Below are 144,179 nucleotides of genomic sequence, written 5' to 3' on the forward strand. Positions count from 1 at the left end.
TTGCTGTACTCCCAGCCTGTTTTTGCTTTGTTATTTTACCTAGAGTCTTGAGCTTTTGTGCAGTTTGGCCTTGGACCACAGTCATCATACCTCCATCTCCTGCACAATTGGACCTACAGGCATATACCATGATATCTGGTTTCCTTTTCTTTTTTGCTTGGGCTGGCCTTGAACTTCAATATTTCTAGTTCTACTTCCCACGTAGCTGCATCTACAGGTGGTATTTTCTCTTAGTCTTTCCTTTTGCATTTCAGACTTGGTTAGTGGAACTTTATTTAACACCAGACTCTAGCCACAGCCAATTTTCATCCATGTATTCCTTTGAATTCAAAACACAAAACTCCAATAATCGAAATGTTCTAATATCTCCCAGGATCATTCCTCTTACTTCATTCCTATTGTCACTTCCTTCAAGTTCAAATGTTAGTTCATGGCATTTTGATGGATCTATATTCTGTGTTTATATTGTTCTGTAACTTCTTTCTTTATGAGCACTGAGTACATTGTATTATAGCTGTTTCTTTAGAGGTCATTCTCCCCTGCTGGACTGTGAAATTTCAAAGACACAGTTATAAATTATGGGCTTCACTCCTCCTGATCCTAAGGAGGTATGACTTGTTAGCTAATAAGTTTTTAAATAGCTATTGAATGATGAGTTTCTTGGGTTATCTGCTGCCTCTAGTCTCCCCTACCCCTGGGGCCCTGGCATGTTCTGCCAAACTGTAATGTTAAACAGATTTCTGTTGATTAAATTCTAATAGTCACATTCATTGGCACTAGATTACTTGCCATATAAGGTGCAGACATGTTATACCTGATATTGAAGTCTTTTCCAGCTATATGACTCTCTAGCTCTCCCAAATCACTGCTCCAAGAAACCTACCATGAAGATCAACACTACTGATTGCTTTCCTATTTTTTATCAATGTCTTACCATATCTTGCTCATGTCACTTCATCTATCATAGTGGTTTCTCATTTTATCATAATCAAGCCACATCTTTATATACTCCCCAATAAACTTGTAGGACTCTCAACCCTCATCATTCCTGACATGTTCCAAACATTGTGGTAGTACAGGAAAAAGTAGATGTATTTGCTAAATTTTTAGATGAAAAAAATAGAAGATAGAGTTGTTCCTAATGAAATTCAATTCTGATAGAGAGACAATTAAGGGTGAACATATAAAACCTTCAAAAATTGCAACTTCACCTCTCATGGACATTTTTTGTTGCCCTGTATTATAACAATTAAAATACTTATATTTCTTATTAGCAAAGAAAATCATGACTATGCTTTATTCATTTTTTTATCCCTAAGAAGACCTAAAATTCTTCCATGTACATATGATTTTGTGAATTTTTTGAATGAGTCATTTACATTGAGTATCCTTTAAATTTCACGTCACATATACTAACCCAGAGCATTGAACTCATAGCATTAAACTACTTTATTGAGGTCTTCCCAGTCCAGCGTGCTTCATATTTTAGTATATGTGCTAGAGGAGAGAAAGCAAGGAAGCCATTTCAATCTAAAATGAGTTCCTCAAGGCCCCGATAGCCATAATGACATATTCCTCTGGCATTATCAGATCATATTCAATATGTTATTTGCATATGCTACCAAAGCAAACATAAGCTCCCAATCTGGTAATGCTTTTTTCAGGACACACATAACATTTGTGGAATTTGTAATAAGAGAATGAATAAAGGCCAACCTTCTGTAAATCTATGTATTTAAAGGTTATGAATAATGCTAAGAAAATGTTAAGTAAAATACATTCTGTGTCACTACTTTGACAAGGTACCTTTCTAATTCCTAATCACCTTGAAGAGCAAGTTCAAATCATGATGTCTTAGACTCTTTGCAGTTCTAGGTAAGAAAACCTCTGCACAGAATACATATACAGGTAGGCAGGTGCTTATGGCCCTCTCTTCTCCCTTCTTTTCATCCTTCCTCACAATGAGACCCTGAACACATACTCCTACATGCAGGGTAAATTATACCCACTAATTCTTACTAATATTGGACCCTTTGGGTCTATCTGATCTTTCCTTAGTGGACTGGTCTAGAAGGAAAGTCCCACAACATTAGAAGTGGATTAAGGGCCATTTGAAGAAAAAATCACCGAGACATAAATGCTTAGGGTATAGGCTAGTGGCACGGTATATCCATCTTATTTGAGGCACTTTTAAGAAAGATTAAGCCAGAAGCCCATATTTGCTATATTTATTTTTCTAAGCATTCAATTTTCAACAAACTCCCTGACATCATTCACAATATAATTACCATTATTTATAAATACATATTTACATAAAAATGTACATGAAATTTCTATATGTATATATGTACATATTTAGAGAAATTAATGTTTTTTTCTGAGAAAACTTTATAAAGGTAGAGTGAATGAGGACACAACAAAGCAAAGGACACGATAAGAATTGTTTAAAATCTGTAGGTTGTCTGTGGCAGATTATAACAAAAGGGTAGCAGAAAATTTACCAGAATTACTGAGGACTAGGATCAGTTTAGAAGAACATCTGTAGTTTCCTAACTCATCATAGAATATCATCTCTACTTGATAAGGTAAAATCCATTGATAGAAAGACATACTCAAACTTTTTTTATTGTGAAAATACCATACAGAGGGGTTACAATTACATGGGCAAGATAATGAGTATGTTTCTTATCAAGCATTGTTGCCTCCTCTTTGTTTACCCTTCCCATCCCTTCCCATCTCTCCCCCCATCCCCAACCCCCTTCCCCCTCACCCACAAAGTTGTAAAGTTCGTTTTTTGACGTAACGATTTCTACATCTCATTGTTGCAATGGGTCCACCTGTATCCCTATTTAAATGATTTGTTTTAAATTTGGTTTAAAATATGAAAACGTATAGTTTTAGCCAACTTGTTACCCCCTCCCCAAACATTGCCTTACTTATATATAACCCCTCTGTACATCACCTGGACAAAAAATTAAAATAAAAACAAATAGTTTAAACAGGAATACAGGTTGACCCATTGCAACAATGAGATGTACAAGATGCTATGTTGAAATTTACAATTTAGGCAGGGGTGGGGGAGAGTGTAGTTGTGGAGATGGGAGGGAAGGGATGGTAGGGGAAAAACAAAGGAGGAAACAACAATGCTTGATAAGAAATGTACTCATTATCTTACTCATGTAACTGTAACCCCTCTGTACAGTATTCTCACAATAAAAACTTCTTAAAATATATATTTCACTGAAATTATAACCCATTATTAATATGTGGTGACAGAAATTTGATCACCCTTCCTAGTGAAAACTGTGAAACTATCACTTAGACTTCAAAATAAAATTATTCTAATGCATTCATTTTAGAAGTAATATAATTTTAAAACTTATAACTTAATATCTGGCTAGCAAGAGAGAAACAGAAGGAAAACTACTGGATGGAGACTTAGTTTGAGTTGGTACTCTAGCATTCATGAGATATATGACTTTGGGTAAGTCCTTTAAATGAATTATTTCTGAAATAATTTCTTTTGTATATATTTTTTATTGTAAAGATACTGTACAGAGGGGTTACAGTTACATGAGTAAGGTAATGAGTACATTTCCTATGAAGCATTGTTACTCCCTCCCTTTGTTTTTCCCCTACCATCCCTTCCCTCTCCACAACTCCTCCCTCTCTCCCACAAAGTTGTAGAGTTCATTTTCAACATAGTGTCTTCTACATCTCATTGTTACAATGGGTCAACCTGTATCCCTATTTCACTACTTTATTATTTCCCTTCCTCTACCCAAATTAGAAAAAAATGTATATAGAAGATGCAGGGCAACAAAATCAAATACAGTGAAAACAGAGGTTTTACCATGGGGAAAGAACATACAAAAGAAACAAAAAAATACACAGTACATTATAAGTACATTAAAAACAACAGCAATAAAGATAAAACTTCTTGTGTCCCTATTTTGGGGTTCATTTCACTTAGCATCATCTTATATGGTCATATGTACATAGCTTTTATCCTTTCCTGCTTGTCCTAGAGATGTACTAGTTATTGCAAATAAGGGAAACCATGGGACCTATGTTTCTTTGAGTCTGGTTACTTCACTTAATATAAAATTTCCAAGTCTTTCCACTTCCTAACAAATGGGGTGGTGTCATTCTTATTGATGGAGGCATAAAATTCCAGTGTGTTTGTGTGTGTGTGTGTGTGTGTGTGTGTGTGTGTGTGTGTGTGTGTGTGTGTGTGTGTGTGTGTGTGTGTGTGACATTTCTTGATCCATTCATCTACTGAGGGGCATCTGGGTTGGTTCCACATCTTAGCTATGGTGAATAATGCTTCAATAATCATAGTTGTGCTGGTAGCTTTAGTATGGCCTTGTTTGTGATCCTTTGGGTAAATGCCCAAATGTGGGATTGCTGGGTCATAGGGGAGCTCTATGTGGAGTCTTTTGAGGAACCTCCATACTGCTTTCCAAAGTAGCTGCACAAGTTTACACTCCCACCAACAATGCAGTAGGGTTCCCTTCTGGCCACATCCCCTCCAGCATTTGTTGTTACTAGATTTCTTGATGATAGCCATTCTAACTGGGGTGAGGTAGAATCTCAATGTTGTTTTGATTTGCATTTCTTTTATGGCCAGAGAAGCTGAGCATTTCATCATGTGTCTGTTAGCCACTCTTATTTCCTCTTCAGAGAAGTCTCTCTTTAAGTCTTTAGCCCACTTATTAATCGGGCGGTTGTTTCTTCGAGGATTTGTTGTTGGGGGATTTAATGTTTTGAGTTGTAAGTATATTTTGGATATGAGGTCCTTGTCCATTGTATGGTTAGTGAAGATCTTCTCCCAATCTGTGGGCTCTCTATTGATCTTGCTAGCGAAGTCTTTTGCCATGCAGAAGCTCTGCAGTTACATACAATCCCATTTGTGAAACCTTTCTTTGATTTGTTGTGTTACTGGGTCTCTATTAAATTTCGGCCTGTGCCAAGGAGCCCTAGAGTTTCCTATATTAGTTGCTATAATGTGTTTAGGGTGTTTGCTTTGACTTTGAGGTCTTTGATGCATTTGGAGTTGATTATGGTACAGGGAGATATATAAGGATCTAGTTTTAGTCTTCTACAGGTATTTAACCAATTTTGCCAGCACCGTTTACTGAAGAGGCTTTATTCCATTCTATTTTTTTAAGCTCCCTTATCGAAGATTAGATGGCTATATGCCTGTGGGTTCATTTTTGTGTCTTCAATTCTATTCCATTGGTCCTGAAGTCTGTTCTTGTGCCAGTACCAAGATGTTTTGATTACTATGGCTTTGTAGTAAAGTTTGAAATTTGGTATTGGTATTCCTCCAGCACTGTTCTTTCTGCTAAGGATTGTTTTTGCTATTTGGGGTCTTTTATTTTTCCATATAAATTTTTGAGTTACTTCTTCTATTTCATTGAAGCATGAGGTTGGGATATTGATGGGTATCACATTGAATTTGTAGATAGCCTTTGGCAGTATTGCCATTTTCATAATGTTAATCCTCCCAATCCAAGAGCATGGGAGGTTTTTTTCCACTTCCTTAGTTCTGTTTTAATTTCATTTTTCAGGTTTTTTAAGTTTTCATCATAGAGGTCCTTCACTTATTCATTTAAATTAACTCCTAGGTATTTTATTTTTTGTGGGGCTATTACAAAAGGAATTGCTTTCCTGATTTCATCTGTGCTCTTCTCAATGTTGGCATACAGAAAAGCCAGTGATTTTTGTGGGTTAATTTTTTTTTTCAGGTAAGGGGTAGGTTTATTCAGTAGACCTGCTGGGACCAGGCAAGGTTGGCACTCCACGCGGCTGGCAAAATAAAGAGGAAAGAGAGAGAGGAAAGAGAGAGAAAAGAGCTAGAAAAGAACAGAGAGAGCAAGAAAAAGGCAGATAGAGCTGTGGGTTAATTTTATACCCTGCTACTTTGCCAAAGTTTCAGATAAGCTTGAGTAGCTTGTGAGTGGAGTCCATGGGGTTCTTTAAATACAAGATCATATCATCTGCAAAGAGGAGAGTTTTACTTACTCTTTCCCTATTTGGATCCCCTTTATGTTTACATCTTGTCTTATTGCTGTAGCTAGGCATTATAATACTAAATCGAAGAGAAGTGGAGAGACTGAACATCCTTGTTTCATTCCTAAATTTATAGGAAATGGCTTTGGCTTTTCAACATTAAGTATAATGCTGGCTGTAGGTTTGTCATTTACAGCCATTATAATATTGAGGAATGTTCCACGGATTCCAAGTTTTTCCAGAGCTTTCATCATAAAGGGATGTTGGATCTTGTCAAATGCTTTTTCTGCATCTGTTGAGATAATTGTGTAGTTCTTATTCTTGCTCTTGTTGATGTGGTGAATTATATTAATTGATTTGTCTATATTGAACCAGATTTGCATCCTTGAAATGAATCCTGTTTGATCATAGTGCATGATTTTTTTGATGAGTTGTTGATGTTGACTGGCCAAAATTTTATTGAGAAGTTTTGCATTGATGTTCATTAAAGAAATTGGTCTATACTTCTTGGAGTTTTGGTTTGTTTGTGGTGTTTGGTTTTTCCTGTGGCTTGATTGGTTTCGTAAATCAGTTTGTTTGAGCAGGCACAATGAAGCTCTGCCTTACCAGGGACTTTATGACCCTCTTCCAAGGCTAGTTCAGGGAGAGGTGATCTGCTTTGAGTATCACAAAATAAGGAGATGGCTGTTTCCTCTAGTTTAGAGTTGCAGTGAAGGGGCTAGATTGTGGGTAGGGTTGAGGCCTGTTAGCAATCAGTGGCTTTTCTCTGAGGGGCTAGCTCATGAGACACTCATACACCAGCCTGGATCTATTCTCAAGATTTATGTGTACTGAGTTGCCAATTGTTTTTCTTTTACTCTCAACAGCTGGAGTTGTGGCCTGTGCTACAGAGAGGTTGGGTAGCTTCTTGCTCTGTTCCCCAGTGAAGAATGTCACCCTGCCCTGGACCTAGTTTAGTCTGCCTGGGAAGGGCAACTTTTCCTGGGGATGGAGCTGAGCCCTGCAGGTCATGTTCCTTTGACCTGCAGGTTCCTTCTTCCAAGGCCTGAGTTACCTGCTAGTTGTTGTGGCCTGGTGTTTTTTTTTTTTTTTTTGTCGGTCTTGGGGCTTGAACTCTGGGCCTTAGCGCTGTCCCTCAGCTCTTCAGCTCAAGGCAAGCACTCTACCACTTAAGCTACAGTACCACTTCCGGTTTTCTGAATGTTTATTGGAGATAAGAGTTTCACGGACTTTCCTGCGTGGGCTGGCTTTGAACCACGGTCCTCGGTTCTCAGCCTCCTGGTAGCTGGAATTACAGGTGTGAGCCACCTACCACCCGCATGGCCTGGTCTTTGTCAATATCCTGAGAAGGAGTGAGATTGTCTTGTGGAGTACTCACGCCTTTGCCTTGGTTTTCAGGCCGTCCATGGTTTGCAACTGTCTGTGGTCAGCAGGATGAAGATTTCCACTCCTTGTCAGTTCTTGCTGGCAGTGAGTAGAATCCACTCACACACCGTCTCTGGCACCTTTGTCCCGGGCTCTGTCGTTGATATGGCAACACCTGGGAGAGCTGGATTCTGTCTCTTTAACCAAGGTGCCTGAATTTTTCCTCTCTGGCCAAACTCTCTGTTCTATAATGGCACAGTTAGTGTGACTCTTTAGCTTTGGACTTTTCACTGGAACACTAAAACTGGTTTCTACCCAAGAGCTTGTTTATTCCCCCAGCTTCTCTTCTGCCATCTTCCTCCAGACCTTGAAATAATTTTTTATGGTAGAATAAGTATAATATTTTTTGAAGATTTAATTGGGTCACAAGAAAAGCGTTTTGTAAACATCAGTGTGTTATACAACTATAATATGGCAACAGTAATTCTATTATCTTGATTGTCTTCCACAGATTACTGATATATGTCATACACAAGGAGTATGTTGCTTAATAGCTGAATTATTTCTTTTCAGATTAGTAGTAGTTAATCAAATTTGAATCCTGCAGAAGTTTCCCTCTGTCATTAAAATGACTAATCTGAATCAAGGTGTCATCTTGCTAGTTGTGCTTTCATTTTAACAAGCAATTAGGTTCAATTATATTATCATCTATTTGAATGTTTGACAACTGAGACTCATTTGTGTTTTTAGAAAACCAATGCATGCTGTATAAATTTCATCATCATTTTACTGTGTTTTTAAATTCAGAAGAGAATTTAACTGTATGTTAAAAGGTAAGTAAAAGAATTATACTGTATTCTAAAGTGTTTCTATTTCAAGTGGTAAAACTCAAGATTTTACACACATATTTGACATGCATAAATAACTTATTAAATGGAGTACAGGTTGCTCAAACCAAGGGAAAACATGCTGTTGAGAAGTCAAAAATTAAAATCAAGTAAATCCACAAGCTTTTGAGTCCATTCCAAATATGAACTAGAACAAGAAATTGATTTGGAGGAGTTAGTTATGTTCAGAATTCAAAATGAGATCTACGAAACTGACATTAAACACAACTAATTTTTTTCATGTGTGACATTCATGATCAGTGCTATGTAAATGGTTCTGTGCCGTGAATAAAAAAAAAAAAGGTCTTCTTTGGCCTCCATTACTTTTTCTGCATCCCATCATTTTTCCTAACTTGTGTTTTTGTTTTCATTTTGTCTCCAAATACTTAAAAAAATTCCTTCCTGATTTCCTGTTTCACTTGGTTGTTCATGAGGCTATTGTCTAAGCTGGGAACCAGTGGCTCAGATCTGCATTTCTAGCTACACCCAGGTTAAAATCTGAGGATCATGATTTGAAGCCAGTCTGGGCAGGAAAGTTTATGAGCCTCTTATCTCCAGTTAACCCCCCAAAAGCCAGAAATGGAGCTGTGGCTCACATGCTAACAGCACCAACCTTGAGCAATAAAGCTAAGGTAGAGTGCTCAGGCCCTCTCACAGACATATAGGTGGGAATTATTATTATAATAATGTCTTTGGGTTTCTCTTTCAGCAGGAAATGCATTGGACTGGTACTTGTGAAATATTGAGGCTAAATGATCCAGTAGCTATCTGTGTTTCCTTTAGTACAGCCAAGTTGACATTAAGCCATCACAATCAACCCTTACATGCACTTAATCTATCCTGGTGTGTCTTCTATATGCAGCTGAGAAGAATATGTACTCTGCTACTAAGTTAGAAGTTCTGTACATCTGTTAGGTCCAATTTATCTATTCTGATGTTTAATTTCTGGTTTTCTGTATTGAATATTTAATATTTACCTATTCTCAAAGTATTCTATTATATTGCTATTGATATGTTTGTTTGTTTGTTTTTTGGTTGGTTGTGGAGCCTGAACTCTGGGCCTGGGTGCTGTCCCTGAGCTTCTCAGCTCAAGGCTAGCACTCTACCACTTGAGCCATAGTGCCACTTTCGGCTTTTTCTGCTTATGTGGTGCTGAGGAATAGAACCCAGGGCTTCATGGAGGCTAGGCAAGCACTTTACCATTGAGCCACCTTTCTAGCCCTGCTATTGATGTTTAATTTCTGGTTTACTGTCTTCAATATCTACCTATTCTCAAAGTGTCCTATTATATTGCTATCTACATTTCTCTTTAGATATTCCAATGTTTGTTTTATATGTTTAGATGTTTTTATATTTGGAACACACATATTCATAAGCAGTATATCCTCCCAGTAAATTGATCCTTTTTTTACTATATAGGACTTTGTCTCTTGTTACATTTTTTTTAATATTATTTTATTTTATTTGAGAACATACTGTACAGAGGGGCTACAATTACATGGGCAGGATAATGCATACATTTCTTACCAAGCATTGCAGCCTCCTCCTTTGTTTACCCTTCACCTCCCTTCCCAGCCTCCCCCCTCCCCCCACCCTATTATACCCCCCTCCCCCCCCCCCACCGACATTGTAAAGCTGGTTTTGACATGACATTTTGTACTTCTCATTGTTGCAACAGGTTCTTGTTACATTTTTTACTTAAAGTCTATTTTTATGATACAAATGTAATCATCTTTACTCTATTGGTTACTATTCAGCCTTTTGTATTCTAAAATCTAAGCCTTTCTATCACATTATTTGACTTTAAAACAGTACAAAGCTAGTAACTGAAAGAGTTATGCTACCATCATTAAAATAGACATATATAGACTCATAGAATAAAACAGCTATCCCAGAAATAAATCTGTACACTTAATCCTTTTCCTTGTTTTTGTTTTTACTTTTTGGGTATACTGATGTTTGAACTCAGCCTTGAAATTTCTTGGCAAGTGATCAACTACTTGATCCATTCCCTTAAAACTTTTTGCTTTAGTTGTCTTTCACATATGGTTTCACACTCGTGCCTGAGACACCTTTGCCACAATATTTATATTTATGTTTCTTGTATACCTGGGAAAGATTCATGCTACTACGTCCAGCATTTGTTGATTGAGTTGTCAGCCTCAGAAATTCTTTTGCCCAGGCAGGCCTCAAAACATGATCATTCCAATCTCTGACTTCTGAATAGGCTTGAGCCACAGAGGTCAACTAGCTAATATTTTTTTACTATTAGAAATGCCAGGTATATACATATGGGCAAAAATACACACTTTAGTAAATGATGCTGATACCTAGAAGAAAGAGGCTAGATCCCTTTCCCTCAAACATTTTGAAATAAACACAAAAATACAATCTTTCTGTTATACTATGTTTAATCAATTTTTGGGGGCCAAGAAACATGCTCTCTATGGTTTATATCATGTTAGACTATTGTCGCATGGTTTCATGTTGTTGGTGTATGTTCTAAAGGCATTTTAAAATAATATATATTCTTGTTATTGTTGAGTAGAGTCTTCTACAAATATTAATTTGATCTTGATGATTGATTATTTGGGTTATTATATAGCCTTCATGATTTACCTTCTTGTCTTTTCATCAAGTGCTGATGAAAAAAATCTAACTACAATTGCCATTTGTTTACTTTGTAAACTTTTATTCATTTTGAGTCATGCATTTTAGTATCTTTTGTTTTGGTGAACATATTTAGGATTTCTATTGTCTTCTTGATGCAGTCACACCTTTATCATTATACCAATATACCATATACCAATATCTTTGATATTGGTAATCATCTAGCCAGGTCTTGATGGCTCATGCTTCTAGTACTAGTTACTCCATAGGTTGAGATCTGAGGATCATAATTCAAAACGAGACCAGAAAGTCTGTGAGACTGTGTCTTCAATTAATGACCAGAAAGCCAGAAGTGGAGCTGTAGCTCAAGTGATAGGGCACCAGCCTTGATCAAAATAGCTAAGGGAGAGTACTCAAACTGTGAGTTCATGCCCAGGTCCAGTACACACATGCACACACACACACATGCATGCACACACGCACACACATGCGTACACATGTATACTGGTACTGGGGCTTGAACTCTGGATTTTGTCCTTTGATTTAGCTTTTTTTTCCCTTTTGGTTGGTGCTCTACTACTTGAACCACATCTTCATTTCCAGCATTTTGCAGGATACTTGAAAAGCAATAGCTCGATAAGCCAAGCTCAGAGAGCCAAACAGTGCATGTTTTCTCTCATATGCTGAAGATAGACCTAAAATATATGGAGACTTCATAAATTATCCAGGACTCCAGGTGTCCACACATAGTGAGACTAAAGGAAGATACACTCAGGAGAAGAACACAAAGGCACAATGTATATGTGCATCTGGTCATATAAAATAATATTTATCGAAATGAACTCTAGGAAATGAAAATGACATTTTTGTTGCTATTTTTGTTTTCTTTTTTGTCTTGCTTGTTTGTGTCCTTGGAAGAGTAAGGGGTCACAGAAATGGAGGGACAAAAGATGAGCAAATGTAGCAGTGGTACTCATTAGACACTATATTGAAAATTGTTTCTACAACTTGTGTGTGGGGATGAAAGGGAAAAACTGAGAGAGATGGAGAAGGGTGACATTGTCCAAAAAGAAATGTATTCTTTAGCTGACATATGTAACTATAACCTTTTTGTACATCACCTTTATAATAACAACAAAAATTTGAAAAAAGGAAGTTCCTTGAATCTGTTCACTTGGGCTGGCTTCAAACTGAGATTCTCAAATCTCAGCTTCCTGAGTAGCAAGGATTATAGATTTGAGCCATCAGAGTGTAATTCTGCAGTATTTTAAATTGTATTTTTAAATAGTACTTTAGGAGTTGCTCTATTAAAGAATTTATGCATTTTATCAATTTGAGTAAAATGCAACATTTTTCCACCTTTATGATTTATTCCTTGGTCTCATTTAAAGTATAATTGTATTTCCTGGCATGAGTGTACACAACACTAATCTCAGAAATTTGAAGAATGAGATGGGAAAATTGTGTGTTTGAGGATAGTCTGAGGTATATAGTGAGTTGAAGTCCAGCCTGGTGTATATAGCAAGACCCTTTCTCAAAAACAAAATGAGTAAAGAGTAAGTAAACAATACTATAATTGTCTTAAATATCTCTACATACATTGAGGACCACATAAGCTAGTATAATTTTTGTTTTAAATATCAAACACATGACAAAACTGAAGAGGAGAATGAAATTACCATTTATTTATCCACAGTTTCGGTCTTTCCTTTGTTCTTTTTTTCTTTCAGTATTTCAAGATTCTTATATTTTATTTCTCTTTAATATGCTTCCTTTAGCCATTTTTTTACATCCATCATCTTCATTAACTCATGATAGGTGGTACACACAAGTATTAATGATTATAAAGATCTTTAAAAAGCATAGGAGACAATCTTTGGGATTTTAAGTGGGCAAATAGATGTTTTCTTAGATATATTGTAAAAAGTCACTTTGATTTAAAATGCTACTTTTATTATTCTTTATTATTTTTAAGGGTAAACATTCTGGAGATCAACCTTTTTGAGTTTTGTCATCTAAGATTGTCTTGTTTCGCTCTTCATTACTGAATACATTTTTTTTACTCAATATAGACTTCTAATAATTTTTTCACACCATGTAGCATGTTGTATACTTTTCCCATAAATTCTTTTTTTATTAATAAATTTTTTATTGTGAAAATACTATATAGAGGGGTTACAATTACATGAGCAAGGTAATGAGTACATTTCTTATCAAGCATTGTTGCCTCCTCTGTTTCCTCTTACATCTCTTCCAATCTCCCCCCCCCCATCTCCTCTTCACGCCAAAGTTGTAAAGTTCCTTTTTCGACATAATGTCTTGTACATCTCATTGTTGCAATGGGTGCACCTGTATCCCTATTTAAACGGTTTGTTTTTTTCCTTTCTTCTCCACAAAGTATACCAACATCAAATACATTGAAAACGGGTTATATGGTGGGGAAGGGACATACAAAGCAACAAAGAAATATCTTATAAATATGTTAGAAACAATAACAAGAAAGAAAAACCATTTGAGTCCTTATCTTGAGGTTAATTTTGCCTAACATCAACTTATCTGACAGTTTCTGCTTGTCTCAGACATATACTAGTTATTGCAAATCAGGGAAACCATGGGACCATAAATTCTTATAAGATATCTATCATTTGAATCAATGTTTCTTTAGGAGTTAGAATGTTGGTGATTTTTTCTGGCTGCTTTCTACTTTACTCTGTGTGTGTGTGTGTGTGTGTGTGTGTGTGTGTGTGTGTGTGTGCGCGCGTGTGTGTGTGTGTGTGTGTGTGTGTGTGTGTAGAGACAGAGAGACAGAGATATGTTGGTTACAGAAAGAGCAACCTTGCACATGCTAAGTAACAGATCTATCATTGAGATACATGACACTCCTTGTGACCACTTTCTTCATTGAACGTTATGATGTGTCTTTGTGTGAGTATTTTTGTGGGCCTGTTTGAGTTTAGCTCCTTTCTTTGAATGTGTAAGTTATGTTTTTCCATAAATTTTAAGAGTGAATTTTTTGAAACATCACTGATGTTTTTCTTCTCCTTGGACATGTATGTTTGATATTATTATTTTTTTATGTTTTAAGTTATTTTATTTTTCTATAAAATGTCTATGTATTACACTGGAAAATATAATATATGCTAAAAGGAACAGTATAATGCAAAACATTAATAAATATGAAATATAAACTAAATATATAATATAAAATGTGCTAAATCATGCATGACATACCAAGAAATAATTTTTGTTACCATATGTGTCTGTTCCTTTTTTTTTTTAATTTGTGAGAATACCGTAAGAGGAGTTACAATTACATGGGCAAGATAACGAATACATTTCTTATCAAGCATTGTCGCCTCCTCTTTGTTTCCCCTTCCCATACTCTCTCCTTTCCCCCACCCGATTCTCCCCCCACCCCCCACCAAAGTTGTAAAGTTCGTTTTTTGACATAATGACTTGTACATCTCATTGTTGCAATGGGTCCACTGCTATCCCTAGTTAAACGATATGTTTTTTCCCTTCTCCTCCATAAATTATACCAACACCAAATACAGTGAAAGCATTTTTTATAGGTTCATTTTGCCTTGAAGTACACATTTTCCTCCTACAGTACTTTCTGTTGTTTTGACTGGGGAATTTCTCTGTCTTAAAGTTCATTGAATCTCCCCATGTATTCCTTCCCTGCTATAAACTCTGAGTTTTAATATTTTGGGGTTATGTTTTTGTCATTCTAAAATTCTCATTTAGCTACTGAATATGATAGCATTAATCTATAATCTTAGCACTCAAGAGACTGAGAAAGGAGGATCATCAGTTCAAGCTTAGCCTAAGTTTCATAGTGAGACCTTGTCTCAAATTCCCCCATCCTCAAATTTATATCCTGTGAAGAAGAGCCTTTTTTTGTTTAAACTATCTTTACATTTTTAAAATTTGTTTATAATTTCATTTTAAAGTATTATTATGATGGTGATCTTTGTAAGATAATGCTAACATCTTTGTCATTTGAATATTAGTGTCTATTGATATTTTCTCATTTAATTTAAGGTTGTCCTGACTTTTGGTACAAAGAGCGATTTTTCTTTGAAACATAGACACTTTAAGTGTACTCTGTATGCTATTTAAATTTTGTGTCTTATCATGTCTGTTTTTTTACACAGTTCCAGTAGACTTAAGAAGGTATTTCCTGTTATTCCTGTCACATAGAGTGAAATTCCATGTCTTCTACTTGCAATTCAGTGACACTTAGAAGGTTAGAGTCTTCTTACTAGTTCTGAGTGGTTGTGGGATTTCAGATTCCTTATGGGGCCTTTTCTGATATTACCCTGACTGGGTATATAGGGACTACCTCTCTTCTGTTGCATTCATATCTTCTGATAAGTCTGGGAAATAGTCCTGTTGCAGGTGAGTGAGTGTTGGAAACAGACCTAACTTTGTACTAGGAAAAAGCAACATCTCATTGAAGGAAAGGAGTACCTCATGAACATCGGCCCAGTGTAGAAATACAAGGGCTTCAGATAATTTCAATGTTACTGCTAGTCTGTCTTCTCATCACTTTTCAGTGTATTCATATATATATATATATATATATATATATATATATATATATATAAACATATATATATATGAAACACAGACACATATTTATATATATGTATGTATATATCATACAGGATTTTCAGTAGTGAGAAATAGGAGGAATGAGGAATTGTAAGCTTACTTCATTTCACCAGAAGTGGAAATCTCCTTTACTGAATATTTAGATGAATTTATCTCCCAAATATGGGAGCTATTTTTTTCTGTTTCCAATTGACAGTGTTTTGCTCAATTGGGTTTTAAAGGGGGTTTTGGAATCATAAATGTGTACACATTATGAATGACAACCAAATTCCACTGTACAAAGTTATAATAAACAGGATAATGGCCGATGAGTAAAGAACTATTTAAAATTAGAAAAATAGAAGTGGTGCTGTGGCTCAAGTGGTAGAGTGCTTGCCTTGAGCTGAAGAGTGCAAGGACAGCGCCCAAGCCCAGAGTTCAAGCCCCACTACCGACAAAAAAAATTAAAATTAGAAAAATATATGAGTAGAGGATTTTGTGCTAATCTGGAAAACATTGCCTGGTTGTCTGCCTGTGTATTGCCATCAGTATATTTTTTTCTTCCATTTAAAAATAGAGAAATAGAATCAGAATGTACTGGGACTGGGAAGGTGGCTCAGTGGTAGAGCACTTGCGTTGCATGCCTGAGGCCCTGGGTTCGATTCCTCAGCACCACATAAGCAAAAAAAAGCTGGAAGTGGCTCTGTGGCTCAAGTGGTAGAGCACCAGCCTTGAGCTGAAGAGCTGAGGGACAGCGCCTAGGCCCAAAGTTCAGGCTCCACGACCAGACCCCCCCCCAAAAAAAATAAAAATAAGTTAATTAATTAAAAAAAGAATCAGAATGTACTAAAGTCAGTGGCAAGTATGTCTTTTTTATTTATTTTTTATTGTGAAAATACTGTACAGAAGGGTTACAATTACATGGGCAAGATAATGAGTACATTTCTTATCAAGCATTGTAGCCTCCTCCTTTGTTTCCCCTTCCCATCCCTTCCCAGCCTCCCCCCGCCCCCCTACCCAATCCTCCCCCACCCCCCCCACCAAAGTTGTAAAGTTTGTTTTCGACATGACAACTTGTACTTCTCATTGTTGCAACGGGTCCACCTGTATCCATATTTAAACGACTTGTTTTTCCCCTTCCCCTCCACAAATTATACTGACATCAAATACAGTGAAAGCAGGGGTTATACTGTGGGGGAGGGACATACAAAGAAACAAAGAAATAATCTTATAAATGCATTAGAAACAAATGCATGAAAGAAAAAAAATTGAATACATATCTTAGGGTTCATTTTCCTAACAGCACCTTATCTGACCTTTTCTGCTCGACTCATACATATGCTAGATATTGCAAATGAGGGAAACAATGGGACCTATGTTTCTTTGGGCTTGGCTTACTTCACTTAATATAATTTTTTCCAAGTCTTTCCATTTTCTAACAAATGGGACAATGTCATTCTTTCTGATGGAGGCATAGAATTCCATTGTGTATATATACCACATTTTCTTGATCCATTCATCTACTGAGGGGCATCTGGGTTGGTTCCAGATCTTAGCTATAGTAAATAATGCTGCAATAAACATAGTTGTGCTGGTAGCTTTAGTGTGGTCTTGTTTGTAAACATTTGGGTAAATGCCCAAAAGTGGGATTGCTGGGTCATAGGGGAGCTCTATGTGGAATCTTTTGAGCAACCTCCATACTACTTTCCAAAGTGGTTGAACAAGTTTACACTCCTACCAACAATGAAGTAAGGCTCCCTTCTGTCCACATCCCCTCCAGCATCTGTTGTTATTAGAGTTCTTGATTTTTGCCATTCTAACTGAGGTGAGGTGGTATCTCAATGTTGTTTTGATTTGCATTTCTTTTATGGCTAGGAAGGTTGAGCATTTCTTCATGTGTCTATTGGCCATCATTCTTTCTTCTTCAGAGAAGTTTCTCTTTAAGTCTTTAGCCCACTTATTTATTGGGCAGTTGTTTCTTTGAGGATTTGTTGTTGGTCAACTCAGGCATAAAATGGGACCCTACCTTGAATATAACCAATGTAAAAAGTGGCTGGAAGTATGTCTCAAGTGGTAGAACACCTGCCTAGCAAGTTGGAGGCCTTGAATTGAATCTCTAGTGTCACTAAAATATTACTAGAAAAGGGGAATGCTTGACTAAAGAACCCAGGGGAGATTAATAATATGCATCCAATATTGTAATGGATATATTACTTTAGAGAAAAATCTTAACTGAATTAAATTATATTTGAATTAATGATTTTGTTAAAGACATCTAGGAATTTTTTTGATTGTTAATTGAGGCATAATTTCTACTCAGCTCCTTGAACTAGACATTGTATCTGGAAGCAAATAATCCATTTCTAAATTAGAACCTCATATATTCAGACCTACGAAAACAAATGCTATAGTTTTATTAATATACTAAAATCCAGGTAAAATGTTCACATAAGATGAAGAGGCACATACGCATACTTCACTCTTTTTAAATTATATTTTATCTTTAAGTAGTTGTACAAAAAAGTTACCATTCAACAAATCAGTTCATAAATACAACACATCTTAGTCAATGTCACCATTTTCCATCATTCTCCCTCACCTCTCCCAATCCAATTCATCCCCTCAATTTTCTTCCCTTTATGGATCTACTTTACTTCTTTCTCTTGTCTTATTTCTGTGGCTGGGAATTCCAGTAACTATATTGAAAAGGAATGGAAAGAGTGGAAATCCTTGTCTTTTTCCTAATTTAAGAGGAAATGGTTTTACTCTTCCACAATTAATTATGACATTAGCTATAGGTTTGTTGTAAAGAGCCTCTATTGTGTTGAGGAATGTTCCAGCTATTGTTTTTCCAGAGCTTTTATCATAAAAGGATGTTGGATCTTGTTCTGCATCTATTGAGATGATCATGTGATTAATGTCTTTGGTTTTGTTGGTGTATTACATTTACTGATTTATGTATATTGAAGCAGGCATGCATCCCTGGAATAAATCCCATTTGATTGTAGTAGTGTATGATTTTTTTTATTAGTTGCTGAATTTGGTTGGCAACTATTTTATTAAGGAGTTTTATAACTATGTTCATCAGGGAGATTAGACTACAGTTCTCTTTTTCTGTTGCGTTTCTGTACTGCTTGCATAGAATATATATGGTAGCCTGCCTTTCTATCTAATGGAGGACTTTGAGGGGTATTGGTGTTAGTTCTGCCTTGAAGTCTATAAGACTTCATCTGTGAAACCATAAGGGGCTGGATTTTGCTTTGTTGGGAGGTCTTGTATTTCCATTTTAATATCATTACTTGTTATGGATCTGTTTAGGTGTGTTACATATGTATTGCTCAGTTGTTTCTATCTAAGAATGGATCCATTTCTGCCAGATTTTTCATTTTGCTAGTGTAAAGGTTTGTGAAGTATCCCCTTACAATATTCTGAATTTTACTTGTATCTGTTGGAATACCTCTGGTTTTATTTATTTCAGTGATTTCTTCCTTTGGTTAGGTTTGCTAAGAGCTTATCAATTTTGTTATTCTTCTTAAGAACCAACTTGTTGATTTTTGTATGTCTTTTTGTCTCTAGTTCACTTATTTCTGATTTAATCTTTATTATTTTTTTTCATCTTTTTATTTTGTTTTTTCTTTTTCTTATTTTTCTAGGAGGTTGAGGTGCAACATTAGAATGTTAATTTGAGATTTCTCTTAATTTATTGATGCAGGCACACATAGCTGCTTTGCTATTAGTACTGCCTTAGCTGTGTCCCAAAGGTCTTATGTTACTTTTTTTGAATTCACATTGGATTCCAGGAACTTTCCTTTTTTTATGGTGGGGAGGGTTGGTGGTGCTTGAAGCATAGGCTTAAAAAACCCACACCATTCCTTCTCTTCTATTCTAATTGCCAAGCAGTTTTAAAAGGTTACATCCATTCATGTTACAAAGGACGAGGATTCAGGACAAGGGGGAGAATTAGGAATATTTCTATAGTTACTAATCTAATAGCAATATTATAAAATCAAAATTAACCAACAATGCAAATAAAGCATTATATTCAATTTATTATTGCCACAGAATGTATTATTAATGCTTTCCTTGCCTTGTGGAAATATCTCATAGATTAGATACTTTCAAAATATAAGAACTCATGAGAATACATTATCGTTGTACATCATAATGTAGCAGCCATAAGAACATGTCTTACAGACTTTCAAATACCAGGACTGTAACTGACCAAATCCCCAAACTGTTGTGATCTGATAGCCATTTTTGTGTGTTCACTTAGACCAGGCTTATACTGACTCATCCCAGCCAATGACTGAGAAAGTCATAGTAGAGCTGACCTGTTTTGGAGAGAGGAGGCATTCTTCTGATTGTTCTATTTCTTTCAAGAGCTCTCCAGCAGGCAAGAAGAAAACCTAGGAGTCATCAGACTATGATACAACACTGAAGAATTTACAGAGTAACACCTGGGTAGAGATCTCCTAGACTACCATTTAATCTCAAGAACTTTTGGCAAGGCTCGAGGAACTTTTCTATTTCCCTTCTTATCTCCTCAAGGACCTACTGATCATTCAGCAATGTGTTGTTCAGTTTCTATAAGTTCAAGTATTTTCTGTGGTATCTTTTGCTATTAGGTTCTAATTTATTCTGTTGTTATCTGACAAGATACAAAGGGCAATTTCTTTCTCCTAAATTTTCTGAGACATGCTTTATGACCTTGGATTTGGTCTTTTTTTTTTTTCTGGTCAGTCATGGGGCCTGAACTCTAGGCCTGGGTGCTATCCCTCAGCTCTTCAGCTCAATGCTAGCACTCTACCACGTGAGCCATTGTGCCACTTCTGGCTTTTTCTGCTTATGTGGTGCTGAGGAATCAAACTCAGGGCCTCGTGCATGCCAGGCAAGCACTCTACCACTGAGCCACCTTCCCAGCCAGGATTTGGTCTGTTTTGGAGAATGTGTATTGTACAGCTACTGGGTTAAATAATCTGTAGATGTCTGTTAGGTCTAGTTTGTCTACATAGCCAATGAATTCTGAGGCTTCTTTGCTGAGTTTTTGACTGATTGATCTTTCCACTGGTGACAATAGTGTGTTGTAGTCATCAGTGATCATTATGCTTGGATCTATATGTGTTTTAAAGTGTTCTAATATTTCTTTGACAAAATCAGGTGCTCCAGATGTTAAAAATTATAATGCTTTCCTGATGGAGAGTTCCCTTTATGAATATTAAATGTCTTTCCTTGTCTCTTCTAACTAACATTAATGAAAAATCTGCTTTATCAGATGTTAGTATCAATACTCTAGCCTGTTTATGAGGAACATTTGTTTGGAAAACTTTTTTCAGTCTTTCATTTTGTGAAAATACTTGTTTTTGTTAGATATGTTTCATGTAGACAACAGATGTTTGGGTCTTGTCTTTTTGCCTTTTGATCCAACTAGCCAATCTCTGTCCTTTTCTGGTCTTTCTTTTTGTGTGTGTGTGCTGGGGAAGGGTGTGTCCTAGGGCTTGAACTCAGGGCCTGGGCACTGTCCCTGAGCTTTTTTTGCTCAAGGCTAGTGTTCTACCATTTGAGCCACAGCTTTACTTCCTTTTTGGGTGAATAGTTGGAGATGAGTCTAACTCACTTTCCTTCCTGAGCTGGCTTGGACATACAATCCTCAGATTTCAACTTACTGAATAGCTAGGTTTACAGGCCTAAGTCACTGGCACCTAGCCATCTATGTCTTTTGATTGGATAATTGAGTCCATTAATATTGAATTTTGGAATTGAGAAGTATGTGGTAAATCCTATCATTTTACCCCTAATTTTGGTGTTGTGTCTCTTCTGTTTCCATGTTAATCTGCTCATCTGGTAGGGCCCATTTTCTCTGCCTCTTTCATGTTCATGTTGATCTTCTGTATACAGGGTATCTTTGAGTATCTTTTGTAGTGCTAGCTTGGTGGGGACAAATTGTTTTCGCTTTTGTTTGTCATGGAATGTTTTATTTGCCTTTCAGTTATGAATGAAAGCTTAGCTATATATAATATTCTCCCTTGGCAGTTGGCTTACAGAGAACTTATAAAAGGATTTTTTAAAGAGAAATCTTTAGTTTATTTTCCCCTGGATCTTAGATTAAGGTAGCAAACAAAGTAAAAAAGAAAATTACAGCTTAAGGAGCTACCAAACTAAATTGCTCTCTCTGAAAAACTGGTGGTTTCTTTTGGATACTGTTAAATGCCAAAGCTGTAATTTTCCCATTTACTTTTCTTTGTCATTGCGTTTGTAGGGTACTTACCCCAATTTGATAGCATTTGCTCTTTGTCAGAGGAAGTCTTTCTGAAATTTCATATTAACCATTTCTTCTAATATGTGTTATAAAAACTGTCTCTGTCTTTCTTCTTTTGACATTGGCAATTTCTTTATATAGAATCCAGTCTTCAGGTGATTGAAAACCTATGTAATTCAGCTCTAATGGATTGTACAAGGCATGCGTGTTTTAAACTGCTCTAGTTTAAAATACCTCTTTCCAACCAGCCCACATATCTGAAAGTGCATATACTTCAAATAGAAAAGATCAAGTTCCACTGTCATTGCTACTGGAATAGCTGTTGTGACAGGTTTTGATTTATAGGTTTTCTTTTCTTGTTAGAGGATGTTTAATTTGAGCAGACACATAAATCAAAGGTGCACTAGAAGTCCCGAATCAAGGTATTATATGTTGGGCGGTTTGAATGGCAGTTTAGACTGTATGTGTATTTTCTTTTCTTTCTTTCTTTTTTTTTGGGGGGGGGGTCTGGTCGTGGGGCCTGAACTCTGGGCCTTGGTGCTGTCCCTCAGCTCTTCAGCTCAAGGCTAGCACTCTACCACTTGAGCCACAGTGCCACTTCCGGCTTTTTTCTTTTTGCTTATGTGGTGCTGAGGAATCGAACCCAGGGCCTCAGGCATGCAAGGCAAGCACTCTACCACTGAGCCACCTTCCTAGCCCTTGTATGTGTATTTTCTTGAAGCACCTCAGTTTTGATCTACTAAATATAAATTTCCTTTGGTACAATTTTAAAAATAAGTTTTTCTTAAAAATGGATCCATTCTCCCAATAGATACAACTGGACCTAGAATGTATTACTATTGTGGAAGTGGTTTTTTGTTGTTGTTGTTGGTGGTGGTGGTGGTTGTGAGGCTTGAACTCTGGGCCTGAGCGCTGTCCCTCAGCTCTTCAGCTCAAGGCAAGCGCTCTACCACTTGAGCTACAGCGCCACTTCCGGTTTTCTGGTGGTTTGTTGAAGATAAGAGTTTCATGGACTTTTCCTGCCCAGGCTGGCTTTGAACCAGGGTCCTCAGATCTCAACCTCCTGTGTAGCTAGGATTACAAGAGTGAGCCACAAGCCCCGCTTGGGTTTTTTTTTTTTCAAATGTATACTTTGTGGCTTTTTCTTCACAATGTGCCTGCATAGCTCCATTACAAATATTAATGTTTACCTCCCTAACAGAAAGACCTGTTTCACAATATAGTCATTCATTCATTCATTTAGTCAGTTTTTTGGCAATCCTGGGACTTGAACTCTGGGCCTGGGTGGTATCCTAGAGCTTTTGTACTTAAGGATAATGCTCTACCACTTGAGTCACAGTTACACTTCCAGCTGTTCTTGTAGTTTAGTGGACATAAGAATTTCACAAACTTTCCTACTTAGACTGGCTTTGAACCACAATCCTGAGATCTCAGCCTACTGAGTACTAGAAGTACAGATGTGAGCCACCAGTACCCAGCTGTCATCCATTTCTGAAAAAAAGTGCATTTTAATTGTTATAAAAGTTTCCACTGTCACCATGGAATTTCACATATGCTTATTTTTGTACTTGCATAAGATGTACCTTCTTGTAAAAGTTTGCCTTTTCTAAACATTTAATCAGTATTTTTTTAAGTTAAAAATTCAATATGTACCCTACAAAATTAAAAAGTGAGAGAAATGGTGAGTTGGGAGGGATGGGTGAGAATGTTGAAAGGGGTAAGGGTGTTCAAGACACATTGTACTCATTCATAAACTACTTTGTTGAATAGCAACCCTTTGTGCAACTACTTAAAGATAATAAAATTAAAAATAAGAAAGTTAAAAAAGTAAAACACTCCACTGCCACATTACTTTTTAATCCAATATGTTAATCATTAGGACATAGTATAGCCTGCAGTGCTTTCCTATTGTCATGTGAGACAATTAAACCAATGGTCCTTGTTTAATAGAGAAAAGAATTGCCAATTCAGAGAGACTATTAGAACCCCAAGACTGTTGCCAAAGGGACTTATATCTGTACATTAATCACATCAGTTGGGCTAAATTAACTTTTTGATAGTCAATAGTAGTACCTCCTGTCTTTAGCATTAATCAGTGCTTAGGGCTCACCAATCACAAGAAGGAAAAGTCTGAGAAGAGAGAATAGGAAGTTGGCATCCTGGACAGGATAGGGCAAACATGGTCAATATGATGTAAAGTCTACTTCATTTTCTGGGATATTTAGCATATGGCGGTGTTCATTTTTTTCCTTCTCTTAGTTCTAAGGAAATCTTGAGGAAATTTCAGATTCATTAGTATTTATTATTTATAATATCTTATAGTCAGCTTAAAAATTTTTTCTTGAAGTTTAAGAAACTTATGAATGCATAAAAGGCAAAAGGATTACATGAATTCAGAGGAAAAGTAAAATTGTTTCTGTAACTAGCGTCTTTGTGTAAATAGAGTAGCATTTATCACATTTATTCATTGTGGAAATGTTTTTTTTCAGTTTGCTTAGTTAACATGGAATAAGTCAGAGTAGTATATTATCCTTTAAAAATGTCACTTGAATTTAAGGTCCATAGAGGCAAGCTTCAGGGTAGGATTTATGTTTATTCTGGGCATATAAAACTATTCAATAAGTGTTTATTGAAAACAATGCAAGACTATTTAAAGTGTCTAGCTAATAGAAGAGGAAAAGGCACAGATAGGCATTTTAAACAGAGCAAACAAAATGAGCTTTTCAATGAAAGTATAAGCAGAACAATTTCAGATAGTGGCAAGAAGTCAAAATATAGTTATCTTGGGAGATTTTAATGTATGATTTATTTTTATTTATTTATTTTGTCATAGTCAGATATGACTTAGCAATGTTAGCAAATAGTAATCACATCAACAAAAGTACCCCATCTATTATATTTGTATGTTAATCCCTGATCTTGTGAATGTCCTCAATGGAATTAAGATCATAGTCAGAATTAAGTTTGATAATTAGATGATTTTTGAGATAGAGATAATGGATATTCTTGATAGATTGAGTGAAATCACTGGGGCCTTTATAACTGAAAGAAGCAGAAAAGAAAGAACCAGAAATATTTCATCTGACAAGTTATTATTGAAGATACTGGCTTTGAATATACAGGTAGTTGATCATGAGCCAAGAAATACAGGTGGCCTTTAGAAATTTTAAAAAGGCAAGGAAACAGAATCTTCTTTAGGGCTTCTGGAAGGAATACAACCCTACTATGACCTTGATTTTAGCCTAGTGAGATCAATTTTGTACATCTGATTTCCAGCACTGAAATAAAATAAATTTTCGTTACTTTAAAGCAACTAAATGTGTTGCATTTTGATACAGGAGGAATAAAAAACTAATAGTTAACTGATGTTTTGTAGTCATATTAACTCTAAAGTTATTTGAATAATGATTATTTCTCAAAATAGTGAATATATACATTGGCACTATGAACAATCATTTACCATTTTTTAAAACATGCCTTGAAAGGGACTCTCCATCAGCTTATGCTTATTTACTGAGAATTCTTGGAGGAGAGGATTTTTATTATAGAAAAATTATTTGAAGCACACACATCATCCAGATTTTTGTTTATCTCTTAGTTGCCTATTTAACCTTCCACTTCTAAAATCAGTATACAGAATATTTCTGAATATTAGATACAGGATGATGTCAAGTGGCTCTGTATAAACTGCACATTTTTAATTTAGATAATACTACCCAAAGGTGTAATTACTTAAAAAAATAGATACTATGAACAATCCTTTTATTTCAGCAACTATTTATTCATGGGTAGCACTTTCTCTGTAATTATTATATTTTTGCTGGTCCTGGTGCTGGAACTTAGGATCTAGACACTGTCCCTGAGCTTTCTTGCTCAAGGCTAGCACTCTAGCACTTTGAGCCACAGCTCCACTTCTAGTTTTCTGGTGGTTATTTAGAGGTAAGAGTCTCATGGACTTTTCCTGCCCAAGCTGGCTTTGAATTGCAATCCTTATCTCAGCCTCCTGTGTAACTAGCACTACAGGTGTGAGCCACCAACACCCAGCTTTCTGTAATTTTTTACTCTACTATACCAAATGGTAAATAGTTTGCATTATTACTAGAGATTTCTCCTAAAATTAAATAGGGAGAGCTCTCTTTTGTGAATTCAATACTCAGCTTTACAATGAAGAGAAGTATAAACTTAAAAAAATAATTTTTCCATAATTTCTTATTTGATAATATTTATTTATTTATTTATTTATTTTCAGTTGTGGGGCCTGAACTCTGGGCCTGGGTGCTGTCGCTCAGCTCTTCAGCTCAAGGCTAGCGCTCGACCGATTGAGCCACAGTGCCACTTCTGGCTTTTTCTGCTTATGTGGTACTGAGGAATCGAACCCAGGGCCTCATGCATGCAAGGCAAACACACTACCACTGAGCCACTTTCCCAGCCCCTTGATAATTTTTACTAGACTCAGAATTTGGTAAGATGATAGCACAAAGGAAGGTAGTATGTATTATGATTTAAGAACTTTTCCTACAAAGCAGTGACTTCCTAAGGACAGTTACCTGGAATTACCTACACTAAACTTAAAATCAGAAGACTTTATTTCAAAGCCCTTCACAACATTTTATTGCTTTTACGGTCTTTGGCAAATCATGCAACCTCCGTGTGCCCCGGTATTCTCATCTGTGAAATAGAAAGAATAAAACATGCTTTAAGAAGACCTGCCAGAATGGAGCCTGTGAGGTTCAGACATTTCCTCAGAGAAACAAGAGTACAGGGGATTTCCAAGTTGGTTAGGACTATAATCTTTTTTTTTTCAGGTAAGGGGTAGGTTTATTCATCGTTTCGGCTGGCACCAGGCCATCTTGGTCCTCTACGAGGTGGGGAAAGGCCTGGGAAAGAGAGCTGGGAGATCTGGGAAAGAGAAAGAGCTGGGAAAGAGAGAGCTGGGAAATAGAGAAAATAGCTAGAAAAGAGAGAAAAGAGCTAGAAAAGAGAGCATCTGGGAAAGGTGAGAAAGAGAGCTAGGAAAGAGAAGAGAGCTGGGGAAGAGAAGAGAAGGAAAGAGCTGAGAAAGAGCTAGAAAAGAGCAGAGAGAGAGGACTATAATCTTGAAGTTAGGATAAAGTCTCAGTCCTGCCTCTCCTGGTCATTGTAACATGTTTATCAAATCTCTCCGCTATTTGTTTTTATTTTTAAATCTGTATCAGGCTGGTAACACTTATTTCATAGGTTTTCTAGAAAGTTTATATAAGATGGATGTTTACAATACATCTCATACAGTACCCAACTTACACTAAGGATTTGATCAGGTAAAATCATCGTCCCCTATCTAAATCGTAAGTTGATTTAGATCAAGTTGATCATGATATTCCCCAAACTCACAAAATTATTCAGGAAGCACTGAATAATTATTTGATTAATAAACTTAATGAAAGTCATGTACATATCCAGCTTCCCTCTTTTCACACCTGGCTCCTTAGAACAGGAAGAAGAAAAAAGAAGCACGTTCTGCTGGACACATTGTTATCTAATAATAGACCTGCAACGTTCAGCCATAATTTAAATAAAGCTAGTTCTCAGAGACATACAATCGTGTTAGAACAGGAAAAGGAGCAATCCCATTGCAACAATGAGATGTACAAGTCGTTATGTCGAAAATGAACTTTACAACTTTGTGGGGGGAAGAGGATTGGGTGGGGGGGTGGGGGGGGCGGGAACGGGAAGGGATGGGAAGGAGAAACAAAGGAGGAGGCTACAATGCTTGATAAGAAATGTATCTTGCCCATGTAATTGTAACCCCTCTGTACAATATTTTCACAATAAAAAAAAAGAAAAGGAAAAAAAAAAAAAAAAGAAGACCTGCCAGAGTTGAAAGAAAGTTTGTAAATATCTTCTAATGCTTACTTTCAATCCTTTCACGTTGAGGAAGTTCATGGTATATAGTTCAATGCAAAACTGAAACCATTTTATTTCAATGTTATTATTAGTTAAGCAGATTTGTTTTATTAGGAAATATATTGTCCAGTGTTTGGTGCCTGTTTTGTCACAGGTTTTTTTGTTTCACAGAGTGAATGTAATAAAATACAGTCACATGTTAAGATTATCATCTGTTTTATGAACTACATCAAGTTAACTTTTTTATTTAAAAAAGGCTTTAATCAAGAAAATGAGGTGTGCAGTAGGTAGCAGGTACATCATTGTGTTTTATGTCATGGTAGAGATCTGTGAAATATTTCTAACTCACTGGATTTTTGTGGATGGTGGAATTCTTACTTGTGGATTCATAAGAGGACCACACCCTTAGCAAATACTTTTCGAGTATCTGCTTATTGTCTTTATTATTTAAAAAAAATAGGAGATTCCCAAATGCCTTCCATCCCTGCTCATCTCGATGAGTTTTTATATATATAAGGAATATTTATTTTTTAGCTATTCTATAAAATTATTGAGTGCTTGCTAAGGTCTTTAAACATTCCTGGTATTCCTTTCCATCCTTCTTGTATGACATGAAGTAATCGTGCAATGATTCTGATGCTCTAGCCAGAAAGCTGCATGCAAATGCAAGTGGATGGGCAAGCAAAACCTAACCAAAAAATGCCATTCGGATCCGACCCTCTTCCCTTGACTTGTGTGAAAGAAAGCAAGCATTGTTCTTCCAGCAAATGATTGTTCACCGAGATTCACTGGATGAAATGCTGACCCAGTGTTCCTACTGTATTTTACATGTGCGTATAAACCATTTGCAAAAAACAAAATAAAATAAAAGGTGTTATCTTAACCTGGCAACCACCAGGCTACCTTAAAAACAAATGTTGGTGACAGCCAGTTAAATTACCCAAAACCCTCTGTGGTCTTACCTGTTCCTGTTTGAAAAACCATTTCATGTACACACTACTGAGGTGAGTCTATAACTTGAAATGTGAACTCTTTTTTTTTTAGGGTTAAGAACAAACTATATAAATGTTTTTTAAAAAAAGTCATAGAGTTTTATTTTCAAACATGCTCATAGTTTAGTTATCTGTAGCTGCTTTGTATTGGAAAAGCTTTTTAGATCTTGCTCCATTTACAATACATTCTAAGGATGTATGTAGTAAATAAAGCTTTCGTTAAAGCAAAAAAAAAAAAAAAAAAAAGAATGTCAATGGGGCTGGGAAGGTAGCTCAGTGGTAGAGCACTTGCCTTGCATGCATGAGGCCCTGGGTTCAATTCCTCAGCACCACATAAGCAGAAAAAGCCAAAGTGGTTCTGTGGCTCAAGTGGTAGAGCGCTAGCCTTGAGCTGAAGAGCTGAGGGACAGTGCCCAGGCCAAAAGTTCAGGCCCTACAACTGGAACAAAAAAAAAAAAGAAGGTCAAATTATTGGTTGGAGAAGAAAATACAAATAAGACAAACCTACTTCATCAGTTGTGAGGGAATATATAAATGCATAGTCTTCTTATACTAAATTTTGGTTCTTTATATGTCCTCAAGAGAATAGACGGACTAATCAGGGCAGTTTTCAACTGTTTTCTGTAATGCAAATTTGGAGCCTTGTGTTCATACTTAGGGAGACAGAAGTATCTATTTGGAGGTACTGTATTGTAGCCAGTTGTTCATGATCAATACTTCCTCCAAAACACAGTACATACGGGCAGTAAGCATATAGTATTCCCTGTTAATGTTCTGTTGTCACAATGTGCTTTTCATGAACCACAACAGTAAATAGTCTCACTAATTATACAAAAGATGGATATGGGATGTGGAAGAAAAGGATGGGGTGCTCTTTTTTTTTCAGATCTTGCTGTGTCCTCTGGGACCCAGGGCCTGAATTAAAGCAATATGACTCAAGCTTCTGTTCTTTATACCTCAACTTTTAATTTTTTTAATTTTATGGTAAAGATGATGTACTTACAGTTACATAAGTAAGGTAATGTGTATATTTCTTTTCAAACAGTGTTTTCTCCTCCCTCATTTTCTCTTGTTCTTCCTCTCCCCTGACTCCCCTCTCCTTCCAATTTGTAAAGTTCATTTCCAACATAGTGTCTAGTGAGTATCACTGTTGCATTGGTTCACCCTTGGTCTCACTATTTCTGTGATTCCCCTTTGCTTCCCCAAATCAGATAAACTTATATACAAGACAAAGGGTATGGAAATCAGAAACAGTGACCACAGGGAATAAACCAGAGGAGAAAAAAAATGAAAGGAAAAAGAACTGCAAACTGTACACACACACAAAAAGAAAAACCAAACAGCAACAACAAAACAAAACCTCTTGTTTTTGTATCGTGAAGCTCATTTCAATTAACATCATTTTATATGGTCATATATACATAGCTACAGGGCTATTGTGAGCCTCTGCCAGGACTGTCCTAGGCATATGTTAATTATTAAAAATGAGGGAAAGTGGATGTAAGGGCGATCTGGCTGTGACATCTGCCACCCCATTGATCACAAGGGTTGATTTGGCTGATCTGGCTGGCTAGGTGGGTGTCACTTCCTCCCTCACCACTCCATGTGCGTCCCTCCCGAAGCGCTGTGTCGAGAAGAGGACCACCATCCCCGATAGAGGAGGACCGGTCTTCCGTCAATGGTATACAAGTGGCTGCGCTCCCCTGCTAGAACCTCCAAACAAGCTCTCAAAAATGAGGGAAAGTATGGACCCTATGTTTCTTTGGGTCTGGCTTACTTCACTTTATATGATTTTTTTCCAAGTCTATTTCCTTACAAATGGGGCCATGTCATTCATTCTGATGGAAGAATAGAATTCCATAGTATATATACCACATTTTCTTCATCCATTCATCTACTGATGGGCATCTGAGTTGATTCTACATCTTAGCTATGGTAAATAATGCTGCAATGTGCATAGATAGTTGTGTTGGTAGCTTTAGTGTGGCTTTGTGATCATTTGGGTAGATGCCCAGGATTGCTAGGTCATAGGGGAGCTCTATGTTTAGTTTTTTGAGGAACCTCCACACTGCTTTCCAGAGTAGTTGAACAAGTTTACATTCCCATCGACAGTGTAGTACTGTTCCCTTTTGGCCACATTCCCGACAATATCTGTTATTATTTGTTTTCTTGATAATGGCCATTCTAACTGGTGGAATTTAAATGATGTTTTGATTTGCATTTCCTTTATGGTCAGAGATGTTGAACATTTCTTCATGTGTCTATTCTTATTTCCTCTCCAAAGAAGTCTCTAATTCTTTAGCCCCCTTATTAATGGAGTGTTTGTTTCTTGGAGGGTTTGTTTGGGTGGGAGGTTATATTTTGATCTCTATATTTTTGATATGAGGCCCTTGTCTGTCGTATGGCTAGTGAAGATCTTCTCCCAATCTATGGTCTTTCTATTTATCTTGCTACCTATGTCCTTTGCCTGGCAGAAGCTCTGCAGTTTAGTGAAATCCAATTTATCCAGACGTTCTTTGATTTATTCTGCTTCTGGATCTTTATTTAGTAAGTTTCCACCTGTGCCAAGAAGACCTAGTGTTTCTCTTATCACTTCCTGTAAGATTTTTAGGGTATCTGCTCTTACCTTAAGGTCTTTGATCCATTTGGAATAGATTCTGGTGTAGGGTGATATATAAGGATCTAAATTCTGCCAACACGATTCTTCCATCTGATGATTTTAGCTCCTTTATGGAGCCTTACGTCTGTGGGATCATTTCTGGGTCTTCAGTTCTATTTCATTGGTCCTCAGGCTTGTTCATGTGCCAGTACCAAACTGTATTTTTTAATAACTATGGCTTTATAATAGTTTAAAGTTTGGTATTGATATTTGTCCAGCACTGTTCTTCCTGCTAAGGATTGTTTTTGCTATTCTGTGCTTTCTATTATTCCATATGCATTTTTGGATTGCTTCTTCTAGTTCAGTAAAGAATGTTGTTGGGATATTGATGGGTATTGCATTGAATTTTAATAGCTTTTGGCAATATTGCCATTTTCACAATGTCAATCCCCCCAATCAAGGAGCATAGTACTTAATTTAATCAAAGATGTGAAGAACCACTATGATTTTGATTTTACTGTTTGTTGCATCTATTGATAAAATATTGGAAAAGATACTGTTGTAAACACACACCGATCACAGATCAGATTTTTCCCAATAGTTTCCCTCTGTACGGTATTTTCACAATAAAAAAAGAGTATGGGAGGTGGGGGAGGGAAAGGATAGTGGGACAACAACAAGGGAGGGAAGGGGTAACAATGATCGACAAGTAATATATTTATTACCTTACTCATGTAACTATAACTCCTCTCTACAACATGTTAACAATAAAAAATGGTTAAAAAGGAGAAAGAAAGAGCTTTGGAGAGAAATCTTAATTGTCCTGGTTCATTCACCTGTCCAATTTTAATCCATTCAGTTATGTGTGTGTTTGTGTGTGTGTGTGTGTGTGTGTGTGTGTGTGTGTGTGTGTGTCTGTATTCCAGTGACATACTGAGGAGATAGGAACTACCATAAAAAATGTACAGGTGTTTAGAACTAAGCTTCTAGGGTTATTTGACTAGTTTCAAATCTGGAATTCTGTTTATAAGCTCAGTTGTCTTGAACAAATTATTTTGTTATTTTTTTTCTTTTTTTATGCCAGTTTGGGCCTGGGCACTCCTTGAGCTTTTGTGCTCCACGCTAGTGCTTTACTACTTGAGCCATAGCTATACTTCCAGCTTTTTGGTGGTTAATAAGAGTTAAGAGTGTTATGGACATTCCAGCTTGGGCTGGCTTTGAACCACAGTCCTCAGACCTCAGTCTCCTTAGTAAATAGGATTATAGATGTGAAGCCCTACAGCCTGGCTATTTTGTTATTTTTTTGTTATGACTTCATTTTTTGTTTTCTTTAAATTTTTAAATTTTATTTTATTGTAAAGGTGCTGTACAGAGGGGTTACAGTTACATGAATAAGGCAATGAGTACATTTGTTGTCGAGCATTATCACCTCTTCCCTTGTTTTTCTCCTAGTTTGTTATTCTTAGGCCCAGTTTCCTAATCATTGATATATGTATAACAGAGTTACTGCTTCAAGAGATTTTTTGAGGATTAAATAAATTAATTAGAGTAATGCATGCACTATAGAAAGTAACAGTTATTGCCATAATTTAAATAACTACTCTTTTAATTATTAGAAATCAAATACAATCACAAAAATATATGATAATCCTGCTGGGCACTGGTGGCTCATGCTGTAATCCTAGCTACTCAGGAGGCTGAGATCTGAGGATCAAGATTCAAAGCCAGCCCTGGTAGGAAAGCCCATGAGAGCCTTATCTCCAATAAACCACCAAAAAAACAGAAGTTGCACTGTGCAAGTGGTAGAGAACTAGCCTTGAGCTGAAGAGCTGAGGGATAGTGCCCAGGTTCAGAGTTCAAGCCCCACCACTGACAAAAAATAAAAATAACATAAAAAATATAAAAATATATGATAATCTTAAATTCCTGATCCTCACCTGCACAATTGCTTAATCCTCTGAGTCTGTTCACCCTAAATAATTATTGCATCTAATAATTATTATGGTAATCAGTCTGTAATAGGTAGAAATGGCACAGGAAAGGTAGAACAGGGTGAGAGCAAGAGAGAAAGGATACCAGTGAGAGAAGCTTTAGTCTTAAGTTCTGAAGCTATATATATAAAACTCCTTGGAAGAGAAGAGCTAGAAAATGTGGTCAGGGACCTGCACCAATCACAGTTTGTAGCTCTGACTCTTGCCCTAATATTCTGACTCTGCATATTTACATTCCTTGAGCTTCATGCTCTGATTTCCTTCATGAAGCAAAACAACTGTGTCTCATCAATTAAAACCAGCTCTCAAATATGCAGCTGTGAGTTTTTGATGACTCCTGGCTTCAATGTAATGCATTTTAATTTTATAGCAAATGTCAGTTTTCATCAGCTCAAATGTCCTCCTGACACAATATGACTTGAAGATATGCAAATAAGGGCTTATGAGATATTTCTAATTAGATGCAGGTCTTGGGTGGGCAAGTACCTCCTAATTAGCTCTGAAGTAATCAGGAGGAATCACTCTTGATTATATGCTGTAATTTCACTTCTGAATGCTCAAGGCCATCAGGAAAGAAGACACCCAGCTTTTTTATCTTTGAAAGACACTTCTCTCTACTCCTACCATATTGGAATCAACTTCCAACCATTTTACATTCATCATTTGTAGAAAATGATGGACTTTGAATTATAAGTGGACCACCAACCAAGTTGAAAGCAAATGCCACATGATTCTAAAGATACAAAATAGTTAAAAGGCAAAGCACAAATAAGCTTGTCAGATAGCTTTAATCAGGAAGCATTGGAAAATGTCAGAGGCATTATTATGATGACATACTTATTCTTGTTAAAGGAACTTACCATGCACTGGTGAAGAGACAGTGATGCTATCTGGCTTCCCCCACCCCTGCCAAGACCTATTTTAGGCATGAATCTATTTTCAAGTCCTTTTATCTGTCAATCTTGAGCATTATTTTATGTTATTGACTCTTAGTTTGATTCACAACTATTGAAACTCCCTTTGAGAATGTGAGTGAAGCCACATTTTTGGATTGATAGTAATTGATGATAAAACTATGGAATCCAGAGAATATGGTGTATAAAGATCATCCTGTCTTGATTTTTCTCTCTGTGAGTGCTTTTCCTGAGTCATTTTTACTGTAATGACACAGTTACAGATTCAAGAAGGAAGAGAGTCCCTTCAGTGACTGACATTTTCTACTCCCGTTTTCAGTGTCCGTGAATTTCCTGCTTAAATCAGCAAACGATAACCAAATTTTCTATTGCATTTGTAGAGGAGGAATGTTTGGGCGAGCAGAGTGTCAAATACCTCTTTGGTGTTTTCATCTATTTTTTTAATTTTTAATTTTTTAAATTTAAAGGTGACATATAGAGGGGTTGAAGTTACGCAAGTGAGGTAATGAGTACATTTCTTTTTGAACAATGTCACTTCTCTTATTTTCTCCCAGCTTTTTACCTCCCAACCCCCTCCCACACAAGTTGTTTAGTTCATTTTCAATATAATGTCCATTGAGTGTCACTGCTGAATTAGTTCACTTTTGTCCCACCATTTCTGTGCTTCCCCTTACTCTCCCCAAATCAAATAACTTACATACACACAGAAGGTACAGAAATCAAAAACAACAACAAAAGGGGAAAAAAACAGAAAAAAGAAAAAAAGAAAATATAAAAACCTTTTGCTGGGGCTGAGAAGGTGGCTCAGTGGTAGAGCGCTTGCCTTGCATGCATGAGGCCCTGGGTTCGATTCCTCAGCACCACATAAGCAGAAAAAAAAAGCCGGAAGTGGTGCTATGGCTCAAGTGGTAGCGCGCTAGCCTTGAGCTGAAGAGCTGAGGGACAGTGCCCAGACCCAGAGTTCAGGCCCCAAGACCGGACCTCCCCGCAGAAAAAAAACCTTTTGCTTTCATTTCTTGGAGTTGATTTCAATAAGCATCATTTGAATAGAAATGGATCCACAGTGTTGCTGGGTACAATTGGCTCATGCCTGTAATCCTAGATACTCAGGAAGCTGAAATCGAGTATTACAGCTCAAAGCCAGACCAAAAGGAAAGTCCAAAAGACTCCAATTTAACACCAAAAAAAAAAGTGGAGCTGTGGCTACTGTGGTAGAGGCTAACCTTGAGCAAAAAAAACTCAGGGACAGCATCTAGGCCTTGTGTTCCCAGGACCTGCATACAAAAAATAAGAAAGGGAAGAAAGGAAAAAAGGAAGAAAGGAAGGAAGGAAGGAAGGAAGAAAGGAAGGAAGGAGCGAGGGAGGGAGGGAGGGAAGGAAGGAAGGAAGGAAGGAAGGAAGGAAGGAAGGAAGGAAGGAAGGAAGGAAGGAAGGAAAGAAGGAAGGAAAGAAGATCAATCCACATTGTGGTATTTAATGCTTCAGTCTGTATTGTCAGATTGTGCATTAGAACTAGAAATCATCTAATTAGCAGATCAATGAGACCACAAAGCCAGTTTTCACATCAAATAGTTTAGACTTTGTAACTCTGCTCACATTTACAAAGGCTTGCACAAAGATTGTTTTCTCTTTACAGAACTTGTCAATTGTTATGTTCAGACACAAGTTACTTGTTTGTTATTGCCTAACCCTTCATAGGATAGAGGGGAGATCAATTCAAAGTCCAATTTAAAATTCTAATCATACAAAAATACTTACTTTTTAAATATAACACTGGGTCACTTAGCTCCAAAGGGATGAGACATGGGTCCTGTATAATCTAGGATTGGACAGGAGATAAAAATAAGGAAATATAATGGCTGATTCAATCAGTATAAGTAGCCAGAAAATATTTTGAAGACTAAGTCATAGTTCTGTATTATCCTTCAAGAAAGTTGACTGGGCAGACTATTCAGCTTAATTATGTAAAAGTAATTTAACCACCTATATTTAACAGTTATTCTTTAAGCAGATCAATGAAATGAACATTAAGGTGATACCTTTCCACCAATTCTCATGGCAATTTTTCACTACAAATCCTCAGAAACCAAAATACCTCCTGTATTTCTACTTTATATTCTCACATTCATGAAGGATAACTTGCTCATGCTTTGGTGACAATATCAATGTCTCCTTTCAGAGGTCACTTTATCAGTATTATGTATTTCAGGGTTGGGAATATGGCTCCAGTGGTATAATGCCTGCCTAGAAACTACAGGGTCCTGAAATCAAACCCCAATATTGCTATATGATCCAGTGTTACAACTCTTATGCATATATCCTAAAGAATGTAAGTCAGAATTAGGGTCCCTGAACACCCATGTTCATTGCAGCACTGTTCAGAATAGCCAACCTGTGGGAAAAGACCAGAAGGCCTATAACTGATGAATCAATCAAGAAAATGTGATATATATGTTGAGGAGGTATAAAATTCAGCCATAACGAATAATAAAATTATGTTATATGTAGGGAAATGGATGCATATCTGGAGACCATCATAATCAGTGAAGTTAGCCTAAAGGACAAAAGTCACATGTTCTCATATGTAGATGTTAGATCTAAAGGGTAAATATATACATAAACACATGACCGTATATAAATATATGCCCTTGGGAAATACCATAGTAAGTGGTTTTCATGAAAATTAACATAAATGAATATTAAGAAGGTCAAATATGCCCTGTTTGGGGTGTTGGTAATAGGGAGAAGGGAAGTAGGATGAAGAGGGTAAATATGGTCAAACTATTTTGTGTACATTTGTGGAAATGAAACAATGAAGCATGTTGAAGATGATTTGGCATGGGGAAAGGGTAAAAAAGGAGGGTAACAGAGGAGAGGATTCTGATCTAGGTATGTTATATGCATATTTGTATATGTCAAAATCCAATAACAAACAAAAAAACCTCTTCTATAGCTAATTGAGGCTAATACGTTAAAAGAGCAAATAAAATGCAGATTTTTTTCTGGATTTTTTTTTATTGTCAAGGTGATATACAGAGGGGTTACAGTTACATAAATAATAAGGTAATAAGTACATTTCTTGTCAAACTTATTACCCCTGCCCTCATTTTTCTCCTACTTTCCCTCCCCCCAACCAACACCCCAAAGTTGTACAATTCATTTCCAACATATTGTTTTGTGTATATCACTGTTGCATTGGCTCTTCCTTTGTCTTTTGTCTCACCATTCTGTTGTTCCCCTTCCCTTCCCTAATTCAAATAAATGTATATGCAATACCAGGGTACCAAAAATCTTATCCTTACTTGGGGCTGATTGGGCAGCAGGGAGAAGAAGCAAGAGGACTCATATTTGTGGGTAGAGTAGAGTTTTATAGGTGATAAATTACTCTCCATATGGTCAAGTAATATGTGAACACCATAATGTGAATGAACTTCAGGCATTTATACTCATTTTTGTTGCACTGAAGCTGGTGAAGTACACAATATAATTGTCAGTGATTGGTAATAAAAATTTCAATAATTAAAAATATTTGCACTGTAATTAAATGAAGAGTGTAGCAAATCTGTTATGACATGAAGAGAGGATTGAAACAGAGTATTCACTAGTTTATAAGCACTGGGCGTGGTGGTACATACCTATAAATCCAGATACACAGGAGGCAGAGATAGGAAGAAAATGGTCTGGGTGTGTCCTGGATAAAAAATATGAAACACTGTCTGAAAATTAAATTGAAGTTAAAAAAGGCTGGAAGTGTGCTCAAGTAACATAGTAGCACTTACCTAGTAATTGTAAGGTTCTGAGTTCAAACTGTAGTACCACGCCTCGCCCAAAACTTACAATTTAAATATCACCACCCTATACTTTAGGCATCAGGTTTCTACAACTACTGAAGATTGAAAGGGTTTTTACTGTCTTCTCTTTAATTTAATTTTATTGTAAAGATGCTGTACAGAGGGGTTATAGTTATATGAATAAGGTACATATCTTATTGAACATTGTTACCCACTCCATTGTTGTTCTTCCACTATCCCTTCCCTCACCAACCCCCAAAGTTGTAAAGTTCATTTCTGACATAGTGTCTTGTGAGTATCATTGTTGAAATAGGCCATTCTTTGTACTGTTTTCATCATTTTGTTATTTCCCTTCCCTTCCCCAAATCAGATAAATGTATATACAAGATGGAGTGTACCAGAATCAAAGACAGAGATTGCCAGGGATAAACCAATGGGAAAAGAAAAATGAAATAAAATAAGAAGAAAGAAGTAGATACAGTACATTGGCGACATCAAGGTTGACATCTAAAAAAAAAGACCTGTTGTTTCCATGTCTTGGAGTTCATTTCAATTAACATCATTATGTGTGGTCATATGTACATAGCTCTTGACCTTTTATGATTCTCTGTCAGGAGTATCCTAGGCATATAGTAATTATTACAAGTGAGGGAAACAATAGAGTCTATGTTTCTTTGGTCTGACTTACTTCACTTAATATGATTTTTTCCAAGTCTTTCCATTTCCTTATGAAAGGGGAAATGTCATTTTTTTCTGATAGAAGCATAAAATTCCATTGTGTATATATAACACATTTTCTTGATCCAGTCTTCTATTGAGGGGAATAAAATATTACAGGAAGGGATAAGGGATATGCTAGGGCTCCTTGTCACAGGTAGAAACTTCTAAATAAAGATGCAGAACACAACAAATCAAAGAAAGTCTGGATAAATGGGATTGTATTAAACTGCAGAGATTCTGCATGGCAAAGGATATAGTTAGCAAGATAAATAGAAAGCCCATAGATTGGGAGAAGATCCTCACTAAATATACAACAGACAAGGGTCTCATATCAAAAATATACCTACAGCTCAAAAAATTAACTCCCCCCATAACATATCCCCAAAGAAACAAACACCCCATTAATAAGTGGGCTAAAGAATTAAAAAGAGACTTCTTTGGAGAGGAAATAAGAATGAAGAAATGCTCAACTTCTCTGGCCATAAAAGAAATGCAAATCAAAATCACATTGAGATTCCACCTCACTCCAGTTAGAATTGCCATTATCAAGAAACCAAATAAAAACAGATGCAGGCAGGGATATGGCCAAAAGGGAACACTACTACACTGTTGGTGTGAATGTAAGCTGGTTCAACCACTTTGGAAAGCAGCGTGATGGTTCCTCAGAAGACTAAACATAGCTCTCCCCTGTGATCCAGCAATCCCACTCCTGGGCATTTATCCAAATTATCTCAAGCTAGGTCACACTAAAGCTACCAGCGTTATTTACCATAGCTAAGATATGGAACCAACTCAGATACCCCTCAATAGATTAATGAAGAAAATATGGTATATATACACAATGGAATTTTTATTTTTTTTGATAGGAACAGCACAATAAGGCCAATCCTGTTAGAATCATTATATAATGCTAAATCAAATGATCATTGGCTCAAAATGGCCCACAAATATTATGGTTTAATTTTGTGTTTAATTTTTGTTTCTGGAATTGGCATTTAAAATGTCCAAATAAAGAGTATAATATTTTGTTAATACTACCTACTCAGGAGGGTGAGATCCAAAGGATCACAGTTTAGAGGCCAGCCCAGGCAGAAAAGTATGTGAGAACCCATCTCCAAAATACCCAACAAAAAGCAGAGCTGGAGTTGTGGCTCATGTGGTAAAATGCCAGGAGAGCTAGCAAGCAGGGCAATATAGCAAGTCTGAGTTCAATACCGAATAATGACAAAGAAAAAAATACAGTATTTATAAAACAATATTTTTTCTTTTCTTTTAACTCTTCCTTCTCCTCCTCCTCCATTTTCTCCTCCTTCCTCTTTTTTCTTTCTTTCTTTCTTTCTCTCTCTCTTTCTTTCTTGTTCTTTCTTCTTTCTTAATTTTTTTGCATTTCCTATCCTCCTCCCTTCCTCTTCCCTTCCTCTTCCCTTCCCTCCCTCCTTCCCTCCCTCCTTCCCTCCCTCCTTCCCTCCTTCCTTCCTTCCTTCCTTCCTTCCTTCCTTCCTTCCTTCCTTCCCTTCTTCCTTCCCTCCCTCTTCCCTCCTTTCCTCCCTCCCTGCCTGCCTACCTACCTACCTACCTACCTACCTACCTACATACATACATACATACATAAATACATGCCTACTGGAGTCTGAGCTCAGAACCTCTACTTCATTGGCAAACATCCTATGTATCCAGTCCCAAATCCTGTGTTCTGTTTTGTTAGAATTTTACCAGATTATGCTTGAACTTTGCAGTAGCTACCCACATAATTGCTTCAGTTGTCACAGAATACAATTACTGTAAGTGAAGCACATTCTGATTGGTTAGTGAATACATGGAACAAACACCAATGTTCCGATAAACATGTTTCTCTGTTAAATAAAATGACTAAGAAATAAAAGTAGAATTTGAAGAACTTCTAATTTTATGCAAAATTGCCATAGTTTTATTTTCTTCATAATACTCTTACTATTTTATGGCTGCAAAAATTACATATATTACCACTGTGGTAATATCAACTTGCTTTGCCCCACTAAATAAGGAATTACGGGATGTGCAAAATAAAAACTATCTTAGACTATGGGACAATGGAAACATAACTAAGTGTGTTAGTGAGGGTTTTGTAGAAAAACAGGAAATAAGTTTTACATAGTTTTACAGAAATTTTTGGTATCTCAGTAAGCCCCAGTATACTCTCTCCTCTCTCTCTCTCTCTCTCTCTCTCTCTCTCTCTCTCTCTCTCTCTCTCTCTCTCTCTCTCTCTCTCTCTCTCTCTCTCTCTCTCTCTCTCTCTCTCTCTCTCTCTCTTCTCCCCTCCCCCCCTCTTTCTCACACACACACATGGCTGAATCTATTGCTTGAGTCATAGCTTCATTTCTGGCTTTTTGCTGGTTAGTTGGAAGAAAGAGTTTCATGGACTTTTCTGACTGGGCTAACTGTGAACTCCAATCCTATATCTCAGTCTTCTGAATAACTAGGGTTACAAGCATGAGCCACCATTTCTGGGCTATATGTTTTAACTCTTAATTTCTGTTACAGGCAACTTCAAATTCTGTAATGAAAGTAATTTGATTGGCACTCTTAAATTTCTACAGAATAAGAAGATTTAAAAATTTCCCTTCACTCCGATTTCTCAATTACTAGTGGGATTTTGTTCAGAGGAAGAAAATACAGTGGAATATCATATTAACTATTGGTGGGTGCTTTAGTTTTTACCAGAATTAACCTACTTTATGAGACAGCCATTTATCTAACCAAAATCACTGAAGAAATTGTGGAGGAAGAATGAAGGTGAGGAATTTCACTTCATTTAGTAGTGGTGTACCATAGCTCTCTCTTTTTGTTTTTGGTTCCTGTACTGGGGCTTGAACTCAGGGCCTGGGCACTGTCCCTTAGCTGTTTTTGCCCAGGGCTGGCACTCTACCACTTGAACCAGGGCTGCTGGCTTTTTGCTGGTTAGGAGATAAGAGTCTCATGGACTCTTACCTTTGAAGCCAAAAGGTTGGCTGAGATCCTCAGATCTCAGCCTTCTTAGTAGCTAGGATTACAGGCATGAGCGACTGCAGTGGCTCACAGCTATCTTTTTTTATTTATTTTTTGCCAGTTCTGGGACTTGAACTCAGGGCCTGGGCACTATCCCTGAGCTTCTTTTGCTCAAGGCTAACACTTTACCACTTGAGCCACAGCACCACTTCCAGCCTTTCCTGTATAAGTGGTATTGAGGAATCAAACCCAGGGTTTCATGCAGGCTAGGCAAACATTCTACCACTAAGCCACATTCTCAGCCCCCACAGCTATCTTTATAGCATGCATGTGACTATAAAGTCAAAACATAAAGATCTCTATAATAAAATTGGTGCAGTTGCAACCTAAGAAGAACAAATAGATAGAAAAGGCAATGAATGAAGACCTTGTGAGTGGATTATTGGCATGAACAAATGAATCCTCCAAAATAAATTGAAAGAAATAATATTTAGAGAAGAGAATGATACTATCTCAAGTTGAAGAAAAACATTAATTTTCACATGAAATGCAAAATTAGCAAAAATTGTCCAATACTTAGATGTGAATGTACAACATTTTGAATTTCAAAGATAAAGACACAAAAATGCTTTTCCTGAGTGACACAGACAGAAAGGGATGACATATATTATATATTGAGGAAAGAAAGCTCTGTGTGACTTGGTAACTATATATTATGTCATGTGGAGACCACAGATAGGATTTTGATAACAGATTCTACTCTCCCTGAAAAAAAAATTACCAGAATTAAAAAAAAACATATTAACAAACCATTTGGGGTTGGAGTGAATAATAAAACTCCAAAAGGTAAGAGTTGATACCAGTTAAATATAGGTAATATGTCTGAATAATTATTGATTTAAAAGCACTGCTGTGTTTTAAAATAATTCTGGTCTTGTACAAAAAGTTTTGTTAAACAGTTCCCCTCTCACAAGTATGTTAATTGCCTATATATTTTTTATTAATTGGTATTGTAGAGTTGATATACAGAGGGGTTACAGTTACATGAAGAAGGTAATTAGTAATGAGTACAATTCTTTTGAACATTGTCTCCCTTCTGTCGCTCTCTCTCCTGGTTTTCCCTCCCATCCCCACCCACAAGATGTACAGTTCATTTTCCACATAGTGAGTGTCTAGTTATGGAGTTTGTCTAGTAAGACATAAAACACCTTTCATTTCAATTATTACTCTAGTATCTGAAATGCACTATAATAGAAACCTTCAGATCTTTGTTAATGCCCAATTTCTTAATTAAAATACAAACTTTTCAAAAGGATTTAAATCTGTGATAGACTGCCTGTTCCTTATACCATTTCAGCACATAGCTAATACTTAAGAAATATTTGTAGAACAAATACTAACTGAGTCATCCTTGGAAAATTCTAGATTTCCTAATATAACATTTGATAGCTCCCTGTTATTTATTATAAAGCTAAAATCATTCTATTTAGTTTAATATCAATTGTTAGCACCTAACATCTTCAAATGTTTCTGTAGTATTAATTGGTTATACATGTAATTGGATATAATAGAACTGAATAGTATCCTAAGAGTGTTAGAGGAGAAGCACAACAAGTCACTTAAAGGACAAAAAGGAAAGGGGGAGGTTTTAGGCAATGTAGATAAGTACAAAGATAAACTTCTTTTTGATTAAGTAGTGTTCCATGGTCTTTCTGAAAGGCCATGACTTTAAGAAAATCTTAAAATTTATCAATCCTGAAGAATGCTACCAGAAAATAGGTGTGAAACAAAAGTCTCTGGTCATGAGCAATTTACACACAGTTATCAGTGGGCTGGGAAACATAGTCTTGGGCCAGTGTGACTGATATTCTGGCCCGATAGGGTGGATCATTGAGTGTTGTCCCTTTCTTCACAAAGCTGAGGATTTCAAGATGGTTGCCCATAAAGACCATGGGATGTACTTTCTCCAATTAGTCACTTTTGAATGAAAATGACACCGAAGTATAATTACTGTGGTCACTCATTGATGACCCTAGAAAATATAAGTACTGTCTGCTCTAGACATCCGAGGGTCAAATTTTTCATGGAAAGCATCATCTTATTAGTGTATTCTATGTAAGAAATACTTGGACATGTGAGATTTCAGTTTTACTCTAGTAAGTTTCATCAAGATCAAAAATATAAGATACTCATGCTGGGGTACTGGGGCCAGTCATCTGAAAATAGATGAAGATGTTGAAACAGTGTCTTATGTTGGATTTCTGAGGAGCACACTTGAGGTAAATTGAAATGTAAGTAGTAATATTTGGGTGGAAATAACCCTGGGAAATAGGACTGAAATAGAGACAAGAAAGGGGAAATACCAACAAATGTTATCTATGAAGCAAGTTACTACTGGGGATTGCTGAGTAGAATTCAATCTCACTGGAAAACTCTGGGAGTTAGTTTGGTGCATGAACCTATTAGAGAAAACTAGAGCTGAATAAAAATCAATGCAGTGTAGGTAAAATTTGCTCTTGAAACTATTGCAAACATAGAAGAGAGTTTGGTGTAAAACTGGGCTGAACAGTCAGGTGCTGGTGGCTTACCACTCTATTCCTAGCTACTCAGGAGGCTAAGATCTAAGAATTGAGGTTAGAAGCCACCACAGCAGAACACTCTCTGAGAGTCTTATCTCCAATTAACCAGCAAAAAGCCAGAAGTGGAAGTGTGGCTCAAGTGGTAGAGTACCAGTCTTAAGTGAAAAAGCCAAGAAAGAGTTCAAGAATCTGAATTTAAGCTTTAGTACTGGCAAACAGCAGAGAGAGGGAGGAAGGATGAGGGAAGGAGGGAAGATAGGGGAAGAGGGAGGGAAGAAAAGGGAAAGAAGGGGTGAGAGAAGGGGAGAGGGTTGGAGGGGGAGAGAAGGGGAGAGGGTTGGAGGGGGAGAGAAGGGGAGAGGTTGAGGCAGAGAATTTTTTTAACTTTAGATTTCATACTCTTGAAATGGATTTGGCTCATTTTTCCATTTATTGCTACCTATACATATTTAACATAGCACAGTGATGTAGTGGAAAAGACATCTGGCTAAGTAGATGGCTCTGTGGTGAACAGGTATGTCTTTTCAATGTCAGGTCTACAACCTTAAACCCAGGGCCTTGCCATTCCCAGAGCAGGAGAAACTTCCAAGTCTGGTGTTCACCCTTGAAGTCACTTCCATTAATGTCCTGCAGGCCGGCCTGCAGGAATTCCTTCCAGAGTTAGGATGATTCAGTGTTCACAGCCCATTGATTTCCTGGCTATGCTAGCAGAAACTGTCAATACAGTGCCAGTTGTGGCAAGAATTGTTCTGTGTCCCATTAGTTTTCCTGCTGAATCTCAGTTTGTCAAAGCTCCAGAAAGCCTGTAATGACTTTTACTCATGATGAGCTGGGCTAGATTTGGGTCAGTGAATTGACTTATACTATGGTCACTGAATATTCTACTGTAACCACTGTGCATATTTATAGCAGATTATGTATTTTAAGCAACCTCAATGCCTGAGGATTTTGAACTTCTGCTTTTGAGAGTTTTTGGTGATATATGTTATGGGACAAATATATGACAGGCTCTGAGTAGGAGGAGAGGAAAATTGGTTTTTCATTTAACTACCTCAGCAGTGTCTGGCAGGTCACCTCACACCCCGAAGAACAGATCAGTCTGAAATGTTTTATGATGCTGTGACTGTAAATCATACTATCTTGAAAGAAGACTTGTAATTCTCCTGGAGCCTTGTAGAGCAGCGTTGTAATTCTTATGAACTTTGGAAGGATTTGCCTAGCCCACATCAAAATCACACTGGGATTTTCCCAAGTAGTATAGAGGCAGGAATGCTGAGCCAGACAGAATAGTGCATAGGTAGGTGTCTTCCTTAATCACTCCATATCCTTGAACTGGGTATAGGACCTCCTACAAATTGCCCAGATAACATCTCCTGTCCAGTTATGCCAGTACACTGAAGCAGCAAGCCTCTTTTGATTTGTCCCACTCATGTACACTGCTAAGCAATAGCAATACATTGGTGGTGTTAGACTATTCTTGATTGTCATCCTCATCCATTGTCTAGGTACCCCATGACAATGATGAGGTAGGTCTTACCCTCTTTGCTATTACAATTATTCTTTTCTATCTCAATTGCTGTCACTACTACACTGAATGCTCTTCAGTCCTGTCATTTCTTGTAGTCACACTATCCCATCAAGTACTCCAGTGAAGGAGAAGAAATCCTATTTTCCCTTGTTTTCATATATAGACCAATCAGAGCACTACAGTGATGGGTGTGGGCATATTCTCTTTGCAATAATGAATCTCCTGTCCAGTTAAACCATTGAGATGCAGGCACAGTGGTGTTTCTTTTTGTTCCATTTGCCCTTTTTCATTGTTATTGTAAAGATGTTATACAGAAGGGTTACAGTTACATAGCTCAGGTTATGAGTACAATGCTTTTTGAATCATGTCTCCACTGCCCTCACTCTTTCCCAGTTTTTCCCTCTGGTCCCCACCCACAAGATGTAATGTTCATTTTCCACATAGTGTCTAGTGAGTATCACTGTTGTATTTGTTCACCCGTTGTTCCACTTTTCTGTGTAACCCCTTACCATCCCAAATACAAAGAAGACAAAAGGAAAAGAAAACAAAAACAGCAACAACAGCAATCCAAAAAAGTCTCTTTTTTCATTTCCTTAGAGCTTGAACTCAGGTTTGGGTGCTATCTCTGAGCTCCTTTTGCTCAAGCCTAGTGTAGTGCTCTGCCGCTTGAGCCACAGCACCACTTCCATCCATTTGCGTTATTTGTCCATTTACACAACTCTGTCCCTTCTTTGCCCCTTTTCATCCATTTTATATTTGCACCATTACATTTTATTCCCAACTATACAGTGAAATAATGATGGACTTTTCTTCTCTGCCATTTTCACATTCCCTGTCCACTTACACAAGCACACAGACGCTGGGCTGCTCCTTTATTTCATTCCCCTTACAACTCTGCACTATGGTATGAGGATGCTCTTAATTGTCCTCTTTACATGTTGTGCCCAGCTGTATTTATGCAATAATATTTTAAGGTTCCTATTAGTTATGCAGTTTATGTCAGTTGTTTAATAACCTGCATGGATGTTATGGGATCTGGGTTCACATGAATTACACAATTACACCCATATGCTGATGGTACAAGAACGACTCCTTTTTGCCTAGATTATCACCATTGAACCATCTACCACTGCTGGTTATGGAAGGTTCCTCCTCTATACTTCATTTGTATGTGTCCAGTAACTCCTCCTCATTGACCTTTCTATTTTCTTGGTTCATATTCCATACCAGCTACAAACCTACAGATTTTTATTTAGTGTCTTATCTCCTTTCCCAAGAAGGGGATTATACAAGGCTGTAATTTTGGCCTTGTTATATCCCCTGTGTAGTTATACCACTATACTAATGATGGGGACTTCTCCTTTTTGCTCTATTCACATAGGTCAGGTAGAGCTACACAGGTCAGGTAGAGCTCCTTTAGTTTGCTGCTTTGACATAGGATTTCTACTTACACAACATTATGTGGGACTGCTCTTTCATTAAGTTCATACCATTTTCCTGGTAATACCATAATGCTGGCACAGGATTCCTCCTCTTTGCCATGTTCACATCCTTATTGAGATAATCACTATTTGACAGCACAGGCCTCTTTTTGCTGGCAGCTTGCACTTAAGTTTCACCCTTATTTTATTGCATTCATGATACAAAGCTGCTTCTTTGCACAGTTCATGTCCCTTTTTTAGTTTACCACTACAATGGTGGTTTGCCCTGTTTACCTCTCTTGCCCACTTCCATTATTAATCTAATGATGTTGGGATTCTCTTGTTTACACTATTCTCACCCTCTTTACAATAACAAAAACCTATAACATCCTTACTTTCTTCCAGAAAACCATGGCAAGATTAGTTAAAACTTGGGACTTTGCTGGATGTTGGTGGCTCACACCTGTAATCTTAGCTACTCTACTTGGAAGGCTGAGATCTAAGGATCATGGGTCAAAGCCAGCCTGGGCAGAAAAGGTCCTGTGAGACTCTAATCTTCAATAAACTACTCAAAAAAGCCAGAAGTGGTGCTGTGGCTCAAGGGACAGAACACTAGCCATGAGCACAAAGAGGCTCAGGTACAGCACCCAGACTCTGAGTTCAAGCCCCAGGATGGGCAAAAAAGGGGAACTTTTATCAATTTGTTTAATGTAGATTGGCAAAATTTTAAGTTTGCAAACCCATGTCCTCTACCACACATACATATACAAAGTTATGCATTTTATTGGTGTATATTAAATCATACATTGCAAGAGGTTTTTTTTTGGGGGGGTGGGTCTGGTCATGGGGGCTGAACTCTGGGCCTGGGTGCTGTCCCTCAGCTCTTCAGCTCACGGCTAGCGCTCTACCACTTGAGCCACAGCACCACTTCTGGCTTTTTTTCCTGCTTATGTGGTGCTGAGGAATGGAACCCAGGGCCTCAAGCATGCAAGGCAAGCACTCTACCACTGAGCCACCTTCCCAACCCCTGCAAGAGGTTTTATCTAGGCATATAATGCAGTATAGATCATATTAGACTGCTATTCTTTTCCATCCTCTCATCCTTACTTCTCATTTTCCCCCTTTACTGCCCATACAGTGCCCCTTCTATTTTCTGTTTATTCTGTGTGTGTGTGTGTGTGTGTGTGTGTGTGTGTGTGTGTGTGTGTGTGTGCATGTGTGCTGTGTCAGGCCTTGAACTCAAGGCCTTGTGCTTTTGCTGAATTTTCTTGTTCACTGCTGGCATATTACCACCTTAATCAAATTAATCATATCTCCAGTTTGAGTCCCTTTTATTTCATAACCTTGTTTTACCATATTTTCCTCTACTTATATACCTACTCTTGAGGTCTCTGTGTCTGATATGTACAAATTTTAGTACAAATTTCCAGCTAACTTTCATTTTTGTATCGCCAAAATTGTATCCTCAATGAAAAGAATGGAATAAAAATCAAACTTTCACAGTTTTGGTTGCATATAAAATTCTCTTTGAGATTTCCCATGGGATTCCTGGGAAGTGACAGATTAATTCCTACACTTTGTGGCCAGAGTGTGCTAAAAGAATTAGATTTATTTGTTGTTGCTATTGATGAGCTCTCAAATCAAAACCTCTATCATCTCCAGTTCATTTTTTAGTTTACACTATTTCCTATAAAGTTCTGCAGTGAACTAAAATCTAGAGTTTTAATCTCCAACCAGAAAGGTAGCCTCACAGTTTTCATGAGAAAAGGCAGTATATTCAGCACTAATACTGGAAAGAAGAGGCTCTTGGGTATAAGCTTTTGTTAATAGAAGCTTTTGTTGTTGCCATCACCTTTAAAACTACATTAGTGGACAGAGACATATTTCAAACCCACCTTAGTCAAGAAGCAGACAGTTTCATGGAGTCAGTCTTCTGAATTCTTACCTGTCTGTTCTTTACCAAATAAAATAGAAGTGATAGTCAATAAGAATCATTTACTGAGAGTGCTTTACTAAAATACAAGAGACCCTACCACTTGGGTAGTAAAAACCTGAGATTTGTTTCACCAAGGGAGAACACTAAGTATGTTTCTATCTCAAGATACTTTTATTTCTATGATGCCTGCCTGTTTTGTAACCTTTGGAGAGCTTATTACTATCTCTGGTCTTTGTTGGCCTCAGCTGTAATATGCAGCCCATCAAAAACTTCTGTTCCTTAATATCACACACATACACACTCACACACATACACATACACACACGTTTCCTTTATCCAATTTCTACTTTCAGTAGAAATTTTTTAATGTTTGTTTATTGTAAAGATACTGTACAGAGGGGTTACAGTTACATGAGTAAGATAATGAGTACATTCCCTACCAAGCATTGTTACCCCCTTGTTTTTCCCCTAGTACCCATGCTCTCCCTCAGTAATATTTTTTTCTTAGGAAAATATAGTAGTCTAGTGATTGTACACCTTGAGAAAGCTTCTAATAATTTTTTTTAACTTCGACCACATAAGCACTGATAGACCCAGAATAAGCAACCCTAGAGGAAAAAAGAGCCTACTTCCTGAATGCCTTTTACTGTATTGACTCTTTTGTATGTCAGAATCTCCTTTATCCTATGTGAATGACCTTCATTCTACATTTTAGAACTCAAATATATAACATGTACTTTATCAAATTTGCCTCTAAGTTGTTGTTCCACTTTAGTATATTTTACCTTAACAGAATTTTAGAGATAGTTTCCTTCAATGTTATAATAAAATCCATAACATACAAAGAGTCCTTACAGTTTTGTAAAGGACATTAGAAGAAAAAGACTACAATAATACCAAATACAGGTCATCACAATGCCTTGCTTTAGATTTAGAACATACTTCTAGAGGAATAAAACTAATTGTAGTTCTATTAAGATTTTTTTTGTGGCTTAGTATTGACATATTAATTTTTACTGGTTGAATATAAGCATGGTATAATAAATGATTCAACAGATAGGACACATGAAACTCAGTAGAAATGAATGAAGATTATAGTAAATCAAATGTTTGCTGTAATGGGATATCACCTTGTCCTTTCTAGTGGACTGTAACCATGTACATACCCAGATTCTGACTTCTTAAGAGGAAAAAAATCTGTATACTCAGACAAAATGTCCTTAATTTTTAAATATTGGCAGCTAATTTTCTCTTAAAATTCCTGTGTAGAACTAGCAAACTTAATCTACCTTCCAGATTAGGTATGTGAGCTTTTACTCTAATTTTTTTTTGCACTAGGAATGAAGTGTTTGAGTTGAATAGAGGAACCTGTAAAGTGCCAGGCTGTCTTCTCTCTTTGCTTATATACTACAGGATCTATAACATTCTGGGATTAGAGGCACTGCATCGTTATAAAACCTCTGCTATCATAGCATGTTTTTGGTAAGATCCTAGCCTAGTTCCTAGTTCTTGAGTTGATGAAAAAACCAAACCAGTATAATCCTTTGAGTTCCAATCAAGCTTGACTCTTGGTTCACCTATTCCCATAGATATATAGACATTTTCTACTATATTGATCCATGTCAGACTCTTAATGATCATCTACTTCGTTAGCAGAATTTCCTTCCTCACCAGGACACAGGTCACTAATGGTTTCCTCTCTCTGGGACATAAACTAGAATTAATCCTCTTTCACCATTCACCATTTCTACTTTTCAGAAAAGGACAAAAGGCAAAAACTTGGTTAGGCCTATGCTTTCCTAAAGGAAGTGAGTCTTACACTTTTCTCATTTTTCTCGAGGGGAAAATTCCTTCCACATGTGAGAGGGGCATTTGGATTTGGAGACTTCATGTTTCCTGTGAAAACCAGAAGGAAAACTGTAAAATTATGACACTCAGTCCTGTCTGAATATGTTGTAAAATATTTATCACTTAAAAGTTTGGCAAATGTTAAATTGGCATACACTATAATCACTTCAAAGGGGAATAATAACACAAATAATATTGATAACAGAAATAGTAAGAACATTGAGATGAATAAGGAAATGGGGCTAACACTGGTTTGAGTCTTGTGTGAAACAAGGACAATTGAGCCTCTAGTGGAGGTCTGCCATGTCTGTCACTGACTTAGAACTTACAGAAGAATGGAAAAGCTCAGAAGTAATAGAAAAGAACAATCCCATAACCTGGAGCTGCATCCTAGAAAGAAGTTTTTCCACTAAAGCAAAGAATCTTCGAGAATATGAAAATCAAGTGGAAAGAGTTCCCTCAGAATCAGAGTCCAGAACTGAGTGAGCAAAGTCCTCTGGGGAAAACACTTCTAGACCTAAGCCTGACCATACTTCAGTGGTCCCCAATGACATCACAAAGTGCAGGTGGTCACAAAGGAAGTACTTGGACATAAAGCCTGATCATTCCAGAGGCCCAGATTAGAAAGAACATCACCTGAGCTAACAAGAACACATAGCAAACAGCATAGCTAGAAATAAAGAAGGTGAGAACATGCCAAAATCTAAGAGAAGAGCTATGACCCGCTCTGCACGGGCTGAGCTTCAGTTTCCTGTTAGCCGTGTGGACCGGTTCCTGCGTGAGGATAAGTACGCCCAGCGATTGTGCTCTTTAACACCCGTATTCTTGACTGGCATCCTCGAGTATCTGGTGTCCAACATCCTAGACCTGGCTGGCAAGGAGGCCCGTAGAAACGGCACGACATGCATCACCCCGGAACACGTGAAGATGGTCGTGGAAAACCAGAAGGAATTCCAGTTCATCCATCATAACATCAAAGCTCTAAGTGGTGAGATGACCGAACCCAAAGAGTGATGCTGCATCAAACACGGTGCGAGTTCAACAACCTCATCTGTCCTCTGAAATGTCCACACATCATTGCTGCTTATTAAATAAAGCATTTGGACCAATGTCAGTGGCTCTGATTCCTCAGTTCGTCGTTGTGAGTGGGAGGGGCCCATAGACATCGAGGTGCTACCCCCTGGAGGGTTGAGGGGTGGAAGCTGTGGTCAGCAAGGGGTGCATGACTAGATGATTTCAAGGGAGCACTTTTCATGGGGGGCTGTGTGGGCAGTGGTCCTGGTGGGAGGAGGTGGCTGAGGAAGAGGACAGAAAAGGTGTCCTCCTGGGCTCTGAGGAAGAAAGGCCTTAGGAGGCCACAGAAGTGGCTGGAGACCCCCAAGGCATGTTGGTAACTGGGGAGGTGCCAAAAACCCTGATAGGGGTGGAGACTTTCATCTCCACTGAATGGAAGGGTTCAGATTAGACAGAGATGGGAGTGGGTTTGGGGGAGAGGTTGGTACCCAGTGGGCATGGACTTTAAGGGGGCATTCACATGAAGACTCAGGAGTGATGGTGAAGCTACAAGAAAATGTACAAAATACAACTACACGTGAGTCTTGTAAGTACTCTGTGCACTGCTTTAACTTAGACGTAAGATTCACACCAAGTATCACAGCAATCTGTTTCCTTGACTGGGAGGGTTCACGTTTGAAGTCCTTGAGGGATGCTGTCTGCTGGCCTTTCACAGAGGCAAGCTCAGAGGCTGCCCACTTAGCTTCCTCCACAGACTCAGAGGATCCGTGTTTCTCTTCCCACACACTGCTTTCCAGTCCCATTATCTTGGACGTTTCATCTGCTCCCTCTCAATGGTACTTTCCTTATATAAGACAAAGGAGAGGAGTCCCTTCATCTTTAGTGCTCTCAAATGGAAGTCTACTTGTGCTTGCAAACTGCTGCTTCACACAGCAACTCATATGGAATCACCCTTAACCAGCTGCATCACCTTCCTTCCATATCTGCACAGGATCAAGTGTGCTTTGTCATAATACCAGGCCTGGTACTTAGATGACTGCTGCCATCACATAGGCTGAAAATCCTTTTGTCCTTTGGAGGAAGAAGGGACCAAAATGAAAGACATTAACCAGGCAAGGTAGCCTCTGCTCCTTCTGCCTGGTAATTTTCACCTACTCTCTGCTTTTCTAGAAGCTGAAGAACCTGGCCTGGCCTTTGGCTAATCATAGGATTGTCTTAAGAATAGAAGGAGTAGAAGATATGCATGTACAAATTCAAACGTTTTCTTGTCACATAATGCTCACTGACCCTTGTATTTATAGAAACCTCATTGTCAACACTTTCCATCCCATAAATTTGTGATTGCTTGTAGAGTCATCAAACACACCTTAACCAAGATCACTTCTTACTTCTCAGTTCATTTGAATAGCAAAGCAAAAAGTACCGCTGAGAGGGAGCAGATGAAATGTCCAAGATAATGGGACTGGAAAGCAGTGTGTGGGAAGAGAAACACGGATCCTCTGAGTCTGTGGAGGAAGCTAAGTGGGCAGCCTCTGAGCTTGCCTCTGTGAAAGGCCAGCAGACAGCATCCCTCAAGGACTTCAAACGTGAACCCTCCCAGTCAAGGAAACAGATTGCTGTGATACTTGGTGTGAATCTTACGTCTAAGTTAAAGCAGTGCACAGAGTACTTACAAGACTCACGTGTAGTTGTATTTTGTACATTTTCTTGTAGCTTCACCATCACTCCTGAGTCTTCATGTGAATGCCCCCTTAAAGTCCATGCCCACTGGGTACCAACCTCTCCCCCAAACCCACTCCCATCTCTGTCTAATCTGAACCCTTCCATTCAGTGGAGATGAAAGTCTCCACCCCTATCAGGGTTTTTGGCACCTCCCCAGTTACCAACATGCCTTGGGGGTCTCCAGCCACTTCTGTGGCCTCCTAAGGCCTTTCTTCCTCAGAGCCCAGGAGGACACCTTTTCTGTCCTCTTCCTCAGCCACCTCCTCCCACCAGGACCACTGCCCACACAGCCCCCCATGAAAAGTGCTCCCTTGAAATCATCTAGTCATGCACCCCTTGCTGACCACAGCTTCCACCCCTCAACCCTCCAGGGGGTAGCACCTCGATGTCTATGGGCCCCTCCCACTCACAACGACGAACTGAGGAATCAGAGCCACTGACATTGGTCCAAATGCTTTATTTAATAAGCAGCAATGATGTGTGGACATTTCAGAGGACAGATGAGGTTGTTGAACTCGCACCGTGTTTGATGCAGCATCACTCTTTGGGTTCGGTCATCTCACCACTTAGAGCTTTGATGTTATGATGGATGAACTGGAATTCCTTCTGGTTTTCCACGACCATCTTCACGTGTTCCGGGGTGATGCATGTCGTGCCGTTTCTACGGGCCTCCTTGCCAGCCAGGTCTAGGATGTTGGACACCAGATACTCGAGGATGCCAGTCAAGAATACGGGTGTTAAAGAGCACAATCGCTGGGCGTACTTATCCTCACGCAGGAACCGGTCCACACGGCTAACAGGAAACTGAAGCTCAGCCCGTGCAGAGCGGGTCATAGCTCTTCTCTTAGATTTTGGCATGTTCTCACCTTCTTTATTTCTAGCTATGCTGTTTGCTATGTGTTCTTGTTAGCTCAGGTGATGTTCTTTCTAATCTGGGCCTCTGGAATGATCAGGCTTTATGTCCAAGTACTTCCTTTGTGACCACCTGCACTTTGTGATGTCATTGGGGACCACTGAAGTATGGTCAGGCTTAGGTCTAGAAGTGTTTTCCCCAGAGGACTTTGCTCACTCAGTTCTGGACTCTGATTCTGAGGGAACTCTTTCCACTTGATTTTCATATTCTCGAAGATTCTTTGCTTTAGTGGAAAAACTTCTTTCTAGGATGCAGCTCCAGGTTATGGGATTGTTCTTTTCTATTACTTCTGAGCTTTTCCATTCTTCTGTAAGTTCTAAGTCAGTGACAGACATGGCAGACCTCCACTAGAGGCTCAATTGTCCTTGTTTCACACAAGACTCAAACCAGTGTTAGCCCCATTTCCTTATTCATCTCAATGTTCTTACTATTTCTGTTATCAATATTATTTGTGTTATTATTCCCCTTTGAAGTGATTATAGTGTATGCCAATTTAACATTTGCCAAACTTTTAAGTGATAAATATTTTACAACATATTCAGACAGGACTGAGTGTCATAATTTTACAGTTTTGAATAATTATCTCTATTCATTTTGGAGGAGAAACCCAGATTATGTTCAATTGATTTACCTCTTAAAGCCACAGAAACTCCAGTGAGAGAAGTGTACTTCATACATGTGTAAAGCCCAAGACTGCCTGTTTGGACTCTCCTCTCTGAGTATAATATACTCTCATGTCATTCCTTGAAATATATACCCTTTAGGAGTTTCCTCTTCCAGACTTGTTACATAAATGATATGTAGCTTTTGGTATCTTGCTTCTTTCCCTTTGCACATCGTCAGGCTTCATACACATCATAATGCTTATCGGTACTCCATTCACCATCTAGGTATAAAACAGTCCATTACATGCATACTTCACTTTCTGTTTATCATGTTATTTCTCTTGCTTGGCTATTATAAAAGATCATTGCTTTGAACATCCAGGTACAGTGTTTTGTGTGAATATAGGTGTTTACTTTCCTTATATATATGCCAAATGATGTAATTGCTTAGACATTAGACATATGATGAGAATTTGTTTTATAGTCTGATCATTTGGCTTTCTTTTTCTTTTTTTTTTTTTGTCAGTCAAGGGGCTTAATCTCTGGGCTTGGGCACTGTCCTTAAGCTCTTCAGCTCAAGTTGAGCACATTACCACTTGAACCACTCCCGGTTTTCTTGTGGTTAATTGGTGACAAAAGTTTCACGAAGTTCCTTCTTGGGCTGGTTTTGAACCACAATCCTCAGATCTCAGCTTCCTGAGTAGCTAGGATTACAAGCCTGAGCCATCAGCGCTCAGCTCTGGCTTTCTTTTTAATGGATTGATCATTGAAAGAGCTCTGCTCTCTGATGCATGGGAGAAAATACAGAATCTAGTTTGTCCATTGTTTATTTTCAGGTTAATATGGAAAATTTCATGCTTTCTGGAAGAAGAACAGCTATTAGATTTTGATATGAGTTTTCCTGTTTCCATGTTTACTCTTTTTGTTGTTGTTCTTGGTCATAAGGCTTAAATTCTGGGCCTGTGCGCTGTCTCTGAGCTGTTTGGTTCAAGCGGAGTACTCTACCACTTGAGCCACAGCTTCACTTCCGGTTTTCTGGTGGTTAATTGGAGATAAGAGTCTCACGGACTTTCCTGCCTGGGCTGGCATTGAATCATGATCCTCAGATCTCAGCCTCCCGAATAGCTAGGATTACAGGCATGAGTCACCAACGCCTGACTCTGTTTATTCTTCACTCCTGATTGAGACTTGTGAAATTGAGCTGAAAAGTTCTCTGTTCCTGGGCTAGTATGTCTATGATTCCCTGCTTCAGAAATGTCTTCAGTTTTGTTATGTAAGTAAAATATTTACTTTCTCTACTTGTTACTTATTATACTATAAATTCTTTAAAATTAAGGAGCATTATTCTTTTTTAAAAATCTTTAATTATATTTTCCTTTTAAGTTGTTATTGTAAAGGTGATGTGTGGAGGAGTTACCAATGAGTGGACAATGTGCCCCTTTCCCTCATAACAGCACTATTTTAATTGTCATACCTAGCTAAATAAATTGAAAAGTTCTAAATTTCTCTGAAGATAAAGAAATTTGAATCTCTCATTTTATAAATGTATCACACTAGATAATGCAAATTCTTAAAAAAAATAAATTTGTTTTACAATTCAAAATCACTGGCCAAGCCGGATGCCTGTGGCTCACGCCTGTAATCCTAGCTACTCAGGAGGCTGAGATCTGAGGATCACGGTCCAAAGCCAGCCTGGGCAGAAAAGTTCATGAGACTCTGATCTCCAATAAACCACTAGAAAACCAGAAGTGGTTCTGTGGCTCAAGAGGTAGCGTGCTCACCTTGAGCTGAAGAGCACAGGGACAGCGCCCAAGCCCAGAGTTCAGGCCCCACGACTGACAAAAAAAAAAAAAAAATCACTGGCCACTGGCGGCTTATGCCTATAATCCTAGTAATCCTAGTTACTCCGGAGGCTGAGATCTTAAGATTGTGGTTCAAAGCCAGCCCAAGAAAAACAAATCTGTGAGACTCATACCTCTAATTAACCAGCAAGAGAACCAGAAGTTGCAGTGTGCCTAAAGTGGTAGAGTACCAGCCCTGAGTGAAAAAGCCAAGTGAGAGTTTGTGGCTCTGAGTTCAAGCCCCAGTATCAGCACAAAAGAAAAAAAATCAAAACTATATCATTGATTTAAATAGACATTTGAAAAAATGTTAATCTTTAGTATTTAATAAACTTAACATTAATTTATCAATGCTAAATACAACATAAGCATGCTCTTTAATACATAGGTCAATTTTTATTTTCCTAAGCTGACATAGGTCTTTTGATAAAACTAAGTGGCTTATAGGTAGTCATTTAAATATTATGTTTATTAAGTAGTGTTATTGTCACTTTGATTAATATATAAATTTCTTTACAACAATCATCAATGTTCACTCATATACCTACTGACCACCACTCAAGGCTGATTTTCTTCCATCAATTCTTTTTCTGTTGAATCTAGCCTAAGTTGGGATATTCTCTCTCTACCCTTGTACTTTCTGGCAAATTCTTCCCTAAGCTAACTGGCCTTACACCCATGCACCTCATGTCCTGTCCTCTCTTAGATAGACTGTGTCTTCCACATTAGCATTTCATGTCCTGTTTTCTCCTAGGAGAGAGAAATCAATCCTCCACCTGGTAGTTCCTTCAATATTGCACTGTAGCCATTCTCATCTTTTAGTCTTATCTTCCCCACACTTAGCATCACTCCTAACTCATGGGATATCTGCTTAGTTCTTCCTTAGATATTCTGTCAGGATTATTTTAGAGTTGGCTCCTCCCCTAAAACTGGCTACTCTACCTGTGTATTTCCTGCTGAGTCATCCTCTAAGTAGATGCTAAGTTCCTCAGGTATTACCTGCTAACTTATATTCAAGACTGGCTGTGTTCTCTACCTATGAATCACCTAACAAGACCTGCCCTAGATTCATTGCATTGTCTGCCTATGTACCACTTACTAAGTCCTAAATCATATATTCTATTTCATACATTTTCTCTTCAGTTCTCCATTATCTATATACTTCCTACTGAGTCTTATTTTAATAGATAATCTCTACACCCATGGACATCCCACTGTTTCTTCCTCTAGACTGTACACCCCAAATATAAAACACTTCCATATGCTTCTATCAAGCCTTCCCTATGAAGCCAAGATACAGGAGTGAGTAATTTCCTTTTGTATCTAAATCCCATTTTGAACAGTTTCTTGCCTAACTTTCCTTTATCTTTTTCAGACTCAGGAAGTAATTCTGCTATTTTCTGAGAAACCATGGTACCCAGAAACACTGGCATGTGTCCAGGCAAAACGACCTCCTAGTCAGCATGATGGCCTAATCAGGACACATCCCACCATTCATCAAAGGTTCCAACTACTGCTTATTCCGGCCCCCCTCCCAGCTTCTTACACCTGCCTTACAAAAAGCCTTTAAAGCTTTATTTTGAATATCCCACAGGGCTAATGCTGTTTATGGTCCCTTTCCTTTTTTGGAAAGTGCATAAACTTTACTTTCCCTTCCTTCATCCTTCCCACTTGCCTTCCCTCCTTCCCTCTCTCAGGCCTCTTTTTCCTTTCCATTTATTTATTTATTTATTTATTTATTTATTTATTTATTTATTTATTTAGGGTCCAGTCGTGGTGCCTAAACTCTGGGCCTGGGTGCTGTCCCTCAGCTCTTCAGCTCAAGGCTAGTGCTCTACCATTTGAGCCACAGCACCACTTCCAGTTTTTCTGGTGGTTTATTAGAGATAAGAGTTTGACAGATTTTCCTGCCCAGGCTGGCTTTGAACCATGATCCTCAGATCTCAGCCTCCTGAGTAGCTAGGATTACAGACATGAGCCACAGGCACCCAGCTCCCAAACTGACTTTTTGCTAGTTATTTTGGAGATGGACTCTCATGAACTTTTCTGCTGCAGCTCACTTTAAACCACAATCTTCTAGCCTTCTGGGTAGCCAGAACTACAGGGGTGAGCCACTGGCACCTGTTGAAACTTTGCTTTTTGACTTGCTAGTTCAACTCTTGGTGAATTCTTCATACCTTCTGTATTGAACAAAGCTGCAGGACTAACATATCCAGAGGCCAGTAGAGGAGACCTCTCCCATTGCTACACAGTTACTCTAGTTTGTGGGACCATCCTCTCAATAAGTGGGTTAAGTCTTACTTCTTACTTGTTTTTTTTTTAGGGAAATACATTTATTGAGACCAGAATGTAATTTTCTAGGTTTAAGATTTACAATTCCATTTTCAGATCCATTGTCAGATCATCATCCTCTAGGCAAGGCCTGAGTAAAAAGGGGATATATCTTACTAGTCCTCTTCAAGCCATTTTCCCTGTGGCTTTGGGATACCAAACTCAGGAAGTTCCTGTGGGTCATTATGAGAGGGGGTGCTTCATCTCAACTCTAAGCTGAAAATGTCCACCCTGTTAAATTTAGTTTTTGTCTCCTCCTTTTAGTTGTCATTTAGAGCCATACTCTATAAATACCTCATAAACTCATTTCTTTGGTATTTTCTTATAAACTGAAAGAAGATGGGCCTGACTGATGCACAAAGAAAGACCTGATCTTCTATAATGTCATCTGATGAAAATATATACTGGAGAACCAAGGGTTTTTGCCTAAAAATGGTTCTCTCCATATTAAAATTATCCTTCAACTTTGTCTTTACCATCAAAACATTGAAAATGTTGAAAAGTTCCTTACATTCTGACCTTTTGGGTTCTTTCCCAGTATTTAGACCTCCACTTTTCCTATCAAATGCTTCTTTTTACCCCACCCCATTTTTTTTCCTCCTTCAGCTTCCCCAAAGGAGGATCCTGATGATTTCTGTTTAGATGTTCCTCTAGTGTAGTGACCCTCAAATCCTCCCTCCCAATCAGAGTCTCCTTCCTCACCATTCCTTTCACTTTCCTTTATTCTTTCCTTTGCTCCTACAATAAAAAAAGATTCCTAGATACTGTCCTATCCTCCTCCTCTATGACTCTATCAGCATCTGAAGATCCCACCTCTGTCCCTTGTTTTTCTAATTTTCTTCTTCATCTGAAAGTTCACTTCAGCTAGTTCCCACCAGTTAAATCCACTCAGTCTCCTCTTTAGGCCTCCCGATTATTCCTTCCTCTATCCTCTTAGTGAGGTGGCAGATGTAGAAGAGACCATGAGAGTTTACATTCTTTTCTCTATGTCTCCAGTTGAAGTTAAACTGGGTAACTTCTTAATACTCCTCTCAATTTGAATACTGTAAGGAATTTTAATACCTTACTCTTACTTATTATTGAAGTGGAGAGATGTTCATGTCCTCTTCACTACTTCTACAATGGAAGAACAAAATTAAACTCAGACAAAGGCTGGAAAACATGATAATGACTAAATCCATTGTCAAGCAGATAAATATAGACCGATAAGGATCTAAATTAGGACTACTAGTTGCATCTTGATTGCTTCAGCTTCTCTGGTAGACAAGCCCAAGATCACATGCTCACCTGCTTTACTGAGGACATGAAAAACAAATGAACCAAAATTAAACTCTGATTATTCCTAGGACTGACTGGGCATGTCCGAACCTGGATACCTGAATAGAGCTTGATTGCCATATTTTATATAAGACTCTAATAAGCTCAGAATCAGAGTATCTGGGAGTTGACTGAATCCTACATCCATATAGCTTTTTCTTTTACCTAAGCTGACAGCATTCTGTATCCATGTACTACTATATGTTAAGCCTGCCTCAACCCATTAAACTCTTACTATTTATTATTTCCTTTCCTGGCCTTATTGTCCTCTCTATCCATGGACCTGTGCCAAAACATATCCTAGGATGAAAACTATGTAAACCAGGCATTTCCTACTAGAGTCTTCTCTAGTAGGTTACCAGCAACCTTCATTAATATCTGGCTTCCTATCCTGGATTTGCTCTGGATTTGAAGTTTGCTAATTGATCATGCATTTCATTCTTTTTCATTCTTTTTTTTTTTTTTTTGTCAGTCGTGGGTCTTGAACTCTGGGCCTGGGTGCTGTCCCTCAGCTCTTCAGCTCAAGGTTAGCGCTCTACCACTTGAGCCAAGGTGCCACTGCCGGTTTTCTAAGTGGTTTATTGGAGATAAGAGTCTCACGGACTTTCCTGCCTAGGCAGGATTTGAACCATGATTATCACATCTCAGCCTCCTGAGTAGCTAGGATTACAGGAGTGATCCATTGGCGCATTTCTTTTTTGGGTCCGGTAGGGCCTAAACTCTGGGCCTTGGCGCTGTCCCTCAGCTCTTCAGCTCAAGGCTAGCTCTCTACCACTTGAGCCACAGCGCCACTTCTGGCTTTTTTTCTTTTTGCTTATGTTGTGCTGGGAATTGAACCCAGGGCCTCATGCATACAAGGCAAGCGCTCTACCACTGAGCCACTTTCCCAGCCCTCGGTGCATTTCTTAATATGTCATGCACATAAATGGTTTCATGTTAAACCAAAAGCCTTGCTCAAGGTACTCCCTGACAAGGAGGACCAAACTTGGTGAGATGGGCACAGTTTAGAAGGACTTGACTAAAGCATCTTTGTACTAAATTTTGTGAAAACGTATCATACTATAATTTCCTTAATTTTTAGACCTAGGTCACACCTTATGGTCCTAAAAACAAGCAGTAACCTCTGCTTACTCTTTTCTGTTACTGCAGTGATTGACACATTTCATTAAGTTTCAAAAAATATCGAGGGGCTGGGAAGGTGGCTCAGTGGTAGAGCGCTTGCCTTGCAAGCCTGAGGCCCTGGGTTTGATTCCTCAGCACCATATAAGCAAAAAGAAAAAAGCCAGAAGTGGTGCTGTGGCTCAAGTGGTAGAGCGCTAGCCTTGAGCTGAAGAGCTGAGGGACAGCGCCCAGGCCCAGAGTTCAGGCCCCACAACCGGACCCAAAAAAAAAAAAAAATATCGAGAAAAGTTTTAAGAATCTCATTTCTCCTTCCATAGCTACCAATCCCATGGTTCTATATATAACAGCTTTTGCGTGTTCATTTTTTCCTGAGACATTTTTGCCTTTGACTTTGAGCATATATTTATTACAACAGTGCACCCCTAAATAAAAATGTCTTTACTTGGATTGCTTTTCTTTGTTAAGTGTTAATATGTTCACATGACTTAGAATTTTGACTGACCTTTGGACTCTGCTCTCTTTACCCAGGCATTACTGTCAGCTTTCAGAATCAGTCATGACTTTGGCTAGTAAAATCAAGATTCATGGTGGTAAGTTATGCTTCCTCTCTTTATTCCATGCATCAGACTTTGTTATTTTTAATGCAGTCAAGATTTGACCTTATTTATATGCTCTCTTTCTCTCCCTGTATTCCACTTCAGTGTTTTGGAATGAAGTTCATAACCCTTATTAGTTCTTGGAAAAACCATAATTTTGTTTAATGTCCCATTACATTCTAGAGTGAAATTATTATCCCTAGGTCTCTGCTGAGAAATCACACTTTGTTGTTAAAGGCCTTTAGCTCCAACAGATGTTTTGTTCATCACCAGGGAAAAACTTCAAAGTAACTGATGTACTTCAGGCTCCTGCTACACAAGGCACATGATCTATCCTTGAAGTTCTGATTTCATTCATTTTCTCCCCAAATACCAAAACTTTGCAAAAGACAGCTTGTAACTTCAACAAACTTTTAGGGGATCTTGGAGTACCTCCCAACCTTATTTACTTGGTAGGTGTTCCCAAGATCTGCATATCCAAGTCATCATTTAAGTAATGTTCTACTAATTTTGTCTAGTATGAAGAGCTGGATTCATCTCCCACCAAAATTTCAGAAGGTATTTTTTTCTTCCAAATATCAACTCTCTTTTCTAAAACCTAAGGCCTCACCATTTCTTCATACTAACTTCTTTCCCTTCCTTAATATCTACTTTGAGCCAACATTTATCTCCCTTTAATATTTTATTCTTTCTTCCTTCAATGGATCTATTTTTGAGCTACCTTTTAGTTCCTTTTAATCTGTTATTCTTTTGTCTTTCAATATTTCTATATTTTACTTTGTTTTTGAACATTTCTCATCCCAGTTTTTTCTCTCCTCCATTCCCTTTACACACTTATGCTTTGGGTTCTGCTTCTTTCATCAGAGGGTCTAAAGAACTCAATGAATCAAAGAACAATGAACTAAGAAAGTAATTTTTTGTGCTGGTCCTGAGGCTTGAATTCAGGGCCTGGGCACTGTCCCTTAGCTTTTTCACCCAAGGCTTGTGCTCTACTACTTGAACCACAGCTCTACTTCCACCTTTTTTGGTGATTAGTTGGACTTTCTTTCAAATCATGATCCTCAGATCTCAGACTCCTGAGTAGCTAGGATTAAGGTATGAGCCACTGGTGCCTGGCAAGAGTAATCTTCAAATTCCAGATGTTCTATGAACTTTTCTGCATTGTTAAATACTTCTTGGATCTCTGGAAAAATTAGGAGTAGTTTTTCATCCTGTTCAGATTATTCCTTTTAGTTTTCTCAGTAAGGATTTTTTGAACTGGAAATTTCCTTGTGAACCTGGGAGATTCTGGCCTTTAGTTTAAAAACTAAGATGGGTTACCATAAATGAAAACATTCAGATTCATCAAAATAGCACAAGTGCTTTTCACAAAGCCAAGAAAAATGGTAATCTCGATTCTATGCACTTCAAATTCACTTCCAAATTTGATTGGTGATAAATACAAAACAATTACAGGTAACAATGAAAGACATGAGTCTTCAACAGTAAGCACCTATTAAAATTTAGGTGGAAGGGCCGGGCGCTGGTGGCTCACGCCTGTAATCCTAGCTACTCAGGAGGCTGAGATCTGAGGATCGCGGTTCAAAGCCAGCCCAGGCAGGAGAGACCGTGAGACTCCTATCTCCAATAAACCACCAGAAAACCGGAAGTGGTGCTGTAGCTCAAGTGGTAGAGCGCTCGCCTTGAGCTGAAGAGCTGAGGGACAGCGCCCAGGCCCAGAGTTCAAGCCCCACGACCGACAAAAAATAATAATAATAATAAAAAAATTTAGGCGGAAGGAATTTTCAGGAAATTCTTCATTCACTATACTGGTCCAGTTTAAGTCATCAGATTGTCTCTAAAAGAGAGACCATATGAAAATATTGGCCTACAGCCAAGATTCATACTTTAATCCAACATCATAAAGATGCCATGCTTGAAAATTGAAATCAACACATTAGAAGATCATGGCTCATCAATTTTAAAAATTAGAAAAATTGAATACATTTGGCCCTGATTATTTTTTGTAGCTCACTGTTGACAAATATATTTGAAAGCATTTCAAAGAAAATTATCACTGCACTAGGGATTTTTCAGCCTTAAAGTGAAAAGAGGAAACAAGAGAGTAGATGTTTTATCTAATAATAATCTCTCTGAAAGACCCAATACCTTGTAGTCTGCAAATCTTCCTAAAATACCAAACGGGGAATCATTATTTCTCTTCATGGATATTTACTCACCTTATTAGTGAACAAATAGAGTGCTTTCTCCATCGTAAATATCTCAAAATTTCTAACACTCTCTCTTTTAGTACAAAAAATGTTTTTTTGTGGCAACTTGTGGCAAAAGTTGCTGCTCTCTCAACTACTCATCATTTCCGTTAGATCTCTGTAATCAAATACAGCTTTCTTCTTTGTTTAATTCTACTGTTTACCCACTGTCTCAAATGTTCACAAAAATTACTTAGAAAATCTTGTATTACTCTATAATTGCCCCCACTCTGCCATCAGTTCTTACAGGTCATTTTGCTCTATTTTCAGCCCTGAAAGTTTCTAACAGTCTCTAGTACCACCTGAAGTAATTAGCATTTAAAATTTAAGAACCATTTATATTGTCCAAATATTGGATGAAATCGACACTTTGCTGCCACTGCCCAAACTGCTACAATACCCTTTAAATTCAGTGACAATAGCTAGACTGTCTACCATTCAGCAGCCTACTTCAATTTCTGTAGCCCATGACATTCCTATGTCCTTGTTCTTAATGAACTTGTTTCCAAACATAACAGAATTCATCACCTGACTTTAGAACCAGTGCCCCTTTGTCTGTGGGTGTGTACCACAGGTACCACCTCATTGAAGTCACTGCTGGTATAGATAAAGCTATCCTCTAGAACTTTATGTACTTTATGATGTCCAAACCTCCTTTTTTACTAAGAGCATCCGATATTACTACACTTCTAGACTTACTTCCTATGCTTGCTGTTATCTCTTTCCAACAATACTCTTCATAGGTGACAGGCCCCTGTCCTTGCCATTCTCTCATTTTTTTCCTATTAATGGGCACCCTAACATCTGCACCCTTATTATTGTCACTTAAGTTCTCCCTTTTTCTCATGATGTTTGAGAAATGCCCTTATTTGTCCACATTTAACTACTTGCAGACAGAACAATCTCTGAGTACCTGAGGTGCATTTCAGGCTGTGTTTGGCATCACAGACTTTGCTTGATCATTAAAATTAACCTGTTATAGTTGGGCGCCAGTGGCTCATGCCTGTAATCCTAGCTACTCAGGAGGCAGAGATCTGAGGATTGCAGTTCAAAGCCAGCCCGGGCAGGAACATCTGTGAGACTTATCTCAAATAAACCACCAGAAAACTGGAAGTGGTGCTGTGGCTCAAGTGATAGAGCACTAGCCTTGAGCTGAAGAGCTGAGGGACAGCACCCAGACCCAGAGTTCAAGCCCCGTGACTGACAAAAACAAAAACAAAAACAAAAAACTAACCTGTTATAAAAGCAAAGTCAACTCAGGTAGCCAAACTTACTGTCTCTGCACTTCTACCCCACTAAGTCATTCCTGTTCTGATAGTTTTCTACCTCCCAAGTATCTCAAAATATATGGCATATTTGCAACAAACTTCTGTGAAATTTTACCATTTCTTTTCTGTCCATTGGTTGTGCTTGGCCTTTCTGTTGGATAGTTCTAGTTTTCTGTAGGTCTCTGTGTTTGTTTCCAATTTTAAAATATGCTTCTTATTGGTACTGACAGTGGAGACTCTCTAAGTATTCTCTGAGTTTAATCTCCATATATCACAATGAACCATATTCATTTTTGTAATTTTTTGATAAAGAAGTACTGGTATTTAAACTTAGGGCCTCATACTTACTATGTAGATTCTTTACTACAGGAGTCATGCCCCCACCCCCAGCCCTCCAATGCTTTAGTTATTTTTTTAGCAGGCTCTCATATTTCTGACCATAACTAACCTTAAACTGTAATTCTCCTACCTAAGGTTTTCACATTACAGCCCTTAAGCACCGTGCTCATTTTGTTGTTGAGATGGGATCTCACTATCTTGTTGCCTCGACTTAATTTTGAACCTCAGTTCCCCAAGACTGTGCCTCCTGAGTAACTGCGATTAGTTACTATGACTTAGATGTAACTTCTAGTCAGTACAACGATGACCTCTTAATAAATTAAGTGTCTGAAAGGTACTATACCTGTTCCAAGGCTTCTGAAATTTATGATACCAGAAGCCAGTCAAATCAGTGATACCCTCACATTTCTATAGTAATCGATTAGCAAATTTGTCCTTCTAGTAGCTTTACTTCTGACAGTTGTTCCAGAGCAGCCCTAACTCTAGTGATCATGGGACATAGCTGAAAGTTTATCAATTTCTCCTGATCTCTGGCCTCTCAGACTAATGAAAACTTCATATATGATTAGCTTTGTCTTTGTGTGTGTGTGTGTGTGTGTGTGTGTGTGTGTGTGTGTGTGTGTGTGTGTGTGTGTGTGTGTGTGTGTGTGTGTGTGTGTGTGTGTGTGTGTGTGTGTGTGTGTGTGTGTGTGTGTGTGTGTGTTAGTCCTGGGGCTTGAACTCAGGGCTTGGGTGTTGTCCCTCAGCTTCTGTGCTGAAGGCTAGTGTTCTACACTTAAGTTACAGCTCTGTTTCCTTTTTTCATGATTAAAACTGGAGCTAAAATCTCACAGACTTTCTTGGCCGACTGGCTTTGAACTATGATCCTTAGTTTTCAGCCTCTTGATTAGCTAGGATTACTGGCATGAACCATTGGCACCTGGAATGCTCTGGCTTGTTACAGGAAGACTGCAACTAATAAGCACAATTTTTCCTTCAGGCACATAGAAGTTCAACTTTTACACTAGATGGACTTCAATTTGTTATCAGTTTGGAAACTCACAACCTTTCCGTCCCTGTTTATGGACTTTGAGTGACAGATTCAGTCTTTCAATTTTTGCAGTGATTTTAATCATCTGTTTTTATTTGTGTATGTTTAGAGCCTGAAATGCCTGAAGACAAGTATAAATGTGATAAATTTTATGAGCAGTGGACATGTATTAAGTAAGAATAAATTCCTTTCAGGGATTTTTGCCCACTATGCAAATGTTCATTCAGTATAGAAACTGGCAAAAGTCAGATATAAACCAGCATATACTAACAGTTGCATGTGAGAAGTACAGGATTTGCTCAGTCATTAAATACGGGATCAAAACAACACACATATTGATAAAAAGAAAGTCATATGTAGAGTATAGAATAGACACAGTGGAAGGTATAATGGCCTGCCACACTATAGATCATTAGTCCTTCAGCTTAAATGACTGTTCTGAATTCATTCCTACCAGAAATATTTTCTGATTCTAATATTACAAATAAACTTCAGTGTTCCAGGGTAATCTGCTGCCGTAAGAAAAAATATAACAGCTCCATTTATTATTATAGATATTATTGAATATGTAAATAGCAGATTTTAATTACCCATGGCCAAGGATATAAAACTTCTTATAACATAACCACAGTTGCAAATAAAGACAATGCGTTAAAATATTTTTCCTTAGTTTGTGCAATAGTTATCTCATGAAATGGACTTACTTACAAGGCTATTTCAAGCAAAATTAAGCTGGGCACTATTGGAGCACACCTGTAATCTTAGATACTCAGGAGGCTGAGGTCTGAGGATCATGATTTGAAGCCAGATCAGGCAGAAAAGTCCAGGAGACTCTTATTTCCGATAAACTATTCAGAAAAAGCTGGAAATGGCATTGTGACTCAAATGGTAGAGTGTGATCCTTGAGCAAAAGAAGTGCAGTACAGCACCCAGGCCCTGAATTCAAGCCCCAGGCCTGGAAAACAAGTAAAATTAAGATTTTTAACAGAGATTCTATTTTTTTTAGTTAGGAATGAATGAAAAAATAATTGCAGAAGAATAAGTTATTAAATGAAAAATGTTGTTTGTACATCTTCTAGTCTCCAAAATTCTGCTCAAATGCTTTCTGATGTCCTTTATATTGATATTGAAGTAATTGCTACAAAATTGTTCCCTTATTTGAGCATTTCTACTGTTTGAACCTAGCAGTTAAAGAATTTTTGTTATTCTGTTAGCATCCAATGTCCATCAGTTTTTTCAAAAGCTTATTGACTCTTACAGTTGAAATAATCTTCAGATTTTTTGAAGCCATGAAATCATACTTTAACCCTGAAGAAAAGCCTCTCAAACTTCTTTGTGATTTTTAAATTATTCATTGAACGAAGCATACTTAATTCTTGTTCATAGTTTCCAATATATCTTTTGAAATAGGATTTTTCAGAGTGAAAGAATAGTAGTTCTATTGAAGTACTCTATTGTTTAAAAGAAATGAAAGATTCAGCTTTTTAAATGTCAAGGCTTTTCTTTGAAGGGACAACATTATTTTTTAACAGAAAAAAATCTGACTTGAAATGGATAATTATTATGGCACTTGTCATGACTAACTTTGGAAATGCGCTTACTTGAAGAATTTGGTTCCTTTTTTTTTTTTTTTTCAATACTAGTGTTTGAAAATCAGAACTTCCTGCTTGCTAGGTAACGTTGTGCTGCTCAATCCATAGCTTTATGCAGCCCTTTTTATTGCATATTTTTGAGATGAGGTCTTGCTTTTTTCAGTGCCAGCCAGGACCATTTATCTATGTATAATTCTTGCCATAGCTAAACTGACAGGTGCATGCCATCCTACCCAGTTTTATCTGTTGAGATTGTGTCTTGTGATTTTTTTTGCCTGAGTTATAGCATTCAAAAGTCAAGGTTTAATTCTACTGGAAAGAGAAATAAATATATTAAGCAATCTTCCAAGGGTTTTCTGATCTTGATTGCTAGCAGTGCTGTATTTTCTTACTTGGAAGGGCCTAGCACTATTCTAAAAATTATAAATTTATTCTCTTGTTTGCATAAACAGTATATATTTCAATGACTTTTAAAAGTCATTAATTCTACAATTACTTCATAAATTCTATGACATCAACATACAATCTTTTTAAACATTATTCAACTTACTATTGATGAGAACAAAACTTTATTCTTTGTAGCCATAATTTCAAGCACGAATTTTTTTATTGTGAAAATACCGTACAGAGGGGTTACAATTACATGAGCAAGGTAATGAGGACATTTCTTATCAAGCATTGTTGCCTCCTCCTTTGATTCCCCTTCCCATCCCTTCCCATCTCCTCCCCCCCACCCCGCCAAAGTTGTAAAGTTCATTTTTCCACATAACATCTTGTACATCTCATTGTTGCAATGGGTCCATCTGTATCTCTATTTAAACAATTTATTTTTCCTTTCCCCAAATTATACCAACATCAAATACAGTGAAAACAGAGGTTATATGGTGGGAGAGGGACATACAAAGCAACAAAGAAATCATCTTATAAATATGTTAGAAATAATCACAAGAGAGAAAAAAACATTTGAATCCTTATCTTGGGGTTCATTTCGCCTAACATCAACTTATGTGACAGTTTCTGCTTGTCTCAGACATATACTAGTAATTGTAAATAAAGGAAATCATGGGACTTATTTTTCTTTGGGTCTGGGTTACTTCACTTAATATAATTTTTTCCAAGTCTTTCCATTTCCTAACAAATAGGGCAATGCCATTCTTTCTGATGGAGGCATAGAATTCCATTGTGTATGTATACCACATTTTCTTGATCCATTCATCTAGTGAGGGGCATCTGGGTTGGTTCCAGATCTTAGCTATAGTAAATAATGCTGCAATAAACATAGTTGTGCTGGTAGCTTTAGTGTGGTCTTGTTTGATCATTTGAGTAAATGCCCAAAAGTGGGATTGCTGGGTCATAGGGGAGCTCTATGTGGAGTCTTTTGAGGAACCTCCATACTACTTTCCAAAGTGGTTGAACAAGTTTACACTCTCACCAACAATTCATTTTACATTTCAGAATTCATAGTTATATTTTGTATTTATATTTATATTCACATTTACATTTATATTTCATATTCATATTTACATTTCAGAAAATAATCAGAAATACATAGCCATGAGATTAAAATAAAAGTTGAATTTTAAAAGGAAATTCTCAAGAGATGTCAGGCACTCTTGAATAATTAAAATTTACCCAACATTACCTCTAAGAAATTCCTGGCTTTTAGAAAATTATGATGAACTATGCACTGCTGCAATGTATTCAATCCAACTAAGCATTCATGCTGTTGCCATATTTGTGCTTATTTTATCACCACATCTTTAATCTACAGGGATACATTTTATTTCAAAGTTAATATCAAATTGAAAACTGGAAAAAATATGTTGTTCTAAACTCAAGGAAGTCATTGCAACCAGTTGTCTGGCTCATGTACTAATGGGAAAATTAATTCTGTTAGCAACATGATATTAAAGAGACATTTTTTCTTCTTTTTAGTTTTTTTCCCCAACTATTTTCATGTATAGAATCACACAGAGTAGAACTTGTGACTACAGGGTCTGAACCCAATAAGCTAGTTTAACCACACTGTCTCAGATCCCCACACTGCATTTTGAGTGATCTGAAAGCAAGCTCTTTATTGCTGGGGAACAGCCTGCTATTCCTATTGGTATTGCTGAGAGTGCCCAGTCTGTGTCTGTAACAAGGCATAGAAAACAGAGGAGCCTGCAGGGATTTCAACTTACATCTTTCCTATCAAAGCATTGGGGCTGTTGTGTGAAGGCAATTCTTGCTTCTGTTCATGAATGAGTGAGATCTGGTACCTGCATACTTTTGGGAAAGAGCCAAGAACTTTCACCTCAGTTTGTCATATAGAGTACTTCCCAAGATATTAAAACCACCTTTTTCACTTTAAAGTCTTCCAGAAGATGGCAAAAGATCGCCAAGGCAGACTGGGTAAGGGGCTGGACCAAGCAGTGGATTATAATAGGTCTGTCTAGCTCAGTTTTGAATACAGACAGTTTTGTCTGTATTTATTGCTCAAGGAATGTCAACTTTGCAAAATTCACTTCACCCATTTCTCTATGGTGTACAAGAGCTGCTATATGTATGGTAACACGGGTCATCATTCCATTAATCTCTAAAGTGAAGAACACCAATATTCACCCACAGTACATGAAAAGAATACACTGAATTCAGAAAAAAATGCTATTATAAATGAACGTGCCACATTCTGGAGTATTGCCTAAGTGTAGATTAAGTATAAATGGCCTTCAGTGGAGTATGTAAATAATTCATTAGGCAGGGAATGAGAACCAGCCATTTTACTATTAGAAACATAGTGAGATTCCTTTTTTTGTTATAAGAAAGCTTTTCATGACAGGTGAAAATCTATCATCTGATCAAATGCCTTTTCTGCCTCTTGAAACAGCACAGTGTTAATGCATTTCCCTTTCTCCTCTTTATAAACACAAGTTTATATCCTCAGTAGAGTAACACTGGGGTTGTGGCTCCACTACATTCTCTTGGAATGTCTTAGGCATATACTAGTGTTCTGTGCCCTCTCAAACTTTATCTGCAACAATTAAGCACCCTTCTTCAATATTTTGAGGTTTTAATGCCCAGTACTTCTAGGACAGCATTTTAATGTACTACAGTGGCAACATTTTTATTTACCAAAGTAATTGAAGTAGATACTATGGCAACATCCATGTCCTGAATTATTCCCAATTTTCCTAACCAATTAACAGTACTTTCTCTAAAATTCCCTGAAATCAATCAGAATATGAGTAAGGATATATATTCATGTACATACACAAAAACACATGCATATACATACTTTATTCTGTATTATTGTATTAACACTTTTCAAATTCAACTTATGTCCCAAAAAGAAAGTTCCTGACTACATGAGTGTGTGGGAGGGTGAGGGGAATGCATGATTCATGGATGTGGTCAGAACATAACTTAAGGATTATAGCCTACAGCTGTTTTAAAACCCAGTCAAAAGAGTAGGGCAATTTTCTCTTGCCACTTGTTTAACATATTGCAGATTGTAGAAAAAATTTTGTATCTTCTCTCCAATGAAAGCCCTCATTATAAAACCTTAACCTTAACACTTTCCTTTTGCTTAAGAAAGGATGGCTTCCCTCTTATCTATACCACCCTAATCAACCATGGATTTTACTAAGCATCAGCTATTTTTATTCATTATGAAAAGTTAAATTTGTACTTTGATTTTGTAATTTTTATTATTTGAGCATCTCATTATAAAAGCTTCTGATTTATTTTTATCAAATGAATAGGTAAACAAGTCAGAATATAGTTCATGATGAGCCAGGGGCCATGAACTTGAAAGGATAAGTGGTCTAGATGATTCGACATAGCTGGAAACCTTTTGTGCATTCTCTAAAGGAAACTTTCCTCAAAGAAAAAATGGTACTTCCACTGTAGGATTTTGATATGCATAGGTAGTTGGGGGTCAATAAAACATGGTTTGTACATGAATGGGATGTAGATATTCGAACATAATTTTTAAGTTGCAGAAGGTCACTAGACAGGAAACAATGGAGCATGATCGTATCAGTGGAGCATCATGATTAAGAACTATGCTAGAGGTAGTTTAGCAGGTAAACAAATTGAATGGTAGTTCCAAGGAAGAAATAAATAAGGGCCTGAAGTAGAGAAATAGAAATGAAAGCTTTTCTAAAACCTCATAAATTTTAACTAATAGCAAATATTTATTGAGCTCTGAAAGCACTATGAGAATGCTTTCAGGAAAGTTTAGAATAATAAATAATGCACGACTTCAGTTCATCTACCTTTTGGTTTTGCTTTGTGTCCTGGAGTTTGATCTCTGGACTTTGCCTCTGAAACTCCCTTGTCTTGTATTTGTTTTGACCAATGGGAGGTCAGCAGTAGAAAATTAAAGGAAGGGAAAGTGTTCATTTCCTCTTTACCCTTCTTCCTTCTTTGTATCACTAGCATTTTGTCAGCAATAACCACCCTCACAGGTCACGGTTCATTTCTAGAAATTTCTAATCCACATGCTAGGGACTCAAGGTTGCTTGTGGGTTCATTAAACCTGCCTGTACCTATGAAAATTGTTCATTAAACTATATCTACTTTGCTTTTTAATTTTACTTTTTAATAATAGTAAAAAACCAGAAGGTGTTTGGCACCAGTGGCTCATGCCCGTAATCCTACCTTCTCAGGAGGCTGAGATTGGAAAATCATGGTTCACAGCCAACCCACACAGGAAAGTCCATGAGACTCTTTATCTTCAATTAACCACCAAAAGGCCAGAAGTAGAGCTGTGGCTCAAGCGGTAGAGCATAAGCCTTGAGCAAAAAGCAGCTCAGGGACAGTATCCAGAACCCTGAGTTCAAGCCCCAGGAATGCACATACGCAAAAAACCCCACAGGTGTAATATCTTAGCAAACTCTATGTTTACAGTTTAGTAATGATAAAAACATTTATATTAAGGCTAAGCATAGTGGCTCATAGTTGTAATCCTAGTCACTCATGAGATAGAGTTGTTGGAAGATAGCGGTTCAAGGCCAGCCCAGGCAAAATTTAGTGATACTCTGTGTCAACAAATAAACCTGCCATTATAGTGTACATCTGTAATCCCAGCTACACTAATACATGTACTGAGGACCAATTGGAGCAAAAACATGAGACCTTATGTATTTGAAAAATAACTAAAAGGGCTGGAACATGTCACAATTGATAGAGTGCCTGCCTAGGCAGTACAAAGCCCTGAGTTCAAACCTTAGTGCCATCACACACACACACACACACACACACAAACACACACACACACACACATTGATATTGATATTTTTATCTAACCAAACTCTAAAATAAAAGCTCCCCATTTTTCCTTCCTTCACTTTTGGAAAATCTAACTTTGCCTTCCATTCTAAATATTTGTCTACTCTAGAAACATCATCTAGGTGGAAGCACATGGGATTTGTCTTTTTATGACTAGATTATTTCATTTCACATAATATTTCCAAAGTTCACGCATGTTGTACTATATTTCACTCATTCTGAAGCTTAATTGTTTTTTGGGGGGGTAGGTACGGTCATGGGGCCTGAACTCTGGGCCTGGGTGCTGTCCCTCAGCTCTTCAGCTCAAGGCTAGTGCTCTACCACTTGAGCCACAGCACCACTTCCGGCTTTTTTCTTTTTGCTTATGTGGTGCTGAGGAATCGAACCCAGGGCCTCGGGCATGCAAGGAAAGCGCTCTACCACTGAGCCACCTTCCTAGCCCTGAAGCTTAATTGTTTTTACATTTATGTAAACAGCACATTTTGTTTATTCATTTACTCTCTGGTACACATTTGAGTTACTTCACTGTTGGCAATTGTGCCCTTGTTTATGAATGATGGGCAAATATCCCTAATTCTATTTACAATTCCTTTGAATACATACCTCAAAGTAGAATTTCTGAATCATATGGTCATTCTTTTTAATTTTTTTTTAATTTGGCAGTACTGGTATTTGAACTCAAGGCCTCAAAGTTGCCAGGGAGGTATTCTACCACGTCTGACCCCCAGCCATAGTTTTCTGAAAGTTAAAAAGCTTGTGATGTTTAATTTTATATGTCCCAAAAGTTGTCCAGATATGTGGCTAAACATCAAATATTATTTAATATAATGAAGGCATTTCTGTATGATTAACATTTGAATTGGTAGAGTGAATAAAGTAGATTGCTCTACCCATTGGTGAGCTTTCTTAATTAAAAAAAAAAAGACTAAATAAAAGAGAATTTACCCTCTCTACCACAACTGCCTTTGAGCTATGACCTTAGTATTTTTTCTTTTTACTTGAACCCTCAGACAAGAAGTTATATCATCAGTTCTCCGATTCTCAGTCCTTCAGACTCAGACTGAAACTATACCATTGAGTCTCTTGAGTTTCTAGGTTTCTACTAGTCATGAAACATTGTCATTTCCTCAATCATAGAAGCCAATTTCTCATAGTTTCAGTAAGTATTTCTTAAATGATGACTACACCTAATACTCTATGCTAGGTGATACCATTGTAATTGTGCTCTGATGTATATACTATTGGAAATAATGACTGGCATTTTATTTGCTGCCAGAGTACTAAGAGTTCTGTCAATACTATTAGCTGAAAGAGCATAGGTAATTAAGGTAGGTACATAACCATTGTTCTTGTTAAATTTGGGAGTGTTTGTCCTTTCACACTTAGATCAAATGGGCAGTTGTACTTCATTATCCCATCACTGTCTTCCTGAACATTAGAAATAGGAAATAGTGGGATAGGCTATACTGATAATGAAGTATGATGAGGTGAACCAAAGCTTTTCCTCTTAGGCTGTCTGGATTTAGGGATCAGAATAAAACAACCTAGGTGTACTATCTTTCATTTATAGTTAATATAGGAAAGTTTATATCATTGGGTCAGGGAAAACGCAGAAATCTTTTGTTATTATTGCTGATATTTGAGTTTGAAATCAGGATCTTCTGCTTACCAGATTGGTACTCTGCCACTTGAGCCATGCCACCAGTCCTTTGTGCTTTAGTTATTTTTCAGGTAGATTTTGCAGGCTGATCAGGACAATAGTCCTCTTATTTATATCTCTTGTATATCTGGAGTGATAGATGTGTATCACCATACCCAATTTGTTGAGTGAGATATGATCTTGTTAAATTTTTGCCCAGCTGGACTTATACTATGATCTTCCTGATATCTACTTCTTGAATAGTTGGGATTACAGGCATGAGCCATTGTGCTTGCCCAAGGAAAGTCAAGATACATGACTAATTTCTTTTGTGCCTTACTTGAAAATGTTTGACAGGAAATTTCCTCTCAGAAGATAAGATATGAATATTTTTTTGTGCTTGTCCTAGGGCTTGAACTCGGGGCTTGTGTGCTTTCCCTGAGCTTTTTTCACTAAAAGCTAGTGATCTACCTCTTGAGCCACAATGCCACTTCCAAAAATTGCTGGTTAATTGCAGATAAGAGTCTCATGGACTTTTCTGCCAGGCTGGCTTTCAACTGTGATCCTCAGATCTCAGCCTCCAGAGTAGCTAGGATGACAGGCTTGAGCCACTGCTTCGCAAGATATGCATAATTTGAGTCATGTTTCAGGGAAAAAGAAATAGAATCAAAGCCATTCAGTTTCCTAACCCCCCCTCACCACTATACTTCTGGGAAGATCTAGCCATAACTAGGAAGATCATAATTCATTTACATTCATTACAGGAAAAGTACCACATGCCAAGTTGATACCTTTAAGCAAAATTTGATATGCTGGGAAATCAGAGAAAGTCAAAACACAGAAACCAAATTTTTGTATAAGAGATGATTAAAGAGATGCCACAGAATGAGCAAGTTAGGACAGAGTAAGATCGTTTTGTGCTTAAAAGGCCTCGGGAATATCTTTAGTGGACCTTATTACGCTAATCCTTCAATCACATGACCCAGGAAGTATGGCATGTCTTTTTGTGCAATTGAAGAAGTGCCATTAGATTATTTCCATTGCTTCTCCACTCCAGTCTGCTTGGTGTGGGAATGTTCATCTGATTCAGTAATGGATTTTTTATGGCTTCATTTAGGTTACCATATAGTTTATATCAGAAATAAATTGGGAAGATTCCTCCACCATTCCATGCCAATTTTCTCTCTATGATCTGCTGAGGACCCATAATATAAATTCCTGGAAGAAAACTGCTTGTCTACATGCTTTTATACTACTCTAGACCATTTATTTTAAATCATTTGCTGTTCAATCTAACAGCAAATTCTGGCTTTATATCAAAATAGTCTAAAAGATGGCCCTCTATAGTGAACTTTCTTTTGAAAGATTTTGTGTTTATTTTAGGTTTGCAGAAAAATATTTTAAGTTTTCAAGAAGTCTAGTACCAAGAGGGCCAATGCCTTCCTGTACTCTGGTGAGCACTTCACCTCACCCTATTGTTATGGATGAATAGTCATGGAGGTTAACTTGGCATCCCCAACAAAATTTGAATGAAGACACACACAGAATGAAGACACACAGAAGTAAAGTGACAAAGTGAGGAGTTTAATTGAAAAAGAAAGTAAATGATTAAGGGAAGGCTAGAGCTAATTGACTCAAGAGCAAACATGGTTAAAATGTTCACATTTCTGGGGTTCAGAAAGTATGGGAGGATTTTATAGTAATGATAGTGGGCTGATCTTAGGGAAATGAAGGATTATGAGATGGCAGTCTTTTGGAAGAAATAAGTGTATGTGAAAAGTTACCATATCATAGTTTTAAGAATATGCATGAGATATAACCCATATGCATGAAGCCTTAAGAAGTTTGTGCAAAGGTCAGGCGAAGGAAATGTAGCATTTATTTCCACTGAGCAATGCCTTCATATGGTTAGATTATGTCCCATTGTTTTTCTAAGGATTTCTCCTTAAGGGATTAATGATAGCAATGGATCATTAATTTCCTGAAGGAGAAGTAGCCATGGTAGATAACAGGGAGGAGATAGTATCTTCTACTTCATGAGTAGGAGAAAAGGTTGGTTTCAGCATTCTTTCTAACTATCCTGCCTCTCATTAATAGAAGCTGAGCAAGTGAACCTGGCAAAGAGAAGTATCATCATATTCAGTGGAAGAATGTTTTCTATAATCTTGTACTCCAGCATTCATTCTTCTCTCTTCTTTTTGCCTTTATTAACTTACATTAGTTGTCTAGGAGACAATTTCATCATTACATGTTCACACATATTTACAATACAATCTAATCAATCTCATCCCCTTTGTTACTCTACCCTGTCCTACTACCTCCTTCTTAAAACAATTACAACAGCTATTATTGTTCTATTTTCATAGTTTCAAACAATTTATTTTTATTATACTCATCTTCTGCCATCTTACTGGTTCAACCTCCTCCCATTGTGCTCCTGCTCAAACCTGTTAAGTGTACCTAGCATTCATTATTCACATATTAACATTCAGCTTTGGCATTCTCTTATAATCACTTGAAAAATTAGTTAAAATACCTATTTATGCTAAAGACCACAGTTCATGCTATTAAATTACAATCCTTAGAGGAAGGATGCAGTCAAGCTATACATTTCATATTCACCAAATGGCCCCAGAGTGCAGCCAACTGTGATAATCACTGCTTCCCACAATAGTTTGCAGCTAAGACATACTTGTCTAGGACCAGCTTTCTAGGATCTCTGATTTCAGTAGTGTATGTTCCTATAATGGGCATGTGTTTGATATTGATAGCATTCAGGACATGTTATCCCTAAATATGGCAAATTGGTATTTTATAGAGCAGCAGAAACTAAGAAGATGATTAGTCTAACTTTTTTCCTACATGCCTCTGAAACAGGTCTTAAAACCTCTGCAGAAATGTGTGCTCTGTTCCCAGAGGAAAGAAGCATCCTTTTTTCAAGAAACACAGGGACACAGCAAATAATCTGAACAGCCAGACCTTACTAAGTTCATTCACCTGATTATCATTAGATCAGACTTCCTTGTCTCTCTATACTTCTGCACAACTATCACTTTATCAAACCTAAGCATAATAATACATAGGCCTACCCAGGAACCAGTGGCTCATGTCTATAATCCTAGCTTCTCAGAATGCTCACATCTGAGGATCAAAGTTTAAAGCCAGACAGGGAAGACAAATATGGGAGATCCATATCTATCTCCAATTAATAAACAACAAGCCAGAACTAGAGGTGTGAGTCAAATGGTAGAGTATTTGCTGTTAGTGAGATAAATCTTGTGAGAGCTTGGGGCTCTGAGTTCAAGCCCTGATCCTGGCACTAAAGCCAAACATCAAGAACCACATACACTTCCCTGCTTTTATTTGTTTGTTTTAGAGTTTTATTCTGATATGTCATGTAAAACTTACATTAAATAAATTTGTATGATTTTGTTTTGTTAATCTTTTTAATAGGAATCTCAGCCATAAACCTAGCAATGGGTGAGGAAAATAAAAATTTCCACCCTATATCACCATGCAGTCTTTCAAAATACAAACTCACATTTGTGGAAGCTGTAATACTCTCCCAAATCAAAAGTTTTAATTTGAGCTGCGGCTTTAAAATCCTTGAAACTTCAAGAACCCATGCTCTTCATAAAACAAAATGTTCTCATGGATCTAGGCTTTTGATATAATGTATTCTTCCTGTGATGCACATTAGCATATACAAGTTCACAGATGCAGGCTTCATTAGTAGGATGCCAGTGGAGTCAGGGGAAAAAAAATCAATGCAGCCCACTTACTTCCAGCATTGAGGAGAATGTTATATTTAATATTTACTAGTATTCAATGCAGAAATGGCATTTTCTATTGATTTCCATTCTGCAGAAAGGTGGCAGGGAGGCACAGCTGTCCAGTAAGAGCTCTCTCAATCCTGCCCAGGTGGTATTTGTGCCACTGAAATATTTCATTTAGTATCTACCATTAGTTATTGTAGATTTCTAAATTCTGACATGTATGATACTTATTTGAATATTATGCAGGCGTTCATTCTGTTCTTCAAGAACATAGTTACTTTTCATTAAAAAAAAAACCACTTTCTCAAATTTACTCACTTCTGAAATCTGCCTAACTCTGAAATGCTAAATTATTCCAAATGTTTACTTCGTCAGAGTGATTTTCCACTGCTCTGTTGTTTTTTCATATTTCTTTCTTTGTTTGTTTGTTTGTTTATTTTTTAATCTCAGTATTAAGAAGTAAAGGGAGAGAAGGGGGAAAGATAGGATAGTAATGTTCTTCTTAGCAACTGTCTTAAAGAGTCATCTTGTAAAATTTGATTTAGCACCGGGTGCCGGTGGCTCAAGCCTGTAATCCTAGCTACCCAGGAGGTTGAGATCTGAGGATCATGGTTCAAAGCCAGCCCAGGCAGGAAAGACTGTGAGGCTCCTATCTCCAATAAACCACCAGAAAACCGGAAGTGGCGCTGTAGCTCAAGTGGTAGAGTGCTCGCCTTGAGCTGAAGAGCTGAGGGACAGCGCCCAGGCCCAGAGTTCAAGCCCCACGACCGACCAAAAAAAATTGATTTAGAACATAAAACACCTTTTAATAGAAGTAAAATTTAATATTTGAAGCCTCTAGAATTCATATAAATACCCAGATTTTTATATTCCTTAATTTTCACAAATATATGTTTTGTTTCAACCCTAATTTCCATGGCATGATATAAAAGTCTAAATGCATTATTATATCAAGTCACATTGAAGAGTCATTATTAATAAAAATGAGTTCATTTGGATATACCTTCATAAAACTGAATCAATATTAATGTAAAAATGATTACACAGTTGGAAGAGGAATTGTTTGAAAAAACATTTCCTCTTTAAATTGTAAACTAACAAAGATATTAAAACTCCAAGTTGTAAATGATTTTAAAATATTGCAGGAGAAATTTAGATATAATTTATATCCTGGGTATATAATTTTTTCTATCTTAAATTCAATTTATTAGTATTATTAAATAGTCATATACAAGGGTGACAATTACATAAGTCAGGTTATGAGTGCAGTGCTTCTTGATCAGTGTCACCCCTTCCATCATTCTCACCCATTTTCCCTCCCATCCCTACCCTCAACTTACATATTTCCATTTTACATATGTACATCTAATATAATGACTGCAATTACTTACCCCTTCTTCTTCCATTTATGTTCTCTCCCCATTAATTTATCTGGAAAAAAACCATGTTTCCACTTGCTGGTTATTTGGGTTTTTAAAAACATTTATTGCAAAGGTGATGAACAGGGTTACAGTTACATAAGTAAGGTAGTGAGTACATTTCTTTCTTTTTTAGTATGTTTTTTATTGTGAAAATACTGTACAGAGGGTTACAGATACATGAGTAAGGTAATGAGTACATTTCTTATCAAGGATAGTACATTTCTTTTTAAACACTGTTACCCCCTCTCTCATTTTTACTACTTCCCATTGCCCTCCCCCCTGAACTGAGTCTGAGGGTATAATATTTGCTCTCTTGATATTCCCAATAGGAAGAGGAATATGTAAACAAATACATTGAAGTATACTATGAGATCACAGCCAAAGTCAAGCTAACCATAACAACTTTTTGGGAAAATTATATTTGAATTGATTTCTAAAATATAAGAGTTCACAGCTTAAAAAAAAAAGCAATGAGTGAATTTCAGCCACAGGATAAAAGATAAGAAACTAACTACAGGCAACTCAGAGAACTTGGTAGAGACTTGGTTTCAAAGTGAAGATGGATGATATTGTAAGTGTCAAGGCCCAGAGGCAGCGAGGACCTCCAAAATCAGGCTTAGGACTCTGAATTTTATTCATCTGGGGAATTAGAGCAAGCTAAGACATAATCAATTTTTCCACAAAGCAAGAGTTGTAATGCAGATCTGGATATACTCAGCTAAAGATAAATCCACAGTTTAAACAACCCGTTGTTTACAAAAGCCTGTGTTCATCTGGAAGTAGTGTTTTACAAACTGCAAGTTAAAATAAAATTATGGGAAGGAAACAATTTTTAAAAATAATTTTAATATATATTTTTATTGTCAATTTTTAAAAATAATTTTAATATATATTTTTTTATTGTAAAGATACTGTACAGGGGTTATGCTTATATGAGTAAGATCATTACTACATTTCCTATTTAGCATTGTTACACCCTCCTTTATTTATCTCCTATCATCCCTTCTCTCCCCACCTCCCCAACTCCTCCCTCCCTGCCCAAGTTGTAAAGTTCGTTTTCAACATAGGGTCTTGTACATCTCATTGTTTCAATGGGTCAACTTGTATCCTTATGTCTGCATTTTGTTATTTCCATTCCCCTCCCCAAATTAGAAAAATGTATATATAAGATGTAGGGCACTGGAATCAAATACAGGGGTTATACCATGGGGGAAGAACATACAAAAGAAACAAAAATATCACATAGTACATTATAAGTACATTAAAAACAACAACAATAAAGATAAAGCCTCTGTGTCCCTATCATGGGGTTGATTTTGCTTAGCATCATCTTATATGGTCATATGTACATAGCTTTTGACCTTTTCTGCTTGTCCTAGACATCTAATAGTTATTGCAAATAAGAGAAACTATGGGACCTATGTTTCTTTGGGCCTGGCTTACTTCACTTAATATAATTTTTTCCAAGTCTTTCCATTTCCTAACAAATGGGGTGGTGTCATTCTTTCTGATGGAGGCATAGAATTCCATTTTATATATATATATATATATATATATATATATATATATATATATATATATCACATTTTCTTGATCCATTCATCTACTGAGGGGCATCTGGGATGGTTCCATATCTTAGCTATGGTGAATAATGCTTCAATAAACATAGTTGTGTTGGTAGCTTTAGTATGGCCTTATTTGTGATCTTTTGGGTAAATGCCCAAAAATGAGATTGCTGGGTCAAAGTGGAGTTCTGTCTGTAGTCATTTAGGGAACCTCCATATTGCTTTTCAAAATGGTTGAACAAGTTTACATTCCCACCAACAATGCAGTAGGCTTCCCTTTTGGCCACATCCCCTCCAGCATCTGTTGTTATTAGAGTTCTTGATTCCAGCCATTCTATCTAACTGGGGTGAGGTGGAATCTCAATGTTGTTTTGATTTGCATTTCTTCTATGGTTGAACATTTCTTCATGTGCCTATTGGCCATTCTTATTTCCTCTTCAGAGAAGTCTTTCTTTAAGAATTTATCTTACTTATTAATCGGGCAGTTGTTTCTTTGAGGATTTGTTGTTGGGGATTTAATTTTTTTTGAGTTCTAAGTATATTTTAGATATGAGACCCTTGTCCGTTGTATGGCTAGTGAAGTTCTTCTCCCAATCCGTGGGCTTTTTATTGATCTTGCTAGCTATGTCCTTTGCCAAGCAGAAGCTCTGCAGTTTCATGTAATCCCATTTGTCAAACCTTTATTTGATTTGTTGTGTTTCTGGGTCTTCATTAAGAAAATTTCTGCCTGTGCCAAGGAGCCCTAGAGTTTCTATTTTTAGGCTGTCTGCTTTGACTCCGAGGTCTTTGATCCATTTGGAGTTGATTCTAGTGCAGGGTTATATATAAAGATATAGCTTTAGTTTTCTACAGGTGTTTAACCAATTTTGCCAGCACCATTTACTGAAAAGGCTGTCTTTCTTCCATTCTATTTTTCTTGCTCCCTTATCAAAGATTAGGTGGCTATAGGTCTGTGGGTTCATTTCTGGGTCTTCAGTTCTATTCCATTGACCCTCAGGTCTGTTCTTGTGGCAGTACCAAACTGTTTTGATTACTATGGCTTTGTAGTACAGTTTGAAATTTGGTATTGATATTTCTCCAGCACTGTTCTTTCTGCTAAGGATTATTTTTCCTATTTGGGGGTCTTTTATTGTTCCATATAAATTTTTGAGTTGCTTCTTCTATTTCATTGAAGAATGAGTTTGGGATATTGATAGATATTGCATTGAATTTGTAGATAGCCTTTGGAAGTATTGCTGTTTTCACGATGTTAATCCTCCCAATCCAGGAACATGGGAGGTTTTTACACTTCCTTAGTTCTGCTTTAATTTCCTTTTTCAGGTTTTTAACCTTTTCATCATAGAGGTCCTTCACTTATTTATTTAACTCCTAAGTATTTTATTTTTTTGTGGGGTTATTACAAAATAAGTTGCTTTCCTGATTTCAGCTACACTGTTCTCATTATTGGCATACAGAAAAGCCATTGATTTTTGAGGGTTGCTACTTTGTCAAAATTTCGGACCAACTCAAGTAGCTTGGGAGTGGAGTCCATGGGGTTCTTTAAGTAGAAGATCATGTCATCAAAATGCTTTGAAACTTGTGGGTTACAGGGAAAACTATTATCTAGAGGTAAATTTGGAGCATTCATATTATAGGAGTATAGGAGACCTAAAAAGTCATCTTCAGGGGTATAGATATTGACTTCAGGTTAAATAGGGAGAATTGAAGGCAAGAGCTGAGAAAGATAGGTATAATTTAAAAGTCTCAAGACATAGAATGGCCTGGTTGACCATTATCTCATTCTTTGTCTCTGGAGGAGTTCAGGAGAATTTGTTATCACTTTTCCATTGGGACAGAGCAGGAGCAAATTGCCTAGAGGGTGATCTCCTGTGTTTTGGGGTGTTTCCTTTAATATGATAACAAGAAATTACCTAAGGGGTAATTTACCTTTCACCCAAGATATTATCAAGGAATTTTCTCTTATCTGGAACCCAAGGTGATTACAAAGTGACTGCAGCTGAGACTATTTCAGATCAAAGGACATAAATTTTGTCAGGTTGCTGGAGGAAGTAAGGGGGCGGGGATATCAGGCCACTGGGGCAAACAGGCTGCTGCTGAAAATGACCCTGTCCCTATCAAAACACCATCTGAGCCAACAATTCTTCCAGTGCACTGGCCTCAGACTGCTTAAGCTGGCAAAACACACTATGTGCCACAAGTCCCCACTCACTACAAGTCCCATTTTACCCCATCTATAAAAGCTCTACTACAACTAAACTGAGTGTAGCCTTTCTGATCCAGGCCAGGGAGTTGACTTGGGAGCGTACCCCAATAAACTTTCCTGTCAATCTTTTTATTCAAAACCTTACAGATATAAAGTTGGGAGACTTTTAGTTAATTAGTTAATCCAGTTCCCAGCAAAAGCATCTTTTTAAGTTGTCTCTTACAGTCTGGGTGTCAAGAGTGAACATTGTCAGAAACAGAAGAACATGCTTCTGTATTTCCGCAGTGTTATAATTTATTGAATAAAAACAATTTCACAAGCCACACCTATTTCATTGGGATTAGTTTTCTGAGTACTACTGAGGTTACTTGATAGCCTGGGATGTTGGCTACTGAGGTTCCTTTGTTTCAGTCTTAATTACTAATATCAACTCTGGTGGCATATACTGCACAATAATATAGAGGTTTCAAGATGTCTAGGAAAGGGTTACAACAGCCTTAGAATTGCAAGATGCCTTACTAAAGGCAAGCTTGGAGAGCAGATACAGATTCAAAGAATAACTTCAGCTAAGGTACTAGGAATGAACCTAGTCAGAAGTGTAATAGAATTTTTAAGGAATAGTGGTGTCAAAAGGCAGACTTACTCTTAGGCATAATACTGGTTCAAGGTGCAGAGCTGATTTTCAGGTTTACTGGAACCAGAGAGACAGCAATTTGAATGGGTCACATGAAGCAGAGGCTCAAGTTTCCATCAATTTCCAAGGACAGAGAGTCCTTGACACATATACCAGATGGTCAGTGGTCTTCAAATTCAGGTGCAGGAATTTGCATCACTTCTGGGTCTGGTATTTTTGATATGCTTTAATGTATTTGCTGGTGTAATTGTTTATTGGCACAAAGTGTTTATCAGTTTATGCCTCTTGGTGTGCTGACATATGGTGGTTGTTTACTTGCATAAACAAGATGTAAAGCCGTTCTTGTTCTGGCGCTTAAGCACAAAAGTGGAACAGAATAGATCAAAACTATAGTTCTACAAAATGGAATAAGTCAAGGTTAGGCACAGCCAAATTGACTGTTATTCACATCCTATAGTAGGTCTAGCTTAGTGTCTTTATCCACTCACAGGTGTGTTCTGGTTTTCCTAGGTGGCAGTCACAGGTGGTCTAATACCATTTTGTCTAAGAACTGTTCACAGCAGGCATTTCCTCCTGGTGAATGGTCTTTGTCTCCTTTATGTCCGTCCTGGATTCCAAGATGCTTTCAAAGTGACTGCAGTAGAGAATGGCTCTTGGCAAAAATAAAAAACAAAAAATTCAGATAAAAACATGGTGACTGGGATTTCTAGCCTTCATCTTAGAAGCTAGTTCATGGGCATAAGTAATGTGTTAATGCTTTTCAGGAAAAACAGCTTTAAGCATATTAGAAAAAAATAAGTATATTAGAAAATATAAGGTAGAAAGGAATAATATAAAATTAAAATAATATAAAATTAAAATTAAAATAAGGAAGGAATTATAAAAAGAAGGCTGAAATAAATGAAGTAGAAGTAGAAGTAGAAGTAGAAGTCAGATATGACTAATGGGAAAGGCAAAGAACATTTAAAATGGAGGAAGAGATCACAAGGTCTCTTGAGTAAATAACATAAAGGAAAATTCCAACTCACAGATGATCAGCTTAATACAGCCCATCAAGATCATGGAATATCACATAGATTTTTCTTGGTGCCCTTGCCACATAAGGATTAAGGAAGAGTTCATTCCAGCCTAAGGTGAGTCAGCAAATAGTTTCTGGCACACTAGATCTCTAATTTACCCATGCCCTAGAGAGCAAATGTAGTTCTATAAGCTTCCCTGTACCTTGAGAGACAGTGACTGCCCTGGGCTGGTCCTGGGCAGGATTCTAAGGCTCCACGCCCCTTCCACTTCAATGAAAACTTGTGCTGGGATAAAAACAGTTATTTCTTGCCCTGGGGATGACTTTCAGTCTATAGATAGTGTATTCTTTTCCTAATAAACTTTCCTACCACTTTCTAGGTCTTGTGCCTTTCCTGAATTCTTCCCTTCAAGGACTGAATTAGTCAACTGCATGGACTCTCTAGTAACATCAGTTACATCTAAGGTAACAATTTATCAAGCATTAAAGTTTTCATTTTGGGGGTTATACTCACATGATGTAGTAATAGATTTTGGAATCTGGCTATTTTGTATGAACTATTTGTTCACACAACTCTTTTGTAATTTTAATTTTACACGCTGTAGTAGTAATAAATGTTTATGCAAGAATACATCTCACAGAAGAGAACAAGGTTAGTATTCTTAAAACATCATCTAACACCTTAGTAATCTTTTAAGCCAACCTTCATTTTGTAGTACCAAGATTTCCTCACAAGACACCCCAACACTTGGTCAATTAAGCTAGGAGTCAGTTAGGCTTAGGAATGCAGCCCCAAAATGGCGGACCTGCTGGGTATTCAAGGGTGCAAACCACACACAGGCGGCATTTTCACAATAAGCCAAAGCAAGCAAGCTGGGACTACAGAAGCAAGAATTACACAATTATGCTTGGATTCCCTCTTACCCATTTCTTGGATTCTGCAGGGATCAGGCTTGATTTCAGTTATTCAGATCACTGTGCCTTCTGAGTCACCCCAGGCCTGGAGAGTCCCCATAGTGGATACTGATTGTTTTACTACTACTTACTGACTTCCAATAACCTGGTGTTTAACTCACCAATTTACTTTAAGTCTTTTTTTTTGGGTCCGGTCGTGGGGCCTGAACTCTGGGCCTGGATGCTGTCCCTCAGCTCTTCAGCTCAAGGCCAGTGCTCTACCACTTGAGCCACAGTGCCACTTCTGGCTTTTTTCTTTTTGCTTATGTGGTGCTGAGGAATCGAACCCAGGGCCTCATGCATGCAAGGCAAGAGCTCTACCACTGAACCACCTTCCCAGCCCTACTTTAAGTCTTTATCTTTGGGATTTTTCCTTTTAATGACTATCCTGGAGTTGTTCTCTATAGGGAGATCCCACCCTTCATGTTTGGCCCTATTCTTACTCACTTTGCAAATTTCAGTAAATGCCAGGCCTCAGTTTGTCCCATTCCTAGGGTCTGTACTTATGTTTTTCAGGTTACCTGGGTCTTGTTTGTCCCAGTTAAGTTTCATTTTTCCTTGGTGTAATGAATACTGTATTTGTTTAATTTAGCCTGGTTCTAACATATATGGCACACAATGGTATCTTTTCCCCTGCAGGTACATTTAAAGGATCATTTTTTTTTTAACCTCTGAGAAGACTTTTTCAGTACAGTAAAATTCGTTCTGAATTTTGACAAATATAGAAAGGCTTGTAACCACTACTACAACTGAAAATAGATTACTTCTACCCAGCTCCTCTAATTCCTTCTAGTAGCTACTATTTTTCAGCTAAACCAATCCCACTACCCGAGCTGTTTGGAAACCCTGGATTTATGTTCTGTCCCTATAGTATTTCTGTTCTACAGTATCATCTTGGTGGAATCATAGAACATGCAGCTTACCAAATATAAATTCTTTTATTTAACGTACTATTAGCAAAAATTTAGGGTAGCTAGGATAACCTTAGGTCCGTAAGTCTGGCAAGAGAATAATTCAAGCAAGACGAGCATATGATAGGAAAATTTATTAGACAAAAAAAAAAGGACAGAGAAAGAGAGCGTGTGGCACAGACATGCCATTGGAAGATCTTCAGCCATCTTGCTTCATCTGCAGGGTTAGAGAGATTGACCTTGGGTTAAATAGGAAGAATTGGGGTCCTTGAAAACAGCTTCCAGTGGGAGCTAAAGATGTAGTTCCTACCTTATTTCCTTGTTTACTTGTCCTCGATTAATAAATATCTTACTTCCTCCTTCTTGCGGAGTCTCCTTTCATTTCATTGACATGTAGGTTTTGATTTATTAGCTTATCCTCTCATCTGCAGTTTGTATAAGCCTCAATTTCCTGACTGACAGCTTTAAAACAAAATAATTGCTACCAGTATTGCTGTTGAGACTTACCCTTGTTACTGAATATATCAACGAATCATTACATCAGCGGATCATTCCCTTTTGTTTGATGCATACATAAGTCTTCATTAGAGGGCTATACCATTTGTACCTATACATTTACCTGAAAGATATTTAGACTGTTTAGATTTTGAACAAAGATGCCATAAATATTTTTGCATGTTGATTTTTATGTGGATGGTTTTTTTTACTTCTCTTGGATGGGGTGAGGGCATGTGCAATTTCATGAGAAACTGGCAAACTTTCTAAAAAGGCACCCCATCAACAAGTTTGAGTTATTCAGCTCCTCATTAGCACTTAATGTCAGTCTATTTTAGCTATTCCAACAAAAAGAGAAAGTGTTGTCTAAAATTGGGGGCCTATTGATACAAATAATAACATAGATGGATCTCAAAGGCATAATCTAATGTAACAGAGACATAGATATAATTTTTATTTTATAACCAGTATTTAGAAATTGTTTTTGTTGAAAAACACTGACTCTGTACACACAGTTGTCTCCTGCAGCCACTTAATTTTTAAAATTTTTTAACCTTTTGTAAAGTTATTAAGTAGTATTAAGAGGTTACAGTTCCATAAGTCAGGCTGTAAGTCAATGCTTCTTGATCAAGTCACCCTTTCCATTGTTCTCCCTTATTTCCTGTTTCTATCCTTGCTGTCACTTTACAATCCTCTCGAAATTTAGAAAGAATAGGACTGATAACAACCTCTGACAGGAATTGCAGCTACCCTTGCCAGGCAGCAATGACTTTCTTACTGTAAATGGCTCCAGTCTCAGGAATCCTGAGACTACATTAAATCACTTTCTGACCACAGGACCACACCACTTGGACTATTGAATAATTATTCATACCTCACTTCTACCCCAGTTCTTCCTCTAGTTAAACGTAAAGCTCATGTCTATACAGTAAAAATGAGATGGAGTCTTTGCTCTTTCCTATAAGCTTGCTTGTGCTGAGTAAGACATCTTTCCCTACCCTGCACCACTACTGTCACCACTACTGTCTCCTCCTTCTTGATATACTGATGTAAGTGGCTGAGCTTGACATGTTTTGTTTTTCCATTCTCTTAGAAAACATTCTTATTTTGGTGCCCATTCTGGGGCTTAAACTCAGGGCCTGGGTGCTGACCCTGAGCTATTTTGCTCAAGGTAGCCTTTTACCACTTTGAGCCACAGCTCTACTTTGGCTTTATGGTGTTTAATTGGAAATAAAGAATCGCATGGACTTTCCTTCCTGAGATGGCTTCCAACCACAGTTCTCAGATCTCAGCCTTCTGAACAGCTAGGACTATAGGCATAATCATAGGTACTCTGCTAGAAAACCTTCACAAAACAGATTTGGGAAGGGTTTGTAAAAGAAGCAATAGCTTCTGAAAGTTTGACACATTTATTTGGCAAATTTCTGGATGATGCAAACTGTTTCACCTCAACTAAAGTATCTTTTTGCCAAAGAATGAAGAAATTTTAAATAAAAATTTCATCAAAACCTGTCACTGATAGCATACTCTATTTTTGATACAGCTACGCTTTCACTTCTGTTAAATTATGGAAAACTGTTTTTCAAGATTAGTATAATCTTTATAATTAATGTGTTTATTGTAATATAATTGCTTAGGTCCACAAGTTCTCTTTTAAAGAGAACATTGAGGACTAACCCTTCAGCAGACACTGATGGAAATGTATTCATCAATTTTCTTAGATGCCCCTTGCTCCTTTTGTTCAATGATACTGTTGTTAATAATGTAGTGATATTTAATTAGAGGCCTTATGGTTCAGGTAGTAGAATCTCAACAGATGTGTACAAGGATTATTTGCTTTTTTCCTATTCACTATATCCACCTTAAGGTTATTTCTAGTGGAACAAATTAGAGTTTAATATTGTAGTATCTGAATATATGAAATCAACATGGAAGGCTAGGTCTGTTCTCTTTGAAAAATGTGCAACATGTCACTGTCCGTGCAGAGGCACAAGTCCTTGAGTAGCTCTCAAAGAAAGCATTTCATTGTGTTTGGCACAATGGAGAGTTTCATAAGGTGAATAAAACTATTAGCAAGAATTTATTTTACATAATAGATGAGAGTAGGAAGAAATGGAGAAGAAACATTTCTCACTTCTTAAGCAGGATATGGAATTAAAGACACAATATGACTTCTCCCATACTATGTGTAGCTTGTATGCCTTTTAAGCTAGGCAAATATACATGGTCTTGTCAGTCTAGCAACTCTTTAACCCTTAGACATAGTTGGGGGTAGATAAAATGTGTGAGTTCTACCCAAAACTAAGGTAAGTGTAAGGACTTCCTTTTGCCTAACAGGCCTTTCACTTTTTCTTTTTCTACCCACTGGAGAAAAGTGCTCAGATTTTTACCATTTCAAAGGAGAAGGGAAATTTAGATACATCCTCCTACTTCTCCTAATTTAGTAACTTAACCTCCAGAAGTCAGGGTGGTGGGAAGGACTTAATTGCCTTTTCAGTTTACTTCTTGGTTTCTACTTTTGAGTCTGGCTATTTTGATAATTGTTAAAAATAATAGAATTTCCCTGGTCTCATTTTTCTATCTTGCCTCAAAAAGATCCTTTAGGTTCTTATGAGAAAGGGATATGCTTTAGGAAATTAGCCTATTTGTAGTTTGTGTGTGTGTGGTGTGTGTGTGTGATATAAATCAATAAAACACAAATACATCAATCATGATTATTTCTTCTCTTTTTCTTCTCTTCCTCCTCTCTTCCTCTTCTTCCTTCTTCCTTTTTTTCTGAGTCTAGCTATCACTATGTGATCGAGACTGGCCTTGAACTCACTCTTCAGCCACAACTGTCTTGGATCTCTTGATCTTCCTGCCTTAGTCGTCTATGTACTAAGCTTTGTACCACCAAGCCCAGCAAGATTAATTTTAATTAATGACATTTCCTGACATATTCTTGGATTCTTTCCATAAAAATTAATGATGATTGATTTTATATTTAGTATACAATGAACCTTACAACTGTCACTGTCACATTCTTGCTAAAAGTACCCTCTACCCCCGGTAATCTTGGAAAGGGAGAGGAACATGTTTACTCTTGTCAGCATTTACTTGAAAAGTGTTTTTTAAATTTAATTTAATTTAATTGTCAAGGTGATGTACAGAGGGGTTACAGTTGCATACGTAAGTAATGAGTACATTTCTTGTTGAACATTGTTAACTCCTCCCTCATTTTTCTCTCATTTTCCTTCCCCCCATTCTCCCCCATCCTCAAGATGTAAAGTTCATTTCCAACATAGTGTCTTGTGAGTATTGCTGTTGCATTGGTTCATCCGTTGTAAGGTATTTTAACAAAGGCATTCAATTTCTTGATCCTAATTCATAGGCTTATAGCCAATATCAGTGCTTGTTGTTCGATTTGATGCTTTCCTGCACTTTTGATACTGAAATCTATATGGTTGCTTAACATTAAGATATCTTATGCTCTCCAACTCTGCAGTCAATACTCGGTAACTCCTGAGTTTGTGTTTTATCTGGTTTGAGGTGTTCCCATATATTTTGGGCTCTGATCAAATATGCTTCACCTAAAGCAAAGCTCTTTTAACAGTGGAGTCATGCAGAAGAGACCTTTCCTTGTCTCCTAAGGCTTCCATCATTCATCATATGGAAAAGAGAGTATAGAGGTTTTTCTACTATGTTTGACTCCATGAAACAGTCAAACTCAGCTCTCCCATCTTCAAGAAATTGAGGAAATTACTTAATAGTGAATCTTTCAAAAGTTTGATTGTAGGATAGACAGTATACATTTGATTTTTTTAAACTAAAATGTTCAGTGAAATTTCAGTTTAAGGAGGGATACTTATAAAGACATTTGTAGACAAAGACTATACCAAGACAGGAAATCTTTTGCTTTGAAAATTTTACATAATTAATTTAGTGGGCAGAGAAATGGAGAATTTTTATTTTGTATTCTATAACTAATCTAAGTCCAAACAACTGTAACCTTCACAGCCTCCCCCACATGCATATACATGGGTATACATATATACACCTATCACATTTATTTTGAATCTATGCTTATGAACATGAATATATATACATATATATGTATTTGTATACCATTTGTTTTAAACATACTGAAATAATTTTCAGCTATTTTAGATAGTGTTTAATCCTTCCTATGGATTAAACTATTTTAATGTCTCAGTTTCTTCTACTTCTAGCTTTTCCTAAATGAATTCCGGCCTAATGGCTTCATCAAAAACTGATGCCCTCTCCCTCCTCTGAAATCTGGGGTAATACTTAGTTGACCACAGTGCTTGTCAGGAATCAGAGAAGACAGTGAAATAAGTTCAAAGTGAAGTTTTATTAACTGCATTAACAAGGAGGACAAGCTAAGAAGGATATTTTGTGAACTAGAGCAAGGCAAAATAGTCACCAGCTATGGTACAAATTGAATTCCAAGATTCTAGGTTGTATTCACCAGAGTAAGTTATTTTCCCTATCACAGATGAACTTATTCTGCATTTATGCAGAGCTTATAAATCCTAACAAGCAGGTTAGAAGTAAATAATGGGAAGCAAATGATTGTTTGCACTCACTTTTGTTTGTTTGCTTAAAATCCAGCAATGTGAATAGGTAGAGAATTTTAAAAAGAGCTGAACACATGGTATAGGCTGTGGTTTTTCATGTTTCGCTTCTCAAAACAATAAAAACAAACCTATTGCATTGAAGTGACTTATTAATGTGCAAGAACCTAAAATTCAAAGGAGAATAAGAAACAGCTTCTTTTGAGAATAATCTTACTGTCTGTTTTCTTTTACTAAATTTGGCACTTCTGGACATTGTGTATTGATCTAGGTGGCATGTATCTCAAGCTGGCCAAATTTAGATTTCATTAAACTCACATGATTAATATCAATAGTCAGTTCACGTTGACCCAGGCTGAGACTGTGGAATTGGTTGTAAACATCAATAAGAGAATGTGGAAGAAGAAAGTCTCATAGTTTAAAACTCAAATAAATGTGTAAGATCCTAACCTTAATGGACCCCTTGTTTCTATTTGCAGTACTACTACTTTTCACAAAAAGAGAAGGACTTCATTTCTAGAGCAGATGATCACTGATTGGTAAACCAAATGTCCTAGGCACATGGGTTCCTCCATCCCCCCACAATACTCTGAATTGCTTTTCCTTTAGCACACCCTGGCCTCTAAACATCTCCTGTGTTTTATTTTATCAGGTTTATACTCAGGAGACAGTTGTGTTTCCTGTTTCCAATAGTTTCCATTAAATAAAACTTGTTTGCACTTTAATTAGTATCTAGCTTGCTCCTCTTTGACATAACCGATAACAATATTGTTTACATTACTGAGTAGAATTTCATTCAAGGAATTTGCCACTTAAAATTAGCTCTTAACTCAGCATATAATAAGCAACTGTAAATGAACTAAGGCAATTTAGTATGCATAAATGGTAGGCTGTTTGGGTAGATATTGGAATTTCTGAAAGTTAGTGATGTAAAATGTTTACAATCTCCTCCTCTGGGATTCCTCCAGTAATGATACCTTATAAGTCACAGGAAGTATACATGCCAGACATCTATGAGAAAGTCGATAAAGCTTTATCCTTCCAGGCATTTCAGTAAACATTTTATTTCAGATCTCTATGTAAAGCAGACAAGCTACTATTCCAATTTCTCTAAAAATTACTGAACAGAAGCACAAGATAAAAAGACATACTCCTAGGCCTGGGGTACCCATTGAAAAGTATAGGATTCTGGCTTCTCTAGACCCCCTGTCCTCATTTTGGCAAAGGCAGAAATATAACAATGCTTCAGCAGATCTACTTATGCTAAACACCCCTCAAGACAACAATTAAAACCATTCCTTATATTTTTCTAATTAACAAACCATCTGATACTGATTAGAGATAAAGTTGAAAGGCACCATTGGAGGCTGAATTTCTCAATATAGACTGAATTGTTAAGTAACTAGTAGTGTGTACTCCTGATTAAAGGCCTTAGAGGCTTCCAAATGATGTTCAGGATGTAGACTGAAAACCAATACACATAAATATGCTACACAAATAATTTTATTAGATATTTTAATGAAAATTGCAGTTAATATTAGACATTTTTGGAACACCAAAAATCTACCCTTTCAACACAGAACTGCCTGTGTGTGGAGTTACTCTAGAGAGGCTGTCCTTCTTCCCAAATTGGAGAGTACCTGGGTTTCCTAATTTCTTAATCTCAGCTCTGTGCTACATGTCTCATTCATAGCTAAAATGAAAGCTCCTCTCATGGTAATGACTGAGGTGGGGGAGGTCAATCGGAAAACATGAGGCTTTGTAGGGTGTAGAGTTAGAACTGGCTTTTAGTCACTTCTACCCATATCCCATAGACCAAAGCAAATCAGTAGGCCAATAAAAAGTCAAGGCGCAGGAAAGTACTTCACCCACAATGAAATTATAACAGAAACAGCAATATCTTTGCAATTGCATTTTTTTACTCAATAACTAAGCAGGATGTTTTGAGTTTTAAAAAGATGCATATTTTTCCTTTTCTTTCTTACTCTCCTATCTTTATTTCCTCCATTCCACTGCGGGTTGCCCGTTTCCCCATGTGAGGGAATTCAAGAATGTTTATAGTTCCAGGCAAGGCCACCATCCTCCTTATCTCACTGACTTCAGAAATGCAAGAACGTTTGGAACAGCAAGGAATACAAATCTGGAGACTGACGCAACACATTGGAAAATACATGTGCCTAAGGCCACCATCTGGCTGAAAGTACTGCTTCAACATGCACATCCAGAAGTCCATGCTCCTGGGATTTTTTTTTTTAAGAAAAACTCTCCTTTCACCCCATATACTAGGAATATGCTTCATTCAGAAATAATGGCTCAAGCAGGACTCATTTTTTCCTGGCAAAAATGATAAATCTTTATTTCCTTTTCTCTATGACCCTGATCTCATATGTGAATTGATACTGAATCCAGGGGACCAGATTTCTGGTCACTACAAACAGTTAAATCCAGGGAGGGCTATAATATCTAAGCAAGTTATTCAGCATTTCAGAGTTCTTGTACAATTCAAAAAAGTACCTATTAAAACATAATTGACAGAGAAGCAAAAAAGGTTTTGGGTTTGGCATTTGTTCCATTTAATGTATAAATGCTAAGGATCTAATGCAGATACAATTTACAAAAATAAGAATTTGACAATCAAATATTGAAGACACTGTAGACAATTCAAGAGAAGTAATATGAGAAATGCCAAGATACATCAAATATCACTTCTTTCTCAGGGATCTTGAGGTTTAGGGGTTCAGCCTGGAAACTGTGGGTAGTGTGATATATTAATGTAAAGTAGAGTGATTATGATTATCAGTTTGGGACTCAGTACTAGATTTGCATCTCAGGACCACTTTCTGAATCAAGTTTAAAGATAGTTGGATCAAGACTCAATAGAATTTTGTTTAGTTAAAGATATTGCTTCCTCAAAATTGGCATCAGATTACAGTTTTTAATCTGGTGCTTTAGACATAGTTTGATTATGTGACTTGTATGAATATCAATTCAATGGGTAATATTTAAAATTTAAATGTCTGCCATCTTGAGGACTTATTTTCTACTCCAAAGAAGACCGTAGACACCTTTCCCATTGCCCATAATTTTCCATTAAATGATTCAGTGTTTTCTCAGTTGTTACCTTTCTAAAGTCTATCTCTTCCATCAGATCCTAAATCAACATCACTATAATCTTTTTCCTGCATTCATGTAACAGCTTCCCAGCTAGTTTTCTTGATTTCATTTGTGGTACTTTGTATAGCAGCTGCTGTGTTCTTTTGTGTATTAAATTATATTTAAAGCCTTCCCAGTGGCTTCCCATCATATTCAGAATAAAATGCAAATGACCTGCTAGTCTTATGAATCCTTCCTATGACTGTCTCCCTTCTTTACTACCTTAGTCATGTAACAATCTTGTTTCTGCTCTAGGATATTAGTATTTCCTAATACCTTGAAAAGGACACTACTCACTCCTTTAAGACTTCTGATTAAGCCAGGTACCAGTGACTCATGACTAATTCTACTCAGAACGCTGAAGTCTGGGGATCATGTTTTGATTCCAGTAGGAAAGTCTGTGTGACTTTTATGTGCAATCAACCGCCAAAAATCCAGAAGTGGAGCTGTGACTCTGGTGGTAGAGTGCTAGTCTTGAGCCAAAAAGTCAGAGATCCCCTAGGCTCTGAGTTAAAGACCCAAGCCCACAAAACAAAACAACAACAACAAAATCCCATTTCTTTTTTTCATAATTTTTTAAATTGTGAAAATACTGTACAGAGGGGTTACAATTACATGAGCAAGGTAATGAGTACATTTCTTATCAAACATTGTTGCCTCCTCCTTTGTTTCCCCTTCCCCTTCCCATACCTTCCTCCCTCCCCCTCCCCTCTCCCCCCTCCCTGGTCCCTTCTTTCCCCATCCCTCCCTCTTCCCTTCCCCTTTCCTCCCCCACCCGCCTGGGTGCCAAAATTGTAAAGTTTGTTTTTCGACATAATGTCTTGTACATCTCATTGTTGCAATGGGTCCACCATATCCCTGTTTAAACAATTTGTTTTTTCCCTTCCCCTCTCCAAATTATACCAACATCAAATACAGTGAAAACAGGTGTTATACCATTTCTGATCAAAGGTCACCATCTCATTAAGACTTTTACTTTTTTTTCTCTTCCCCTTCTCTTTCCCCTTCCCTTTTCTTTTTGTTGGTAATACTGGAGATTGAATTAAAGGCCTCACATTTGCTAGTAGATGCTCTGCAACTGGCCATACCTCCAGCCCCTTTCAATGTTTTTTTTTTTTTTTGGTTGGTCCTGGAGCCTGAACTCAGCCTGGGCCCTGTCCCTCAGCTCTTCAGCTCAAGGCTAGCACTCTACCACTTGAACCATAGCACCACTTGTGGCCTTTTCTGCTTATATGATACTGAGGAATTGAACCCAGGGTCTCATGCATTGGAGGCAAGCACTCTACCACTGAGCCACCTTCCCAGCCCCTCACTGGTTAATTTTGAAGTAGGGTTTGTCCTTATGCCCAGGCCAGCCTAGGCTATGATCCTTTTTTATTTTTTTAAAAAAGTGTTTCCCAGTGTAACTGAGATGATATGAGGCATTGCATCTAGTCAGTGTATTTCCCTGGTTACTTGGATAAATTTCACTCCACCATTTCTTGCCATTGATTGAGGAGTCTTGCAAACTTTGTTTTGTCCAAGTTGGCCTCCCATCATCTTTGCCTTTCAACTATCTAGGAATACCAACTTCAGACTTGACTGAAAAACTACTGCTAAAAAACACTGCTAAAACATTTATTACCTAACTAATATAGATTATTGACTCTTGACATTTGTTTTCATATTATACTTTGATTGCGTTGGATTTTGTTTTTATAATCAATTAGTTGGGTAATATTTCATTGTGGCATGTCCATATATGCATAAAATGTATCTTCTTTAAAATAATATTTTTATTATCTTTAAGTAGTTGTGTAAAGGAGTTACCATTCAACAAATTAGTGTATAAGAACAATGTATTTTGATTGATATTACTCCTTTCATCATTTCTCTCCCATTCTCCTAAAAAATTATGCTTTTTGTTTTCTTTTTGATGTATGTCAGTCTTTGGAATTAGCTTCTTTATTCCTTTGGCTTACATTTTCATTTTTTTTCCTTTTAGCATTAGAATGACAGATTAGGGTTTTTGTTTCTACTTTATGCACATTGAATTGAATATCAAACCAAGTTGCTGAGTCAATAAAGGCTTAAATAAGGGATCATGCCCATTTTAAAACCAGAAATAATTTAGAAAAAGAAAATTTGTGTGTGTGTGTGTGTGTGTGTGTGTGTGTGTGTGTGTGTGTGTGTGTGTGTGTGTGTGTGTGTGTGTGTGTGTGTGTGTGATGGTCCTAAGGCTTGAACTCATGGCCTTGAGTTCTTGCTTAGCTTTTTTCCAGTCAAGGCTGGTACTCTACCAATTTAGCCATGCCACTACTATTGGCTTTTTGCAGGTTAATTGGAGATACAACTCATACAAGTTTGATAGATTTATCTGCCTGGACTAGCTTTGAACCTCAGTCTTCAGATCTCATCCTCCTGTAACTAAGAATATAGGTATGAGCCACCAAGTGCCTAGCTAACTATGGACTCTTGCTTTGTGTTCTGGGACTAGCTACTCCAAACTCAGATTTTCTCTGAGTTCTACATTTGTAGACTCCTTATGAACTAGCCTGGAAACATAAAATAATCTCCATCACACAAGCACTTCCTGCTTCTTCTGCACAGGTCCACTCCACAAAGTTGCTGTCTTCTGTAAGACTCAACTGTGTTTGCTTTCCTTTTTAATTTCAGTAGAATGAATCGACTTAATTTGTTGAATTAATAGGTTGGAATTGTTATTTTTATTTTAAAAAAATCAATGTCATTTCAAGAAAAATAACAGTGATAGAATTTAGTAATGGACATATTTGGCAAGTGGAAATTTAGGCTTCATCTTATCTGCATTGCCTTTCACTTAACTTTCTCTCTTTCTTCCCCACAACCCTTTTCCCCCTCCTTCTACTCCTCCTTCTCTCTCTTCCCTTTCCCTACAACAAACTGGGACTTGAACTTAGGGTCTGGCTATTGTCCCTTAGCTTTTTCAGCTAAGGGTTCAATTCTGGGGTTCTACCATTTGAGCCAAAGCTCTGCTTTTGGTCCTCAGATCTCAGCCTCCTGAATAGCTAGACTTATAGGCTTGACGCACTGGTACCCAGCTGCTCCTTTTCTTAAACTTGACATTGTAAAACTTGAAAGTATCAACAGTCTTTCAGTATAGCCATCCCTTAGCTCACAACTCGACCCTTTCCCTCCTCACCTATCCCCACCCACCATTATGTCTGATTCTCACCAACTGTCACAATGAAAACTCTGCTGGTGTATTAAATGATAAGAAATTATTATGAATCAAATAAGTAATTATCATAATAAGTAATTATTATGAATCAAATAATGCTTTTAGACTGAGAGTCACATTTGAGGATAAGGGAATAGAGAATTTGTAAGACTGTACCTTTAAGACTACAGTTTCTCAAACCATCACCTGTATGACTTATTGAAACATAGTCCTCACCTTCAGATGTTCTGATTCATCAAGTCTGAGTAGCACCTAAGGTGCAGCATGTATAAAAAAACCCAGGAGTAGCTATTGCTATTGATCAGAAAACCACAGCTTGAGAACCACTATGTTGCATCTAGTCATGTGAGATAGTACTTGAGTTCATCTCAGCTCCCAATCAAGTATGAACAAGACTCCAGCATTCTTTCCAAGCCTCCTGCTCAAAATTTGAGTCTTTATGCTCCTTCATTTTGAGACTCATATTATGCTAGTGTGAGAAAAGCATAGGATTTGGAATAAACAGTATTTGGTGTTTCTTTAAAGTCTCTGAGCCTGTTTTTGTATTAGAAAAAGCAGAAAATAAATACAGTCTATCTACTTTATGTGGACCTTATGAAGATGCTTGATAAACCTAGGAGCAGTTATTGTTCTAATGTAAACAGTTATTCCAGGTACTTACCTGTCAAATATAAAGTGACCAGAGACCAAACCCTCCTTTCTGCAAACTGCAGCTACTTGTGCTCCTTGTGTCACCCACACAGTAGTCTCTCTGAATTCTTTTTTTTTTTTTAAATCTTTATTGTAAAGATGATGAACAGGGGCTTACAGTTACATAAGTAAGGTAATGAGTACATTTCTTTTTGAACACTGTTACTCCCTCCCTCATTTTCTCCTGCTTACCCCTTCCTACAACCCTCCCCTCACCAAGTTGTATAGTTTGTTTCCAACATAGTCTCTAATGAGTATCATTGTTGCATTAGTTCATATTTTGTCGTGCTGTTTCTGTGATTCCCTTTCCCTTCCATGGATTGGATAAATGTATATAAAAGACAAAGGGTACAGAAAATAAAACAGAGAAAAAAATGAACTGCATACAGGAAATAATAAGAACCTCTTGTTTCCAATTCTTGGAGTTCATGTTGATACACTTCATTTTATATGGTCTTATGCACTTAGCGATTGGGCTATTGAGATCCCCTGTTAAGAATATCATAGACATAGTTATTCCAAATGAGGGAAAACATGAAACCTACTTTTCTTTGGGCATGGATTGCATTGTTTAATATAATTTTTGCAGGTCTTTCCATTTCCTTATGAATGGGACAATACTATTCTTTCTGATGGAAGCATAGAAATCTAGTGCTCCCACCAACAGTGCAGTAGCATTCCCTTTTGGCCACATCTCTGCTAGCAGAATTGACTAAACACTTGTAGAAAACTGAAGCTGTATCTTTATATATCTCCCTGCATCAGAATCAACTCCAAATGGATCAAAGACCTCGAGGTAAGATCAGATACTCTGAAAATATTACAAGGAAGGAATAGGGCAAACATTAGGGCTCTTCAGCACAGGTTGAAACTTCCTTAGTAAAGACCCAGAAACACAACAAATCAAAGAAAGGTTGGACAAATGGGATTGCATGAAGCTCAGAACTTCTGCATGGCAAAGGACATGGCTAGCAAGATCAATAGAAAGCCCACAGACTGGGAGAAGATCCTCACTAGCCATACAACAGACTAGGGCCTCCTATCTAAAATATATTTAGGATTCAGAAAAATTAAATCCCCCCAAAACAAATCCCTAAAGAAATAACCACTCCATTAACAAGTGGGCTAAAGACTTAAGGAGATACTTTTCTGAGTAAGAAATAAGAATGGCCAATAGACACTTGAAGAAATGCTCTATCAACTTCTCTAGCTATAATAGAAATGCAAATCAAAACAACATTGAGATTCTACCTCACCCCAGTTAGAATGGCTATAATCAAGAAATCTAATAACAACAGATGCTGGAGGGGATGTGGCCAAAAGGGAACCCTATTGCATTGTTGATGGAAGTGTAAACTTGTTCAACCACACTGGAAAACTATATGGAGTTTCCTCAAAAGACTATACATTGAGCTCCCCTATGACCCAGAAATCCCACTTTTGGGCATTTACCCAAACGATCACAAGGCCATACTAAAGCTACCAGCACAACTATGATTATCGAAGCATTATTCACCATAGCTAAGATGTGGAACCAACCTAGATGCCCCTCAGTAGATGAATGGATCCAGAAAATGTGATACACACACACACACACACACACACACACACACACACACACACACACACACACACACACACACACACACACACACACACACACACACATACACACACACACACACAATGGAATTCTATGCCTCCATCAGAAAGAATGGCATGGCCCCATTTATTATGAAATGGAAAGACTAGGAAAAATTGTATTAAGTGAAGTAAGCCAGGCCCAAAGAAACATAGGTCCCATGGTTTCTCTTATTTGCAATAACTAGTACATCTCTAGGACAAGCAGAAAAGGTCAGTAGCTATGTACATATGGCCATATAAGATGATGCTAAACATAATGAACCCCAAGTTAGAGACACAGGGGTTTTATTTTTCTTGCTGTTGTTTTTAACGTTCTTATAATGTACCATGTGATTTTTTTGGTTTCGTTTTATGTTCTTCCCCCATGGTATAACCCCTGTTTTCACTATATTTGATTTCAGTGCCCTATATCTTGTATATACATTTTTCTAATTTGGGGAGGAGAAGGGAAATAACAAAATGCTGAAACAAGGGTACAGGTTGACCCATTGTAACAGTGAGATGTACATGATACTATGTTGCAAATGACCTTTGTAACCTTTGGGGGAGGGAGGAGGTGGGGAAGTGGGGAGGTGGGAGGGAAGGGATGGTAGGGGAAAACAAAGGAGGGGCAACAATGATTGATAGAATATGTAATCATTACCTTACTCATTAACTATAACCACTCTGTACAGTATCTTTACAATAAAAATATTTTTTAAAAAGAATGGCTAATAGATACATGAAGGAATGCTCAACATCTCTGGCCATAAAAGAAATGCAAATTAAAACATTTAGATTCAACCTTACCCCAATTAGAATGGTCATTATCAAGAAATCTAGTAACAACAATCTTCTTTTATGATTCATCATGCCCTTCCCAGAGTCTCACATGGCAGCAGATTTTACAGATAAACAGAAACTCTCTTTGACATTTTGCATATTCTTAGAGTATGTCTATTTTCTGTCAAGAAAAAAAATCTACGAGAACAACTTCTGTCCAGTAATCTTTACAGCCAGTGCATTCAGAACATGTCAGAATCGACCTGTCATGTGCATGATTCATTCATATATTACATTCCATTTTTCTCTCTTACCTCTTATATGACAGTAACTGGAGACAAATGTTTTTCTCATTACAAAACATATTGCTATGCATTCTACCTTCCACAATCTGTATATCCCTACCCCTGAAAGTATTAGCTCTCTAAGGGCAGAGACCCAGATCTAGGAACAGCTGGGAGGAGCCATTGTAGTGTCCTCATAACAATTCTTACACTCAAGAGAAAATGCAGAACAGATGGTACCTCTGTAGGAGACAATTTTTACCCCCTTGAAATTATTTGTTGATGGCACGGCCCCTTACAGAAACCAGAAGGGCTCATACCACAGGTTAGGTTTTTATCCCAACTGCTGAGTTTACTCATATGTAGTATCTTCCTCTAACATAAGAGCAAGTGAACCCTAGGACTGAATAAAGATAACTTAAAGCTCATGCAAAGCTGTACAGAACAGATGTGAGAAAATGAACCCAAGATATTTGCTACTTTGGTTCCCCACTTCCTTTTGTCAAGTAAAATGAGATTATATATTCAGATGTGCACAGGAGATCAGAAAACAAGAGAGGAAGACAGCTTGCAGTCTTTTAAAATAAGTTTAATTTAAAATCTAAGAGCGTTATTTCTCTTTGGTACTGGGGCACTTGAACTCAGAGACTCTCACTCCCATTTTTGCTCAGGGCTGGTGCTCTGGCATTATGAGCCACAACTCCACTTCCAGTTTTTTTGCTACATGTGAGTCTCATGAACTTTTCTGCCCAAGCTGCCTTCTAACTGTAATCCTCAAATCTCAGCCTTCTAAGTAGCTATGGTTACAGGTATGAGCTGCCAGCACTCAACAGGAACCTAAGCTCTATACTTAATCTGAAGTAGGGTTTTGGAAAAACAATACAGTGATTCAGAGATATTATAGAAGCCTGAAACTTTCAGAACTTAAAGGGGCTGAGGTGACGCAATCAAATACCTTATCGTGGGTGTAGAGGCAGCCGAGTGGACTGGGGCACTGGAGTCACTCAATGTGGCTGCTGCTAAGAACCATATCCTGTTGAGAGAGACAGAAATACCTACTGTTGGCCAAAACACAGTCAGGCTAACCACCACTTAAAAGGTAGAACTTTATGAAGCAAGGTCACTTTATGCACTGACTTTTCCTTTGGCTAAAAGCTTCAAATCAAATTCAATTGGAGTAATTTGATCAGAAAACAATAACGTTATCAGAACTCTTCCCAGAAAGGCTCTACTAGCAGCTTTCTTACCATCATCGGTAGCAACTTAAACAAAGGATCTAATCTGTTCTGCAAAAACACTATTTGTCATGCATGAATAAAACAAAAATAACAATCCAGAGAAAGTCTATTTATATCTTCCAGAAAAGACTTGCAACAGAAGACTGGGAGGGATCACTATTGAGATGATAGAGCATCAATATGGTGACTCTGTTTTTTTGGCCCTCCCAACTTCCTTTCTTTCTTTTTATTTTGGGGTGGGGTCCGTTGTGGGCCTGAACTCTGGGCCTGGGTGTTGTCCCTCAGCTCTTCAGCTCAAGGCCAATACTCTACCACTTGAGCCACAGTGCCACTTCCGGCTTTTTTTTTTCTGCATGTGTGGTGCTGAGGAATTGAACCCAGGGCCTCATGCATGCAAGGCAAGTGCTCTACCACTGAGCCACCTTCCCAGCCCCCAACTTCCTTTCTTGATTAAAAAAAAAGTTCATGAGTAACTTGATCCCTGGTTTTGAAGCTCCTCTCTCTCTTTTTGTTTTCTGTTTGATTTTATTAACTATATTAACACATAGAAGAGCTTCCAAAATCTTGCAAAAGCATATGTAAATATACTTATACAAGATCTTATTATACCTTGTAAGGACTGTGATCACAATGTTCAATACTTCTTAATAATCTAATAAATTACAACTCTCTTGTAGTCAGTTTTTATAAATACAGTAGGCATTATAGTATTTGCATTTTTATGGTATCAAGCAATACACAAAAGTTGCTGCATTTCACAGATGTTAAAACCCTATCTGATGGTGCTCACAGCTTTGCAAATGCTGGTTCTTTTCTTTCCTTTTACCCCTTTATCTCCTCTTCTTCCTCCGTTTTTGTGTGCCAGTATTGGAGCTTGAACTTAGGGCCAGAACACTGTTCCTAAGCTTATTCATTTAAGGCTAGTGCTCTACCACTTGAGCCATAGTTCTACTTCTGGCTTTCTTGGGTAGAAGATTGGAGATAACAATCTCAGGGACTTTCCTGCCTGGGCTGACTTCCAACCAGGATCCTTAGTTTTTAGTCTCCTGAATAGCTAGGAATATAAGCCTGAGCCACTGGTTCCCAGCTTCCTACTTTTTTGATAGTACAGTACTGATATTTGAACTCAGGATTTTGGCCTTACTAGGCAGGTGATCTGTCACTTGAGACATTCCTGTAACCTTTTTGCTTTCATTCTCTTTCAAATAGAGTTTCATGTAAATCTCTAGCAGCCTGGATAGCAATCTACCTATTTACAGTTCTCAAGTAGCCAGGATGAGAAGTGAGTGCCACTACATCCAGCTCTGGATTGAAATGAGTATCTTGCATTTATGCCAAGTAAGATTACAGATACAATTCTTGGGAAACCAGCTTTGTTCTTTGCCTAGTGAAAAAGGGATTGGGAACAGGTAATTGTGATGTATAGATAGATGGTCACATGCAAAGAACAATAATTTTTAAAATCCGCTATACTCAGTAACATTAAATAAGGATAAACAATTATAATTATCTAAATGATTGCAAAAATAACATCCACATGATGTTATAACCACAACACCAATAGACTAATCTGACTGAAACTTTTGTGTGTACTCTATGGCCATCATACCAGCCATCAGTGATGATAAATGTCAAATACATTGTCTCAGCTACTAATATAAAAGAGGCTAGTATGAAAGGCATTGGCCATGGAGGGAAGGAAGAAAAAGGTCATTGAACATCCTTTTGACTCAGGGTTCTTTCCCTTCCCTTTCAATCCCCTAAGCAGATTCCATTCAACTATATCTGTATAGACTTTATTCATGCTCACATTTGGGCACAGAACAGCTATACCACTGTTTTCAGCCACTGCTTTAAAGTTACAATCTTTTTTTTTAATTTAATTTAATTTTATTTGTGAACATACTGTACAGAAGGGTTACAATTACATAGGCAGGATAATGCGTACATTTCTTACCAAGCATTGAAGCCTCCTCCTTTGTTTACCCTTCACATCCCTTCCCAGCCTCCCCCCTACCCCCCAATCCCAATCCTTCTCCTTCCCCCCTTCCCCCCCCTCCCCCCCCCCCCCCCGCACCGACATTGTAAAGCTCGTTTTGGACATGACAACTTGTACTTCTCATTGTTGCAACAGGTCCGCCTGTATCCTTAAACAACTGGTTTTAAAGTTACAATCTTGCTTCAATATTGCTACAGTCTTCCCCAATACTTGCTGCATACTCTGGGATTTTCTTTTCTTAAAAAATATTATTGTAGGGGCTGGGAAGGTGGCTCAGTGGTAGAGCACCTGCCTTGCAAGCATGAGGCCCTGGGCTCCATTCCTCAGCACCACATAAGCAAAAAGAAAAAAGCCGGAAGTGGCGCTGTGGCTCAAGTGGTAGAGTGCTAGCCTTGAGCTGAAAAGCTGAGGGACAGTGCCCAGCCCCACGACCGAACCCCCAAAAAATATTATTGTAGAGTGGATATACAGAAAAGTTACAGTTACATAAGTCAGGTAATGAGTACATTTCCCTTTGAACCATAACACCCCTTTCCCCACTCTTTCTGTTTTTCCCTCCAGTGCCCACCCACAAGTTGTATAGTTTATTTTTAACATCTTGTCTATAGAGTACCACCGCTATATTTATTCACCTTTTGCCCCCCCCAATTTCTGTGTCCCCTTGCCCTCCCAAATACAAACAAATTAACAGACAAGAAAAAAGGAAAAGGAAACAGAAACAACAACAGTGGCAACTAAAAATGTGTCTTATTTCCTTTTGTTGGAGTTCATTTCATTTTGTGATGCTAAAATATAATCTTCTGTGGCAGTGGTAACTGAAACTCAGAAAGAACAACAGTGGCAACTAAAAATGTGTCTTATTTCCTTTTGTTGGAGTTCATTTCCTTTTGTGATGCTAAAATATAATCTTCTGTCGGCAGTGGTAACTGAAACTTTGTTGAGACAAGCAGTGATGAGCACACAAAACATCAACACCTTTGATAGTCCTGCCAAGTTAACAGAGTGAAGGTATGGGAGATTTTCTCCCTTTTGGTTTCTCCTTGTGGAACTTTCTTCTCCTTCCTGAAACTCCACCGTGTTTGAGAGCTACCTACTCTAAACCTTTCAGTTCAGTCGCCAACACCATGCTTTTCATTTGTAAATTTGCTTTAAATTTCTTTTGGTTGACACATTTCAGTAAGAGATATGAGTACTCAAGATTAAGAGACTTAATAATCTTTATTTCCTGAGTTTATTCATTATGTAAAACAATACTTTTGGGACATCTACTATATAAAGAACACTTTAGTAGGCGCTGGACACACATTACTAAACATGGCAGAAAAAAATGCTTCCTTTCTTTACAGTCTTTATGTAGTACTGGATTTATTATCTGCAATTAAATCTAACTTACAAATCTTTTTTGTACAATAGTTGACTGTTCTTTTTCAAATGGAATAAAAATTAAATCAATAATTCTTAAAGTACATTATAAGAATGACTTTTATCAGAATTTCTTAATAAGCTTGTCAGTACAAATATTATAGCAAGCCCTCCATTAAACATAACAGTAATTTTAACATTCTTACCATTTCATACACCCTATTCTTTGGGTGCATCTGCTGAACATGTATTAAGATCATATAGTGGTGATTCAGATGCTTTTGTGCAGGATTATGTTAGAGATTAGCTGCTCTATCAGAAATAAATTCACTTGCCTGGGTTCATGAATGAGTTATAGATATATTTCCTAAACTTTCCAACTAAGCCACCAAGATTATGTGTTCATAATGGAGATTCCAAGCCCCTGTCTCACACAGATCAGTTCCAATGGGTCTGGAATAGGAATAAGGTAGTTCTTCAGTTTGTAGAGGTTAGAAGTTGTAGAGCCTAGTTTTAGAATAAACCTTCCAGTAGGAGACATCAGACCTACATGCCACTATGAAAACTATCAGAAGTTACATTGGACACTTTTATTCTTTTCTCCAATTTAGTGACCTTTCCCCCAACTTAGACTTTGTCTTTTTAATCTGTCTTTTTTTTCCCTCTTATGGGCATATTCATAAAACTCAGTTGTATAAGCCTTGGGCTCATTATAAAACTCATCAGTGCTTTGTATCTATTACTTTAACTGGCCCTCTATAGGATCAGTAGATCTTTCAGAGTATGGACTAACCTTATCAACCCAGTACCCATCTAGGGCTTTTCTTCAGAAATTGCTCAATAATTATTTACTCAATTCTAGCCTGCTTAACAGTCTTCTAAGGGATTAGAAGGTGTTTGGATCAAATTTAGACCATATTGTGTGAGTCTCCTCTAGCTTTGTAGTTGATTTTTTTACTTTGCTGTAAACAAAACACCAGGGCTTTTTACATCACTCTGTAATGTCTATTGATTTTCCCTACTTTGAGAAGACTAAGCACAGACTCCAGCGAGGTGGCTAAAGAGAGGAGATCAGAGCTGTATTTGAAAGTGTACTTTTCAATGTTTTGGCACTGATATCTGCTAGCTACTTCAACTATTCTACAGTTATCTCAAGAATAAAATCTCAAGATTAAAGTAAATGTATTTTTTTGATATTTTAAATGTCAGTAACTCCTTTTATTTTTATCAGTTGGACACTTTGAAATTTGAAGTTACTCATCCTAGGTAAATTTGACAAGACATAAAAGATTGATTGAGGTATGGGAAATAAGTTTTAAAACATATACTAAAACACTTAATGATACTATTTTTGTTATAGTACTGTGGTTTGAACTCAGGGCCTTGTGTTTACCAATCAAGTATTTTACCCTTTGAACCATGTCCCCAGCCCTAGGATACCCTTTATGAAAATTACTGTTAATTCTGTCCAAGCAGAAACTATTGCTGAGCATATTAAGTGAAACAGTCTAGATAATAAATGTCAGAGAATATTAGCAGATGGGGAAAACAGAAAGAGAACAGGCTTTGTAGTAATTCAATGTAGGAGAGAGCTCAGGTTCTTCATGGAATGACTGTATGACAGACATTGGTAAGTTAACAATGTTTTTATTAATCAAACATTTGGGCAGATAAATGGATGACACTCTGTATTTTTTCCTTTTTAGTTGAAGTGATATCCATTGAATATTTCCAAAAAGATATAATGTAGGATAGATATCATGAGTTGTCAGCTTGACTACTAGCATAGAATGTATAGCTGATGTTCATCAGTAGCAATGATTTCTGCTGAATAAATAAGCAAATCTTCATCCTACTTGATGCCAGTTTGATCATTCAAGATACACATTCAAATGAAAGACAGAAGAAATAAAACAAAAAAACCCATTGTTTATCACAAAAGACAATTCTGAATAGATTCTTTGTCATTGCATTTGGAAGTTATATTTATCTCCTGATTATGCCTTTTGGAAAGTAGGTTGACACTTAAATAAATTGTGAATATCCACAAATAGAATTGCCTGAACAGACTTTGATGAATTCATTGATCAATATTACAAAAGCCCATGTACTTTTGGGTAGGGACTTACTGTCTTTCACTTAGAAAATTTCATCAGTGTGACCAGATACATAATAAATTTAAATTCAGATTTTGCAGCAAAACATTGGTAAATCCCAGCCAATGTTCAAGTGTTATTTTCTGGCTTACGCTGGTAGGAAAAGGACAATAGACAAAGGTCTTACTCAGAACCACGCAGGCTATTTTACTTCAGTCCAATAATCTATTCCTGAATATGTTCTTATTTGACAAAAACTTAGCACATAGTCCCACCCAGTATTCTCTTCCTGTATTTTCCAAGAACATAATGTAAAGCCTTGGAAAAAGTAAATGTTTCTTTTCAAAAATGAGTAATTTCAGGTGAACTGGTACTATATCAGTGGGAAGGTATGATAATTTATCCTAATTCATTGTAATGATTAATACTTGTATATAAAGACAGTTTAATAAGGGAAAAACATAATAAGTTAATGTAATGGCATTTTTGGTCTTTTTACCTTTTCTTTACAGTGCTAAGGACTGAAATTAGGGCCTCACACTTGACAGGCAACTGCTTTCCCTTGTAATCACATTTTCCTCTGATAGAAGAATGCTCAGAAATGAAAACGCAAAGGTAAGTTTTTATATGCTTAGGTTTGGTGAAAAAAAGACACCTAGGTAGAGATGTGATTGGGCAAAGGTTATGATCCGGTGGTATTAAACTGAGTGATAATTCCCAGAAAGGCCTGTCTGTTCACATGCTTCATGGTTTTCCATCCTCCTGGTCATAGGGCAAGACCACTACGAAATGAGAGTGCTCATGAAAGAAGAAGGGACAGAATGACTTGTCTTAATTACTCTTGGGGGTTCTGTCTTCTGTGACCTGCTTTGATGATGAGAATTTTACCTTACAGGACTAGCTTTTTTTTTGTCGGTTGTGTGGCTTGAACTCTAGGCTTGGGCACTGTTCCTGTGCTCTTCAGCTCAAGGTGAGCGCTCTACCACTTGAGCCACAGCACCACTTCCAGGACTAGCTTTGTGGGAGGAAAAAGGGTGAACTGTAGGACAGCATAAAATGGTCAGAGAGAGACAAATTCTGCTAATGCTTTCTGAGGCATTCAAATTTCCTTTACTTCAAAGCACTCAGCATATCACAGTGCCATACTTCGTATCATTTTCTGAATCCTCAAATGACACAGATTTCAAAGAGTTCACATACATGCAGAGTTCATAACCTGAAGTTGGATGAATCTTCAGTTCTAGTCTCCTTCTAGTAACTGTTACATTCTATCTTTATGTATAAGACAGATTATATTTAAGACTAAATAATTTGCCAGATACTTCTGACTCATGCCTGTAATCTTACTTCTCAGGAGGATGAGGTCTGAGGATCTGAGGTTCAAAAAGTCTGTGAGACTCTTATCTCCAATAAACCACCAAAAAATCTAAAAGTGGAAGTATGTCCTAAGTGTTAGAACACTAGTTCTGAGTAAAAAGGCTGAGAGGCATCTCCCAGTCCCCCATTACTGGCACAAAAAGGATTGAATAATTTATTATGAAAGAGTATACATCTTTTGTATTTAGGTAATTGTTATTTTGAACATTGTACAAATATGAAGTGAATGTATATACCTACAAGAGAAAAGAATCTCACAAAGTCTTAACTGTCAGTTAATCTAAAGATTTCTAGAAATTGGTCAAATACAAAATTACCTAGCTTGGGTCTGAAATGTCAGAGCTAATGCAAACAAAAGTCTGACTTCATTTCGTGCAGAAGTATCTCATTCGCAGGGTTTCATTTTTTATTTGTTAATGAAGAAATATTTCTCTCTGTCTTTTGCATTAAGAGTAAATTTTTAAGCATGCTTCCGCTATGAAGAATGATAAATGAAAGAAAGCAGGGCAATTGCAGCGAAATCTTTGCTTGACATTATAATTTTCTAAAATACTTTCTTGTTTAATAGTTTGTAATGACAGCACAGAATTTTTGGAGCTAAAAATACAATCAAGGATTAGTGGATGTTTCTGTGTTTTAATTCTCCTTAAGTAAGAAAATGACAGGATTTAAAATATGCTAATTAATACTTGGGCAGATGGCATATAGTTAAGAATTCTAACTCTTAAACCACAAATCAGAAGATAGGTTGGATAGTCGCTTAAACTACCATCATTTCGATGGTTTGGATATGATGGTTTGGATATGATTTGAGTGTCCCTTAAAGGGTCCATGTGCCAGAAGCTTTGCCCTCAGTATGGAATGTTCAGAGCTGGTGAGACCTTTAGGAAATGGAGCTTAGGGGTCATTGCTCTCTAGAAGAATTAACTTAATCTTCACAGAACCTCCAATTCTTTCCTAGGAGAGGTGGTTGTTATTTTTTTTTTTTTAAAGATGAGTTATCTCATCTTCCAGTCTAGTCATGTGATCTGTCTCTCTTGTGTTGCTGCTGTGATAGATCCTTCATAATGCAACAAGGCCTAGACTATGGTTGTAGAAGAGTTAGCACCATGCTCTGAACTGGGTGTTCTTGACTATAATCCTAGCGACTCAAGAGGCTAAGAGCTGAGAAACTGGCCAAGGCAGACAAATCTGAGAGATTCTTATTTCCTTATAACCAGCAAAAGTTGAAACTGGAGATGTGGCTCAGGTGGTAGAGCACAGAGCTGTGAGTAAAAAATCTAATCAAGAATATGAGGCCTGGAGTTGGTACTTTTGGCCTCTAAAACTGTAAGATAAACAAACTTGCTTCATTGGTAAATTTACCCAGCCTCAAGTATTTTGTTGTAGTAATAGAAAATGGACTTATAGACATCATAACTATGGGTTGTCTTGTATCTACCTCTGGATTTGTTGGATATCTTACTAAGGAACTCAGAACTGTCTGTTGTTAATGATGAGAAGAATGATTTCCTAACAGTGGATCAAACAGGCTACATGGTCAAATGATTTATTAATGAAAGAGTATTAATCTTTTGTACATGTCATTATGAATAGCTCATGCTAAAATGTGTAAAAGTTTGAGGAGGCTTGGTAGACAACACCCTCACTACTACCACCTCCTTCTACAGATAAGGCAGGAAAAGCTCTAATTGAATAAACCTCAAGTTCAATACAGTAATAGTGAGTGATCTGACAACTATTTGACATTATGATCTCAGTCCTTATGGTCCCAGACTTCTCAAGTTAATCCTTCCCACATAGACAAACGTTGTCCAATTTTGTAAGTTCATATGGTATATTCGTTTCATCTTTGAAATAAAAAACTCCTGCAAGAAAGCCCATGAAGCCACTGGATAATAAATCAACTATATCATGAAACTTCCTAGTTTTACTACTGTTCTTTGTCTTTATTGTGTGAGTGTGTGTATGTATGTGTGTACGTGCACACATGATAGGACTGAGGTTTTAACTCAGGACCTTGAGCTCTCACTTGGTTTTTTGGCTCAAGGTTAGCTCCCTACCACTTGAGCCACAATTCTACTTCCAGCTTTTTACTGATTAAATAGAGAGAAGGGTTTCATGAATACTACTGCCTGGGCTGGCTTTGAACCTTTATCTTCAGATTTCAGCCTCCTCAGTAGCTAGGATTACATGCATGAGCCACCAGTACCTGGCTGTTCTTTGTCTTACCAGTTCAGAATAAAAACTTGTTTAGAAAGATAGACAAAATTCACAGGAATTTTTCCTTCCTTTTCCTTTATCCATTCTTTTTTCTATTTATATATATACATATTCATAACCAAATCATTTTCAGTAATAAACAATTATAAAAATAAAGTTACCAATATAATAGTTTATATGTTATCACAAGATTTGACAGGACCTACTGCATTACAATATGGTTATGAAAGTTGAACTAATGTTCTTTGCTTTGAAAATATAATAATATAATGTGTATTTTTACAATTTTGAAGTATTGTATATTATGTTAAAAATTAACAACCTATCAGACATTTATAGAATTCCTAATATGATATGTAAAATCTAGACAATAAGCACTAATATCAGTTCTTCTTTACCTTTATAATTTACTTCAGAGTCCAAGTAATTCTGTCCTCAAAAGAATCTCACCAGCCAAGAGAGGGGCATACTGATGTGGAAAACTGAAAATTTCATTTGGTGACATTTATATACTGGTGTTTATTGTGTATAGTTTTTCAAGGCAGCTGAGTTTTAATGGTATGAATCTTCATAACTCATATTTTGTAGATGAAATCAAGGAGTACATGCATTAAAAGGTCAATGTGAAAAGGCAAATCCATGGGAAAAAATAATGTGTAAATAGGAAAGTATGACTTTTATAAGAAATATTTAAAAGTGCTGGTGGCTAACGTCTGGATTGTGGTTTGTGTCCAGCCAGAACATACAATGTGAGACCCTTTCTTAACCAATAGCTAGGTATTATGATGCAGAGAAACAGGAGAATTTTGGTTCTGGGTGAAATTGGGCAAAAACGTACACTTGAGATTCCAATTGCGTGGAAAAAGCTGCACATGGTGATATCTATCTGTCATATCAGCAATAACAAGAAATAAAAATTAGAAGGATTTTAGTCCAGATGTATGTCAGGATGGGAAGCAAGATCTTATCTAAAAAGTAATCAGTATAAAAAAGGGCTAGAGGTGTAGCTCAGTGATGGAGTGCCTGTACAACAAGCACAAACCTCTTAGTTTCAACTCCAGTACCACCAAAACGAATAAAACATCAAGACTGACATCTTTGTGCTAACTTCAGAGAGAAAATAACAAATTTCAATTAACTGCTTTTCTTTTTTACATAAATAATTCTCAAGTAGGAAAAATGTATCTGAGTAATGACTTAGGAAGCCTGAATTCCAGTTTTATTTACTTATATATCATCTTGGAAGGTATATTAATTTTATTTCAGTTTCATTTTTTTGTGCCCATCCTAGGGCTTGAACTGAGGACCTGAGCTTAGTCCCTGAGCTTAGTCGCTGAGCTTCTTTTCCTCAAGGTTAGTATGCTGGCACTTGAACCACAGCTCCACTTTTGGCATTTTCATGCTTAATTGGAGAAAACAATCTCTCAGACTTAACTGCTCAGGCTGGCTTTGAATCACAGTCCCTAGATCTAAGCATTCTGAGTAACTAGGATTACAGATATGAGTCACCAGTGCCCAGGTGAGCCACCAGTGCCTGGCTTGATTCATTGAAGTTTTAATTCATTCTACTCATTTGGTTAGTACCAGTTAGGGTTTTGGTGAACAATGATTCTGTAATTCACATATTGCTGTCCTATAGTGTGCAAATGAACACATTTTTATTAAAAACGTTCTAGTATGATGACTATGTCAGAAGCTAGATGCCCCTAGTCTTTCATAGCATCGTATCTATTTATGATCTCAGCAGCCATGTAAAAGAGTTCCAATTTCTCCACAATCTCACCACCACCAATGTTGGTTTCATATCACCATTTCAGTGGTCACATGACCTTTCTAAACGACAGACTTTTTTATTTCATTCTTGCTTTCATCTTTTAAAATTTTCCCTTGGTCTGGGAAGGTGGCTCAATGGTAGAGTGCTTGCCTTGCATGCATGAGGCCCTGGGATCAGTTCCTCAGCACCACATAAGCAGAAAAAGCCAGAAGTGGTGCTGTGGCTCAAGTGGTAGAGCACTAGCCTTGAGCTGAATTGCTGAGGGACAGTGTCAGGCCCAGAGTTCAGGCCCCACGACAGACTAAATAAATAAATAAATTTCCCTCAAGATTTTATCATAAAAACTTTCCAAACTCAGAAAAGTTGGAACTATTATACATTGAGCACTTGCAGCAATGCTAGCCACACTATCTATCTAGTCCCATAATAAATCAACATTTGTTAAAAACCATTCTTTCACATGTCTATCTATCCATCTTCTACTCCTTCAACTATTTTCCTTTTTAAATTGTCATGCTGCTTTATGAAGGCAAAACTGGCATACCATAATATTCGTGAATTTTAAATACATGTTCAGTGATGAAGTGGGTCAATGCAGGATTTATCCATAAGCATCATCCAGTTTTAGAACTTTCAGTTACCCACAAAATTGAGTAACTTTTACCCTTGTAGTCAATATTTACTCCAACCTTGTGTTCAGGTAACAGTTGATCTACCTGCTTATTCTCATAGTAGTGTCCTTTCTAGAAAAAAAGATATATTTAAATATATATGCATATATCTATAAATATATAAAATGGAATCATATAAGCTGGAGCCTCTTCTATTTGCCACCTTCTTTTATTTAGCAGCTGCTATTGGGATTCATCCATGTATGTTGTGTATACCAGTGAATTGTTCCTTATATTGAAGAAAACAGAATGTTTATACATTATTATACAATTTGCATATCTAATTTCCTGTTAATTGTCCTAATAGAATTTTAATGACATACTGTAGTATGGCATAAGGAGAAATTGTCTGTTTATGGAGTGGGAAAAGGAAAGTACAAAAAGAGTAAAAAAGATAAAGAGAGATGGAGACAAAAGGCCTCCTCCTCCTTTGGGAAACTTCCCAACTATCCAGTTCTCAGCCCCCATCCTCTATGAACACTGGCATACTTCTCCAATTAGCTTCCTCCTGCACTCACAGCTCAATATCCTGGTCAGTATCGGTTTCATGGATCATTGTTTTGTTCTTATGATGTTTCATGAAGAGCTCAGCTTAGTGGCTGGCATATGGTTTAGGACTATAACAGCATACTTTGGCACCTGTCTGCCTGACATCTTGCTCTTTGAGAATTTTCTGTCCCTTCATTTTGTTTCTAAAACTTGGTACTTCTCAGAAAAATACAGGAAGGGCAATTTATAGAGTAGTAGGTAGAAACTTTTACACAGTCAGGTCCTGGGCATCTCAGACTCAGACGTTTTGGTTAGGTCCTTGTTAAGGAAATGTCCTTAGGCCCAATATGGAGGGTCACCAGGCTTTAATGCAAGAGCAGAGCACCACTAACAAGTTTGTCTAGGGCCTGAGGAATCAACTCCTCTCCACAGAGGCCAAGGCAGTTGCTGGATTTAACACATTGATAAGAAATTCCAGAACATGTTTCAGCATGTTCATCATGACAACTTTTATAATTGATGTAGAAGTCCTAGATATAACAGTGTAGACATTGGAGGACAATATTATAATACCCATAAAATGAGTATGTTGGATTGAATATACTATATAATATCAAAATATACACATGCTTTCAATTCCAGAATATACACAATAGGTTCCAGAGACTATACCTTTTACCCAATTCTATGGAATATACTGGTGATGTGGGAATTGTATACCAGTAGTTCAGTAGTTGCTTTTCTATGCAGATTTGGGTTAATGGGAAGTGGTACTACAGAATTGGGCTCACTGTAACAATGGGCATGATAGGAACTTAACCAATAAACAGGTTGCAGGGTATATATGAGAAGCCCAATGTGTACAATGATTGTATTGAGGGGAAAAGACAAGTGGTATCCAGGGAAACCTAACGTATAGAAGGTTATGGAGATAATTATGTGAATAGCTTCTCTAGGAGTCAATAAATGGGTAATTGATGAAGGCTATGTTCAACTGAAACAAAAATTAAGTATGGATTACCAATCAGTGTACTGAGGGAAGTTATCCTATGTAAATAACCATCCTTTATTCAATTTCCGGAACTGAGCTAATTTTCAGACTTATAGCCCTTTCCTTTATGAGAGGCTGAGTACCCTAGAAGAAAGACTCTTCACAACAATGATAACTGTATACAGTAATGATTCCTGTACCGCTTGCTTGCCCACTTAAACCTACAGCTATTTACTTAACTATTTCTTGAACTGAAAGAACATTAGAAGGACTATTGGACTCAGTATCTAAAATGATGTTGCTTTCCAGAAACTCAACAACATAGGCCACAAATAGACTTGTTATATAAAGATGATTTTAAGGAAGTTCTTATAGTCCAGTTTTCCTTTCTTTCTCATTTGTAGGTCTCAAAGATAATTATAGAATAAGCTGGGAAAATAACTTTCTGAGACAAAGAGAAGCTAATTGAAATAGGCAAGGCTCTGTTTACATTTCTTCTACAACAAGTTCTAGAATTCTTAGCATTTTGTTCCCTTAGGGCATACATATGGTGGACTGCTTTCTGATTTCCCTTAGTTGCAGTATGAATGGAACACATAAGGATGATACTTTATCCAACTGTGCAGCTTTCTTTAGCTTTAGGGGAGCAGCTTACCATGAATCTTTAGGTTTTTGTTGTTCCCTGCTTCCTATCTAGAGTTAAGCCTACTACTTATAACTTGTGTTCTAGTATTCTGTCTAACAAGATTTACACCAGTGATAGAAATTGACAGTGTTCCAGGTATATTGTGTAAGAGATGCTTAAAGTCGTCCAATGGAATTCTGCTGCACTGTGAACTGACTTTGTAATTAAAGGTGTCCTGGTGCAGATCCAGCTCACAGTACATCCATTGGAAGTATATAGTGTGGAATATACAAGTAGTAGTTGGCAGAAATACACATTTGTGTTTTGGCCTGAAGGGTTAAGAACTGTCATATTAGTAAAGACAGATAAAAAAATGAAACTTCAAGGATAACCAAGATATTGCATAAAAATAGTCTTACATTCTTAGAGCTGTGAGTATGGCAAAAGTGGTAGAGTTCTAGTGTAGTAAGTTCATAGTTCTAAGTCCAAATCTAACTACTACTACAAAAACAATCCACCATCACTACCACAACACAAAAGCTTACATTTCAAAAGTATGTAAATATTTTTATGTACGTATTTAAAGAACAGTCTATATCTTAGTTTGTTGTCCATTCTTATAAATATATCTTTAATTATTGAAAAATTAAATAGTTCCTTACTGTAATTCAATCTTTATATTCTAGCTAAACAAATATCAATGCATTTTATTTATTCTCTCAAAGTAGAATTTGATTGTATCATCTTTCACTAGAGGATATTTTATTTCTTTCTGAAATGTGAATTTCTTTTCTAACTCCTTTTGTCCATTGAATATTGTTAGTTGTAGAAGTCAAATAGATGAAATACAGATAAAAATCAATTATATGCTTTATATCTTGCTATTTACTTTTGAGGTTCTATTTATTTCTAGTTTTATGAGGTTTCTATTCATACATTTGGTATATATGTGCACATATATACAAATCATTCGTTTAGACTTCTACTGAGCTTCATACATGTCTGTAAAGACATCTCATTTTAAATATTTGTAAGAGAAAGATCTTTTTTCTTTTTATTTATTTACTTATTTCTTATTGTAAAAGTGATGTACAGGGGGGTTATAGCTACATAAATCAAGTAATAAGTTCATTTCTTTCTGAACAGTGTTACCTCTTCTCTCATTTTCTCCCATTTTTTCCCTCCTGATTCCCAAGTTGTATAACTTAATTTCAACATAGTGTCTAGAGATTGTCACTGCTACATTTATTTACCATTTGTCTCAAAATTTCTGTGTTCCTACTTACCCTCTCCCAAACAGACAAACTTACATACAAAACAAAAGGTACAGAAATCAAAAACAGTGGAAAAGGTGGAAAAAGCAAAGTAATAAAAAGCCCTCTTTCTTAGAATACATTTCAATATCCATCATTTTATATGATCATATGCACATAGCTATTGAGCCTTTGTTGTCCTCTCCTAAGAATGCCCCCCTATTGGTCTCACTGTGTGAATTTCTAGAGTCCGGTATAGTTTATCATGTCTAAGTGCACTTTTTTGTCTTTTACCAACCAGTATGATTACTTGAAGAATCTTTTTATATATTATTGTAAAAATACTGTAAAGAGGGGTTACAGTTACACGAGTAAGATAATGAGAACATTTCCTATCGAGCATTGTATCCTCTTCCTTTGTTTTTCCCCTACCATACCTTCCCTCCCTGCCTGCCCAACTCCTCCCTCCCCACATCCCCCAAAGATGTAAAGTTCATTTTCAACATAGTGTCTTGTACATCTCATTGTTACAATGGGTCAACCTGCATCTTTATTTCAGCATTTTGTTATTTCCCTTCCCTTCCCCAAATTAGAAAAATGTATATACAAGATGTAGTGCACTGGAATCAAATAAAGGGAAAACAGGGGCTATACCATGGGAGAAGAACATACAAAAGAAACTAAAAATTACATGATACATTATAAATACATTAAAAGCAATAGCAAGAAAGATAAAACCACTCGTGTGTCTATCTTGGGGTTCATTTCACTTAGTGTCATCTTATATGGTCATATATACATAGCTTTTGACCTTTTCTGCTTGTCCTAGACATATACTAGTTATTGCAAATAAGGGAAATCATGAGACCTATGTTTCTTTGGGCCTGGCTTACTTCACTTAATATAATTTTTTACTAGAAGAATCTTTTGTTCAAAGTAAAATACATGAGTGAGTCACTAGTGCCCAGTTACTAATACATACACTTTTATTTTTGATACTGGGGATTGAATTAGGGCCATGAGCTTGCATGCTGTATCACTTGAGCCATGCCTCCAGACCCTGAATATGTACAATTTTTAGTTGCTAATCATGCCTCAAGAAAACAAAATTCTGCTTGATGTAGTGCCTCCTTGTGGGCACCATTCATAGTTTATTGAAAGTTCCAAATATGCAGCAATTAGTTTAGGAAAACTTTAGGGTTTGTCAGTCAGAAGATAGGATTGTCTATGGTTACAAGAAGGAAATTATGTAAATGAGTTTCTACTTAACATTGGCACCATGGTTTAAAGGAAATTATTTGACATCATTGCTTTCCTGAAAGGAAGAAGATACAGAAAACGATACTGAAAACTAAAATAATTCTTAACACCTTTAAGAATGTTTTCACCAAGAATATAATGTAGGGGATAATTACACAATATAGTGCTGTGAATTGAATTGGATTTGGAGGCAGGTACTGAATGATGGAAGCAAGTCTCTGAAAAGATATTTGTATGGTTCCTTTTGTCACTGTTTTATATTGTTCTCTTATCTCTTAGGAACTCAGTACATTTTAGTTCCTATTTGAAGCTGTGGCAGCTTTATGAAAACAAACTATTGAACTGTGTGAATTGTGTCCTGTCTTTCATGGAGAGTATAAAAAAACATATCTAAAAACCTCTCTGCAAGGCACACTATATAAATTAAAAGCTTGAAAAAATGATGAACAGCTTGGGGTGGGGGAAAGAATAAATAACATATTAGTCACTTCTCTCCTTCATTCCCTAGGATGGTACTGATATTCAGAATTGTTACTGAGCAGAAGAATGAGAAGAATGGTTGGGGGAAGAAATGAGATTGGCTACCCATATAATAAAGATGACTTTGGTCTCAGAAGACAGAACTGAGGTAGATTCTAAATTTATACTCTTGGAGCCTCTTCAAGGGTGTATTTTCATAGGTTATACTTAAACATCTCTATTATTCATTTTTAGGTTCGTTAGCTGTCAATGATTATAATCAGAGAGACTAACTTTTAAAAACACATCAGACTAAACTATCAATAGATTTTTTTCCTAAGCATGTTTCTGAGGAGGTAAACGATGAGGAAACAACTTTGTCCTTGAACAGCAGGTAGAGGGTTAAAAATTAGGTTCACTGTGTGTTACATCTTGTTAACTTGGTTTAACCATCCAACTTTTCTGACGCTCAACGTCCTCATCAATATAGTGAGAATATTTCCTATGTGCAAGAAATTTAAAACCGAGCACAAAGCAGATTGAGTCACCCCAAAAACATCTGTCTGAGAGCATGAGAGACCAAGTTTCAGTCATGTATCCCAGGGAACTTTTGTCCCTTTTCCTTGCATATATTGCAATCTCTCCACTATATCATGTAGTTTATATTTTGAGAAAGCCAAATAGTCCAATGCTGTAAATAATTGCTGGGTAGTTATTTCACTTCTTTTTTGAGTTCCATTATTTTTTTTGCATTTCTTTTTACAATTGTTTTTGTATAGTTGATATACAGAGGGGTTACAGTTACATAAATCAGGTACAATCAATGCAATTCTTTTTGAACCATGTCTCTCCTTACTTTGCCCTCTCCCAGGCTTTCCCCTCCCGTACATCAGATAATGGCGAGTACCAACCACTGTTGTGTTTATGCATCCTTGTTTCACCTTTTATGTGCTCTTTGAACCATGTCTCTCTTTACTTTGCCCTCTCCCAGGCTTTCCCCTCCCGTACATCAGATAATGGTGAGTACCAACCACTGTTGTGTTTATGCATCCTTGTTTCACCTTTTATGTGCTCTTCCTTACCCTCCCACATACAATCTAACAAACAAGACAAAGGAAAAGAAAACAAAAATAACAACAATGGCAACCATTCTTACTTCTAATAAGTCACTCTTTAAGTCTTTAGCCAGTTTATGAATTGGGTTGTTGATTCTTTGAAGGTTTATATTTGGGGGTTTAATTTTTTATCTCTAAACATATTTTAGGTATGAAGCCTTTGTCTAATGCATAACTAATACAAATCTCCCATTCTGTGGGCTTTCTATTCATCTTACTAGCTTTATCCTTTGCCATGCAGAAACTTTTCAGTTTGATGCACTCCCATTTATCCAGTCTTTCTTTCATTTGTTGAAATTCTGGATCTTTACTTAGGAAGTTTTGACCCATGCCTAGGAACCCTAGTGTTTTCTTTATCCCCTCCTGTAATATTTTCATGATATCTGGTCTTACATTGAGGTCTCTGATCCATTTGTAATTAATTCTGGTGAAGGATGATTTATAAGGATCTAGCTTCAGTTTTCTGTATGTGTATAGCCAATTCTGCCAGCACTATTTGTTGAAGAGACTATCTTTCTCCCATCTTCTGTTTTTGGCTCCCTTATCAAATATTAAATGGTTAATATCAATGCCAAACTCCAAACTCTATTACCAAGCTATAGTAATAAAAATAGCTTAGTATTAGCACAAAACTAGGCCTGAGTACCAAGGGAATAGAAGTGAATTTGTGTGTGTGTGTGTGTGTGTGTGTGTGTGTGTGTGTGTGTGTGTGTGTGTGTGTGTGTGTGTGTGTGTGTGTGTGTGTGTGTGTGTGTGTGTGTGTATATACCACATATTCTTTTTGGTAATCTTTAACTCACATTGTATGGGTATTCTTACATCCTTAGAGAAATGGTACCAGAGCTTCTGTAACTCATATTTTTGGCATCTGAATTTTAACTTTGATTTTTAAATACTATTTTCACAATATAATTCTTGCACAGAATCTCTAGAAACAGTATTTTAACCTAATATGTGATACTAGTTTTCACTGCCTTTACAAAAATGTTAAATTTATCCAATTGACTTCTTTTGAAAGGAAGACAGTGCAAGTATTTAAGTGATACTTAAAGATGCTTAAATGATTCTTCTTAATGATGTTATGCTTCTGTGTGTGTGTGTGTGTGTGTGTGTGTGTGTGTGTGTGTGTTGGTATTGAGCTCTAAGGTCACCACTTTATGTTCTTGCTTATCATTTTTGCTCAAGATTTGACACTGCCACGTAAGCTACATTTCTACTTCCTGCTTTTTGCTGGTTTTATGGAGATAAGAGTCTCATGGAATGTTCTTCCCAGACTGGCTTCTAAGCATGATCCTCATATCTGAAACTCCTGAGTGGCTCAGATTAAAAGCATGAGCCAATGGCTTCTGGTAACAATGTTTCCCCTTTTTTTAAAAAAAATTTTGTTTTATTGTAAAGATGCTGTACAGAGGGGTTACAGTTACGTGAGTAAGGCAATGAGTACATTTCTTGTTGAGAATTGTTACCCCTTCCCTTGTTGTTCTTCCACTATCCCTTCCCTCCCCAACCTCCCTCATTCTTCCTCTCCCCCTCGAAGTTGTAAAGTTCATTTCCAATATAATTGTGGGTATCGTTGTGGCAATGGGTCATTCTGTATCCTTGTTTCAGTATTTTGTTTTGGTACATATATACAAAGGAATTCAGTGCTTCCATCAGAAAGAATGACACCATCCCATTTGTTAAGAAATGGAAAGACTTGGAAAAAATCATAGTAAGTGAAGTAAACCAGACCCAAAGAAATATAGGTCCCATGGTTTCCCTCATTTGCTAGTATACGTCTGGGATAATTTTATCAGACAAGCAGAAAAGCTCAAAAGCTATGCACATATGTCCATATAAGATGATGTTAAGTGAAATGAACCCCAGGATATGGACACAAGAGGTCTTTCTTTGTTGTTGTTTTAAATGTACTATGCACTTTTTTTTTGTTTCCTTTGTATGTTCTTCCCCCTATGGTATATCCCCTGTTGTCACTGTACTTGATTTTGGTACCCTGCATCTTCTATATACATTTGTCTAATTTGGGGAGGAGAAGGGGAATGTTGTGGTCTTTAGTCAAGAAAATACTTGAATCACTTCTTAACACTAGTGTCAATTTAACTTTTATGGGCCAATTAAAAAATACATATGTAACTATTTCAGGGATTAACATTTCTAACAATCAGAAAATTATGTTTTCTCCTGTAACTTATTTCTATTATATTAGGCTATGAGCTATAGACACTGGTGGTTCATATATGTAGTCTTAGCTGCTCAGGACGCTGAGATCTGAAGATTGCAGTTTGAAGTTAGCCTGGGCAAGAAAATCTATGAGACTCTTATCCCCAATTAACTACCAAAAAAATGCAGAAGTGGAGCTGTGGCTCAATAGGTAGCGTGCTAGTCTTGAGCAAAAGAAGCTCATGAACAGAGCCCAGGCTCTGAGTTCAAGTTCCAGGACTGGCGCAAAAAAAATATAAGGCTACGGATGTCACTTCTCCTGTAAGAACAATCTTGTAACATTTTTATGACTAACTTGTGAGTACATAAATAGAAAAGGTGCTTTTGAAAAGGACAGAAAGGTTGCAAAGGTTACAAGAGGAAAAGTGTTTGAAAGGAAATAAGAAAAGGGGAAATACCAAAAGAACATCACGCATCATGCCAGCATGACAGTCTAGCAAGGGTGTGTAAAACTATTTATGGAATCTTCTGCTTTTCCTGTTTTTGTTCATGCTGCCTTTTGTTTTAAAGGCATTTGGGGGAGAGTATATATTGTCCCTAGGAATGTGAACAAATAAGATTCTAAACATTTCAGCCAATGTTCAATTCTCTAGTTCCAGCTCACCAGTGTCAGTGGCAATGTTACTTCTACTCACATCAGCAAATTTGGTTATGTTGGACTTATATTTATATGTTCAGATTTGTGTATATTTAGTCAAGGTCTATAGTTGTAGAAAATACACAGGGTGTTTTATTCTGTTATACCTTCTCTTAAAGTAGCTCAATCTTTTGTATATAGGAAAGATGACCTTGAGATATACCTATAAGATAGCAGGATGAGATTGAAGGTTATTGTAGCAGAGAACAATGGGAAAGAAAACAGAATTCAGAGGGAAGGCTACAGAGGTTCAGGATAACAGAGGTGATTCTGTGCATCCTGTCAAGAGGAGGTAAAGACAGACAATAGGCCCCATAACTAGTAATGCTAATTTAGATCAGGTAGACAATGTGCTGTCTGGCAGGATCCTCTCCTAGTAAGTTACCATTTCCTCATTTTTATTAATGTGTATTTTGTAAAGAGATGTTTTGAGATTAGGCAAATATCCTATTTCTATTCACAACTTTGTGTGTTGACTTCAACATTAAATAACGATTCTCCAAAGTTCCCTAATTTAGACTTAAAATATCCTTCATTCATTTTCTGCTTATTAGTTGCAATTATACTGTAAGAAACAGATATCTTAATTTATTATACATGTTTGTTAAGTAGGAAATAGTGTAAAATATTGTAAAAGCTAATTTAGAAAGTACTATAGCCATTCTAACTAGGGTGAGGTGGTATCTCAATGTTGTTTTGATTTGCATTTCTTTTATGGCTAGGGAGGTTGAGCATTTCTTCATGTGTCTATTGGCGATCCTTCTTTCAAGAACTCTAATAACAACAGGTGCTGGAGGGGATGTGGACAGAAGGGAACCTTACTGCATTGTTGGTGGGAGTGTAAACTTGTTCAATCACTTTGGAAAGCAGTGTGGAGGTTTCTCAAAAGACTTCACATAGAGCTCCCCTATGACCCAGCAATCCCACTTTGGGGCATTTACCCAAATGATCACAAACAAGACCACACTAAAGCTACCAGCACGGCTATGATTATTGCAGCATTATTTACCATAGCTAAGATACGGAATCAACCCAGAAGCCTCTCAGTAGATGAATGGATCAAGAAAATGTGGAATTCTATGCCTCCATCAGAAAGAATGACATTGCCCCATTTGTTAGGAAATGGAAAGACTTGGAAAAAATTGTATTAAGTGAAGTAAACCAGGCCCAAAGACACATGGGTCCCATGGTTTCCCTTATTTGCAATATCTGATATATGTCTGAATCAAGCAGAATAGGTCAGATAAGTTGATGGTAGGGAAATGAACCCTAAGATATGTATTCAAATGTTTTTTTTCTTTCATGAGATTGTTTCTAACACATTTATAAGATTATTTCTTTGTTGCTTTGTATGTCCCTCCCCCACGGTATAACCCCTGCTTTCACTGTATTTGATATTGGTATAATTTGTGGAGGGGAAGGGAAAAAAACAAATCGTTTAACTAGGGATATAGGTGGACCCATTGCAACAATGAGATGTACAAGTCATTATGTCAAAAACAAACTTTACAACTTTGGTGGGGGGGAAGGCGGGGGAAGGGAGGTGTGGATGGGAAGGGGTGGGAAGGGGAAACCAAGGAGGAGGCAACAATGCTTGATAAGAAATGTACTCATTATCTTACCAATGTAATTGTAACCCCTCTGTACAGTATTTTCACAATAAAAATAAATTACAAAAAAAGAAAACGAACTTTGCAACTTTGGTGGGGGGGTGGGGAGGATTGGGTGGAGGGGGTGGGGGCGGGGGGAGGATGGGAAGGGATGGGAAGGGGAAACAAAGGAGGAGGCTACAATGCTTGATAAGAAATGTACTCATTATCTTGCCTATGTAATTGTAACCCCTCTGTACAGTATTTTCACAATAAAAAAGAAAGTACTATATAAAATGCTTTATAATAACTCACCGGGTTCAAATTTTTATATGTGTCTATATATGAATGTATCTAACATCTATTCATGTAGTGCTAAGTAGTGTGAAGAGAGGTAACACATACATGTGCCTTGGGCACATAGGTTGTATTTGTTCTTTAAGTCATGACCAAAAAAACAAGAAATGAAAGTCATAGACTTGTGGTATCCAAAGAGAAATGCAACTAAGCAATGCAGACTCTTCTTGGGGTCATATATCTTATAATAGTAGAGAGGAAGACAAGCATATTACATAACATCAAAGCCAACAGGCAAATCAAAACAAAACAAAGGGATAACTTTTTGAAAAAAACAGAAAAGTGAACTAATGGAGGGTCAGAAACCAGACATTTAGGCTCATTTTTATTTATTTTCTAAAATTATGAACCCCATTTATTTTCAGGTCTTTCTTGCATATTTTGAGAGTGTGAATTCACAATATCTCTATAATTGTTTAGGGAAGGCAGTTTGAAATGACTTTCAAATTTGAAATGAGGTATTTTTGCTTCTTTAAAAGGAGTGCCATTATGGACCTTGGCTAACTTAGCAGGATCCTTACCAATACTTTGACTAGTTAAGTAATGAAAATACATACTTTCTCATGGTACAAATTACTTTCCTATAAAGATGGAAGAAAATGTACTCTTAGCTAAAAATGTCCTCACATTTCTGCCTCATAATGGCAACAGAATCATAAGAAAATCTTTTCCTGGACAAGTATATTCAAAAGATTTTGTTTTATAATTTCCCCAATTATACTAGTCTTTCTGAAGGTGCTTTTCTAGGGGTCAAAACAAGTAATTTATTTTTATTTGGTTCTTCAGAAAAAATATCAAATATGAAAACACATTTGATTTACTTGTGATGTACTAAATGTAGTTACTAATATCCAAGTTTTAAATGAAAAGTTATCATCATTAATGCGTTTTTTATTTATAACATTTTGGTGGTCAGTATTTTCTGATAAACCATTTATTTGACTCAGCAATTATGAGCTAGCAATTAAATACCTGTTTGCTATTGGTTTCGATTACGATTTTCAGTGGGAAAGAAAAAAAAGCCATACATCACTTAGAAATAAAAAGAAGTTTCTAGAAAAAGAGCACAGTTTCAGAAAGAAGGATAAGGAAGCAATGTTAGAAATTACATGGATCATTTTACAAAGATTATTTTAAAGGAATAGTAATCTTGAAATGCTGAGGCTGATACTGACAGTGCTAATGCTAGACACCCTTTGCTATCACCTCTGAGGTCTCACACATGGATTTCATCCATCTTGGGTGCTCTTATGTCTTTTGTTTCCTTATTCCTCATAGGAAAATAATTTCCCTTGTAAATTTAGAATAAAAAAAACCTCAAAAAGGCTAAAACATGTCTAAAGGGAAGGGAGTGGTATAAGGGGACAGGGGCAGACAAGTGGAGAGAAGAATGGTGGGTGAATATAGTCATAATATTCATTGTATATATGTGCAACTGAAGGTAGGAAACTTTAGGAGATGGGGAAAGGAGAATGATGAAAGGAGTGACACTGATCAAAGTGCCTTATACATATCAATGGACATGTTTAAATTGAAACCTCCTTGTGCAACTATTGGAAGATAATAAAAATAAATAAGAACATGACTAAAACCTCTAAGTAACAATTTTGTTAATTAGTGACTCAATTAATTTTCAAAGTTTTTGAAATTTGTGAGCATACCTGATTCCAATTCAGATTGCTTAAGGCAGAGTATACCACACATTAAAAATGGCTTGTTAGATCATATTGCATCTCAAAATAAATATGAATATTTAAAAGAATAAAATAGCTTCAGGAATTAAATGATTGCTTTACTGAAAGTAAGAAGTACTAACATTTAATTTCCACAAATGGTTTAGATTGTACACAAACTAGTAATCTCTGAGACACTGGATATAAGAAATCCCATCAGAATGGGTTCTCAGGAGACCCCCTTTATTGTGTAAAAATCATATTACAGATTTTGTTTTCATTTTGCAACTACTTATATTGACACTAAATTAAGCATATATCCATGTATCCCCATACAATATATATGTGTATGTATATTTCAGTTTCTAATATGAAAAAGGAAAATTTCACACCAAATGATGTTATATATAATTTGAGGTGAAATGAAAGTTAAATGGAATATTTCAGATAAAAATAAATCAATAATTGTTTCTATATGTGAATAGGGTAAGGCACTTTCATAATTTAACAAAACTCATAAAAGTTGCAAATTCATATGAACTCTTGGAGTCAGTTATTCTTTATGTAGGGATTTATTGGGAAGATGTACTTGTGTGCATGTCATTACATGCATGCCAGAGGCTGGGATAGCACCTGCATCTTACAAATCAGTCATGCAAGTATATTTTTATAACATAGCTTATAATAACAATCTCAAAATAAACATTCATGAGTGGTTAACTAAATTACTGTGAATCTAGAAGAAAAACTGAACAAAGCAAACGTGTTAACAATCAGGCCAAATTATGTAGGCAGAAAAGAATTATGTGGGGGAAATGGGATAATAGATGGACATCTTCTATATAGATGTGTAAGGAAAGAAGAAAGAGCAAGGGAGAAAGCAGGGAGGGAGAGCAAGGAAGGCAAATATACAGAGAGACAAGTAGAGAATAACTCAGAAAAAAATTAATGAGTGTTGCTTTTAGTGATTGAAGGTAATGTGGTGGCTGGAGACAGGGTAGAAAAAAATCTTCAACTATAAACTTGTTTTAATAATTTTAAGCAATGTGTAAAATAATATCTCTTTTACAAAAGAGAATTGAATATATGCTATTGGAAATCTCAACTTTTCATTGTGAAAACATCATATTCATGTAAACTCACTTTATTCATGACTCAGAGTATACTTCCTGATCCAGAACTATCAAAGACCTCATACAGTTCTGAGCAATAATAGCCCTTACCCTTATGTATGTACATGCTCTGCTCTAGTTCAATTACTATATCATCATATTAATAAAATATGGAGTTCTCAGGCATTCTTTATTTGGATGTCTTCATTTCTGTATACCTTATTTCCAAAACCAAGTTGTCCATTCAAAAGCTACTAGGTATCTCATACTATCTATCTACCTATCTATATCTGTCTGTCTGTCTGTCTATCTGTCTGTCTGTGTCATCTCTCCCTATCATCTATCTTCTATAACTCATACAGTACATATTCTTATATAATACATGCATATGTGCATACATAATATATCCAATGTACTTTGATGTTTTCCCTATACTTAGTTCCTTGAATGTATATATCTGTATACCTGTATCTATATCAATTTAGAGGTATTGAAAGGTTGCATTGTAAATAAATTATTTTATTTACTTCTTGAGAAGTCAAGGAACTAGAGGTCAGAAACAAGGATTTTTTATTTTTCCATATATGCTCTTTTGAGTCATTTACATTTCACAACTATATTTTTTTTTTGGGTCCGGTCATGGGGTCTGAACTCTGGGCCTGGGTGCTGTCCCTCAGCTCTTCAGCTCAAGGCTAGCACTCTACCACTTGAGCCACAGCGCCACTTCCGGCTTTTTTCTTTTTGCTTATGTGGTGCTGAGGAATCGAACCCAGGGCCTCAGGCATGCAAGGCAAGCGCTCTACCACTGAGCCACCTTCCCAGCCTCACAACTGTATTATTTTAAACTATATTTAACATTCATGTGAAAGGACCTGGAAGGAATCAAAGTGAAAGTAACCTTAGACAATAGATTTTAAGCATAAGAAATGACTGATTTGTAAGATGCAGGTGCTATCCCAGCCTCTGGCTGGGGGAAATGGAAGAGGAATGGAACAGATTGCTATGCCATTTTGCCTTTTGCTTATCCTCACTCAGCCTCAGTCATGTCCACTGCAGAGATAAGCCCTACTATTGCCACCTGATTCATGATGCTGGACATTTTTGCTCTCTTCTCTGGGGACTATCTCTATTTTGGGAGCTTGTGTGACATTTGCTGGTTATCACTGCAGGTGTTCCATGGCTCCCAAGATGGCCAAAGATCTATTCTCTGGAGGGTTTAGGAAAATTTTGCTTTACATCCATGCTATCTGTGTTAGCAGCAAATTGGAGACCAACTAAAGCTCAATGTATTCTGCTTCTACTTTATAAAGAGACTTTAGTAAAATTAGCACTTTGAGAATTGGCTCACACTTTTGCCCTCAAGTTTAGACCTGAGGTCATAAAAAGGCCGCTTTTTAGACACATCTGACCATCATTCTATACTGGAATTAGATTATTCCTCTGCTAACAAATTCAGGATAAGTGTATCTACTTAAGACCTCTTTTAAAAACTGATTGTGGTTATAAAGCTGATGTACAAAGAGGGTACAGTTACAGTTACATAAGTTAGGTAATGAGTACATTTCTTTTCTAACAGTGTCACCCCTTCCAATTTCTTTTTTTTTAAATTGTGAAAGTACCGTACAGAGGGGTTACAATTACATGAGGAAGGTAATGAGTACATTTCTTATCAAGCATTGTTGCCTCCTCCTTGGTTTCCCCTTTTCATCTCTTCCCATCACCCCCCCAACCCCCTCTTACTTCCTCCCCCCCACCTCCTCTCCCCCCCTGCCCCCCCCCCGCTCCAAAGTTGTAAAGTTTGTGTTTCGACATAATGTCTTGTACATCTCATTGTTGCAATGGGTCCACCTGTATCCCTAGTTAAACAATTTGTGTTTTCCCTTCCCCTCCACAAATTATACCAACATCAAATACAGTGAAAGCAGGGGTTATACTGTGGGGGAGGGACATACAAAGCAACAAAGAACTTATCTTATAAATATGTTAGAAACAATAGCAAGAAAGAAAAAAAAATTTGAATCCTTATCTTGGGGTTCATTTCACCTAGCATCAACTTATCTGACCTTTTCTGCTTGTCTCAGGCATATACTAGTTATTGCAAATAAGGGAAACCATGGGACCTATGTTTCTTTGGGCCTGGCTTACTTCACTTAATATAATTTTTCCAAGTCTTTCCATTTCCTAACAAATGGGGCAATGTCATTCTTTCTGATGGAGGCATAGAATTCCATTGTGTATATATACCACATTTTCTTGATCCATTCATCTACTGAGGGGCATTTGGGTTGGTTCCCTATCTTAGCTATGGTAAATAATGCTGCAATAAACATATCGTGCTGGTAGCTTTAGTGTGGTCTTGTTTGTGATCATTTGGGTAAATGCCCAAAAGTGGGATTGCTGGGTCATAGGGGAGCTCTATGTGGAGTCTTTTGAGGAACCTCCACACTACCCCTACTGCATTGTTGGTGGAAGTGTAAAATTGTTCCATAATTTCTGTGCCTCCCTCCCCCTCCCAAAGACAGGTAAATGAGCAAACAAGACAAAAAGAACAGCAAACAAAACACCATTTCCTGGAGTTCATTTAGATATAAGGCCTCTTCAATAAAAATTTTAAATCCATGCAAATAGGATGCTAGGTATCCTACATGACTTATTCTTTACTCTGCTGGTAGAGTCTAAATCATGTGAATCTACAAAGCACTATGTTGCTAATGAACTTTATAACTTTGAGGAGAAGAGACTATTGGGAGAAAACGAGAGAGAGGGTAACAATGTTGGACAAGAACTGTACTCATTTTCTTATTTATGAAACTGTAACCCCTATGTACATCACCTTTACAAAGAAAACTAAAAAACTAAAAAATAAATAAATCATGTGACTCTAAATCAGTCCTTTCTTGCCACCCTCAAATATGTGCATTGAATTTAAAGTAGTATGTACCATAACTACTAGCCTCTTCCTCCGTTTCCTCTCCCACAGCCCCCTGTGCTTAGAAAGAAGGGTCTGAAACTATTCTAATTAAAATATAAAATCAAAAACTAGACCCTTGGTAGAACAACAGTACTGAAGCTGGAATAATCAGCTGTCTGCAGAAAGTAGTGCACATTGGCTAGGAGAAACAAGTTTACCTTTTAAACAGAGTCATGATGGATGAATCATGGATCATCAGGACATAGAAAGACAGAGTGGTGGATGTGGGTAGAGCTAGAGAAGGAGGAGAATTGCCAGCAACTCAAGAGACAGAAAATAAAATCCAGAGGAACACGAGTAACGCTTAGTAAATACTGAATAGTTGGAGAAACAAATACATGGGTGTCATCACACTTTATAACACTGTAGTGCTTCTAAAATGCATTTGCATAATTATTGCACGCAATTTTCACAGTTCTCTTGTAAAAGGTTAGAGCTTTTAGGTCATGTTTTACAGATGAATTTAAGGTTCTAAAAGGTTAAACCAATGTCACAGAAGTGAGACAACTAAAATGCAACCTAAGCTCAATAACTATGCTATGACTGCCTCAAAGGCCACAGAGTATCAGCAATGATGTCCATCAGAAGCAGCAATGGGGTGAGAAGGGGAGCGATGTTCTGACTCTTTGACCTGTGTGTTTTAGTGTCTTGGCATTCCATTTTATGCTTAGTTTACATTCAAAACGTCAGATACTTTATTTGAATATACTTTTTTTGCTGTTAGGATTCCTCTCATCATACCCAATCACATAATCTGCCAGAGCAATTTGTTTCAATGCTGTGGCTTTGAGAGAATGTATCTCCATGCTACATCTGCAAATTCAAATACCGCCATGAAGCCAGCAGATGCAATCTTATGCCAAATTCTAACGTGGATAGCTGCTGTGAAGAAAGATTTCAACATCTCATCATAAACAGATAATGCATACTCTTTATCCTATTGAAGGGTAATAAATTTTATGTATACCATCTGGGTCACAGCTATCCCCCTTTTTCTCTAATAGATACTTTATTTCTTCAGGATTTTGGCATTGGTTACCCATTACTTAAATCTTGAGATGTTACCCATAATTATAGTTGATGTGAATGTCAGCATCAATAGCATTGATAGTTGACAACAAAGCCAATATTGGAAGTTTGTGTGCCAAAGACAGCAGTACAATGAGGAAAATAAAGCATGCCAATATTTACATTGAAGATTAATGTGGTACAATAAAAATGAACAAAAACTGGAAGGGGATCATTAATTAAGAAGAATCATCACATTATCTTCCCAAATCTTCACTGTCAGCTTTACCAGACAAATATACATACCATAATGGAAGTGCTGATTAAAATGTTGCATGAAACTTACTTCAATATGTCTAGTCTCTTGCACGAAGGAAGAAAATGTGAATGTTAAACCAAATAGTCATTGTAAGGAGAATTCTCCAGCTCAAGCTGTTAAGCTGAATAAAAACAATGATCTATATGAGAACTAAACAGAAAGGACTAACTGTGGGGGAAGATTGATGATGAGATTAGTTTGAAGATATATCTATTTTAATACAAATGAATGCTTTTAGCTTCATAAAGGATTTTACTTATCCTGAATATGTAGATACATATGTATATGTATATATGTCTATAATTGAAATTATACCATTCTTTCCTGAATTCTTGTCTTTTCATCATTATGATAATCTGCACCATATCAATCTCATGTTTTTCTGAATTTATGTAATATTGAACTTTTTGCAAAGCAACCCTCATAAAAATAAATTTAAAAGCTGAAATAATGTAAAATACTACCCTTTTATCTGTGATTTCTTACCTAAGTTAAATTCCTGTAATTTTTCCAAGTTTTACTTCTATTTTTGATATTTTTGGTGCTCATTCTGAAATCAAGGCCTCACACTCTTGTTTAGCTTCGTTGTTCATGACTGGTGATGCTCTGCCACTTGAGCCCCACCTTCACTTTTGGCTTTTTGATGATTAATTGGAGATAAATGTCTCATCAATTTGTCTGCCTGCAGTGATTGAGGATCCACCCCTGTTTTGTCTAAGGTTATTTTTAGGCAGGAGTCTTCATTCCCACACAAGTGGGCACCTGAGCTGTGATCTACCTACTTTACACATCCTGTCATTGCTGGGATGACAAGCACATGCCACCACATTCTGCTTCTTTCTGTATAAAAAAGAGTTTCCCAAACTTTTCAGCTTGAGCTGTATTGGAACTACAAACCTCCCAGTCTCAGCCTTTCATGTATCTTGGAATGACAGGTACATGCCATTGAACTGCATTATGGGTTCCGAGTGGGTCTTAAAAAACTTTCCTGTGGGGGCTGGGAAGTTGGCTCAGTGGTACAGCGCTTGCCTTGCATGCATGAGGCCCTGGGTTCAATTCCTCAGCACCACATAAGCAGAAAAAAGCCAGAAGTGGCCCTGTGGCTCAAGTGGTAGGGCGCTAGCCTTGAGCTGAAGAGCTGAGGGACAGCGCCCAGGCCCAGAGTTCAGCCCTCACAACCAACCAAAAAAAAAAAAAACTTTCCTGTGTGACTTGGCCTTAAACTACACTCATCTCAATCTTAGTCTCCCAAGTAGCTGGGATTATAGTTTATGAATGACTTTTTTGAGTTTATTTTTTGTATAACTATATTTTTCTATATCTTGTTGGTTACCTAGTATATTTTTTGCTGTAAAAATAAGCTGAAATTCTAATCAGTCAGAGAAAGGTGTATAGATAAAACTATAAAATAGGAATTTATTTCTATATTTTGTTTATATTGTTATGAGATTGGAAAATTATAAATTTAGGAGCAAGGTGATGCAAAATCAACTTATACTATGTGGTTGAAATGCAGTTAAGTTGTAGAATTTCATAACTAACATTCACCATAGAAACAATTTACTTCAGTCATCATTTGATAAAAGATGCAGGTCAAAGGAGGTCATTACTTTCTCCTCATTCCTTAGTCATTGTAAAATCTTCAAATTTAAATGGTCAGCTTGTAGATTTCCAGCATTGTATTCCTTCCTCTGCTCTACTATGGATACCCTAGATTACTGTCTTTTTTTCCTAAGTATTATCACTCTTAAAGACATTTAGTGCCTCTAATCTTTGAGTTGATAGATCCTGTGTTCTGCTATAATTTCTGAAGATATTGACATCTGTTAGACTATTATTCAAATGTCAACCCCAAATTATCATTTCTTTCATATAAATGAAAATGACAACATTCTTAAACAGAATATTATTATATCTTGGCACAAATATTACTTTGATGTTATGGCAAAATTTAATAGAAAATGAGATAGAATTTTTTATCACTTGCATTCAGTCAAAAGTAAAGAAATCTTATTACCATTGTTGAAGAAACTGTGTCATTATGTATGTTATAAATTGACTCAATTGCCTGTGGTTCCTGTAATCCAAATGAAAAATCTCCCTTGCTTAGGGTATTATTTCTTGGTCCATATTGAGGCTTGAACTCTATTTCTTGTGCTCTTGTTGGGCTTTTTAAAAGTTTGCAGCTGGTGCTCTACCACTTGAGTCATACCTCCATTTCTGGCTGTTTGCTAGTTAATTGGAGACAGGTAGAGCCTCACACATTTGTGTGCCTGGTCTAGATTTCAACAGCAATTCTCAGCTGTCAGCCTTCTGAGTAACTAGATTATAGATGCTAGTCACGGGCGCTTGGCTTTGATTAGGATTTTTGCCAAGAAATATCAACCTAGGTATATCTCTGAAAAGCAAGAACATCCTATTCCAAGATCTAATGCCATCAGTTCCTACTGTTCGTAAGCGAAATTACAAAACCACAAGGAACAATTTTTGTCTATAAATATTCACCATGTAACTGCAAGGCTTGCTTGAGTTGGATTTTGTTAACTGCACATATATGACATCAGCTTGACTCAAACAATACCTAATAAGACCAGACTCCATGGGAAGCACCATATATAATGAATGCAGTTCTGCAGATGGTCTCTGAAGACAAGCTTTGAAGTCATATTGCATAGCTTTCAGTCTCTATTCTGGTACTGTTTTCTACTCCTCGATTTCTTTATCTGTAAAATGCAAATAAGATCTCTTAGCTTTAATATTTTAAGGAAGATCAAATAAAATAATACTTGTAAAATACTTACCCACAATATCTAGGATATGTCTAGAATTGTTGCTTAAGCATTTTCTATTCTACATAAGAAAACTTAGGGGAAATCAATGTGTCTGGTGAAAGTGATATGGGAAATTCAGGAACATTTTTCATTAATCTTTATTGAAAGACAATAAGGGAAATTTGAGAAATATTTACAAATCAATAAGCATAGAGACATAAAGAATATAAAGCATTAGCTAGGCACATTGGTTTGACAAATCTATACACGTTCCTTTTCCTGTCAAATAGTAAATATTGCATAGCCATCTATATTGATTACAATCTTCTTCAGTCCCCACCTCTTCTCCACCACAGGAACACTTGATGAACACTGCCTGCCTAGACTCTTCAAATAATCTCTCCTTTTTGTTGCTATAACATTTGTATATGTCTAATTTGTGTTCAATATTTGTTAACATCTTCTATATGATTGAAAATAATGTATACCATGATAATGGTTTACACACACACACATACATATACATACATGCATAGGGTTATTTTTATGGTTTTTAAAATTTTGTACTCTAGTACATTGTTTTCCATGATAGTTGCCAGCATGCTAGCATTTCTCACAGTGATTCCAGAGTTTATCCATTTCTCATTGTAATTGTATCTTTTGAACATATATGTGGCATATATGTATGTGTATGTGCTAACATTTACAGGTATATGTCCTAGAACTTGTATATAAAGTATGTAAGTGACTATGCGTATGTGTGAATAGTGATATATGTGTGTGTGTGTGTTTGTGTGCTGATATATGGGTATGTACATGTAAACAATGTGTATGTGTGTATGCACATGTGTATTTACTTTTTAATTTAATTTAGTTTTATTGTAAAGGTACAGAGAGGTTACAATTATATAAGTAATGAGTATGTTTCTTGTCGAATGTTGTTACCCCTTCCCTAATTTTCTCCCACTTTCCTGCCCCGCCGACCCCCTCCCACATGTGTATTTTACTTATTTTTCTGATGAAATGAAACTTTCTTCTTTATTAACCGATATTTCTTTTTGGCAAAAGTGGGATTTGAATTCAGGGTGTTGCTCTTTCTCAGTTTGCTGGCTCTGCTGGTGTTTGACCAAGGAGCCATGCTTGTAGCCTGACTTTTCACTGGTTTATTTTGAAGATGGAATCTCATGGTTTTTTTTCTGCCTAGGCACCTTGAACCGTGCTCCTGCAGATCTCAGCCTTCTGAGTAGGTAAAATTACGGGCTGACCCATAGCCATGCTTTCTTGGAAGTTTTGCTTTCCCTTTGTCTCCTACTCTCTGAATAGACATGCATTTCTTCTGTATCCTCTGGAGATAAGATTAGTTCTGCTTTTCTCTAACACATCTGATTCCTCTGCTTGGGTGGACCCTCCCTGAATTCTGACTTCTGTACCCCCATGTCTGCTTTTTCTTCATCTCTACTCAAGCCACCAAATATATCCACTAATGAAAGATGTTCAAAATATTTGTGTTTGAGGGAGGTAAGATTGGTTGTTTTGTATTCTGCTAAGTACAGTGTGTTCTCACATTAGAATACAACTTTGACATGAAATTTTTCCATAGTCATATGCTTTGTTTTTTGTTTTTTAAGTCAGTCGTGGAGCTTGAACTCTGGGCTTGGGTGCTGTCCCTCAGCTCTTCAGCTCAAGGCTAGCACTCTACTGCTTGAGCCACATTTCCGGTTTTCTAGTGGTTAATTGGAGATAAGAGTCTCACGGACTTTTCTGCCAGGGCTGGCTTTGAACCATGATCCTCAGATCTCAGCCTCCTGAGTAGCTAGTATTACAGACGTGAGCCACCAGTGCCTGGCGTCATATGCTTTTAAAGTAATATTTAAGATTGTTCTACTTAAAGTTGTTGGGGGTTTGTGTGTGTGAAAAGATTCATCTAAATAATCTACTATTTCACAAACAAGCATTCAACAGAAAGAATATTCTAGAATGGAACAAAAGTGAATTGAATTTCCATGAGATTTATGTAACATTGATATAATATTGAAATGCAAGTTTTTAACTAAATATGGCTTGCTCTTTTCATGGGGAAAATATGAAAAAATAGAAGAGAAATGAAGCAAAGTATATTGTTAAATAAGCATTAAATAATATAGCAATTCTCACCAGCAAAATCATCTAGAAGGTTGCAGAGATTGAACGTCACCCTTTTATATAATCAATTAGACATAACTCATTACATACATATAATAAATGATAAGTAATTCTCAAATAAGTGGACATGACAGCACCATTTCTTAGAGTTTATCCTAAATTTACCTCATAATTGAGGTGACCATCTGCATTAAATTTACCTCATAATTGAGGTGACCATCTGTGTTAGCTAATTGCCTTCCATCCAAAGAAGTGATATAATGTCCCATATCTATGTAACAGGTTGTTACAACTTAGGGTGAGATATATAAGTCAAACTCTCAGGGACTAGAAAATAGAGGTACTTTCTTAATGTTTAAAGTTCCAAGTGATGACTTGATGCCATTAGGAAAAAGATGTCTGCATTGTAAAATTGGCAAAAAGTTTCTTTAACCTTTGAGAAGAAATAATATAAATGTTATGAGAGTAGAGTGACAAACTGTCATTGCTAGTTTTCTAAAGGCATTTCTCTAAGAAAAGAAAAGGGAAACTGGGCGCTGGTGGTTCAAGCTCGTAATCCTTGCTACTCAGGAAGCCGAGATCTGAGGGTCTTGGTTTGAAAAGTCCATGAAACTCTTTATTATTAGTATTATCATTTATTATTATTGCTTTCCTTTTCCCTCTTTTTTAATTGTCAAGATGATGTACAGTGGGGTTACAGTTATATAAGTAAGGTAATAAGTACATTTCTTATCAAACTTGTTACCCTCTCCCTCATTTTCCCCCCCACTTTCCCTTCCCAATCCACTCCCAAGTTGTACAGATCATTGTCTTGTGAGTATTGCTGTTGAATTGGTTCTCCTCCATGTCCTTTATCTCACCATTCTGTTGTTCTTTCTCTTCCCTAATTCACATAAACATTTATAGAGTACCAGGGTAACCAAAACCAAAAACACAGTGATACCAGGGGATATACCATACAGGGAAGAACATACAATAGAAACAAGAAATCAAACAAAGAAAAACTTCTTGTATCCATTTCTTGGAGTTCATTTCGCTTAGTTATCTTTTATGGTCATATGTACATAGTTATTGAGCTTTTGCTCATCTGCTAAGATTATCCTAGACGTATACTATTTATTGCAAATAAGGGAAACCATGGGACCTATGTTTCTTTGGATCTGGCTTACTTCACTTAAAAAACATCCACAAAACTCTTATCTCCAATTAACCACTAAAAAGTGGGAAGTGGAGCTGTGGCTTAAATGGTAGAGCACTAGCTTTGAACACAAAAGACCTAAGTGAGAGTTCACAGACTGTATTAAAGCCTGAGGACTAACAGGAGAGAGAAGAAGGGAGATTGAGAGGGAATAGGAGAGAAAGAGAAGGAAAGAGAGGGGGAGGGTGTGAGGAAAAAGGAAGAGAGAGTGTCATTTCTTAACATCAAGAAGAATTATTTTCTTAGTTTTATTTGTACCCTTCCATTTAAGAGAAGAAAGCTGTCCTTTTATTCATAAATAACCTCCTTTGAACACCAATAAATAAGTCCCCAAGCACTCAGCACTTTGAAACAATCCATAATGATGTATGAACTGATCTCTTCTACTCCAACAAATTGTTTCAGTGGAAGATAATGGGACAGTTGGGAGACAAGAGAATCACTGTCATGGATCCAAGCAAAGGACCCATGCTTCTAGTCAAAGACTTCCCAGTATATCATAAGATAGAATCACAGTTAAAATTTATCTCAATTCCTACCTAGAATGCCAAGTATACACTATATCAACATCTGCAGCCTCATCGTAGAAATAGCTACAAGTCAGGTATCATTGTAAAGACACTCTGAGACTATTTCAAATGATTACGTACTCACGTTGTTCTGTTCAGGATGTGTCTGTGAATAATTTATGTCCTGAACATCCAAAGATTTCTAGTGAATCCTAAGGTAATGTAGCATGTGCCATGTTGATGAAGGCTTTGTGGATTTTAAGGGAATGAAGTGTTTTAGATGAAGAATTTGGCATATCCTACCAAATACAATACAAATAGTCAAGAGGAAATGAGATGCTGATGTTGAAAATCTAGAATTTTTCTCTTAAATAACATAGAGAAATTGTACCAAGAAGTGTATGAATTTACTATAAATATTCAAATTTCATTTCTTCTGTATATTACAACAGAGGTATAAACTATTTCATAAAGTTTGGCAAAAAGATAAGACAGCTATATTTGGCACATCAGATTTCATAATTGTAATCATTGTTATTCTAAGTGGGACAGTGTCTGAGATGTAAAGAATTTTTTGTAATGTGTACCTTCCTCAAAGAATACCAATAATAAGCTTGGATGGGAAAGAGTACAAGACTAAATTTGCCTAACTCAGCTTGAGTACAAAACCAGATTGCTGTAATTCAGATTGTAGTAGGTGCTGGGGTTGTAATCTGTTACTTATTCCAACCAGTTGTTTTATTCTGAGACAGTCACTATTATAGTATACTAAATTCTGGGTATAGACTTGGTCATTAAAGGTAGGGAAATTGGATAGCTAGATATGGTTAAACATGCTTGTAATCCATCTCCTCAGGAGGTTAGAGATGAAAGGATTGTTGTTCAAGTTCAGCCTGGGCAAAATTACTGAGAGACTATCTCAAAAAAAAGCAAGCCATACATGGATTCCAACTACTCAGGAGGCAGAAGTAGGAAGTGACCAAGGGCCAGAGTCATACACACACACACACACACACACACACACACACACACACACACACACACACACACATGCATACATACATAAATAGACATACATACACATGTACATACATAATACATATATGTATATAAGGACTGAGGATATGGCATAAATAAGTACAGTGCTTGCTAGCAAGTGCAAAGATCTGAATTCAGTCCCTACTACTGACAATAAATACAAAGTAGAGATGCTAGATAAGTAAACATTTTGTTTCTAATAGGAAAACAAAATTATTTTGAGTAGAGAAATATTTGTTGAGTATGATCACCAACCACAGGAGGAAACATGTCTTTTTTCATTCTGTGTGATTAAATTCAATTTGGATCTTTAACTTTCATTTCCGACCATTGGTACGCAATTTATTCTTGCAAATTAAAGTTAAATTTAGTAAATTCTGATTTGAAATTCAATCTTTTAAGGTAGCATTCTCTATCAGATATGTACATAATTTGTTATGCATAATTTAACACTGAAACTGAGAACAACCCATGTTAACTTCGGCTAACATATATAATCCCTTTTTTCTTTTTAATTTTTTATTAATTATAAATAGTTGTGAAAAGGGGTTTCCACATGTCAGTTTGTGAGTATAATGCATCTTGATCAATGTCACCCCTTCCACCATTCTCCCCCATCAACCTTTTTTTCTTAGTGTTTGGTTCTTAATTTCTTTATTAAGATTGTAGTACTCTGGTACAACATTTTACTGTTTTTTTTTTCTTAGTTTAGTTTTCTTATCAAGGTGATGTACAGAGGGGTTGCAGTTACATACATAAGGTAATTAGTACATTTCTTGTCGAACTTGTTACCTCCTCCTTCATTTTTCTCCCACTTTTCCTCCTCCTACTCTCTCCAAGTTGTATAGTTCACTTCCAACATATTGTCTTGTGTTTATCACTGTTGCATTGGGTCACCCTTTGTCTTTTGTCTCATCATTCTGTTGTTCCCCTTCACTTTCCTAATTCAGATAAACAATATACAATATCCAGGGTACCAAAATCAAATACAGTGACAACAGGGGATAAACCATAAAGAAAAAAAGCACAAAAGAAAAAAAATCACCTAGTACATTAAAAACAACAACAACAAAGAAAAACTATTGTTTCCATATTTTGGATTTCATTTCACTTAGCATCATCTTATATAGGCATACATCTGCTAGGACTATCCTAGACACAGACACACACAGACACATACACACATATCAGTTAGAATGGCTATTATCAAGAAATCTAATAACCACTGATGCTGGAGGGGATGTGGACAAAAGAGAGCACTACTACCCTGTTGATGGGCATGTAAACTTGTTCAACCACTCTGGAAAGCAGTGTGAAGATTCATCAAAAGACTAAAACAAAGAGCCCCTCTATGACCCAGCAATCCCACTTCTGGGCATTTACCCAAATGATCACAAACAAGGCTAAAGCTACCACCACACCATGTTTGTTGAAGCATTATTCATCATAGCTAATATATGGAACCCACATAGATGCCCCTCAGTAGATGAATGGATAGAGAAAATGTAGTATATATACACAGTGGAATTCTTTGCTTCCATCAGAAAGAATGACATTGTCCCATTCGTAAGGAAATGGAAAAACTTAGAAAAAAAAAGTCATATTAAGGAAATAAACCAGACCCAAAGAAACATATATCCCATGGTTTCCCGCATCAATCTTAATCACTCTTTTTTTGTCACAGGGCTTGGCTCAGTGCCTGAGTTCTATCCCTGAACTCTTTTTCTCAAGTCCAGTGCCCTACCACTTTGAGCAACAGCTCCACTTCCAGTTGTCTGGTGATTAATTGGAGTTGAGTCTCACAGACTTGGCTCTCTGGGCTGGCTTTGAACCACGATCCTCAGATCTCAGCCTCTGGAGTAGCTAGGATTACAGATGTGAGCAACTAGCATCTGGCTCATCAATTTTGATATTACTAATATCTATCTAGTTCCTCAGTGACCCAAATCCCTGTTGTCTTTCTGCTGTACGGTTCCCACTTTATTTCATATCAAAATAGGTCTTCATTTCCCTGTCATTTTGATGGCTTTACTAGTTTCCAGCTAACTAAAGGCTATTTTTATGTTGCTCTAAATGTTTTCAGCCATGTTTGGAAATCCCTAGCCATCAAATTGAGACATAAGTAACTCAAAACTTTCTACTCTAAAGTTCAAGTGGCAAATAGCTTAGTGACTTCTCCATGAACCTTTCATTAATCCATCTTTATATTTGGGATCAATTAACCCTGTCTAGATTTGTATTGTATATATTCTCTTCACATATGGATTTGGAATATTTCATCCACAATATACTTCCCGTGATTGGCTTTGACAGATATTTCATTTCCCCTAAATTCCTGGGTTCTTTAAAAAACATTTTTTTCTGGGTTCCTAACTTTTCCAAGAACAAGAAACTATTTTCATAAGTTATCGGTTAACAGGTTAAGTTTACTTGAATGCCATATTTCAGCAATTCTTATGTGTTGATGAGTTTTTTAAACCTACTCAGAAACTTGCCTGATTTTTTTTTATTGTGAAAATACTGAACAGAGGGTTTACAATTACATGGGCAAGATAATGAGTACATTTCTTATCAAGCATTGTAGCCTCCTCCTTTTGGCCTGATTTCTTTATTCTCACTTGAATTAATTTATCTCTTTATTCAAAGAACAAAACTTATCCAATTAGTGGAGTC

The 144,179-nt window shown here is 37.0% G+C and overlaps 2 protein-coding genes, 1 long non-coding RNA gene and 1 other non-coding gene across 4 annotated transcripts; 2 read left to right on the plus strand and 2 right to left on the minus strand.

Moving 5' to 3' along the window:
• Nucleotides 1–51,588: 51,588 nt before the first annotated feature.
• LOC138839914 (histone H2A-Bbd type 1-like) lies at nucleotides 51,589–51,909 on the plus strand. Its single transcript, XM_070039390.1, has one exon. The coding sequence runs from the start codon at nucleotides 51,589–51,591 to the stop codon at nucleotides 51,907–51,909; it is 321 nt and encodes a 106-aa protein (XP_069895491.1).
• A 2,259-nt stretch (nucleotides 51,910–54,168) lies between these two features.
• On the minus strand, nucleotides 54,169–54,489 carry LOC138839916 (histone H2A-Bbd type 1-like). The gene has a single exon (XM_070039391.1). It carries the CDS (start codon nucleotides 54,487–54,489, stop codon nucleotides 54,169–54,171), a length of 321 nt encoding a protein of 106 aa, XP_069895492.1.
• Nucleotides 54,490–61,455: 6,966 nt separating this feature from the next.
• Trnat-ugu (transfer RNA threonine (anticodon UGU)) lies at nucleotides 61,456–61,529 on the minus strand. Its single transcript has one exon. It is a non-coding gene; the product is annotated as a tRNA-Thr (tRNA).
• A 759-nt stretch (nucleotides 61,530–62,288) lies between these two features.
• Nucleotides 62,289–110,334, plus strand: LOC138839668 (uncharacterized). Its single transcript, XR_011376008.1, has 3 exons — nucleotides 62,289–62,350; nucleotides 86,745–86,829; nucleotides 110,238–110,334. It is a non-coding gene; the product is annotated as an uncharacterized lncRNA (long non-coding RNA).
• Nucleotides 110,335–144,179: the final 33,845 nt, after the last annotated feature.

The sequence above is a fragment of the Dipodomys merriami genome, unplaced genomic scaffold, assembly GCF_024711535.1.
Source record: "Dipodomys merriami isolate MVZ:Mamm:240054 unplaced genomic scaffold, mDipMer1.0.p SCAF_3, whole genome shotgun sequence".
Lineage (NCBI taxonomy): Eukaryota > Metazoa > Chordata > Mammalia > Rodentia > Heteromyidae > Dipodomys > Dipodomys merriami.

What these genes read in the sequence shown, in the direction of transcription:
- LOC138839914 (XM_070039390.1), top strand. Translation starts at nt 51,589, where the DNA reads ATGCCAAAATCTAAGAGAAGAGCTATGACCCGCTCTGCACGGGCTGAG.
- LOC138839916 (XM_070039391.1), bottom strand. Translation starts at nt 54,489, where the DNA reads ATGCCAAAATCTAAGAGAAGAGCTATGACCCGCTCTGCACGGGCTGAG.